General features: G+C 40.4%; 4 protein-coding genes and 1 non-coding gene across 6 annotated transcripts in view; 2 read left to right on the plus strand and 3 right to left on the minus strand.

Annotated features, from left to right (window-relative positions):
- The window catches only part of TGS1 (trimethylguanosine synthase 1), a 23424-nt gene extending 21949 nt beyond the window's left edge, over positions 1–1475 (plus strand). The window contains exon 13 of the mRNA XM_058832778.1: positions 1–1475. This exon is cut by the window's left edge and continues 510 nt beyond it. The gene's annotated coding sequence lies outside the window, so the exon portion shown is untranslated.
- A 29738-nt stretch (positions 1476–31213) lies between these two features.
- On the plus strand, positions 31214–81393 carry LYN (LYN proto-oncogene, Src family tyrosine kinase). 2 transcript variants are annotated; one of them, XM_058832824.1, is made up of 13 exons: positions 31214–31369; positions 52600–52673; positions 53976–54024; positions 54117–54222; positions 54665–54763; positions 54869–54972; positions 56465–56614; positions 57892–58044; positions 63872–64054; positions 65536–65612; positions 73022–73175; positions 74549–74680; positions 79755–81393. In XM_058832824.1, exons 2-13 carry the CDS (start codon positions 52605–52607, stop codon positions 79955–79957), a joined length of 1479 nt encoding a protein of 492 aa, XP_058688807.1. In that variant the 5' UTR covers positions 31214–31369; positions 52600–52604; the 3' UTR covers positions 79958–81393. The 2 variants fall into 2 exon arrangements, with proteins under 2 accessions (XP_058688807.1, XP_058688806.1); XM_058832823.1 differs by having other exon boundaries at positions 31215–31369; positions 52600–52736.
- A 1475-nt stretch (positions 81394–82868) lies between these two features.
- Positions 82869–106442, minus strand: LOC131575545 (kinesin-like protein KIF20A). Its single transcript, XM_058831136.1, has 18 exons — positions 106281–106442; positions 105066–105140; positions 101871–101990; positions 100827–100965; positions 100553–100737; positions 97212–97308; positions 96526–96720; positions 96330–96441; positions 94798–94869; positions 93200–93346; positions 92438–92603; positions 90879–91049; positions 90068–90207; positions 88440–88605; positions 86733–86850; positions 86587–86654; positions 84899–85018; positions 82869–83663 (listed from the first exon to the last, which is right to left on the minus strand). The coding sequence occupies exons 1-18, from the start codon at positions 106440–106442 to the stop codon at positions 83388–83390; spliced, it is 2529 nt and encodes an 842-aa protein (XP_058687119.1). The 3' UTR covers positions 82869–83387.
- Positions 106443–109032: 2590 nt separating this feature from the next.
- RPS20 (ribosomal protein S20) lies at positions 109033–112013 on the minus strand. Its single transcript, XM_058832734.1, has 4 exons — positions 111861–112013; positions 110497–110596; positions 109676–109749; positions 109033–109259 (listed from the first exon to the last, which is right to left on the minus strand). The coding sequence occupies exons 1-4, from the start codon at positions 111861–111863 to the stop codon at positions 109077–109079; spliced, it is 360 nt and encodes a 119-aa protein (XP_058688717.1). The 5' UTR covers positions 111864–112013; the 3' UTR covers positions 109033–109076.
- On the minus strand, positions 109829–109892 carry LOC131576798 (small nucleolar RNA U54). Its single transcript, XR_009277076.1, has one exon. It is a non-coding gene; the product is annotated as a small nucleolar RNA U54 (small nucleolar RNA).
- Positions 112014–126762: the final 14749 nt, after the last annotated feature.

Here is a 126762-nt window from a genome sequence, read left to right on the forward strand (position 1 = left end):
GAACTAGAGGGTCAGGTGCACCACAGGAGGTTAAGCCCAGTCCACCTCTCCTGGTCCATGCTCACTGAGAAACCTTTTCAGGTTTTCTTTGCAGGATGAAGATTCACACATTAATTCTAGTGAGTGTTGCAGCTCACAGAGAGAGCTGAGTGTGTTTGTGTCTGGAGGTGGGACTCAACCCTCTGGGTATTGTCATTTTATTTTTTATCTCCCTGCCATTCCTCTTCATTGCAAAAATATGTTGAAGAAACCTTCTGCCTGGAGGTTTGTACCAGTAAGCAGAGGCGTTTCTGTTCCCCCTCTTTTCTAGGCCTTTGGAATCCTCACACAGGTTTCAGGGAGGGCAGAAATAAGCCAGCTTTTCCTGGTGAGGGCTCCCTGCTCCCACTTGTAGTTTGGAGGGGAAGAGTGGCCTTTGTGCAGTTCTCAAAGCAGAAGAGGAGGCAGGTGAGGGGGCATGGTGTTCACACTGAAAAACTTGAAGTCCCCAAGCTCAGTGTTGAGCTTGTTTTTGAGGTAAGAGTATATGAATAATAATTTCAAAGATAAATTAATGCTGCTTCTCCTCTGCTTTGAGTGCAGCAGGATGCTGAAGGCAGCAGAAACTAAGCACTAAATAACACATTAGTGCTATCCAAGAAAACTAGAATAACCAGAATAACCGAAAAAGAGGATCTATTTTCCACATTAAGGAATGAAATCCAACTCTTCAAAACAGTTAATTAGACCAAAGTGTTTGTGTGTGTATGGATTGTTATGACTCAGTGTGAATTTGCAGTGCAGTAAAATAGCCCTTGGGAAATAGCAGTTTTCTGGCTTTGCTGTCTTTCCAGAACCAAACAAGTGTTCAACTCTTCGTTACATTCATGCTTCATGTAAGGTATTTTATGAAGGTACTTTGGCTAATTTGGATCACTGCACTTTGCCACAGTGCTACAGCAAGGAAGAAGTCTTGTGCTGGCTCTGCATCATTAAAGGGAATTATTAAGGAAATAATATTTCTTAGAAGTTTCCTATTAGGTTGTAGGGGAGTTTGGCAGGAGTGCTAATACTACAGGAGCTCTATATCTACTGTGGCAGTGGCATGTGAACGTAATAATACTGTTAGATTTTCACTACAATCAAAAATCCAAGTCTGTGAGGCTGAATGAAGAATAGATTGGTTTATATCATGTATGTCACAGTATTCTATACACTAAAATTTTATTATATTTGGCTTATTGCTGCTTGTAGAAATAGCCTTGTCTTATAACTTGGTCCTCTTTTCCTCCTTAAGGAAGTGCTTTAGAAGCATTTTGAGATGTTGCTGATGCTACTCATTGAAAGGGAACTGACTGTGAAAAGCCTGTGAATTTACTTTCACCTTCTGGAAAGTAGTTAGGTTGTTTTTGGTGCCCAGTATACAAAGTGTGGAAGCTAAAATATTAAAGGTACAACATTTACCATTTGAATTTTTGCTTCCAGGGTAATGAACTTAATGGTAAAAAAGAACCATTTCTCAAATTCTATGCTGAGCTTTGCAAGCACATGGAGCATCAAAAGCAGAATATCTTCGTTCACAGTTGTTCTTCTCTAACCAAGAGGGACAAAAGGGGAGTTTGAGGTATTTTTTTGGTTTGTTTTTTTGTTGTTGTTGTTTTGGTTTTGTTTTTTTTAATTACAAATTGAAGTCAGAATACCCTCTGCTGGGCTGTGATAAATGTTTGCCCTCACTTCCCACTTGCACAGAACTAGTGAAGTTCCCCAGGGCTTTGAATCTACCAGTCCGTTAAGCCTAAAGTACATCTGTGAGTACTTTTAGTTTTTTCTTAATAATTTCAACCAACAAACCCTCCATGGAGGAGAGCTTCAGTCATGACTTGCTATAAAATGTTATTTTGCTTTATATTGGAGAAAAAAGTTAACATGGGCTGAGACACTGTTGAATTTCTGGACAGCTCATGGCCACTGTTTTAATACTCTTTTTGAATTTAGGTAGTATTTTGTAAATGATACATTGGGCAACAAAGTTACATTGCTACTGTAAATTCACATAGAAGTTAGATCTTTTACCCATTTGAAGATACAAAATAAGCTACAGAAAAAGTGCAGATTTTTGTTTTCTAAGGACTAAATGCGGTAAACACGTACTGAGTTCTACTTTCCGGTATGCTCTTGAGCCCCTAATCTCTTTAGGTTTATCTTAATTAAATCAAACATTAAATCAAGCCCATTCATTTCTTTTTCTGGTGCCTGGCATGAAGAGAAGTGATGGAAGATGAAATTAGGTGCATTGCAAAGCTGGAGCTTAATGCAGGGGGTTGAGGAGGACCAGAGCAGAGCATCAGCAGGGCTGAGCAACTGTCTGTTCATGGCAGGACATCACTGTGCCTTTCTCTGAATGAGACCCCATTAGTGTTAAGAGAAAAAATTAACTGTTCCATGAAGTTTCTTGTACAGGTTTTAGAAAACCTCCCCCAAGTGTAGTGTTTCTTAAATAACATCTGGGTCTATATGTGCAGCTCAGAGGTTATATAAGCAAATTAATGTTACACCACAGTGACCATGGTATTATTTAGCAGAGGGAAACCCCGTAAATAGCAGAAGGAAAAAATTACTTGCAATAGCTCATTGAACAAATCAGTAGAAAATTGGGTTATTTTCACTTGGTTTGTTCTCTCAGCTGTCATATGCCTCATAGTCACTGGTTGCTTTAACTGTCCTCTCCTTGTACACAAACCTTTCCATCTTCAAATACCAAGAAAGGGGGGTAATCCTGTCACTTAGTGTACAGTAATTTACTGTTGCTGGTGTAGCCTTTCCAACACAGACATCTTAGTATTCCTGCCACTTGAATACCTTTGTGGGGTCCAGAATACTTAGAAAAAGTTAATTCTTCAATGGTGAAGAGGTTTCAGATTTCTTTATTAAGGCAGTAGAGATATCTTTGTAAGTATGTGTTGCAGTGGCAGAGGAGTCAATGCTCTAAAACCAGGCTTGAAATCAATTCAGACCCTGTCCTGTTTCAGCTGTCAGACAATGAAGGTGTTGAGTGGTTCAGCCTGGTCCATCTGGATGGAGTGTTAGGAATAGGCACACTCCAGCAAAGTAAGTGTGAGCGCAATGCTGTGTTGATTCAGTTAAATGAAATCCCCCAAACACCAAAATTCATATATACCAAAAAAAAAAAAAAAAAGCCCACCCAAAACCATAAAAAATGCCAAAAAAACCTTATTACTTGGGGGGCTGCAGGGGGCTGCAGAAGCCATCAGCAACTGAAAGGAAGCAATGGGACTGTCTAAAGCCAGCTGAAGTGACTGAACCTAGTTAGGTTGGAGATTCACCCAGGCTCTGAAGGTCTGAGCAGCACACACGCAGGCAGAAGGCAGGAGTGAAGGCTGGCTGCAAACAGGGCTTGTCCCCTGCAGGCTTTGGTTTCTGCTCTACTCAGCCTGGTCCTGTGGTGTCTCTCAGCATTTCCTAAGGTTCTGATGTTGCCTGTTGATGCTGAGAGCAGGGCTTCTGCCCAGGGTGGAGGTGTGGAGAGCAGCAGCCCACCCGGGAGGCCTGGCAGCGCTGGGCTCTGCTCAAGGGTTTCCTCACCCAGGGGAATTCCCAGTCAAACTGTGCACACAGCTCCTCAAAACACTCCCTGCAACACTTCTGCAGCCTAGCGGGTGTCAGCCCTGGATTTCTCCATATGAAGACCCAAGGACCACTGTCTTTTTAGCAAGTGTCACAACTGAGTATCAGGGAGTGTGGTTTTGCTGCCTGCCCCTTGTGGACCCTTCTTCAAATCTCATGCAAATGTATTTTCTGAGCTCTTGCTTTCCACACATCTCTGAGGTCTTGGTGTGCCACTTTGCAAAGTTTCAAAACCAGAGCAAGTTTCAAGATGCTTCCCCAGCAGCTTTATTGAGAACCCAAAACATTGCTCTGGGTTTCTGGGTTCTCAGATTGCTGAGGGAAAAATTATACTGTTGGAGACAGTCTGGGTTGATGACAGCGCAATTCTTCCTGTCTCTGTGTGCCTTTGCTCATTCTCTTCCTTTTTCTCAAGGCTGTGCTTCAACCTTCTTGTGAAACCCTTGTGGTTTATTAGAGGAGTGCAATGGCAGCAGCAGAGCTTTAGCACTGTGTAAATACGAGTACAGGGGCTCACAGGACACCTTCAGTGATTTGGAACTAATGAAATGCCTTTCCCCAGGATTTATCCTAAAAATAAGGCCAAAGAATGGACATCAGAGAGGATATGCCTCTGCATAGCCATCACAGGTTGCTGCAGGTTGAACATTTTAATCACATCAGTGCGCTACTACCTAAACCTCTGGGGGGTCTTTCACATTGTCACAGTGTCAGATACAGTGATGGTAACAGTGGCAAGAGCCTTTGTGAAAGGCAGTATTGTGATCTGACAGCAAAACCTGTCCTAAGGTATTCATTAAATTGTTCCAGGCACCGGCACAGCCTATGATTATGTCAAACAGGGGAGCAAATTGTATGCTCTGCTTTCCCGGTATGCGCAAACTTAATCTCAAAGTCTGCCTGGGAAGGTGAAACACAGACAGCTTTGTTCAGGAGAACTCCAAACTGGCAGAGCCCATCGCCCCAGAGGGTCACCTGTGGGGGACTGCCTGTGCCAAAGATCTGTGCTGCTACGGGAATGCTTTCTGTGGGTGCAGGTTGCAGCTGAGCTTTTGCAAGGGGTTCCCTCAGATGTCACAACATTTGGACGTTCCCAGCAGATGCAATGCTATCTGTAGCTCAGGCTCATATCTGTACTTCTGGAAAGTGGTCCCCAAAACAGAAGCTGGAGTTCCCCAGGAAGCAGCTGCTGCTGGTTTCTCCTCCTGCGGGAGAAACCACGCTCCAGGAAGTGTTTAGTGTGGGGTTTTGACACGGAAAGGGCCAGTTCTCACAAGAATAATGAGCCTTGGGGGAGTTCTAGACCTTACACAGAAATTACCCACCAGGGTATGCCTTAACCCTGCCAGGAAGGGTTGCTGGTAGAGTCAGGCTTGAGAACAACGCTTGTGATCATGTAATGCAGAGTGGGACAGCAACATGCAGGGGTTCCTGATGGCTCGAGGAGCCAGCCAAGGACTGGGAGCAGGACAGAGCAAAGGGTCAACAGGGCCGTGTTCAGGCTGCAGGGCTGAATGCCATAGTGCCTGGGTTGTGGCTTCTACAAGACACACTGCTTGTGAGCACTTTTGCTTCTTACTGCCAGATATTGTGACTTTAGTGGCAGTCTTTTGATTTTTTTTTTTTCCCTGCAGCTTGTAAAGAGCATTGTTTGAAAAAAAAACCCAGTCTTCCTCTGAAAATAATAGTCCTTACAGTTAAAAAAAGCAAAACAAAATAAACAACAAAAAAAAGAAAAAAACACAACAAAAACTCCCAATAACAACAAAAAATGACCAAAAAAATCCCAATAAAACAGCTGACATAAAAGCAAGATCTGGATGCATTACAATAGTTCAGAAATCAGATAAGAATGTCCAAAATGTAACTAATTTTAAATTGCTTTGTGGGCAGGTTCACCTCATGTTTTGGCCTGAGGCATAGAGATAGCAGCTGACATGACTTTTCAGCATTTTGGATTGACCATGCTGCTTGTCCCTGCTGCTGCTCCAATTTATCAGCTTTGTTTAAAGATCAAAGCATTTAGTATAAACAAATTGAAGTTGGAAACAGTCTGACTTCTTGCATGTTTATTTTCTCTGTTAATGAGAAGGATAACCTAATCCAAAATTATTATCACTTTTTCTAAAAATTCAAAGTGGAGAAATAATTTAGTTGCTTTGCAAGTAGAAAAGCAGCTCAAAAATGGATGCAGAGGCTGCAGAATCAAGGTCTGCCAAGAAGAGTCCAATACAGCCATATTTTATAGCCTAATTGGCAAAATCAACAGTCCAGATAGCTAAGAAAAGAGAGAAATGGAGAAAGAGAGAGAGAGAGAAGAAAAAGAAAGAAAGAAAGAAAGAAAGAAAGAAAGAAAGAAAGAAAGAAAGAAAGAAAGAAAGAAAGAAAGAAAGAAAGAAAGAAAGAAAGAAAGAAAGAAAGAAAGAAAGAAAGAAAGAAAGAAAGAAAGAAAGAAAGAAAGAAAGAAAGAAAGAAAGAAAGAAAGAAAGAAAGAAAATAAAAGAGCTATGCCAGCACAGAAGATGCAAAACCCCCTAGAAGCTTCATGATCTCAACTTAGCCCAGAAAAGGAACCATCAAAGAGCAGCTGTTTGAGAGCTATGAGCCATAAGGGAAGTGAACATTAGTATCTGGCGAGCTCAGAGCATGTTGACAGACATGATGAGTGACAGGGATTTAGGACCTGGGAACAATTCCAGGAGAAGGAATTCCGAGGAGCAGTGGGTCCCATCTTGACAGTCACCTGTTTGGGTGAGAAATCAAAAGAGCCATAATTTACAGGTCACACTTTATCTGGTCCTGCAAAAAGTTTCATGAGTTTTAAGAGAGAAAGGAGTGGCAGATTGTCATGCCCAGGCTACTGCAGGTTCTTGAGGAATTGCCTGGGAGCAGACCTGGATTACTGCACAGTTTTTGCTTGTGCTAAAGATGCTGCTGCCCTGCACTGCTGCAGGACCATCGTCAGCAAAGAGGAATGGCAAAAATCCATGACCATTTGCAGTAACTTAGATAAAGCAGAATTAAGGAAAGATCAAATTCCTGCTGGAAACCAGGTTTTATTAAGCAAACTGCCCCTTCCTTTCCTCTCTTTGTCTGTAGTAAGAGTTTTGTATTGCCTTTTGGGCCATAAAGGGATCTTTATTCTTCATTTAATCAAGAAAAGGAATCAGATGATCTTGGTGACAGCTATCAAGTCATGATTTTGAGACCACATGCTGAGTGGCAATGCTAGGAACTCCACCAGCACTATCAGTTTCCACAACTTATTGCTGAGGAAGTAAGCACACAAGCTGCTCCGTGCTGGCCACAGCAGGACTCTCAATCCCTGCAGCACACCAGGCAAGCTGCATTTTATAGAAAAATGCCACAGATGCTTCAACTGGTAGGCCTGGGAGCCAGCTGTTCCATGCTGGGTGTAAAGAATAACTGGCCAGTGCAACAAGAACAGGCAGCAGGGTGGTATCAGGTACCCTTTTTAGAGCATCGGAAACACTTCAAGCCCTTCATGGGTCTCCAAAGAAAGCCAGGAGAAGAAGGCAGTGGAATGAGTGGCCAGCCTCCATCTAGGCAGGCTAGCACCTGCACTGTCCTTTCCTGGTTAGATCTTCATTAAAAACAGGTCAAAATGTCTATGGGCCTTAGGTGATGGCACTTACCTTCTGGGGTGTGAGAACTTAGTGCTCTCACCACAGGAGAAAATAGCAATGCTGCAAGTTTGCCGCTTGCACTGTAAAATGGATTTGCCAAGAGCAAATCCAGGAGCGTGGGGGGTTAACACTAAAGAGCTTCAAGTAAACAATTGTGTAGTAAGTAAGAAGTGTAACAGCTTTTGAATTCATGACTTCTTGCTGATACCTGGTTATTCTAGCTGAATGCTCACTTGGTACCATGGATGGCGTGAGCCCCAAATCCCTTTTCTGTAGACAAGGAGAGATTCTCAGTCTTCTCTCTGTCATATTACCTCCTTAAGAGGGCAACTCAGATTCCAAGCCCAGAATCAGTGTCCAGCCATGCTGGGAAGTTACTACATCTAGGTCCATATAAGCAAGTCATGCACCCTGGGAAGGGAGCCTGCAGAGGAAAGCAGCCAGTGCAGAGGCCCATGCAGCCACACATCTCTGTGGTTTTATCACAGACCAGCTGTAACTCGCTCCTGTGGGTCGCACACGCGTTGATGGCTGCAGTGATCTGACTAAGTTTCCCCTGGCAGGAATCCGGATTGCACGCTCCAGGGACTGTGCTGCAGTGGGAGCCACAGAAAGGGGGGCAACCACAAAATTATTTTTAAAAAGTGTTTGTGATCCAAATTAAACTACCAGCCTGGAGATACTAGAGATAGCAGGTGCCTTGCCCAGTGCCCTAATTCAGTGCCTTTTGGGTGACTGAACCCCACCCAGCTCAGTGTCCTGACACTTTCTATCTGGGAGAACTGGAGGGCCAACTGCATCTACAAAAAGAAGAAAATCACTACTAGCTAACTTCTAGTAGTCCTTCTCCATATTTCTGTGTCTGTCTGTCTCTACAGGCAGCAACTGAACACTTCTATTTTGCATATCAATATCATTTCACTTTTCTTTCACTTAAAATTTGTTTCAGTTTGAGGTGGCTGATGTCAGGCTGGCTGGCAAGCTATCAGAATCTCATTCTCTATGGAACAGCAGTCCTGGATGGGACTGTACAAGTGGGGCCACCAGCTGCAGGCAAGGTCCATGTGGATGCAAGGCACCCTGCTCCAAGCTGTGAGGGCTAGTTGAAGGAAAAGAAAAAGGCAACTGGGAATTCCCTTCCCTTCCCTTCCCTTCCCTTCCCTTCCCTTCCCTTCCCTTCCCTTCCCTTCCCTTCCCTTCCCTTCCCTTCCCTTCCCTTCCCTTCCCTTCCCTTCCCTTCCCTTCCCTTCCCTTCCCTTCCCTTCCCTTCCCTTCCCTTCCCTTCCCTTCCCTTCCCTTCCCTTCCCTTCCCTTCCCTTCCCTTCCCTTCCCTTCCCTTCCCTTCCCTTCCCTTCCCTTCCCTTCCCTTCCCTTCCCTTCCCTTCCCTTCCCTTCCCTTCCCTTCCCTTCCCTTCCCTTCCCATCCCATTTTCTATAGACTAAACCTACATGTCACCTCATGTGAAAGCTGCAGATATCCTTACAGGTGTTGGCTCAGAGATGAATTTGCTAATAAATATTATTCTGTTAATTATATATCTACCATGAGTTTTCCTAAAATACCAGATGCTGCCATGTAAACACCACAGTTATCTAGACAGGTTATCTCACACCCTGCCTCCCCCTCTTCCCCATTTGTCTCCATCTTGTGATGCCCCACATGCCCATGGATGCTGGCCATTGTTACGCCCATGGATGCTTGGAACAACACAGCTCTGGAGCTGCAAGGTAGAAGGGGAACTACTGGGTGCAACTCAGAAAAGAAATGATGCAACTCTTAGAAATTAATGATGATGTAGTAGCCAGTAGGGCAAGATTGTTTTGAAACAGGAATTAATTATTATTGTATACTAAGCTGGATATGCATCCAGGTTGAGACGTACGGAGTGGGTGGGCTGCACTCAGCTGGGAGGAGCGGGGCAGGCAGCCAGCCCCAGACAATGTGTGTGTTTGTGTGCCTGGTGGCAAGCAAATCCATCACCCTCTTCAGAGAGTACTGCAAATGGGAGTGGGGTCTGCCAGATGGCAGACATCTGGAAAGGCACAAGGAAATAGCACAGCGTGACTGCATCGTGCGTGGCAGCAAGCACTCTGGGGCTGTCCACAGATGGAAATGTACAAATCACAGCCCTGGGCAGAGCTCAGGGAACACTGACAAATTCAGACCCCAACTCCCCAGACTCCTCTGAGAAACTGAAAAATCAGGATGACAGTCCAGATCAATCTCATCTTCTAAGGTTGTCCAGACCTGGAGGAAATGGCAAGCCTAGATGTGGCTGAGCTGATCTTGGTGCGGGGCACACAGAAGGGCTGTAGGAAGACAAACTGATTGACAGTTCATTTGTTCTGGAGCTAATTAGAGTTTGGATTATAATATGAAGCATTTTTCTCTCTATAAACCTGTCTATGCACTAGAAAGAATAAAATTCCAAAATGAGAAAGCACAAGGAATGCAAGTATGTTCCTTTTTCCACCCCCAGCCTCCTTTGCTAGTCAATCTCCCTCAGCAGCCACAGGATAAGGTATCCTAGAGCAGCTGAATGCCAATGTGGGATAGGGAGGGGGAATTCTTATGTAGCTGTTTTCTCAGTTGCATCATGCTACTGCTCCCAAAAATGGAATTCCATGAAATGAAGACAAGAATGACTGGAAGAAAGCTTTTTCTTTCTTTTTTTTTTTTTTTTTTTTTAATTTGGTTTTAGTTTGTTTTGGGTTTTTCATTGTGGTTTTGGTTTTTTTTTTTCTGTACAGCATACAGTCTGTATTTAACTAAGTTTCTTACTTCTTCACAAAACTTTTTGTCTTTTTTTCCCTTTAAAGGCAGGCTGAGGAAATATCAACATGGGACCCATGCCTGTGTCCTCCTCCCCTGCCAGGCCTGCCTCAGCTCAGCACAAAGGTGAGCAAGGATGAGCTGCAGCTCCCTGGGGAGAGGGTCCTTACCTGAGACTTCTAGCTCAAGCAACAAGCCTCTGTGCAACACACTGAATCACTCCTCTGTGTGATAAATTGGGCCAGTTGTTTAGCTTCACATGTCCTTCAAGTCTTTTTCTTATCTCATACCAGCCCAAATAAGAGAAGGCTGAGACATCTGTCTCGATCCAAGCAAAACCAGATAGCTCAGAACAGTTGATTTAATTTACAGCAAGAAACAAACATGCTTAGACAAACCAGTAAATGTTTTTGAAGCCAGCTATTGATAAGTTTTTCTGAGTTCCACCTTATTCCAGACACAAAAAGACCTTGCAGAAACACCATGATTTGGTGTTCTGCAATATGTCTGTGACATATTTTAATATCTTCCGTGCAGTAGCTCTTGAGACCACGTTGGGGTGTGTGTTTGTGTCAGAGATCGACAGAAAGGTCCTTTGTAAAAGTACAAGGTGCTCCCACACTGCCATGATATAATGGGTTGTTAGTGACTTGTCAGTTCATGTATTCAATTACTTTTATTACTATTATTTCTAAACTGTGGGAGTTTCTAAAATTGCATTATATCAGATAATAAGTATACTCATTCTTCAGTTACACTAATTAGAGTTCTGAGCTTGATTCTGACACCTCGATGGCTCCAAGAGCTGAGACTGGTTACCATATATACAAAGCTCTTAGCTCTTTTCCATAAATAAATTACAACCTTAAAGTTTTAACTCTCCGGTCCCAAAGACCGTCTTTCCTACCTCTGGCTTTTCCATGGCTCATTCCTGTTATTTATTTATAGTTTCTCTCCCATCAAATGATGTGTCCTACAAAGAAATGAATCTTTTTCTCTGACATAAAAGGGCAATCCCTAAGCAATATCCATCCTGTGACATGTTGTTGTAGAGCACATTTCTTTGAAACTTCCTGAGTGAGCAGCTCCCATATCATCTTCTCCTGAACCACTCTTGTGTTTCCTCCCAGTTGTGTACACATTTCCTAGCCCTAGGAGGGGACACTGCTGACCATTGCCAGGCTACAGTCTGGAGCAGCCTAAAAATGCTGTGCATGCCCATCTAGCTGAAAACAAAGCTGGTGAGCAGTGTGTAGAGCTGAGAAAAATCCTGCTTTTAAAAACTGCCTTAAAAATATATATATGAGTCTGGCCTAAAAAGAAGCAAAGTAGCAGAGCAAGTCAGTCAGAGCAAAGAGAGGGGGGGATTCAATAGTGTGGCACTACTGCATGCAATAAGGCTTAATGTAGATTATTATACCAGAAAAAAAAAAAAAAGTTTTCCTGAAATCTTATGGTATTCCACAAGACAGAGCTCTAAAGGGGCATTGCAAAGGAAGAACAAACCAAAGAAAGAGAAAAAAAATCCAGACCACATGAAACCTTTTAAGATTGTCTACAAGGATTTGCATTAAAGTGGGTGTAAAAGGGACTAGGTTAACTAATAGAAGTGGCTGAAAAAATTTTAAAGCCTTGTTTAAGAGACTGCATATGCATTTTATGGTCCAGCTCTTGTCTGCAGAATATCATTTTCTCAGAGAAAATCTAAATCTGCCTTCTTAATGATTGGAAGTTAAGTAGAGCCCAGAAACTGTGACATAAACAGCTCTATTTCATCAAGTTAACTGTCTTGCTTCTCATTAGACTATACTTGCATGTCATTCACTTCCCTGATTATCTTCTCACACAGAAATTTTCTACTCTGCTATTGCCAGATGAAGCATCTCAGCTCATCTTCTTACAGGATGAACTTAAAGAAGCTGCTGCTGGATATCCATTATGATGCTCAAGTCACACCTTAGGTTTGCCATCAACCAAGTGCCTTCATCTCCCAGGCCTGCTACAAAGCCTCCCTTTTTCTCAGCACTGATGGAGGGTTTCCTATCTGTGCAAAAGCTTGAATTGCTCACGTAGCAAACACATCCTCCATGGAACCAGCAGCATGGGGAGAGATGAAATGGGCCTCTGGGAGCTCAGGACTGAACCAAGCCTGGATGGCTGCCTCTGTGTGTGGGCACACAGGACACCTCACTTCAGCTGGGGTCCAACCGCTGTGAACTGGTATGTGGCTTTACTAAAGATGAAGAAAGAGCCAAAAGGATTCTTCCTTTAAATGTGCCATGGTTGGAACATAGTAGGCTTATTTCAAGGAGAAAAAGATACAAATTTTCCTTTTCCTAAGACATTTTTTTGACATCTATTTGTAGCAAGTTCTTCCATCAACACTGAGACCGCTCCCCAACCTAATGTATCAATGGTCCACTTACTGCATACAATCAATGCATCCTCCTTTCTGAGGTAATTGGATGTATTAATAAAGCAAACAACAATCAAATCATAGAAGTGAGCTCAAAACACTGCTCCTGGCTTGGTTTCTGCAGGGGCCACACTGTAGATGTGATGAACTCAGACCCTTTCCCTTGGTTTTTCACTTGCTGAGAACATGTCTTGGGGTGCCAGAAATGCCAAAGAAGCTGTTTAAGTCTTCCTTGAAGGCTGCATCCCAAAATAAACCCCCAGTTTTCAGGAGAACATTATTCACTGCTGTTGAGGGAGATTTTAGGTCATTAAGATTCAATGAGTAATATGTTTGAAAATGCAATTTAGAAGTTTTTCAATCATTCATGAAAACCCTTTCGTTGCAGAATAAAGCCTGATAATGTCTGTGATTGTGCTTTGACCTGATGAAAGATCTGAATGGAAACTTGTACAGTAGGTAATATTTATTCTGGCAGTGTGTCAGTAGGCAATGTCTACTGCTTTTATTGCTTTGTGGAATAAAAGTTTTGAATTTTGCTCAGTACTGAGCCATTTATTGTCTTGAAATTGGCAGCAGTAACGCCCAGCTGGATGCTGGTATGTTTTGTGTTTGCGAACAGACTGATCCATGGGAAACAATCTAGCAGACGAATCAACTTCGTTATGAATTAAACAAAATCTTTACTTGGGTATGAGACATTTGAGCCTGAGGGAGCTGTTATTTTGGAAAAGGCCCATAAAAGGACTTTTTAAGACAGGGACTTTGTGAGTCTTTATGATATTCTTAGACTGCCCTTAGTTATGCCTTGCTTTGCATAACACAGTGGATTTTTACAAAACAATAACTTCTATGTAAATGGTACTGGGGTCCAAAACTCTGAGATGAAAGTCAGAACAGTGACTCAGTGCCTGGCCAAACCAGTGAGATGCTTAAATTGTTCTTCTGCCTGTCCCCAGGACAGGAACTGGCATTTCCTATCTGTATCTCTATTGCATAGCACTGAGAAAATCCTTCTTATAAGCAAAGACAGAGGTAGAAAATTTACCCAGAAATAACTGAGTTCTCAGCACCAAAACTAAGCATAGTATGAAGTGGTAGCTCTGTGTGCTTAAAGCCAATCCTATCAACTCTCACAGCCTTGTGAATGTCATGGGATCTAATGTTTTCTTAATTCCCTAGCTGATGATAATCAAGGAACCACATGATAACCTTGACTTCACCAACACAATGAAAAGAAATCACACATAAATAACTCACTTTGTGATTGCTGAGTAAATATGAAGCCAGCCTTAAGTCCCGAAAATAAATAAAATAAAATACCCTGATGGTAATTCTGACCCTTTATTCACTCTTCATGGGTTATGATTCCATTGCTTCCTCATGCTCCTGTAACAGCCTTAGCATTCACCCCCAGTCAGCAACTTTTATGATTAGTTTTTTGTCAGGCTGGGCCAGAGAAGATGTGACAGAGGGAGGAAGCAGACACTGTTTGTCCCCACAGCTGTGCACAGGCTGAGTGCCAGCAGTTACAGCCTGGACACTCACAGGTGAGCAGCCTTGCACTGGCTTACATAAAACACTGACTGAAAACAGCTTAAGGCTGTTAATGCTGCTCTGAGCTGGGGCTGGCATGATAACCATTCAGGGGCATTTTTAAATGGAAAAAAAAAAAAAAAAAAATAATAACCAGGTTCAGTCTATAACCCATGTCAAAGAATATGCTATGGGCAGGACTTTTGCCAATGATTGGGATGATACCATCTGCTCTCTTGTAGCACAACTTTCAGAGATGGGCAAGCAGATTCTTGTTAAGTGACTTTCTCTGGATTATGGTAAGCTTCAAAGACAAAGTTTCCTAATTCTTTTCTTGAATTCATATAGCTTTAGGATGTCGCTCAACCATAGCTTTAACCACGTTTCAGAGTTTGAATGCTTGATATTTTCAGGAAGAAATGTGAAAAAGAAAGAAAAACATAATAGTTTCCGATCATCAAATATTTTGAGTGAGTCATTCGCCTGCATCGCCAGATAAATGCAACAGGACATCCTGTGACCGTTGGGCAGTTTCTTTAACTTCTCCCTTTTTTTTCCCTACAACATAAATAGTGAGGTAGGAAAGAAAGCGGCAGTAGAGTCCTGTCTAGGTGTTCCTCTTTGCTTGGATTCTCTCCCACATCAGGAGAAGAAAGTAAATCACCTCTGGGGTTACTACCTACACTGGTATTGGGAGATACTGATGGATTGTGGTCTGCTCCTGGCCAGCAGCAGGTACTTCAAAGGCAAAGCCTCCTGAGTGAGTTCAGAAAAGCTGACGTTATTTTCCTGAGCCTTTTGCCTTGTGGAGGAGTTTCTTCACTGGAGCTCTTTTGGGAAAGACCTGGAGGGGGCATTTCCATGCTGCCCATCTTTTCTCTCAACCAAATTCAAGACTAATCATCCCCAGCTAAATTTTCAGGTTTTGCAGGCCCAGTGGAAGAATTTCTAAGAGATTTTGCTCATTTCTTTTGGATGCCAATAAAGGGATACAGATGGCCAGAATACCAATAAGAGTGATGTAACTGAAGTCAAACGCTGCTCCCAACAGAAGAAAGCAATAAATCATACTGATATATTTATTATATATATATATATATATATATATATTCAACACTATAAGTGTGGTGTTCTGGATTGTTTGGAGAGTTGGCAAATTTAAAGAGACAGAAGGAAAAGCTGAATAACTGGCAAAATAAAATACTTCTTTCTACTCTATATGCAAGTACAAACAGAGCTTTGAACCTTAGATCTATAAAAAGCCAATCTGATCTTACGCAAAGGCCTTGGGGAAAAAAAATCTGATCCAAGGAAGATAAACATCTAGTCGGAAATCTTAGAGTGAGCCTGAGAGATGGCTTGCATATGTGTGAGTATACATATATAATCACCAAAAATTAAACAGACAGCTTTATGTTGACAGATAAAGTGAGAGGGAATTAGTGGAGAGAGAACAAATCAATAAAGCACAACTTTCAGTAATAGTTCTTGGCAGAATTGGAGACATGACTTCACATGAAATAACTGAAATCTCCTGAAATTTATCTCTGTCCTCAAAATCCCTGTTCCAAACTTGTTGCTCCTATGGAACTTAGAAGCTGACAAAACTGGAATAGTCACGTATTAAAAAGGGTTTTATTTGATTTTTACTTGTCTTCTATCATATATTCCCCTCACATCACATCAGGAAACGCTCTACTTTGTTTATACACTACCTATCACAGTGGTCTTCTGTTGTGGCTATGGTTTCAATTAACCCCACTAATAATTACCAGGAACCAAATCTATCGATAAATAAGTCTCATAACTTCATGATCTGACAGTGAAATGAAGAAATATCAAAGTCTAACTTCTATCATGGATGTTTAATTGTGGCACTGTTCTTCCCCTCTCTCCCATACACACAGAGCTTCAGCAGGCAGAACAATAAAGATAAGGCTCCTTGGTTTCATTTGATATCTACATCACCATTATCTTCAGGGTGAGAAGTTCCCCACAGTTCTTTTACACACCTCTCATCTGGATTTCTCCCACTCCCTCATTCTTTGAGTATTTTCCTGATCTGGTCACAGGTATGCTGGCAGCAGGCATTCTGTTCTTTGTATTGGCAAACTTTTTTTCCCCATTTTTTAATCCCTGATTCTTTTCTTCTTCCAGTTTCATCTATTTCACAACAGTTTTTGTCAACAAAACACCTTCTACTCCCTATCTGCTTTCCACATCAGATTCATGCCTTAAGTCTAGACTGGAAGCCTTTAGGGCAGGGACTGTCTCTAGGTTAACATTTATATATGTTTACTTATCCTCAAAAAGCCCCAGCTTCAAACCTCAAAGTCCAATTATAGTAACTAATATTGGTGCGGGGGAAAAGGTTTTAGCCTATTAATTCTAAGAACCACTCTACTATCTAGCCTTAACCAAAAGCTGAAGGTTACTATCCATTTCTTCCTGGCCCTCCTAACCCCCGAGCTCTTCATTCATCCAACTTCAAGCTCTGCACCTTCTCTTGAGACTGTTCAAAACTTGTAGTAGAGAGCCTTTTTTTCCTCTTTTATTTGCAATAGCCTTCCTGAATAATTTGGACATTCCTGGCTTTTCTTCAAATATTACCTGAACCATGTCTTCCTCTTCTAATTGTTCTCATATGATTGTTTTCTAAAGCCTTTGATTTAGCTGGCTCAGTAAAATAAGCTATGAAAAAATGCCACAGGAAAAAAAGTGTTCCTTTCTCCCAGATGTTATTTGTATTCCTGTAATAGCTGGGAACTCTATATATAGTTTACCCACTAACCTGCTTTCAATGTTTGTTGTTGGTGATTGTGGTATCACTTTTCTATTACGTTCTTATCACCTAGTCTGGTGTAATCACTGTAATACTTTACTGCTCTTTGTACTTCAGAGCACACCTAATACTCCAGTTTAAAGTTGTACTTGTTTCCTTTATCTCTGATGACTGATACAGTTGAACCAGTTCACAGAAATAGCCTTTTCTGAGTAGTTAGTTGAAAATTTTTTGTTTAAATCATCCTGGGAAATAAATAGTGGAGCTGGGAAAGTTAGGTTTTTACATTTATGTTTATAATTTTGTGTATTTATTTTTGTAAAGCCTGTTTCAATGTAACCCACTATGGGATAATGTCAAAAAGTGTAACATTCACAAAGCATGTGCAGCAGCATGTTCAAAGGTGACATACTTGTTTATGTATGAGCATTGAGTAATTCTCCACCTACTGCCTCTATCTAGCCTGCTTTGTCTGACCAAAATGCATGTTTGTCAGAGAACTGGTGGATGGCTTACATGGAGGTCACACTGCCCCTTGCCTTCAGTATGGCACAAACCATCCTCAAGCTTTTGTTCTCAGGCAATGTAAGAGAGTGACAAAGGAGCAAAGGAGGCTGCCTGTGCATGGCTTGGCTTTGCCCCAGTCTCCTGGGGCTGGAAGTCTGCCTGATGGAGCCTGCAGCTGCAGAGCAGAGATGTCCCAGGAGGTGACATGGTGTGGCCTCCCAGAAGTTGTGGCCTGTGCCTGGGGCTGCCTGAGGCTCTGGCAAATGCTGCATGACCACCCTGCACAGGAGTTTATTCCCAGCTGATGCACTCAGCCTCAGAGTGCTGCAGACAGCCGCTGTCAGAGGCAGGTGCACAGTGTGGTGGCCCTGGGCAGGTAGTTGTGACCACCCTGGAGCTGAGCTGAGACATAGCCTTGCCTTCACCCACCCAGTCAGCTGAACAAGAACCATCAGACTCTCCTACAGACTGCTTTGTGCCTTGCAAACATCGGCCTCTGCCTCTCTTTGCCTTCACACCCTGCTGCAGTCCAGTGTGGCAGACACACTCCCCGCCTCTGTGAATTCACACGTACACAGGTAGCATGAGCAGCCCTCAAACCACAGCCAAAATGCAATGAGTGGATTTATTTCACCACCTTGCTGACGAGGCCTGGCCACAGAGACACAGGGACACAGGCTCTGTTCAGCTAAGTTCATCCTAGCTGGCAGCAGGGAGGGGGGCTGGCTCCCTGCCTCACTACGACAAAAGATGTCTGCATGTCCCTGACAGGAATTCTCCTCAAAACAGGCAGAGGATGAACAACAGTAGCCATAAGAAGCAGTGTTTTCTCACACCAACAGTTTTAGTGTTCCCAGGTTCAAAGTCACTTTGAACAAAACAGTTGCCTCCTTGTCAATCTTCCTGTTTTAACCCTTTCCTCCCAAGTGCAACACCCAGGAAAGCAGTCCTGGAATGCTGAGTGAAGCTCACCTCCATTGGCTGGGGGCTGTTGTTCCCCCCAGGACTCCTCACATTTACACACTCCCCATTTGAAGGTTCAAAAAATTTTGGGATCTCCTTGTCAGGTCCCTCCTGGCACACGCCACTGAAGTGTGGCTGTTTGGTGGTGAAGCCCTCTACACTACCAAGTTCCTCTTTCCTCATGCAACCTGACAGTTTCTTTGAGCACTGGGAATCCCATGGGATTTCTTCACTGTTTTTCTTTTTAAAGAAGTAGCCCGTGCTGGTTCCTGTTTATCTTCATTTGTAGTCTCCACTGTGAAGATAAGGGGGAAGCCATGAGATCAAAAGTAAATGGGCTGCTTAGTCCCTGAAGACTTTATCTGCTGTGCCTGAGGGATCTGTCATTTCAGTGACATTTCTAAGTGCCAAAATTAAATATTTTTATCACAGAGTCAATTAGGTTGGAAAAGACCTCTAAGATCATCAAGTCCAATCTTCTCATTCTAAGCAGTTTGTATTCTGGACCAATTATTTCACAAAACACCAGTGTGCAAGGTTTCTTTATGTGTTTACAATTAATGAACAGCCTTAACTTTGCTCTGCATGCCGTAAAAGCAAGTTAATACCGCTGTTGGTAGTCAAAACTTGCCAAAACTGCTTTTTATAACTCTCCTTTCAAAAAACAATATATTAGTGACTGCAGTCACCATGCAGTTCTCAGATATTTGCTACTTGGATTTTTGTTTATATGCAATTAAAATATTTATTTTAGTTATACAATTATTGCAATTATTGTAATTTTGTCCTTTTTTCATACATTTTGCCTCATACATAGGACAAATGTGTCTAATATCTCTGTTGCTTTTGTGTCTTTTCATCAAGATTTTGCTGTTCTTGTCATTACATTACATTGGATGTTAAGAGCTACATTTCTAAATCTGGCTTTTAAATATCAAATAGCTGCACACAGTGGAAGTGCAGCCCTATGCAGACACTGGACACAGCATCAGGGTACAATTTCCACGGGTGGGCTCAACCTCATGGGCATCAAGTTGGGTGCGACTCTTCCATCAGATTATTTCTTCAATAGATTTCTTCTAGCCACTATCTGCAGATCAGCAAAGAGCTAAAGCAACTTCTTCCCCTTTCAAAGACAACCAGATATGGGGGACCATGATGGAAAATTGCAGAGTGGAAGGTGTGCACATGAATAAAAAGTGTGGTCTCACTTTGGGGCTAGGTGATGATGGCTGACCAGGTAGGGAAAAAACCTTGAATGGGGTGGGTTGAAGAGATGCTTATTTGAGAAGAAAGCCTTAAGGAAACAGAGATTAACAGGTAAAAGACATTTAATGTTCAACTTCCCACTCAAATCAGGGCTAGGTTCAAAGCTGGATCAGGTTGCTGAGGGTCCTGTCTAGGATTTCTGAGTGATGGAGATCCTACAGGCTCTCTGGTCACATGTTGCTTAAACTACCCTCATGAAGAAAATACTTTTCCTTAGATCCATCTGGAATTTTTACAGCTGTAACTTTGGCATCTTATCAATTCATTCTGCACATCCAAAAACCTTCTTCCCTATGACACATCTTCAAGTAGCTGAAGACTAAAATTAGACCTTCAATCAGCCATTTCTTCTCCATGATGAACACAGGAGTCAGCTTTTCCTCATGCATCATTGTGATGCAGTTCTCTAACCATCTTTATGGCCCTCTGCTGAACTAGCTCCACTCTGCAAATTTTTCACTGATGAGGAAGAGGTGAAAGATAATAGGGTAGGAGAAAAAGTAAGAGAATAAAGAGGACAAGGAGGGAAATCTTCAAAAAGCAAGGCCCAGAGCAACTAGGATACCACGTGCAAAAGAAAATAGAAGGTAGGAAGGCAGAAAAATAGCATGAGAAAAGTGGCCACATAGCTCCAGCTGTGCTCTGTAGTAGCTCTTTTACTAGATTACTAGAGCATCTCAAGAATTTTTTTCTAAAAGCTTTCATCAGAGAGAGCTGTTGTTCTACTGACTCATTTTAAAGGTTAGAGTTGATGTGGTTTTCTCACAAAAATGGCTTACTTAAAGTGCAATTAATTTTGCAGTAGTGTGCATAAATTATAGAGAATGTGAAGTAGGAGGTTATTCACATAAGGTAGTTGCCCAGAAAAGTGAGTGATACTGGTTTTTGCACTAGACTTGTTCTCTCAGAAACACTCATGTGACAAACAACTCCTAGACAGAGATGTAGGAGTGACAGATAGTGATTCCCAGGTTCAGATTCCTTTATTTTTTTTATCACAGAAGGCATGTCCATGAACTTTCTGTGCAGCTCCAATTCCCATTTGTTTTGAAGAATCCTCATCTTCTGGAAGCCACTCACAAAAGGGTCACCTGACAGCTTTTCCTCAAAATGGTCATCAGGGCTGTAACTGTCGCTAATAGAAATGTCTTCTACTGCTCTGGGACTCCTTTGAACCTTTCCTCTGATCATGAGCTTGACAGATCAACTGGCTGTTGCTCATTGACCCCGTTACTGGAGCTGGCAGACATTGATTTGACACATCAGGGCAGGCGGGTTCTTTGGAGGCTGGGTAATATCAGTGCCTGACAATGTACTGCATTCGTCCAGAGATGATAGCAAAGCAGAGCAACATTTGAGTAATGTCATCAAGCAACAGGAAAACAGCCCCCATGATTTAAAATGTGTGCACATTTGCCTTTTTAGAGGAAATATTTAGTGTATTACTCAGTCAATTAGATATTTTACATTTTCAGCAATACCTGCAAATTATGAATCACCTACCTCCGCTGTGGGTATTTTTTCCATTTTAAAAAATCTTCCTGACTAATCTATTTGATTAGTCATCTAAGTAGATGTCAATAATTTTCCAAAACTGTGACCTATATTGAAATAATAATGTTATCAATAAGGGATGGAATTTCACCAAAGGCAAGTCCTGCCTGACCAACCTTGTGACCTTCTAAGATGGAGTGACTACACCAGTGGACAAGGGAAGGATTGCAGATGTCATTTATCTGCCATGGTCCCCCACAACCCCCTTATCTCTAATTTAGAGAGAGATGGATTTGATTAGCTGGATAAAAAATCAACAGGACAGTTGCATCCAGAGGGTAGTGGTCAATGGCTCAAAGTGTCACCGGACATCAGTGACAAGTGAGGTCTGTATTGGGGCCAGTGTTGTTCAATGTCTTTGTTAATGACACAGACAAAGGGATTGAGTGCACCCTCAGAAAATTCACAGATGACACCAAGCTGAGCAGTGCTGCTGACACACCTGAAGGACAGGATGCCATCCAGAGGGACCTGGACAATCTCAAATATGGGAATCTCAATTTAATGAGGTTTAGTAAGACCAAGTTCTGGTGCTGCACCTGGGTCAGGGCAAACCCCTTCCTCAACACAGGCTGGGGGATGGACAGATCCAGAGCAGCTCTGCAAGAAGGATGTGGGGGTGTTGGTAGATGAGAGGCTGGAAATGATCCAGCAATGTGCACTCAGCCCAGAAAGCCAAAGTGGCCAGCAGGGACAGGGAGGGGGTTCTGCCCCTCCACTCTGGTGAGACCCCAGCTGGAACCCTGCATCCAGCTCTGGAGTCCCCCTAAGGAAGGACATTGACCTGCTGAAGCAAGTCCAGAGGAGGCCACCAAGATAATTAGAGGGATGGAGCACCTCTCCTATGAGGAAATGTAGAGAGAATTTTTATTTAGCCTGGAAAAGAAAATGCTTGGGGGAGATCTAATTGTGAACTTTCAGTATCTGAAGGGAGCCTGCAAGAAAGATGGAGAGGAGATGAAGGATCTTTTTTTCAAGAGCAAAAAGTGACAAGGTCAAGGGGGAAAATACAAACTGAAAGAGACCACGTTTAGCTTAGGCATTAGGAAGAAATTCTTTTCTTGGGGGTGGCAAGGCACTGGAACAGGTCATACATAGGAGTCACAGGAGCCCCATCCCTGGAAGTCCTGTCCCAGGCTCAATGGAACTCTGAGCAATCTGTTCTAGTGAAAAGTGTCCCTGTCCATGCCAGGGGGTTGAAACTAGATGATCTTTAAGGTCTTTTTCAACCCCAACCATTCTGTGATTCTATGGCTCTCCAAATCCAGCTGAACTCTTGGTGACAATAACCAAGGTGCTGGGAGTACTTCAGTAGCTACACATCTTCTGGATGGTTCTGGTACACTCCATTCTCTTTGTAGCTCCCTATTTAGTAGCCTTCCTGGGAGGTGAAAGACTTGGAAAACATGTATTATCTTTTTTATTTTTTGAGCCCAAAATAATGTAGTTTTTCCTGTTTACTTTCACCAGCTTTACTTAGCACGAATGTAAAACTGGAAAAACTGTTTCTGTGATAATTTATGTAGAAATTGAAACAAAATTAGAATCTACTGTGTATCATATTTTAGTTAAGAACATTCAAGATTGAGTTAATTCAGTTTATCTCTGGGACTGCACATTTCATAAGACCACTCACAATTGCATCTGAAGAAATTTTTTTACAGAAAAGCAAATAGCAAATTAGCCATAATTATCATTAAGCCATTTGCATGCCTAATGCACTGTATGCTTCTCTGTTGGTTTGGGGACTGCACAATGCATGTCTGTGTTTCTATCTGCGAGTAAGCTTGACTTACTTCTGAGTACCAGGAAGCTAAAATTTAACCCTCTATGGGCAAGAGGGCTGCCTCAGCAGCAGCAGTGTGTGCACATGCATGGAACCTAATTTCAGGCTGCACTAATGACCTCGTGTTAGTAGTATGAATGGTTCAACTTGTTAATGAAAGTCATTAAATAAAAATTTAATGTTACTGCATGGACCACAGGAAAAACATTGCCAATATGCTTCTCAATTTACCTCATATGGATGAAAATTAGTTTAAATAATCTGACATTTCTTAACAGGCATGCCCTCTACAACAACAGCCTAATCACTCCACAGCTCAGTCTAAAGTTGCTTTTGACATTTGAGTTGAGTTTATAGTGCCACTCTTGCCTCCAAGGCTGTGGTCCAACACAACAGTAAACCTCACTTTAAATACTACTAGACCTACATTGCAGTAGCTGCCTTATACAAAACACTGCTCTGGTACATACAGTGTAATGTTTTGATGCTTTAAATTTTTATCAATGAACTTTAAGCTGGCTTTAAATTAGGATGTTTGCAAGTATAAATTCAGCAGCTCTTTCACAGCTAGCACCATTCCAAGGTTCTGTTCAAATGCCCTGCTGTCTCTGCCCTGTTCAAGGACAGCCATCCTTGGATATCAGCTGCAAGCTTGCAGTTTTACTTGTGCTGGTCATCTCTAATGGACACTTGCCAGTCAGATTTCTTTGTCATGGATCTTACCCTAGATTTCTGCCTTCCCTCACATCTTTTCCTTTGCCTCAGCATTCTCACAGTCTGTTAATACAGCACCATCACGGACTCACAGTCAAGCCATAAACCTATGTAAGCCTTAAATACAGCTGGTGTTCCTCAGAAATCACCCCTTAGGCTGCACCATACAGAAACTGCCCACAGCTGAGCTGATCCAGCCAGGGCAGAAGCTGCTGGTCTAGACTTTCAAATAACCTTCTTAAAGTTTCACGACTTTTTTAGACAAGGAAAGGACAAGGATTACTTTTATTCACCTGCTGAACCAATTCAGATGACTGTGTCCAAAAACTGAACAGCAAGAACAGGGTGTGCATGGTAGCCAGTAAGCTCAACATTGTGGCAGCAAGTGGGTGGATGCAAGAAAGACTTGGCTGTGATACTAAACAGAGTATCCTAGGACATCAAAAAGTGGATCCAGGTGACAAAGCTCACATCCACTAGCATAGACTCAGAATAGATTGATAGCAACCATAGAGAATATCAGCAATTCCTACTTCCTCGGAATTTCCTGCTACCTCAGACTTACCCTTCCTGACTGCTTCGTGTCTTATCCTAAGCACTTCCACACCAGGCAACTTACCCAAGACTCAGCAGCTGCTAAGGAACAACTCCTACCACAGCAGACAGTGCCAGCAGGAGACACTGCATGAGCTACTTGCTACAACCTGATCCAGGACAAGACCTCTGGTAGTGCCCATCCTCCACACTCCATGTGTGTATGGAAATACAGCCTGTGTCCAGTTTTCTTCAAGATATGATTTTCTCTTTGTCTTTACTTTTCACTTACTTTCTACTTTTGTTTCCAGCCCAGACTGTTTTTTGGGGGCTCTGACAGAAAGGCTGGATGACATCAGAGATGTCCAGGGCTAAAATTTCAAATATTCCAAAGTCTGGGGCAAAGAGCTGCAGAGCTGAAATGGATGGGATGGCACAGCTGGGATTCCAAAGCCACTAGGGCCCGTCTCCAAGAACAGGATACAAAGAGCTTCATGGGGAAACAAGAACTGGGAACAGGAAAGTCAGAGAAAAGATTATTTACTGCTCATGTCCAACATATGCATGATTTCAAGTTACAGCAAACAGCTGCCAATGTACACTCAACAGAAAACAATTAGCCAGGTTGTCCCTGACAATGTGACCCTCACAAATTTCACAGGAAATGATCAAGCTGCAGCTGGTGGAGGGACTGGCTGTAGTTCCACTTGTTACACTCCTACCCTGCCACCATCTGCTCTTTTGGCTCTCTGAGTTTTTGTGAAGAACACAGCCTGCAGACGGGAGCCTGGTTTGGAAGGGCAGTTCTGAAGCTCTCCAGCTGCCTTTTAGGCATGCTGCACAGCCATTTGGGAACCCCCACCCTGAGGTGGTAAAGCCAGAGGTCCTAGCAACAGCTAAGTTGCTGCTAAGTGCAAGAACAGGTAATCAGGCTCATTCGAGATGAGGGTTATTCTGCAACTCTACTACTCCAAATGGTCTCAGCAGCAGGTTTGTACATGGCATGGCTTCACAGCATCAGACAGGCAGGAGATATGAATGATGTGAGTGCCATATGTCCTGCTAGACCAGCCAGCCTCACCTGACAACAGTAAAGTATCTGTAAAATGACCCACACTCAACAGTCCTGATGGTGGAAAATTGTGCCAGGTCAGGAGACAGGGAATAAAGAGATCACCCCTATGAGGTTGCCCTTACAGGTAACACAGCCTTCCAACACACTTTCCGTGTCCACAGAGAGTGCAGGCTGAGAACTTTATGGATTGCAGGTGTCACCTTCCCAAGCCCAAGGTGATGAGTAATGCACCAGAAAAAATTTAGGTGTTTCTAGGTTTCATGTAGCCAAGGCATGGCTTGGCATTCTTCTTGATGTTCAGAGTTGCTCCAGTGATAACTACTTTCTGTCCCAGACAAGAGCTGCTCTCACAAACCCTGTGCAACAAGGGGAGGGGTTTGATAACTTCAATTGGTACCAGTTGTTCACTCAGTGGTACCAGCTGTGACTTCATTAACTCAACATCTACATGTTACCTGAAGCTCTGTGCTGTCCTGGAGGAAAATGAAAGCTGCATGTGGTCCATGGATGCTTCATACAGCTGTGTGGCTGTGATCAGCAATGGGATTACCTTCCCACTACTGCAGCTGTTCAAGGGCAACCTTGAGGGCACTGCCCTGCCCTTACACGGCAGCAATGCTAACAATGGTCCAGTGTAATTGATCCTGTAGCTGATCCTGGAAAAGGAAAACTACTCTTCAGCAACAGCCCACGGTGGAAAGTGCCCCCAGAAACACCATGCTGATCCTGAGCTAGCAATCTCTGTGGTGCAGGACCTGCAAGATGCAGGCTGACTGCCTGTCCAGGCTGGCAATAGGAGGTGCGATGCCCTGAAGACAAGGCAGAAAACAAACAAGCAAACCAAAATATCACCACTGTGTGATCTTGCTAAATTGAAATGATCACACACACCTGCTCCTGAATTAGCTCAAATCTGTTCTTTCAGGTAATTCAATATTTGTGATCACAGAACTGGGTACTAAGTTAAGCATAAATTAAACACAGTCTTTATTAGTGTGGGCAATCTCTTCAGACCAATGAGGATATCTGCAAATGGCCACATATCTTTAAAAGAGGAAATTCCTGGAATCACTAGTTGTCAGCTCAACCCTCTCACTGACCACCCAAATGAACTATGAAGAAACCATCAGTCCAGCTGCTTTTCTTGGCTCTGTAGGATGATATTCATGAGAACCACAACAACCCTTTATTTGAGCTGTCATTTCTACAGAAAGGCAATTGGGATATTCTGTAGAGTGCACATAGGCCATTTTCAATCTCCATGAGAATACTCAGGGTGCTGTCCCACCAACACAACCTAGTTCATTGCATTCATGGTTCTCAGACCGGCTTCCAGTGTTGGACCTGCTTTGACCCACTAAATAGCAACTTTTCCGCTCACAGCCATGAAACAAGTGGAAACAAAATGGGAAAGACTTCTATGTATAAAAACAGGTAATGGCAGGTGAACAAAATATTTTAAATCAGCAAAGATGCAGAAGAAGCAGCTTTTGCTAACTTTCAGAATTAGAGGATCTCAAGGTAAATTTCTAATAATTTTTCTAGCTGATGTATTATTACGAGTTGTTCACAGAAACTGGAAGTAACAAGACAAAATTAAAAATGCTGAATTGAGGATTTATGGCCAGAATTTATCAGTGTAATAAATGCAAGTGGTTGTGCTTTAGGCAGACCACTGCTTCCAGGAAAGATGCCAGCTTTCCCAGCCTTAGCCTATTTAGTATGTGTATTGTTAATCTGAACAACGTGTCAAATGCAAGGATCTGTGCATTATTCCCCAAAGTGTTTTTTAAATATTTTCCAAAATTTTAATCACAAAATTAGTCAAGGTTATAAATTATTGTGTGATACATTTAAAATAATCATAATGGAATACCTTTAAAAACTAAGATTTTGTTTGTTTGTTTGAATTTTGTTTTAGTGTCACAACTTAATTTTCCCAGGCTCCAAACTGGAAATGAGAACAGTAACTGATGAATATCCACATATAAGCTGCATTAACTTGTTGTCTCATATTTGAAAATAAAATTAATTTTCTATATTTTTCTTTGAACAAAAGCAACCCATCTTTAGCACATGAAGAGCATATTTAGAATAAAATTTATAAATATTCTTCTAATAGGTCAACATGACTTTCTTTAAAATAGTAGGTTACAATAAGAAAGGAAGTGATGAAAAAAATTAGTGCTAAAGAATATACTGCTTTTATTTTCTCCATCAACACTGAATGAAGAATGTCTGCATGACTTGTATCATATTTTTTATAATCCACTCTTTAGTACCCGTTTAAAAATTGCAACATTATTATAAAGCATGCTGACAATATGCAGTTTACTTAATGATAATGTCTTGAGGTAAAATGATGAGAAAAACAATAGTGATGGTGTAAGTGCTGGAACTTCTAAAGAAAAGACATTTTACTATGTCTACTGTGCTTCCAAACCTCTGGCTCATATAAAACAGCCAGATGTCTAAATGTTTTCGTTTTAAATGTGTCTGTGCTCGATCTTTCCCTGTGTTTTTTATAAAGAATTGAAATCCTTGCAAATCTATTTTTGAACAAAGTGATATCTTTTCCCTGCTTTTTCTTTAATCAAATGAACTCAGGTATTCCTTGGGATCTCCCTCAAATTATTTCCCTGGTTATGCCACTTATGCTTTATGGACTATTTTTTAGTCTTCTATTAATGCTCTGCTTTTGTATTCAAACACAACTGCAGAAAGAGCTCAGCAACAATGAGATAAAGGAATACACAAAATGTAGAGAGAAGTTTGTTGCCAGTTTTCATTGTCCATGACAAAGTTTGATTTACTGCCCAGAGTCACTGTTCCCTGCAGTTTGTGCCTCTTCATGCTCCCAAACACAATCTAACCAGGGCAGCAGCAGCTGCCTACACAGGTAGGTAGAGGGATTGGTGTGGACTCCACAAGGCTCATTAAATCAGTAATTAACAGTGCCCAACCAAATATCATTTGTTAATAGACTCCTCTGAGTCTACTGACAAATTGCTCAACTCATTCCTGGCCCAGGCCACTTAGCACTCATAAAAAATATTCCAGAGTTGACCTGAAAGTGTACATGGTGTTGTGGTTTAACCCTAGCTGACAACTAAGCACCAGACAGCTGCTTACTCACTGCCTCCTTCCCAACGGGATAGGGAGGAGACCAGGAAAAAAGTAAAAACTCAGGGGTTCACATGAGAACAGTTTAATAATTGAAACAAAGTAAAAAAGAATAATAGTAGTAGTACTACTACTACTAATAATAATAGTAGTAATGAAAAGGAGAGAAAGAGAGAGAGAGAGGAATAAAACCCAAGAAGAAACAAGTGTTTTCCAGTAGAGTTGCTCACCACCCACTAATTGGTGCCCAGCCTACCCCCAAGATATGATCTGCCCTGTCCTGGCCAATTTCCCCAATATATAATAATATATATATATATATATAAATACTGGGCATGACAGGTATGGAACATCCCTTCGGCCAGTTCAGGTCAGCTCCCTCCTGCCTTCTTGTGTACCTGTTCACTGTCGGAGTATGGAAAACTGAAAAGGCTTTTGACTTAGGGTAAGCATAAACAAATAAACTACAGTGTGTTACCAACATTATTCTCATATTAAATCCAAAACACTGTACTGCACCAGCTAGCAAGAAGAAAATGAGCTCTATCCCAGCAGAAAGCAGGACACATGGGCCAGTTTGGGGTAGTCCTCATGTTCTGCATGCCAAGAGCACGGACGTGGACTCCTACATTGCCAGCTGGCCCCCATATTGGAGCCCTGCTTTGCAGCCATGCTTAAATCAGCAGCAGAGACATTGTCTGGGAGTCAAATCTTCCCAAAGTGGGAAATCAGTTTCTGGGCATGAACACTGGCTGGCTAATGTGACTCACAGTCCTTCCTGCAAGGACTTCCCCTTCAGTGACAGGCTTGAAGTTTCAGTCTTGCCCCATTTTACACCATCCCCCAACTCTCTTGATCTGTGCACAAAGGTGTTTAAAACGTGATGAACAGCTGATCTACAGATGTAGTGAGGCTGGAATCAGCTTTTTTTCCCCTTTTGATGAATATATAATGAGAGAGAGAGTTCCTTTTCTGCTTATGCTTTCTAAAGTAGATTTTGTACATGTTCTTCTTAAGAGTGAGAATAAGGATACATAAACCTATGACATTTCAAATGATACTAACCTGTCTTAAAAAAAAAAAAAATATAAAGCACAGTGCATTTATTCTACTCTAACCCTTCTTCATATTAGTTTTTTTAGGGCAGACCTGATGAGTTTGTTCTATTACTAATTAACAATTGCACAGCAATAATAATACCTCTATTAAGGGTAATTCAGCATCTCTTGCATTTTTCCAGATTATTCACATTATAGATAAGATTGTATTCTTCTAGACTTCCGGAATCTATTATGCATTTATGAAATGAAATTTTATTTTCACCAATGCTTTGTTAGAAGAAGAATTTTAAACTCAGTGGAATACTTGATAATGAAATGAAGAAATAAAGAGGAAAGGGGGAAGAACTAGACAGATACGGGAGCTATGCACCATTTCTCAAAGAGAAAAGGTACAAGATCAAGGTGCTTCCCTATAGAGAAAAATGGAAACATGAGGTACAGTGCACTTCCAAACAGAAATAGCTCATTTTACATAAACTTTTGGAATTCAGATTTCCTACCAAAAGAAATCCCCAAACCCAAGACAATGTATATTTAGTCAGATCTTTCCTTTCTGCATAAACTTTTCATTGGGAAAAAAGGCTGTTGTCTGTTTTTATTTTTATGTTTTATGTTATTTTTTATTATTGTTTTCATGAAATACCTTTACCTAAGTTGGAGGAAAAGAGAAAACATTTACCAACTTTTTATTAACAGAACTTGAGGAATTCCCTATTGTCTCACTCTACAATAGTTTTAGAGGCCAGTCTGAGTATTTAAGCAATATTATTTTGATCATTGATGATACAATTCAAAGAAGATCAGAAACGATTGCCCACTAGATTTTAGAGCTCCACAGATGCCCAGGGACATCTGGGACTGATTAAGAAGTGTAATAGATTATGGTCTCACTGCTTCTATGGACTGAGTCTTCTAGAGCATCAAGGCAGGGGCCGGTGCTGGAGCCAGGGCGTTGAGATAGGATTGCAGCACACACCAAGTAGAGTGAAGGGATTGTGCCAGCTGCACATCACTCTGACTGGCAGGCCTTTGCATCAGCACCAGAGATCTGTGAGTCCTATGGACTTTAGGCAGGTTCTCCTCATAAACCCAACAGGGTGTGAGCTGCACTGAGCGTTTTTGAGCTCTTTGGGTGTCCTGTTAGAAGCCTTCACCAGCTCCCGAGTCCACTCCAACCCACAGTTAGGCTGTACTGGTGGACTTTGAGAAATGTACAGAGGTGCTTTTGAGTGTCTTGCATCTTGTAACACTTTGACTGTTTCCCAAACTTGATCCATTATCTAAACACTTTCATATGGAAAATTTAAATGTTTTTAATTTTTAATTCTGCCTCAGAAATCTCCGTGACCCGAACTCGCCCACGTGGTATGGCAGTACACACATGACACCTTGACTCTAGTTCTTGCAAAGCTTTTCACCTGCATCCTCTGGCTGTTATGTCCATGCATTCATATTTCCTGTTTTGCTGACCTGGGAGATTTTTATTTCACTTTTCACCAGGCTAGTAAATCATTCTTGAAAGAAAAGAAACATTGAAAGATAAGCTTACTTGTTCTTTGTTTCTCTCAACCAGGCCTCCCACGGACCTTAGAAGCTGCTTACAGCGGATTTTTGAAGTAAAGATGTTTTTTTGGCTGTCGGTGGAGCAAGACAGCCTTTTTTTTGCCTCTCAGACTTGGCCAAGACATGGTTTTATTTAGCTGTAACTTCTAGAGCAGGCTCGCTCTGAGGCAGTCCGGCGGGGCTGACCCCCGACACCCCGGCTCAGGCTCCAGCCGGAGGAGCCGGGGCCGCCCCCCGCTGTCCCCGCTGTCCCCCGCATGCAAATGTTCCCCGGCAGCAGGAAGTACCCGTGCTGGGAGCCAGCCGCGGCCGCGCCCCGCCCGCGCAGCGACAGCGGCGCAGCGAGAGCCGCGCTCCGGCCCCGCCGCCGGGACAGCCCGCTCCGCGCTCCGGCCTCACGCCGCGCCTCGCTCGCTGCCGCTCAGCTTGCGCACCCGGGAAAGTAAGTGTCTTCCCCCGGCGGCGGTCCCGGCTCGCCCCGCTTCTCCCGTGGGGTGCCGCGGAGCCGCCCCGGCCGCGCTGCCTCCCCGCCCGGCGCGGGGCGGTGAGGTGCGGTACGGAGCGGTGCGGAGCGGTGAGGAGCGGTGCGGTGCGGGGTGGTGCAGGGCGGTGAGGTGCGGGGCGGAGCGGTGAGGTGCGGTGCGGTGCAGTGAGGTGCGGTGAGGTGAGGTGCGGTGCGGAGCTGTGCGGTGCGGCGAGGTGAGGTGCGGTGCAGTGCAGTGAGGTGCGGAGCGGTGAGGTGCGGTGCGGTGCAGTGCAGTGAGGTGCGGTGCGGAGCTGTGCGGGGCGGCGAGGTGAGGTGCGGTGCGACCCGGCGCTGCCCGGGCGGCTCTCCCTCGCTTCTGCCCCCGCGAGGAGGTGCCGCTGCCGCCCGACCTGCCCGGTAGGACTGGATGGGGTCTTAAGGGAAATAACCGCTTCTGGGGTAAAATAATCATTCTCAAAAGCATGATTTATCTCATAGCCCTCCGCCTGGCTTCTGCTGGGATCCGGAGGGCTCGGGTGCCTTTTGGCTGTTTCGTGGCGGGGAGCGTGTGAAATTAGCTGGTTAAAGTCTGCAGCCGGAGTTTCAAGCCAAAACGATAGCCTTGGCTGAGGTGAGGTGAAGTGATCCCTGGGTATCCTTTCTTACACTGCTTTCTTTCTAGGAGCGTAATTTCTGGTGCGTTCTGCAAGTTAGAGCTTCTTCCTCTTAACTATATGTTCAGGTGTGCTTGGAATTGGAAGAAAGATGAGAAAATGGTATTGTGATGTTTGGTGCCCATTGTTTCTTGCAGACTACTCTTATAGGTACTGTGTTCCTGAGGAACGGTCCTGAAGGGTTTTCTCCTTACAATTTTAGTTCAGGACCTGATGCTGTACCTTCAGTAAAGCAGTTAAGAGTTTCTCTTGAAATTGCATCTTTCAAGTGCTTGCAGTGAATGGGTTGGCACAAACTCATCTTGCTGCCTTGCTCCCCTCTGTTGGCACTAAAGACCAAAGGGATTAACACTTAAAACTTGTTTAGCCAGGTTATATTCCCACGGATATATGTAGGGAGCACAAAGCTGGTTTCATCTGAAACCCCAAATCAGTATCTCCTGCCTTTCATTCCCACCTTTGGAGAAACACTGACCAATGTATTTTAGGACATTGGAATACAAATTGGAAATTAAAATTTTTAAGCTTGGTCCCATCAAGTACCTGTAAGACTTTTGCAATTTAGGAATAGTAATGTTTATTGAAAGTATCTGTAAAATACAAGTGCCATGTAGATAAATCTGCACTCAGCACAGTATCACTATAGAGTTAAAACAAAAAGTAGAAGATAAGTGTTGAGAATTTGCAAAGCTATGTTGGGAAGACATAGCTCAGTTTTACCAAAAGGAGAGTTAAATTGTGTTTGTTAAATTGTGTTGTGTTTGGATTGCTTCCAACCCAAAGACAGAATAGGTATTATCTTTTTAATATGTACTATCAACAGCCCTGAAAGTACGAATGAGGAAAAAAAATCAAATTGTTTTCTCTGAAAAAGTAGCAACAGGCTAGAAATCAGTTAGATACTGTTAATAGGATGTTAAGAAACCTTGGAGAAGGATTGAATGTAATGAACTGTGAGATCAAAAGATGTATCATTTTATGGATCTCTTCTGAGATTTAAAGCTTTTTTTCTTTCTCTGTTTCAACTTTGTGAGCTACAGGCTAGTTAGGAAAGAATTCTTTATTTAATAACATAAAAATCTGTTTTAATTGTGTTGAGAGAAATTTCTTTTTAACCATGAAGACACAGAACGATCATCTCTGTACAGTAGCTGGCTGACTTCAAGTTATTCTGCTTTTCTCTATTTTTAGAGGTGTTTCCTACAGAAATATACAGAAGACATGGTAAGGTTTAGGTTTTCCTTTTTGAAGCCCCTTGACCAGTGGGGTTGTGCAATGACTCTTTCTGACAAAGCAATCAATTGTGAAACTTTACAACTCAAAGTTAAACCCTGTTGCCTTTAAATTGTTTAATACTATGGGGGTTAATGTTACCCTTCCCAAGAGAGTTTCCATAAATGTGAAACTATTCCTTGCAGGTATTTATGAATAGATAGGTATTTATGAATGTATAAGTAACTATTTCATAGTACTGTCCCCCCTCAGTTTATCTATGTAATTGAAGTGACCTCTCTTCCTATGGCCTTTTTGACTCCTGTAAGCTAAATGGCAACACAGAACAGCAAGTGTTGTGGGAAAAAATTCCTGTGACAGGCAATGAAAACAAATCCAAGGTCTTCCTGGCTCAGCTTAGCACCTGTTCCTCAGTGCAGTCTGTCACCAGATCAGAGATGCTACACCTGGCCCTTCTTGTGGGGCAAATCAGGGAGCAGCATTGATCTCTCTGTAGTTATTTGGGAAAGTTTAAGTGCTGCCATATTTAATCTCAGATGTGATTCCATTGCTGTCACAAAAAGGAGGTGTTTGCCTACCTCTATTCTGCAAGTTATTTTGAATCTTAATAGGAATCTTTGAAGTTGTGGGATGAACACATGTGGATCATGAGACAATTTTTGTTCTTTTCAAATGGCTAAGCAATCTGGGAAGGAGATGAGACCTTTCCTCCTTTCCATACGTGCATATCCTGAGTAACTGAGTGATTTTTTTCTTCTGTCCAGGGAGTTGTAAAGCCATTTTTACTCTTGGGGTTCAGGGAGCCCTTTTCAAAACTGAGTGAACACAGAAGACAAACACATGGGGAATAACTAACTAACTTAACTAACTAATTCATGGGGTGGGCGTTAGGTATAACCTAGGATTCCTAGCGATCTGCTGTGGTCACATGGCTGTGCATGGAGGTGGATGTCTGCTGCCATAGAGATCCCAGAAGGATATGAGCAGTCATGTGCTAATGCAGGGGATGGGAGGAGAATCTGTGGGCCAGGGATCCTGAGGGTTGTGTGACCTCTATATGCAGAGAATGATACTTCCTCTTGAAGCTATAGAGCTGAGTGTGTAAATAATTACACCAAACCAGCATTTATAAGCAGCATTTATTGTAATATTGCCCCTGTAGGATTTCCATCCCTAAGCAAAAAGGCTTCATTCTATAGAAAAACCAGTTGCCCAGCTGAGAATTAGGATTTTTGTCCTGTTGATCACATTCCCACTTCCTATTTCTCCCGTTTATTTTTGTCCCCTCTTTAATGAGAGTAGAGGAATGCTAGAGATGGTATAATAAGAAAGGCTTCCAGACTTGCTAAGCCATACCACAGGAAAGTCTAGATAAAAATGTAAAATTGCATCTGTATGAAAACAGTCTTTAATGACGCAGAGAGGGTGAAGGAGTCTGCCACCCTCTAAACAGTGATGGTGCCTCCTCAAATAAATCAGCCTGCACTAATAAAAGACAAATGCAATGTAACTGTCCTTAGTGTGACTGTTCCTAGTTTAAACTTCATTGTCCTTTGGGGAAGGATGGAAAGGTCTGTGCTTTCATATTTATTTTTGCCTGATTCAGATACATTTCCTGTTGACATTGTCATTAAATGCTGTAATTTCCGAGACTGAATTATTCACGTTTGAGTTCAGCATCTTTCCTGAAAAACTTGAGTTCATGGAACAAAACACGAAGGCAGAACTCATCATGTGCTGGAAGCATTTCCTCCAAATATTTATGAGATACTTGTATTTGTTTTGTGCCCTAAACAACTTCTCATAGAGGTAAATAGATTGCTTACTTTTGTTAGGCAAATGTCAGAAGAGAAATGGTATCTGGACAGTAACACTTTGCTGGAGAGAAAAGAAGGAGGACACTAGGGAAGGATAGAGGGAGTAAGGGGAAGATCTCATTTCTCTGGTGGGTTAAAAGGCTGGACTAGTACTGTGCAGGCCAGCCTTTGCTCTCCCTTAGGTCAGCATTGCCTATCTTTTTCAAACTGCTGGCATCTTAAGTATCTACAATTGGTTCCTGTGTTTGCGCAGCACACTTGTCTTACGTCTTCAGTTCAAAGGACTCCAATGATAAACAGTCTGAACAGTGTCCTTCTTCCTCTATGGTCTCTGCTGCATGTGGCTGAAGGCTACTTCTTCCTGTGGTTGACCTATTGTAGAGTTTCTTACTTTAATTTGCAAAGGCCAGCTGTGATAGGAAATAGTGCAATCTTGAGCTGGAACACGTGATAGTTCACCAAAGGCGTTGAACTATGGGATGCAGCTACCCTTCTGCAATGGCACTTTTTGCAGTTTTCTCTGTTCTAGAGGGCTGCTCTAAGTATGGAAATGTTAAAATTTTGAAGGGAAAGGACTCCCTCTGCGACGTACTTTTAACTTCTCCTTTGTTGGTTTAAAAAAAGCTGTTTCAGGAAGTTCATAAAAAAAAGCATAATCAGTTAAGTGGGCTTTCTGATGTGGTATCTACAATCTATTGCTCTTTTTTCATGTTTCCTTCGTTAGTCTGTACACATAGGTGAGTACAAGTCTGTTGGTTTGGGTATTTTTTTTTATGAAATCTTATTCAGGTTTTAACTTAGGTTTAAACTGAAGTAATATGGTATCACAGGAATTAGTACAGAAGTATATTTGGCTGCTAAGTAGGTTTTTTCTTTCCATGTATGACTACTAGGGGCTTAGAACAAAATTAATAGCAAAAATTAATATGTTTGAGTGAATTCTTACATAGTGGTAACACATTTATAAATCAGTAGGTCTGACGCATGGCTAAGTTCTACTCTATTCAGACAAAAAGAATATTTCCTGGTAGTGTCAACTGAGTAGGGAAAGATCTGAATAGTAGCACATCTACTGCATATATTGAAATTGCCTGCTCCAATGTCCCTTGCCAGAATCATGAGGTTTGTATTCATTAGATCCAGTGCACAGAAAATTATTTTCTCAGGGTCAGCCCTAGTCTTACCATGTGTTTTGATGGATTTTTGAAATCCTTCAGTAAGTACTAAATGCCCTAGGGAGCTGTGATTCAGGTGTGAGTGGACAAAGACTGGAGAGCCAGGGTTAAGTGATTGCCGGAGCTGGTGTCAGTTTCACTGAGGAAGTGAAAGTTTTTGGTAAACAAACAGGAAGGGGATGGGCAGGAGAAAGAGGAAATCCTATACTGGATGTTCTGTGTTCGCCTTGTTCAAAATACATTGCAAGAGTCATTTGAATGTGCTGTTGTGATGTAGCAGAAAGTGCAAATGGGATTCAAAGCACATTTTTGTAACTCTAGGCTTACCATTGCAAAAGATGTGCTGAACTGTGCAAAGGCTGGAGGGAAGCATTGCAGCTCATGAGGGGTGTTGGAAACCCTGCCTTTTAAGCAACTCTTCTGCTGGATTGCTGGTGTGGCAATTTCTCCTCCTTTTTCAGTCCAGCTGCATTTGCACTGGCTTCAAGAGAGACTGCAGCAGCTGTCCTGGCACCAGTGGAGAAGCACCAAGTGATACTGAGGTGAATTCTAAGCCCATTTCTCTTGGGATGTAGATGGCATGATTGATGGCAGGCACTAGACAACAGTGCTCCCACTGTGCCTGGCCAGGAGAGCTTGCCTCATCTCAAGACCTTCTCCTAAATTTCCTTGGGAGCAGTTCCCTTCCCTCTGCCATAATGCTTACCAGTGTTTCAAAAAAAGTCCTTGACCACACTGCTTCAAATGTCTTCATTAGTAATAATGTGCTGTTTGTTTGAGGATTTTTCTCCCCAGTTTCCTGGTAAAATCCATGTTCCAGTTTTCACACTGCTGTAGGAGTACTCTCTACTATGATTTCCTTGTCTTCTCCCATTTTTTTTTTTTTTTTTTTCCGAACATCATTCTGCTGTTGCTTTCTCTCCAGGACTGTCTTTGTCTTCAGGACTGTCAGTGTTATAAACTTGTTTATTTCATCTCTTGGTTTAGACATCTGCAGCAATTTTTTTTTTCCCCCTTTCTGGAAGAGTAAGCCTTAGCACCTTTCATAATCCAATTGTCATTTGTAAACTACTTATCAGGGAATACTTATCCAGAAATACATACCCCCAGCCTCTTGAAGAGATATGAAGTCCAGAGGAGTACCAACCTGGCAGTACTGACATGGTCTGCGAAGTATTTTATGGCTGTGCATTGTCTAAGGGCAACTTTGTACTTCTGTAGGTGGTCAGCAAGACTCTTCTGTGTAGAGTGCAGTTTATGTGTAGGTGTAATTGATCTTTAGAGACAGCTAACTGCTGTTTGACACATCTAATTTAAAATTATGACCTCAAACTGACTTAAAGTGGGTTTCTGTCTTGAAAATGGTCGGTGTGGATTGTCCCCTGGATTGTGATGCTCCTTTCACCTTCTCTGGCCAAGTTTTTTTTCTGTTGCGTGCAGGTTTTTGTGTGCTGTGTAGTGGTGCATGTAAAATGTTTTTGAGCCAGCATTGACCCTCCTTGTATACCCTTCTGGTTCAGGGAAGCAGAGCATGGATTTATCAGCATGTGTGCTGTCCTATGGAGAAGAAATCAAGTCTTGGTATTGTGGGGATGTGGTGCTGAGACAGCAGCTCTTACTCCAGGATTATCTTCTGTCCTCATTGGTGTTGGTGTTCCCCATACACTGACCCCACAGAAAGTGAAGCTTAAGGAATTTAGCTTTGAGAAGGTGGTGCAAGTCTAGAAGAACCTAGCTCGATGGAGCTGGCACTAGCAGAAAAGAGTTTTGGTACAGTGAACAAGTGGGAAAAGGATGCTTCAGGTAGGATACTTCTGCTCTTAATAGAGCATTTAAGCAAGGCTGCAAGTTTCAAAAATGCATTTGAGTAGCTTATTCAAATCAGATGTATTGGACTAGGTTTGGATGAATGAAAGGTCCCTTTTCCTACTCCTGCAATAAAAGCAGGTGGTTTGTATGGTATGACTTAGGAAAGCAATTTCTCCTTGGAGCACAGAATCCGTATGTTTATTACATGTTCTGTATCCTGTCATACTGATTGAGAATATATGTTTTCCTTGGAACTATAATTGTCTCTACTCAATGAGTTATTTTTATCCTTTGCATTCTTTTTTGATTGTTTTTCCTCTTTTTGTCTCTTTGCTTCTGCAGTCTTCCTGCTTAATTTGTTTCTCATTATCAACTCCAAATCTGAATTCTTAGGGATTTTGACCTCCTCTCCTATACATTTTCTCATATGGTTTGTGTTGTCCTGGGAACTTCCCACGCATGGCCAAAAAAATGAAGAAGTCTTACCAGCTTTTAAAACACCTTCTTTGCACAACACTTAATATTGTGGAATTAAAATGCAAGTTGTGGACTCATTACTGTTCTCCTGAAGCAAACCTGGATAACCACTGTGAACACCGATTTGGTTTTAGTTCTTGCTTTGAAAGTCAGCTGCAGGGGCCATGAGTGCTGAAGTCACATTTAAACACTGGGGCTTGTGCACAATCTAAGGCAGTTGTTCAAAGTATAGCATAATCACATGTCCTGCCTGTGAGCTGCATACTTGAGCTATGTGGAGTTACACAGGTTATAAACTTTAATGAGCAGCCAGTATGGTTGTAGGAATAGCGCTATGAAATTCTTACAGTCTGCAGTATGAATATGAAAATAATTATTGTTGTGGTCCTGCAGCTTAGCGTGAGTCTAAATCTGCTAGAGTTATTGTGAGTGCTGGCTTATTTTTTAAGGTCTGTGTGCTGCCCTTTGTGCAGAAAGCCCTGGTGTGAGTCTCCTGAAGTCTGTCAAGCTCCTGTGTGCTGTCACTTGCAGGATCAGAGCCTGGTTCAGTGGAACTTGCTGTGGTTGTCACTGCTAGGTCTTCATCTGCTGCCAACTGACCATTAAGCAGGACTAAAAACAACACAAAATAGTAAGTGCTGCACAATCCAGTAGTGGTATATTGTGAATACAAAAATGTTGGTTGTTTTTAGAGAGAGAAAACAAGAAATTTCAAGGCAAAGTTTAAATAGTAGCAGAGGTCCAATTATTAATCAGTTTTTGAAAATGAAATAAATTAGCATATTGAGCAAATGCAACATGCATTTTTAAATCAGTCCCTTTAAATCTTCTGTTTAGGATAGAATAATTTCTCTCAAATATAAGAGAACTTTAATCAAGTTAATATACTTGCGTAGCTGCTGTCCTGGTAAGATGAGAAACTGTTCATTCTTGCCCTTGAGAAAGATCATCTGCAAAGACATACCTGTGTTTAAAATTGGAGCACTCCAGTTCTTCCTTAGAACCTTTGAAGCAGGAACAGTCAAATGACCTGTCACACCAGGTATTTGCAATCTTTCCTTCAAAGAGAGGTTCCAGATTCTCACTCTCAGTCCTTTATGAAAATAGAAAGCATGTAAAATATTTCTAATTTTGGTTAACTTTAGAGAAACTTCTTATTCGTGCTCATGTGTGCAATAAATGTGAAAAATATGCTTAGAAACTTGGATGTGAATTCTTAGTCATGTTCACTCAGTGACATATTTCCTTCAGGGAGGTATTTCCTTTTTCACTCTTACTGCCACCTCAGCTTGAGCATATAGTTTTACAGGACTTCAGCTAGAGCGTGCTTCCCTCTTTACATGACAGGCTTTCAGACCCAGGTTGGTGAAATTTTACAGTCTCTCGGGATATGTTTGGTACACTTAAGAGAAATGTCCTTGTATCTATGAAAAAAACCCTCTGATCTCAAGGACTCAATCTTAAAACCTCCCAAAATAGCTAATCATAGAGCTCTTTAAGTTCTATTTATCATGTTTGCAGCAAGCTGTTGGTTCAGATGATACCCTTTGGTGCTACTCTATGTGTGACAGTTGCTTGAAACAGTTCACTAAGCTGGGTGAGAAACCAACTGGTACATTCTTGGTTTAAATTCATGTGCTTGAAGGAATATAATTAACACAGAGTTTAAAACTAAATAAAATAAATTAGTTATAAATAGACTTCTGTAAAGTGCCAGAAGCTGGAGAATATTCTTACACCCTTGAAGTTAAGAAAGGTTCTGCTACTTAACATCAGTGAGAACAAGACAAGGTGGTTCCTCCTGTGGATTCTTCAACAGTTAGTGCTGAATGCTGATCTAGTATCTCTGCAAAGATTAAACAGAAAAAAAATTCATTTCTGCCATGTAATTCAGTGGCACCAGATTTGACGCTGATTTTTTTTTGAGAGCTCTTGCAGTTTCCTCTTGCAACTTGGGTGAACTTGTCCAATGTTTGCAAACTTTCAGGAGGAACTCTGAGTGTTAGCTGACACCAGCATGAATGATTTAACCCCAAATTTTTATCTGAGCATAGAATTCATTCTTGAATCCATGTTACATAACCCAGTACAATGCCCTCTGTTTCAGAAGAGTTTTGTGTATATCTAGTGCTGTACAGCTAATGAAACACAATACAATCTGCTGGAGGAGTAACTTTTTTTTACAATTTAAATGTATGCTGGTGTTTGAAGATAGTGAAAAAAAAATCTGCTTCTCTTTTGTGAAATTCAGTGCTTTAGACATGCTCAAGACATAATATGATGGTATTATAACAAGAATGCTATGTTTTAGTTGCAAGCTTAGTCATGAGTACGTATCAGCTTTCAAACATGGAGTTGACAGCAGATAGAGAAGCCTTCTGACCAATGAATGGCAAATGTAGCATGGGGCAAAGTAATATGAGTTACACAGTGGCAAGGCTATTCCAGTTAGGATCCATTGACACAGAAGTCATTCTGCCCTGATTATGACATGGATGTCATAATCCATGATGAAAGTGGATTGTAGAATACATGAAACCAGGTAAGGTTTATAAAAATTGATTTATTCCCTAGGGATATAGTTACCTGAATTTGAAAGAACAAAAGTTAATATGCACTAATGTTCTGTTCCCCATTTCTCTCTTTTATTAAACACACTGAAAACAGAAGATAAACCCAAAGGAGAAGTGGCATGCTTTCTATCAGACCACCCTCAAACCCTTCATCAGGGCTTGGTGGCTGTGAATTTGCTGTCCTCCATCATGTTTTTATTAACATGATGAGGGATTGGGACAGACTGGATTGATGGTTTGATGTCAGTTGCATGAGGTTCAACAAGACCAAATAGTGGGTGCTGGTGTTGGATCACAACAACCCCACACAGCACTACAGGCTGGGGATGGAGAGGCTGGAAAGTGGCTTGGCAGAAAAGGACCTGGGGGTGCTGGTTAGCAGCTGAACATGATCCAGCTGTGCCCTGGTGGCCAAGAAGGCCAATGGCATCTTGGCCTGGATCAGCAATAGTGTGGCCAGCAGGAGCAGGGCAGTGATCATCCCCCTGTACGCAGCACTGCTGAGGCCACACCTCAAATCCTGTGTTCAGTTTTAGGTCCCTCACCACAAGAAACACATTGAGGTTCTGGAGTGAGACCAGAGAAGGGCAACGGAGCTGGGGAAGGGTCTGGAGCACAAATCCTATGAGGAGTGGCTGAGGGAGCTGGGGCTGTTTAGCCTGGAGAAAAGGAGTCTCAGAGGAGACCTTATCACTCTCTACAAAGCCCTGAAAGGAGGTTGTCTGCAGGTAGGCTTTCATCTCTTCTTCTAAGCAGCAAGCGACAGGGCAAGAGGAAATTGCTTCAAGTTGTGCCAGGGGAGATTTATATGGGATATTAGGAAAAATTTCTTCACTGTCAGTGTGGTTGGGTGTTAGAACAGGCTGCCCAGGGCAGTGATAGTGGTAGGATCTCCATCCCTGAAATACCTCTCTAAATGTGACAGTGAGACTTGATGATCTTAGAGGTCTTTTCCTACCTTAACAATTCTGTGATTTTACATTGTGATAATTTCATTATGTTCATCATCTTTGCATTCTATTTACAATATAGCAATGGGTTTGAATTACAGGCACGCTTCAGAGCAAGAGATCACATCTGCATAGTAGCTGTTAATAATTTGCTTCAGCAAGAGTCCCATCAATCCATTTGTCCAGGCATGTGGAGGTTGAGCATTAGGCTGCCTTGCTTGAAGGAGAAAAAGGTTTCAAGTATCAGCTGCTACCTGCAAATATACCTTCCTTTGCACCTTCTGGAGAAAGCAGAGTAACAAATTTCAGCTGAAGAGCTCATTATAGTGCGGCCTGGTGATGATTCCCCAAACTCATTATAAAAGTTGCTCACTTTGTCCCTTCTTGTCTTCTGAGGCTCAGTGAAAAGAGAGAGAAGCTCTCATTTCTCTTACATGTGTAAACTGTAATTGCAGGTATGGGGCTCTGCACAGTAATACTCAGATGATTTGTTTGGCTGTACCTTTGCTTTCCAATACATCAAACAGTATATTGAAATCAGCACCTGAGTAAAGCTACTGTGGGCACGAACCAGGCCTTTTGGACTCATAAAATGGATGGTTGCACATCTCTCTACTATACCTTGTTTGGGGAGTCAAAGTGTTTGTCAGTGAAGGAGAAGGGGGGGATGAATAACTGGGTAAGTGGGGAGTGAAGAAGGATAGTTCCCAGGCTTGTGTTCTCCAGAGAAACTGTGTGAAGCTTGTCCTATCCTTCTATCATGTCACTTGTTATGAGGATGAGGACCTTTGGGCGACTTCCGGACCTCACTATAACACCTTTGTTTTTTTTATAGGTAGTTTCTCGTTTTCCTGTACCACAGTTACTGCTCTAATCACTAAAAAGGAGTGAAAAAGGATCCTTATCCTAGTGGCAGGCATAGACATACATAGCGACATACGTACATGAAGTGCAGGGCAAATACAGACTACTGAAAGTTTAGCACACTACCATTATTGGCCAAAATCATCAATTTAAAGCTAAAAAAAACCAGTATGTGAGTCATAGATACACTCAGCTTGGAAAGTAGATGTCGTCCTTGGGGTTTGCTAGCTGGACTGGGACACTTCCTAATAGTTAGGAAGAATGTTGATCCTTTTCAGTGTAGTGGTTTGGCCAAATTTTTGTTTGGAAATGGAGATTTGGTTTATATGAAGCTGCTGTTTGTCATTACTGAGAGTTTCTACCAGTCAAGAAAATGACATTTTCACTTATAGCTTGCATTATGATTTAAAGTCTTGAAAGTATTTTGGGAACCTTTGCTTTTAGTTGGTTAATGTGTTGGCACAGCTTTTCTGTTCCATGTCATATGATCTCTTTGAAGAATTTGATAGAAGTATTTATTCTGTTATGTCAAATTAAGATGTTATTTGACCTTTTCCCCTATCTTCAAAAGATATAGTACAGTGGAAAAAAGTTGAGGAAATGGAAGATGTGGTTGCCTGAGGCTGGCAAAGTGAATTAATTCATTGTTGATATTGATTGAAAATCCTGGAGGATGCAGTTGAGGCAAATGATTGTAATAAAATGAAGCAAGTATTATAAGGTCAGAAAACAGATGTTATTTTAATGAAAGACTTGGTTTAAAATTAGTGCCAAAAGTACTGACTAAATGAATCTGGAATATTTTCATAATATATAAAGTCTATTATGCAATGTTAGCAAAATTACAGTCTTCTGTTGATTAACTTTCTTGTGTTGTGGTAGGTTTTTTTTCTTCAGTTGAATAAGCAAGGATCAGTGGTTTGTACAAATTCCACTTTGTTTCAATGTGATATTTTGTTTCAGGATTTTATTTTCATCCTTCTGAAAGCATTATAACATCATTATACTACCAGAGTGACATTATTTTCAGTGTTTCTTGCTGGTTTTTATTTACTTTAATGTGTTTTTTTTAAACCACTGCCAAAATTCCTGCATGAAACCAAGATTTTAATTAATCTGGACAAAACTGTAGAGAATTTACAGAAAAATAGAAGATTTTTTTTTCTTGCCCAAAGCTTCCCACCCCTGTTAGAGCTACCTTTCATGTCATCAACTGTGATGATATGTGCTATGCTATCATTTATGAGCAAAGAGTCTGTATTTTAGCCAAGCACTGGATAAAGTTACTCTCTCCCTGGACACTTAAAGGCAAGGCAGGAAAAGGGTGGAAAGTGCCATTTGAATATAGAAAAATGCTTACTTTGATAGGATTAGTTTTACCAAAGCACTCCTTCCTATTGGAAGTTTGAGATGCAATAACTTAAGTCACTTATTTGCCATTTAGTATAGCAATGTGTTATATGTTAGTTCGTGTTGATTAGTGCATCACTAAAGAGCCTCATCTAGTAAGAAAAAAAAAAAATAAATAGGGAGTATAGGAAAAAATATTTATATGATATATGGTATGATATATGATATGATATTGCTGCTCAGAATGGGTCTGCCATTTCCAGAAATACATCAATACAGCATCAGTCAGAAACTCCAGATATTTTATCTCACCAAAAGTTTTCAGTTCTTGTGTCAGCTGTTGTGGAATTTTTGCTGAATGACTCCTCCTGTCCTGTGAAGGCAGGCTGAGTGAAGTGGGGATGTTCAGCCTGGAGAAGAGAAAGCTCCAGGGAGCAGCTTTCCAGTACCTATAGGGGGCCCACAAGAGAGCTGGAGAGGGACTTTTTATAAGGGCATGGAATGACTGGACATGGGGGAATGACTTTAAACTGACAGAGAGCAGGTTTAGATTAGATACTAGGAAGAAATTCTGTACTGTGGGGGCAACTGAGACACAGGTTGCCCGGACAAGCTGTGGCTGCTCTATCCCTGTAAATGTTCAAGGCCAAGTTGGATGGGGCTCCACTTGGTCTAGTGGAGGGTGTCCTTGTTCACAGTGGGGGGCTTGGAACTAGGTGGTCTTGCAGTTCCCTTCCAACCCAAACCATTCTATTGATCCTAATCCACAGTCCACTTCCAATATAGCTGTGTGGCAAGCTGTATAACAGTTTGGCCCTGTTGTAACTTGAATTTTTATTTTAAGGAAGTGGACTTGAGGTATGAATATTGCAGAGTCCTAACCCCTCATTTCAGTACGAAGGCAATTGTGGGAAAGAAAATCAGGACACCAAACAAGGGAGGTGAGAATTTCATTGAGAACAGTAGTCACATTGGTAAAGGATTCAGGGAAGGTGTCTGCCAACCCAGATTGTTTTAGTTGGACTGAGGTATTTGTGCATTTCTGTTGGGAATCAGGGCTCTGAAGAGGAGAAACAGAAATACTGGTGCAGGGCTCAAAACTGAGCCCTGTTGCAGAGGAAGTAGAAATGTGATAGGTGTATGAGTGTAGTAGGAATGCAGGTGTTTGGGAGCATGTGGTAGGGTCATACTTTCTGTAACTGATATAGGAAAGCATAAAAATAATCTGAGCTAGCATGGACAAAGTAGAATTTGTCTTGGTCTTAATTGCTGAGGAAGGAATTGTGAAAGAAGTGGAACAGGGGGAAGTGCAGCAGACAGGAACTACCAGTCTCTTAGCAGGACCACTTTCTGTTTCCTGGTGTTACATTAGCATTACATTGAGACTTTTAAAAAGTACTTTCATTTGCAATGAAAAAATATGGGGCCCCCTGTGATATTAAGAGGTATTAGAAACACACAGGTGGCTGAGAATACCATGCATAATGAATAGTCTGGGAAAACAGTGGGGAGAAATTTAATATCAGGATGTAAGATAATGCCACAGGAGATAGGAAAGTCTGCTGTGACAATAGTTTGTTGTTATGAAAAGTGATATAAACCTGGAAGTCTTATTGGATGGCCATATGATTATGAAAGGCCAATGATGAGAGTGTGAAAATCATAAATTAATTTCTGGGATTTATTGAGTGATGTATTTCAGTAGATGGAGGAAATAGCAATACTAATTGATTCAAGGCATTGCTGAAAATCATCTTGAAACACCTGGGCAGCTCCAGCCTCCTGTACTTAAGAGGGATAGGTTCAAAATGAACAGATGTAGAGAATGACTGCTAGAGTAACCAGTGGAAGTGGAAAAAAGTGAGAGGGTTTGGTCTTTAAAATCTAGAAGAGAGGCTGAAAGAGATGTGACGTCTTCCTAATCTCCCACGAGAATGAAGGCCTAAATGCTGTTACGGTCTCCAAAACATTTTTAAGACTGGGACTTACTTGACAGCTTCCAAGCCAAGTGGAATGAGGTTCTGAAACCTTTCAGCAATCATATTTTGTTCTTCCCCCCATCGCCCATTAATCTTTCTAAAAGCGGATCATGGCAAACTCACTTCTGAGCTTGTACAATGTGATTGTGCTGCCTAGAACAGCTCTGTCTTTCCCAGAGTAACTTGTAGTCCTTTGCTCTAATCATGGTTGATAAACTAGATGGCTATGTTGTCTTGCTCTGACATACATGCACCCTTGGAAAATTTGAGGGATTGACTTAAGTGAGACCAGGTATGAGGAAATTTTACAGTAAAGTGCTTGTTGCATACTTTTCCACCACAGTAATGTTAGCTGTACTGGGGATTAACTTGTTTCTCTTCTTCGCCCGTTTATATATATATATATATGTATGTCAAAATATTACTTCAAATTTGTCTCACCTTTTCCACAAAGAAGATTGAGGCAGTTAAAATAATTCCCCCACTATTTTTCCATTTTCTTTTAAATGCTGGCAGTTGGACTACGGCTTCCCACAGCTGAGGAGCAGTGGAAGTCAACACAAGGCAAGTCTGCCATAGCTACCACGGAGTAGATTCAGGTTATCTGTGCTCCTTTCTATAAGCATTGCAGGGAGCACATGGTGACTTGTGCCTGTGTATGTCCGTGCCCATGCTTATATGTATCATATAAGGGATAAATTCCATCTGGGGGACACAGAGATGAGGTCATCCAGACCTACAGAAATAAGCTAAATTTAAAAAGATATTAAAATACACGCAGCAAGGATTGACTGAGACGCACAGAACCATTTTAGCAGAAAGGCAAGGGAGGAAGAAACTGTTTAAGTTCCCCTAGCTAGTCACCAGTGCAAGAACAAGATGTAGGAAGTGAAACAAGCATGAAATGAAAGCTGACCCCAGATTTCTGCATTTGCATGCATCTAATTTGATGAAAGTTATCAGAAAGTCAGGGCTTACAGTAAAATTGAAATGTGTATCTACGTGTATCTAAAATATGATAATATTTTATATTATTAAACCAATATATAGCTGTAGATATATATGGTGAATTTTAGGTATAAGGCTGAACCAGCTTAAATATAACAACTTCTGAGACCAGTGAGGAGCAGAAAACAACTTCTCTTCAGTTGCTCTCCAGTTGATGCTTTCATATTGCTCCCAGCCACAGATAATTTATTTTTGTCACTCTCATTCTCACTGTGGTCTAGCAGCAAATCTTCACCGGCACAAATACGTGTAGATCAGTATTGATAAGCCATTGCTGAACTTTACCACCTCTAGTTAAACTCCTGCTCTGGATTCCTTGGCAGTTGCTTTGCCATGTGATGATGGGTCAGAAATGAACCTAGGTTTCCCAGAAACAGTCCTCCTCGTAGTCCAAGTAACAGAGATAAAGGAGATCCTTGAAACACTTGGGTAGCACAGATGATGTGGAAGTAGATCAACATAAAATGAAAGTAAGCACTGGAGGTTAAGGTAAATTAAGTCCTTTACAACATTTAATCATTAAAACATTAACATCTTTACAACATTTAAGATTCCTTAAAATTCTTTTCACAGAATTATAAATTTGAAAAGTTGATTGAAGTGACATAGAATATGGGATGAGCTTCTAAGAAAGCAGGTGTTTGTGTTCTTGAGCAGAGCAGGTTTACAGTCCTTCCTCCCCAGCAGTTTTAATTTAAGTTGATCACTCTGAGTTTTGAGGCACTTCTGCCTTGACCTTGAGTGAATGCACAGGAGTTCAGGAGATCTGATAAAGGATCACTGTGTTACCTCTGACTAAATATTGTGAGGTAGCAGCAAACCAACTGGCATTAAAGGCCTGAGTGAAACATCTAACACAGAGGAGGGCAATGTTACTGTTTTCAAGTTTTGAAACAGGTATTAAAATAAAACTATTTACTCCTCTGCTCTCTAACCCCCCTTTAAAGCTCCAGGTGGGAAACCAGTTGTGTTTTTATATATAGATGTAAACACTTGCTTCCTGTTCTTCGATTCAGAAGTTTAAATATAAAGCAATATTCAAGACGCAGAGTAGGTTGGGGGTTGTAATATTGTTTTCTTATTCTTTTGCATGAGAAATTTGTGGTTTAAATTAAGAGTTTACTCTTCGTACTCAATTTAATACAAATTTATTTTATTTATGTACCTGTTAAAATGCATATGTATATGTCTGTTAAAACCCTAAGCCATAGAGACAATTGGTGTTTAGCTACATGATTACTGACCTTTTCAAAAACAGACATTTTTTGGATAAAATACATACTTCTTTGATAAAATAGAGCTCGTATGCTCAGTGTTGTAGTTCTAATTATTTTGAAAGTTGCTTTATTATTGGAAAAGCCGAAGTATAATCTTACGAAGATTTGAGAATCATTGCCATGAGGACGTGACTTTGATCAAGAAAAGACCAGACATGTCAAGTAGGTTTTTTAGGAAATTATTTCTAATATGCACCATATATGTTGTATGTAACAAAATCACAAGGAAGAGAATGGTTATGAACACAAAACAAAAAAATGAGATCGCCTTTTTAGATGATACAAAGGGTGAGCACTGGGACAAAGTGAAGCCCCAAATGCTGCTGATGGTGGTGGATCGACAGGTGATGGTCAGATGAAACTTGACTGCTTGCAGCAGGAAGTCTTGTGTCTTTAGACACATTACTTTGCTGGAACTGTAGAAAAAGGCATATAAAGCAATTCTGTTTTGGGGACAGACAGCAGCTATTAGCCCTGGAAGAATGCTTCATTAGTTTCTGACTTCTACTCCTCCCAAACCGTTTCGGAACTAAGACCCAAGTGCTGTAGTAGTAAGATGAGGTAGGGGATTCAGAGGGAAAATTCAAGGCAAATGTAGACATCAAAATCAGTGTCTTGGAAAAAAACCTGCTGCAGAGGCTCTGTGTAGCTCCTATGGATACTCCTGCGGCTTTTTGGAGGGTACCTGAACCTAGGTTCTTGTCACCTTGCTGCAGCTGTTATCCTAAGTTCTTGTGTTTACCTTTTAGCCATGAACTACAGTATGCTCTCTGTTAAAAGAGAAGCTGTTACTTTTTTAGTTATCTATTTATAAAGATTAGCAGCCATGTTAGGTAGAATTTCTTTCAATTCAGTGTTTATCTTCCATGTCTAGAGATGTGGACAGGACAATAAATGAAAAGCATGAATAGGAAGTAGTGTCTCCTGTATTGCAGAACTGTTGGAATGGGAAACATCTGAGTAGCGACTGGCAGCATTTTCTCTGATGGATAAATTATTTTTATCTCTGATAAAGAATAATGGAGTTTGGTTTGTAATGATGCTGGGCTCTCTGTATTGCTCTTTTCCTACTGTATTCTCTTTCTATCTGCACAAAACACTTCCTTGTGACACAGCAACAGAGCGCTAGGCAAATAAACATTTACAGCAAGTGAAATGTTGTATTTATTTATACACTGCTCCCTGCACTGTCATTTTACTTAGGTCAGCATCCCACTCCTGGAGCAGTTGCCCTCATGCCAAGCTGTAATCTGTGTTATGGAGCAGAATTGGAGTGCAAGAATGGGATTGCTTTGGGAGAATGCAGTGTGGGGCTCACCTTTGGGTCAACCCTTGTTATCAGCTGGCTCCTACTAAATGTTCAATTCTTGGAGCTATACTGGAGTAAAAAAGGGCAGTAACCCCCTTGAACCAGCTGTGGGGCTTCAGCATTGACTGCTGGGGCTTTTTGCTCATGCTAAATCCTGTGGGGACTGTGGACTTCCATCTCTATGAGGAAAAGAACCCAGAAAAAACAGTGCTTCATGATGAGGCTCAGGATCTTTTCTTTGTTTGAATCCATCACAAGGGTGGTCTCACAAACTGTATTTGTGTGATTTCACATGACATCAAGTAAACTTCTGTGTGATTTCAAAGCACCTCTACATAGTTATTACTGATCAGTTGTTACTGTCATGAGCAAGTGCCAACCTTGAGCTTATCAGCACAGCCTCACAGCAGGTTTAACTTACAGCTGTTCATGTGCTTTCAGCTGCAGAAAAAAATCTGAGTAAAAAATGCTTTTCTCTGAGTTTACACTGACACTGGGCATGCTGCAGTCTCTAAAGATGTGCTCAGCTTTCTTACAGGAATAGGGAAAGGGATTTTTGGCTGACAACTTAGATCAAATTACTTCATGCCCTCCACTTCAGCTGTTTGTTCTGTAGAAGCAGAACTATTCAAGAGCAAAAAGGTTAGAACTTAAGTGGATAAATACCTGATCTTGCAGATACAGCAGGTAATTAAACACTGGCCTTCCTGATGTCTGGGGTGAGTTTGCGAACACCCTGGTCTGCCCATGGGTGTACAGAAATTTCCTATGAACCATTAATGACAGAACAAGAGTCATGTACATACCCACAGTTATAAATAAATAAAATAAATTAGAAAATCCTTCTCAGTATTGCAAAACAGCTAGTATGTAACCCGTATGGAGCTGAGCATTATAAAAATTAAAGCTTTAAAATTAAGCATTAAAGATGTTTGCTTCAAAGGGAAGCTCCTCCATGAAAATGTGCTCCAGTGATTTCAAATAAGTGTGGAAACACTGAAATGTTGGCACTCAAGACGAGAAAACTTATTTTCTGCCTGATCAGTGCTTATTGATTTTCTGTAGGATTCCTTTTATTTTTAGTTCAAGAGAAGACAAGAAGGGGAGCAATGGGTTCTAACACTGCTTTAAAGCAGGATCACAGATCACTGCTGAAATCTTATGGACATCCAAGATGTGTTGGCAATAGGTGACAGATAATTTGCAGAAATGGTAGGAGAGGAAGTATCCTCCTGTCATATTTAGAAGAAGACACTCCATGTGGATAGGGCAGTGCCATTATGTTATTATGGAGTGCTTCCTCAGTGGCAGGATAGGACATTGAATGAAGGTGATGTTGGAATTTGAGACTTGCCATGTGGGACTGCTTGTTGCCTTGGTTTATTTTTGTTAGGATTGTGATTATCATAGGTATTGTTACAAAAGTATGAGTCTTAATATGAACCCAGATTAATCTGGTTAATTTTTGTAGCTGCAAGGCCCCATCCCATTGAAACAGTTGTGTCTGCCAAAGGACACTTCTACTTCACCTCTTCACTACCATGAGCCTTTTCTATTCTAGAGATGAAGGTAAAAGTGGGATGAGAGTCTCACAATCTGCTTAGCTTCTCCAGCTGTGTTTGTTTACTTCAGCCTATATTTGCACCGAGCTCTTATTTTAGGTTTTACATTGTTCTTCAAAGAACTGGCTTTAAAGATTAATTAGGGCAGGGGGGGAGTGAGACTGTGTGCCTGCAAGGGAAAATGTGACTGTGAACCTAGCATTAGAGCATTGACCTGAAAGGAGGGAGAGAGGAAGGAAGGAGAGAGTTGAAAAGCATTCATAGTGGATTCTTTGAAGAGTAAGTATAATTACTCTCCTCAGAGGGAGGATTGTAGAGATAATGTTGTATATATATTTGCTGGAGTGGTATGTAATTGTATCACAGGATTAGCAGTCAGGTTCCAGTCATGCAGATGCTAACAGCTGTATCTCATCTGATTTAGCATGGATGCACATCCTGAGAGAAGGATTAGCCTTCTAAATTATGCTGAAAAGGAAATCCTTGTGTGGTGATTTGCCATCACTGGCAGACACATCGGCTATTTTAGGCTGCTGTAACACGCCTGTGTGAACAAGGAGATGCATTACTGAAGGTCACAGTAGCAGCATGTCTGCCATGGAGCTGGGACTGCACAAGTCATCAGCCTCATGTGAGACAGGGATTTGAATCAAACAAAGCTCCCTGCTAGACTGGCATCTGCAAAATGAAGTGGGGAGATACCAGCGTTGCTAGTTCCAGCTGCAGTTCTCAGAATTTGGACAGGAATGTTCTCCTTTGTCTTCCAAAAGAGTCTTTTCTTTAAAATGTACAGATAAAAGTTATCCCTACAATAATTGCATTTTTCTTATACCTATTCCAGAGCTCAGAGAAGTATCAGAAAGATACAAGGGGTTTGGGCAGGGAAGGGTAGATGGGGAGAAAATATAAAAAATCTGAAGAAATGGTAAATAACTGTTTATTTCATCTGTTGATCGAGATGAGGTAATTTCTTTCCTTTGCAACAGAAAAGAGATATCAGTGTGTGGGCCTAACCTTCAGTTGTTTTTCCCATGAACTTTTTTGTATTAAAATGAAGCACATTTTTACTGTGTAGCACAGATGATTTCATGGGAAAGGGCTTGGTTTGCAGCACAATGATTTTGTTTAATACCTTTTTTATTTCAACAGGAAATATGGGGTGTATAAAATCAAAAAGGAAAGAGAATCTGCATGGAGATGGGCTAGATTTGAAGAATCAACCAGTACGTAAAACTGAACGAACTATTTATGTGAGGGATCCAACGTCCAATAAACAGCAAAGGCCAGTAAGTAGATAGTCTCAGGAGAGAATTCCTGTAGCAAGAACAAAGCATGACTGGCGTAACTTAAATTTCAGTCCAAAGCATATGCATGGAAAAATTCAAATTATCATTAATCCACAACTGGGCTTTTAGTGTTGGGCAGTTCACCCTCAATGAATAAATACCTAGAGGAATAAAAATTAAAACATGGTGGTTTGCTACTTTATGTTTGTTTTAGTTTTCTGCTTAAAAAAAATAACTTGGCAATGCTTGAGTAGATATAACTATGTCTGTAGAAGAATGCTAGATGACATTAGAAAACCTGAAGTAGTTTAGATCCACTTTTTAAAGCATTGGGTTTTTAGTTGCTATGGGATCCAGGTGTTGGTTATTCCAGTTAAAGGCTGAAGTAATCATGGGTGATTCTTTACCACCTCTAGTCAGCTTTACTCACTGAAGGCCACTGCTGGGCCTTGCCTGAGGTGTGTATTTATTTATAAATAAATTAATTATTAAGGCTGGGAGGGGAGTGCAGGGTGCAGCGGTGAAGGGAGCAGCAGGGAGGAACAGGCTAACATGTTCCATGTGTGCTGCCTGGCATTGGAAGGAAAGGTGCTGGGATGGGGAATTCTGCTGGGTACCAGGTGGGTTTGCTGATTTGCAGCGTGACTCGTACCTTTTCCCTCCCCCCCAGCCTTCTCTACTACGCTGAGGAAACTGTGTCTCCTGCCTGCCCTTGTTCAGGGACCTGCTCTCCGCAGGTGTGAAACGCTCCCTGCTCCCCTCTCTCCCCACCTGACACAGTGAACTCAGTGTGCTCTCAGTCAATGAACACACATCACAAACTACCTTTTTTTTTTTTTAAATTACGTGGGTTTTTTTTTCTTGCACAGTCTTAGAGCATAACCATGCTTGCAGTTCTTTAGCATGACAGCTACATGGTAATAACTGTCCTGCTTAAGTGCCCTACCTAAAGCCTCTTCAGCAGAAGTCCCAAAGCTGTGAACTTCCTCCCCACGGCTTGTGCCACACCTTCACAAGATGTGAGCTGCTCAATTTAAAATCTATACATTTTTATACTGTCATATGAATAATTTATGTATTTATATATACTACATATTTTGAAGAATGGTGGGAAAAGATCTGAGTATTTCCTTTTAAGACACATGAGATGACACCAAAGCAACTGTATAATATGTAATTGTAATTTAAGATCATCACAAAGATCTAAAACTGCTTAATTAAAGACATATTTTATTGTAGGCAAATCCAGAAGCACAGCTCTTACCAGGACAGAGGTTTGTCAGTCAAGGTATGTTTCTATGGAAATCTCACAGCTGCGTGCTGTGCCCGTGTCAGCCTGCAAAGTGATGTGAGCGTGCCTTTGTCTTTCTACTTTTGCAGATGCAGAGGAGCATGGAGTCATTGTGGTAGCTTTGTATCCCTATGATGGCATTCATGAAGAGGACTTGTCCTTCAAAAAAGGAGAAAAACTGAAAGTTATTGAGGAGTAAGTATGACACTATTGTTGTGTTGCAGATTTTCTTTGGGCTCATCTAATTCCCTCTGCAATGCTTTGATATCCTACTTATACTATGGGTGTATGCTTACATGTGGTAATACAAATGCTTTATGGAGTTATTCCAGGTTGGATAGGATTTTGACCAACCTGCTGCAATGGAAGGAACCTGCCCATGACAGAGATCATCTTTTAGGTCCCTTCTAACCATTCTAACCATTTTTGAGTCTATGGTTCCCTGATTTGGCAGTTGGCCTCAGTAACAGTGACCAAAGTTTGATCCAGTGGAACCAGTGGCTACTCGGGTTGCTTGACTTCAGAGGAAAGATTGTGCTTCTCTCTGCAGCCTGGGCAAAGCTCTCAGCAGACTAGAACCTAAGTAATAATTTATCATTTTCTTTTCATGTGAATACTACTCTTTTTTGTTTTTCAGATCTGGAGAATGGTGGAGAGCGAAATCTCTCACTACAAGAAAAGAAGGTTTCATTCCCAGCAACTATGTAGCAAAAGTAAACACCCTGGAAACTGAAGAGTAAGTTCTCCCAGTCTCCAAATTCTGGCAAACTTCTTTACCTTGGTAGTGTATCCTTTGTGGGTGGGGAAAGAGGTGGTTCTAACTCTTCGAAATACTTTTCAGATGGTTCTTCAAAGACATAACCCGCAAAGATGCTGAAAGACAACTCCTGGCTCCTGGAAATGGTCCTGGAGCTTTCCTTATAAGAGAAAGTGAAACATTAAAAGGTAGGTTTTTGGGTGGTACTTTGGAATTGAGATAGAGTTAAAAACATGCAGAGAGTCTACACAAAAATTGGCATTTGGTGTGGAGTAGTTGCAGTGCATCCTATTGTGTGAATTTTCTGCAGTTCCGTAGGAGTGAGAAGAATGAGAAAATTACCAGAAAAAGAGGGAAGAGAGTTGCAGGCTAACACCCAAATCTGAGATAAGGGGGCGGGGGGGGGGGGGGGGGGAAGTGTTGTGTGTGTGATTAAACTGACAAGAAGCGGAAATGAAGTGGCATCTTTTCTCCTCTTAATATCTGTGACTTCTTTATTGAAAGACATGTTACTGTAATGGTAGCTGCTGCATTCTATAGTCTTCCATTATTGGGTCTGTATCCATTGCTACAAGTTTAAAACTGTAGCTAGTGCACAATGGGGGTTTTCACTTCTACAGCGTAGTGGGATTCTTTTCAGAAAGCTTTTTGGTAAAATTTTGTCCTGTAAATGGAGCACTTTGTGCTGAAAAGCTTAGTGAAGTCTCCAGGCTCTTCAGCCTTTGAGGAGAGCTTGGGAAGTTCTGCCCCAGCCTGTGGACACTGACTGTGAGTCTGGATGGATATCCCAGCTGGATGCTGTAACACTGCATCCTCCAGAGGAAGACACGTGAAGCATTTTAGCAGGTCATGCCTCTCCACAGGGTAATTTTTTTGGTTCTAATGCCACAGGTTCTTGACTAGGTGTCATTTGTAATGGGCCCATGCCATTGTGCTACCAGCTGAGGACTCCTAAATTAAGTTCTCAAGGGAAGTGTTCTAAATTCTACATAGAGTACTGAGAGTAAGGCAAAGTACCCCCCAGAGTCATTGGATATGTGTGAGGAGAGATAAGGGGATGAGGTCCTTTTTTATCCTTTGAAAATGGACAAGAATTGTACAAGTAGAGGAAGCAGAGTGCTGTAGCTAAAGGTAGATGGTCTCCTGCCCCAATTTAAATCCAGGATGATGTTAGGCTCCCTAGGACTGCCTTGGGATCAACAAATATAGCAGATCAACAGATCTGATCTCCCTCCTCTGTGCCTGAAGCCATCTCCAAACTATCCTTTTGCTAGTTGGCCCATGACAACTAGCATGTTCCTTTTTCAAAATGCTGATCTCCAGGTTTCAGCTTCTGCCTGAGTAGGGTGACAGCCCTGGTCCTGCTCTCCCAGCCACTTCTACTTGAGCTGGGAGCTTTTCTGCAGAACTGGGCACTGAATGTGGAGCTGCCTGGAATATGGAACAAGCGAGTTTGTTCAGAATAAGACTGAAAAAGAAAGTGTGGCTGTAAGCATTTTGGTGACCAGTTCAAGGCTGGTTTTTCCAACTTCCTCCTGTGGATTGCAAAATTCTTTTTGAGGAAATAAGAGAGTAAAAAGAAAAGCAGACAAATCAGTGATTTTCCTAGGCTCAATTGTGCACGTGTGGGCTCTGTAGATTTTTGCTATCTGTTAATGAGCATTCCTTCTTTATCCACAGGCAGCTATTCTCTCTCCATACGAGACTATGATCCAGAGCATGGCGACGTTATTAAGCACTACAAAATCAGGAGTCTAGACAATGGAGGTTTTTACATCTCTCCAAGAATAACTTTTCCTAACATCAATGATATGATCAAACATTACCAAAGTAAGTTAAATCATTTAGGGTATTACTTTATAGAATGCAGCCATTATTTCCTGTGAAGGAAAATAAATTATTTCTTCTTTTGTCTCAAAAATTTTATTTTTTCCTCTATTTTTTTTATTAATAACTTGGGCATGTATGTTATCAAAGAAAGTAAAATTGATTGGAACCCAAGTATTGTTACCATAACCAGATCTAGTGTTGGTTGCTCTGTGGCATAACATTGTGAAATGAAGACTAGCTTTGTAATAAAATTCATCAAACTTAAGGTGATGTGAAGACATAATAATAATTACCTGCATTGTAAAAAACATTTTATCTGTAAATATTATTTATTTTTAAATTAAAAATTATAGTAATTTTTTATTCATAATCAGCAGAAATACATATAGACCTGTGAATGTTGTCTTGTACTTAGTGTTGAGTGTGAAATTGATTTTATTTTTCCTGTAAATTATTGTTTAATTATTTATTTTTAAAGGAAGAAATATTCCATATACTGCAAAGAAATAAAATTACACCCACATAGAATGTATACATTTATTTTAAAAAATAAAGAGGGGGAGAGGAAGGGATAAGTCTACCTATGTTTGAGCTGCAAAACTGACTTCTCATTCTGCATGACCTCCTGCTGGATACCTCCAAAATACAAGTTTTTTAATCTTGTAACTGGGAATAAAGATAAGACAAAAAATGTAGGACATAAAATCACATAGAAATTTTTCAAAGCCATTCTGAGGACTTGGCCATGAAAATTTTCTGAATAGATAGATATGTGTGCTGGCTGTTCAGCACATCTGGAAAACCTGAGAATTATTCAACATACATATATATAAAAGTTAGAGCTGGTCAGTGTCTGGAGGAAAAATAATGTTGACCTACTTATGCTTGCATGCACATCTTTCTGAAACCATGTTGCAAGAAAATTTAATGACAAACTCAGAACACAGATCCCAAACCTGACTCCAATGTGGATCTTAATCAACATAGTGTCAGTAATAAGGTCTGATCTTGTATTTACTTGGTGCAAATTGTGCTAAAACCCCTTAATAATCTGACAGCAACCAGATGCATGTGATACTTTTTTATTAAATTTGTCTCTGAATGTGAAATTTCATATCAGAGGCACTTAAAGCCAGAAAGGCTACATTTTCATCATAACATCTGGTTATTTTGAGCATTATTGTGGGCTGGTTAGTGCAATTAAGCAGTGTTTGTCTCAAGTTGTTTGGCACAGGAGTATAATGTATTTTGTATTTTGTTTTTTCTTTGAAAACCAGGGCAATCAGATGGTTTATGCAGAAAGTTGGAAAAAGCTTGTATTAGTCCCAAACCTCAAAAACCATGGGATAAAGATGCATGGGAAATTCCACGGGAATCAATTAAATTAGTGAAGAAACTTGGAGCTGGTCAGTTTGGAGAAGTCTGGATGGGTAAGTTTATTCTTTTGAAGTGAGTATTTAACTCTGAAGGAAATGTCATTTCAGAGTCATTCAAAAACATAGTGGACATGAACCTGATCCTACATACTTGTAAAACAGCAAAATCAGGCCCAGAATATGCCTTCTCGTGAGGAGAGAGGGCTTGTAAAAGGGTGTAGATACCTGACAAGGAAGTGGAACAAATCCTTTGGGTGTCTCCTAAAGGAAAAAAATAGTGAGTAAGCATTGTTATTCAGGAGGTCAAAGACAATAGAGGTTTTTGCTATCTTTTGAGGTAGAAATAGAAGGTTCTAGTAAGATGTGTCTCCTGAATCTCAAAATCAATGAGCCTCTCAGAACTTTGTTTCAAATCAGAAAGTGTTAAAAAGTATGAAATAGAAAGAAACACTGTCTTTTATTGGATTGTGTAGAGAGTTTTCATTATCAGTTAGTGAAGAAGATGCCTCCTGCAATGTAGTGCGTGGGTGAAAAAAAGTTACCACTACTGGGTGAAAAAAGGGAACAGTCTTAACCCAAGAGTGTTGTCTGCCAGTGTGCTGCTTAGAAAGTAAGTGATTTATGTAGTAAAAAGACTAGAGATTGAACAGCCCATACCCTGAATCATCAGGTGAGACCCCAATAATAAAATAGTCATAAGACCTACAAGTTGTAAACATTAATAATTACCCAGCAGAAAATGATACCATTAAGTATTATAACCTGAATAAGATGCTTTCTTGGCTAATAAGCAGTATTTCCTCAGCCTTAGTGACTTCCTGTTGGCAAGGGGCTATGTCCAGTGTCACATTCAGGGAAAATCATCTTGCTCTTGAAATGCTGTCTATTCTGACATCAGAGTATTCTTTTGGCTCCCTCATTGCATGTTCTGTGTACTATTCATTGCTTACACACTTTTTTTGCCAGTTACCATCTTATTTGAATTGAGCTGTGTCTTCCTCCCAAAGTCTTCATTAAGATGTTTTTTCAGGCCAAATCATTCTCTTAGTCTTTCCCCCATCTCTTTTTTGGGACGTTATGTTTAAATAGGAATAAATTTGTTATAGTTGTAACAAAAGATCAGATTATGGTGATGATGATCATTATTCATTTTAAGACCTAAGATTCTATAGGCAGAGCATTTCTGAGCAACTTAAAAGTGTATCCCAAATCTGGCTAGAAGACACAAAGCTATGAAGGGGTCTGTGATAATCCATGGGAGTGTGTCAGTCTGACAGGAATGTCATTGCTTTGAAGAGATGTTCTCATGTAGAAAAGCAAAGCACTGACTGGTGCTGAGTGGCAAATTATACACACACAACTACAGTGTCAATCAGAAAACTCTAATTGAGTCTTAGGTGCAATCTTTTGGTATAAATCATGTAAAAAAGTGCAAGCAACACAACTCTATAATATAATATAGCCAAATCCAGCCTTTTATCTGCCTTCAGAAGAAAAAGCTTAAGAAACCCTCTAGCTATGATATATATGATTGACAATTTAGATTCTAGTCAGGACAAGTGTCAACCATTGTGCAGTTATTTCTGTCTCATAAACCAGGGCAACAAATGTTTAACTTACACTGAAACACTGTGGAAGTCTGGTAGGAGCTAATTACCTGCTTGAAAATGCAGATCATTTTGGGAAGTGACTACTTCTGCACATACACACAGAAAAGAATAAAACTTTAAGAGGGTGTTTCTGCTTCAAAATGCTTCCTCTTGTTTGTGTCATTATTTTAACATCTAAATTGGGCCTGAACCCTATGTCAGAATTGCTGCACTGTGAGAAAAACTAACGTACTGTGAAAGCAATTGCTGCATTTCCTCTTCTTTGCTTTCTTTCTTATGTGAGAGAAGATGATTTGCATGGCACAGATCCTCTCAAATCAGGAGCATGCTTCATCTTAGAACCAAGGAAGTTCAAGATGGAAAAGCATATTAGGTCAGCTGTGTGGTACAGGGTGTCAGCAAACACTGAGAATTGTAATGATTTAGGGATTTAGGGAGTTATGTAGAGGTACTGAGCAATAATCTGGTTGCTGTGCTCTCCTGATTTGAGAGCTGGTTGTTACACTGCCTCCTCACAGAGAACAAAATTATTTTTCAGCCATCATGTGAATTAGAGAGAAATATTGTTCCATGGTTTAATTACTAAATAAATTTCTTCTTGATAAAGGATACTTAGAATTGTGATTTCAGAGGGAACAGTGTCCCACTCAGAGAAATTATGCTTTTGAGTAAAGAAAGATGTAGACCTGCTGGACAAAATCCAACAAAGAGCCACAAAGATGATGAGGGGACTGGAGCATCTCTCTTTTGAGGAAAGGCTTAGGGGGATCTTATCAGTGTATTTAATAGCTGAGGGAGGTATGCAAGTGGATGCAGGCTTTTCTCGGTGCTGCCCAGTGACAGGGCCAGGGGCAATGGCCACAAACTGGGGCACAGGAGGGTCCTTCCCAACACTCGCTGTGTGAGTGACCAAGCACTGGCACACGCTGCCCGGAGAGCTTGTGGTGTCCCCATTCTTGGGGAGAATCAAAAGCCAACTGGACACAATCCTGGACAGACAGCTCTTGGTGTCCCTGGGGGTGTTGGACATGGATGCCTTCTGTGTTTCTCAGAGATATGGGAATTTAGATAAAATGCTGACACTGCAATGTGAGGATACAGAATTATAGCTTTTATAGCCTTTTTAGTATCTCAATAACTACTTTCTGGGCTTCCATGTGGTCATCTTCCTCTTGAACAGTTTGGAGGAAATTAACTTATATTACGGAATGAGTAAGAAAATCCTAGGAACAAAAATCAGGCCTCCAGTGCCCCAAGCACTTGGCTGTGCTCCTGTATGACCTGTGCAGAGAATCTGATTTATGGAATGGGCAGGTGAATCTGCTCCAGCTCTGAAGAGTTGCTTTTACATAGAGAAAAGTTGCTATCAGTTTTCCAGTTTTTTCTATCAATACAAGTGCTATTTTATGCATTTTGTAGAGATTTTCTGGGTTTGTGCTCCCAAGTTAGTGGTTATGTGTGCATTTTGGTCATCAGTTGTGCAGCCTGGGCTTTTTGCCTTCACAGGGAGCCCTTTAATGGGCTGTGTGGAAATGAGTGAGGGATGGAGCTGCTGCTGCATTTTTCTGTTCTGCAGCTGAACCATGGCTGTAGCAGGTGAAGGAGTGAAGTGCTGGCGTGCAGTTGGATGCAGAGAAGCTGCTGTTTCTCAGACTCTTTCCCAGTACCTCCTCCAATAGTAACTACTCCAGCCATTGTCTGCCTTCTAGCAATGTCACATCTCCATAGCTCAAACAAGTTGTTCCCAGTTTACCCTGCAGGGAATTGCTGGAAAAGTAGAGGAAGGAGAAAGCTGAATATTAGAAGCTTGTTCACAAAGCTCTGCATCTTGAGTCCTGTTCAGAAATGGCAGGTACAACCTCAGTTGTCTATTATAAGTTCATATCACACCTTGGCTTGATTAAGCCCGTGCAAGACTCTGGAGACAACCTGGCTATGCAATATACTACTACTCTGTCAAAATAAGAGTAATCAACTCCAAAATAAATATCTAAAACACTTTTTTTTGAGAATTCAATTCTAACATGTAGAGAAGAACATGGCTCGTTCTGTGAGACATCATCACACAATCCTCAGACTTTCATACTATTGCTTGCTTCACATTTGATTTTTAACAGTAGCTAAAACTGCAAAGAAACTGATGTCCTCCCATGGTATGAAAGGTTTTTAGACCATGGAGTTCAGAGCACCTGGGCAGCTACTTTAGTGATGTGATGAACCAGAGCAGCACTGCAAGAGCGGGGTCTATGTTTTATTATGCATTTTTGCTCCTAGTGTGAACTGATATGATGTGAATTATGGTGCTCTGTGGTATTAATAATCCATGAAGAGAATCCTCAAGCAGGGCTAAGAGGAAAGTTAACAAGGAAAATGCAGCAATTATGATGTAGTTTATTAATGAGACACATCTTGCTTGCATCTCAAGTGTAAAAGATTCTCTTACTCAATAAGCTCTGAATTAGAATATAATATGTGCTTTGGAAGTGTATTTTCTTCTGCAGCTGTTAGAAATACCAGAGTGTGCTCATAGAGCTCATGGCCACGTTGTTTTTGTGTCCCATCCCTCCTTTTCATCACACATGATGAAACAAATGAACATGAGAGAAATCCGAGATCAGGTATTTCTACTGCTCTCACCAGTTATTTATTTTGTACATTACCACCAGAGGGTCAAGGTAGACTTTTTTACAGCAGAAAACCTCAGTATCACAGAGATGTTGCAGTAAAGCAAACTATCTGTAAGAAAGACCCAACTTTGATGGATATCTTTAGTGAATGTAAAATACTGTTACATAGTTAATGTTAAGTGTGTTGGTCATAATTGATTCACTGAAATAGTTGCGTGTTCAGTAGGGAATTCAGCAAATTGAGAATGGAGCTCATGCTCTGTTTTAGGGCATGAGATGGAAGAGTAGAAATTATGAAAATAATCTTTCTGCTTCCTAAATATAGAGAAATATATTTATTATCTGTTTTTCTGCTAGTTGTAAATCATAGACCTGAGCTTTACCAGCAGATTTGACCTGTAGCTGTCATTTCTTACTATTAGGTAACTTAGAGAAATGTCTTTGCTGTGTTTTGACCTGACCATGTTTGGAAAAATAGATTTGATAATCATGCAGGTGAATATTTTGTGATTGTGGCATAGTGGCTTTTCTCAGGTGTTGATCCTTCTTGAAAAAAGATGCAGTGCTCAGAGCAATCACTGAAGATCTGGAAGCTAGGTCCTTGCTTTGCCAGTGATTTCTTTTGTTGGATGATAAATAGCATAAGGAAATGGTGGATTCCAGTGTAGAGGTGCATCCATCATGGCAGTGATCTGGATTGTTGCTGAATAAGGAAATGAGGCCATTTTGTTGAGTCAGGAAGGCTTTACCTCTTCTGAGAAATATTTCTACAATGTTGCCTTGGGTATGGTGGGAATAAAAGTTGCATTTACATCCCACTCACTCTTTTATTTCTTTTATTTTTCAAATTAAATTGCTTCACAAGATAAACTTTAGGATCAATGCTTGCTGCTCTATTTCTTAATGCTATTTTAACATTTATTTAATGTTTGGTAAGTATTAAATCTGAGAAAACTTCACTGCTTTTCTCTTAACTGATAGTTGCTTTTTATATAATTAGAAGGTTATATTAGAAGGTTTGATAATCAGAGACATGAACCACAGCCACAGTCTCCTCCACTCCTGGCATGGGCTGTGTGATAAGAAGTTATCACATCTTAAATCTTGTGCTGAACACCACAGGATTGCAGTCCTGGCAGCATGTCCTTGTTGGTCACGAGAACCATTTGACTGCATTTTCCTGTAATGCTCCATTTTGAGCACTAAGGGTAACAGGAAGGATTATAAGCATGAGACTGGCATGCATGAAATAAGTGTAATCATGGGATTTAAGATACTTCAGAATCTTCCAGCCAGTCCTTGGGCTCTTTTGTTCTGAGGCAGTTTTAAGTGGACATTCATTGAAATACACCTTGACTGAGTATTTTAGGGGCTACTTGTGAATGGAAACTTAGTATGAAGTAAGATCATTTTCTTGCTTTATTTTTTTTTTCTCTAGAAATAAGGAATGGATCATTTTTCTCTGCAGTGCTTTATAAATTGCAAAATAAAAAGGAATTCTAGCATAAATATTTGTGCTACATCTGGTACTTGCTTTCAGGCTCTTAGCTATTCCTGGAATCCAACCTCACCTGCTTGACAGATTGCTTGACTCTGTGGGCTGCAGAGTGACTTCAGCACACTGATCATATCTCCTCCTTGTAGGTTACTATCATAACAGCACCAAAGTGGCTGTGAAGACTCTGAAGCCTGGAACAATGTCTGTGCAAGCCTTCCTGGAGGAAGCCAACCTCATGAAAACACTTCAGCATGATAAACTTGTCAGGCTTTATGCTGTAGTGACCAAAGAAGAGCCTATTTATATTATAACAGAATTCATGGCAAAAGGTGAGCAAAACCTTGGACCTGCATGCTGATTTGGGCTGAAGGAGAGTTTATGTTCTTCCCAGTGGCTGTATGAGGCTCTGTTCTGGGTTTGTGCTGAACACAGGGTTGATAATTCAGAGCTGTTTTTGTTGTTGCTCAGCAGGGCTCTCACAGAGCCAAGGCCTTCTCTGCTTTTTGTGCTGCCACGCTGGTGAGGGGGCTGGGGGTGCATGGGAGGGTGGGAGGAGACACAGCCAGAACAGGTGACCCCAGCTGACCAAAGGGATATTCCAGACCATGTGGAATCATGTTCAGTATATAAAGCTGGGGGAGGAATGAGGAAGGAGAGACATTTGGAGTGGCAGTTTTTTTTCCCTAGTAAACATTACATGTGCTGGGGCCCTGCTGTCCTGGGAATGGCTGAGCACCTGCCTGCCCATGGGAATCACTGAATTGATTCCTTGTTTTGCTTTGCTGGTGTGCACAGCTTTTGCTTTTTCCTCTTCCTATTAATTTGTCTTTATCTCAGCCCATGAGTTCTCTACCTTTTACCTTTCTGCTTTTCTCCCTGGTCCCACTGGTGGGGAGTGAGTGGCTGGCTGATGGCTGGGGTTAAACCATGACAATCTGCAAACAATAGTTTAGTGAACACTTCTGGTTCTCCTAAACTATGCCCCTTTCTTTTTAAAGAAAGGAATGATAAAGTTATTTTTAAATGTTCAAATATTAAGGGAGGGAGCACCTATCCTTTAGATGTCTGGGGCTTTAATTTTCTGACTCATTACTGCGTTTGTGAAATAAACCATTTTTACGGTTTTCTTAAATGCAGCATTTTCTATTGTTTCTGAACCAGAGGATAACCCAAAGAATAGCTCTGGGTCCTTTGGACTCGCTACCTAACTTTTTTTCTGGTATCATAGCAAGGCAATTGAAAAAATCTTAGGAGTTGCCTTATGTGGTTCTTGAATTGATAAAGGTGTGTGTAATGAGGTGAGTGAGGAATGGTCAATGGTGGCTGCACTACTAGGAAAGGACTCTATAGAGCATTAGTGCACAAAATATGTGAAGTTTCCTTCTCAGATTATCTTGGCTAGTAGCTTTTCTTGTTTTGTTCTGTTTTCAAGTAATTTTGCTGGTAATTTAATGAACAAATATTGAGGCACTTAGTCTGTATGACTTGTTTTGATGTGTGTGATTCTCCAAGACATCTTTCCTGATTGTCCATACAGTGGGGTCCTTATCAATCTCAGCACCACTGAACTGAGTTATGGTCTCGTGGGAGTTTCCTACAGCTGGGGAAATAGCAAAACTTGAATGTCTGACATGCTGATTTGGGTGTTCCCGTCATTAAATCATGCAAAGAGACTGTCTTACTGTAGTCAACTTGAAAATACTTCAAAATACTTGACTGCATCCTTTTTGTTATCCAGAAATTGGGGAACCAGTGTGACTTTTATTTTTGTAATAAGATGCACTGATTTAATCTTTCTCTGTTTTAACAGGAAGTTTGCTGGATTTTCTAAAGAGTGATGAAGGAAGTAAATTGTTGCTTCCAAAGCTAATTGACTTCTCTGCTCAGGTAAAACTTAAAAAATACATTCAAAATTGTAGGGGGTTACTTCTCTTAGAGTCTGAAACTCATACTGGGCCATTTTATCCTAAGGATTTTTAACATTAAAAAAATGCAATTTACGCATCAATTCTGAGTAAATACGGATCATTGAAAGGAGGAGATAGATGGAAGAGGTTTCAAAGAGAATATGTGGTTAGGCTTAACTCAGATACTGCTGGTGATGTGTTTAGATGGCAGCAGAACCCAGCTGCCTTCCTTTATGAAAGAGTTTCACAACTCTTTCAATTTGAGTGGCTATGAAGGACAAGTCTGTGAGTTTTTGCGTAGCAGATTTCTTCAGAGTTAATAAATGTGTCATTTTTTTTCTTCTTAAGTTAGGTCAAACTCCTCTTAACCTCAGTGTACTCTTCTTGGTTTCAAATTCTTAGATAAATTATTGTGAAATGGTGTTTCAGGTACTAGTCTATGATTTATAGAACCAGGATGATTGCTTAAAAATATACAAGTTATCTCTGTCTTAAATGAAATCTGAAGAGAGACCCCAGAGTGATTTGTGTGTCACAGCCTGAATCAAAAGTCCCACAGCCAGTGGGACAGTTATCAGAATTAGGTGTCCAGGGAGGCATGTAACAAAAATAGAGGAATAATTCTACTTTTGCAGGTTGTACTCCGTGTTTAATAGTAGGTAATTATGGCATTTCTGGTAGGTTATTTTTAACCAACCTTTTTTGGGGTTGTTTTTTATTGCATTAGAATTTACAGATTGTTGGACCCTATTATGTTAACTTGTTATAACTCATAAGGAAAGATGGGAAAACATTAAAAGGTATAATAAAGCATTAGGAATCTATACCAAAAATTCACAATAAGAATATTATATAAGTGTTTTATGTCATATTGCTACACAAATAATTATAGGATTGGATATTAACAAGTATTTCTTTACCAAAAAGATTTGTCAAACACAGGAACAGGCTTCTTAGAGAGGTGATCAATGCCCCAGACCTGTCATATTTTAAAAGTCATTTGGTCAATGTCCTTAATATATGCTTTAACTTCTGGTTAAAGTGGTCTGAAGTGGTCCAGAAGTTGGACTAGATGTCTACTGAAGGTCCTTCCAAACTGGAACTATTCTATAGTATATATCACATATTGTTATGTAGATGTTCAATATATCAAATATAGGTTTTTGTTTCATATAGACGCAATTGAAGAGCTATTTTTCCTATAATTAGTGGTTTAGTGTGGTTATAAGCTCTTTAAATTTTTTGAACTCTTTGGGTAATTTGTCCTTAAGAATTTATTTTTAGTGGAGTAAAAGCTTTGCAGATGTGGGAAACCTGCTGGATCCCAGGTCGTGGTCTGAAAAGATGAGTAACAGTGGGGAGAACAGAAAATAAATAGCTTTGAAAATAGTGTGTAAAATTCAAGAGAGAAAAGAATATGTGAGCATTGATATGAAAGGAGACCCGAGATGGGTAGAGAAAAGCACATGTGGTTTCACAGCAGACCCTTTTATTGGAGTTAGGGATGTTGCGTTCATTTTAAATTGATACTGTTTTTAGAAATTTAAGGCTTGAAAAGGGTAATGAACTAAAGAGAAACTCCGTGTACAGCTTGGGTAAATCACTTCAAGATAACAAGGGTCAGAGATTGTCATTCACAAAGCTCTGAAGGTCACTTCAAATGGACATCCCTTGTCACCCTGATCTGACAGCAGCCTCTCAGAGCCAGTTCCTGCACTGGGCCCCAGAGGCCAAGACCTTGTGCTGCACAGGTGATGTGACAAGTCCCTCTTGTCATATAAGATGTAGACCATTAGGAGAAATTCCTGAGACTGGCTTGCAGTCATCCTCAAAGGATGTTTAGGAATGCCTCTCTCAGGATTTCTGGCTGAGGCCCAAACAAAACTTTGGAACAGATACCGGGATTTTTCTTACGGAAAGAATTTGTAGGGTTTTTGAGCGCATTTTTGAAGAGCCCTTAAGGCCACTGTGTGATAACAGGGCTGTGTGGAATAGACTTGCAGGCTCCATGTGTGTGGTTCCAGACCAGAGATTTCCCTCTGACCAACACAGATGTTCCACTGGTCTTTTCTATCTCTGGCAGCCTGAATTAATTATAGGTCTTCTGGGCAAAAGATGGACAAAAATCTTTTCAGACCTCTGCTAAGGTAACCTGTGGATCACACTTGCTCCTGACTGTAGGCTGTGTGTAAAGGAGAACACAAAATGTGTGTAGTTTTTTGGTGTGAGTAGTTTGTACAAATGGGACACTAATTTATTGTTACAGAAGTGATGTTAACCTCTCTGCAGAGCAAAGGAACAAGAAATTTGGAGAGATGTGTTTCAGAAGAGGTTAAGATTAACATGGAAGAAAGCTTGTGGTGAAGATTCCTATTCTTAATGACTTTTTTTTTTCTTGGTGGACACATACTTGAGCTGTTCATTACTCTCTGATCCACCATTCTGGAAAAGCACTTTGCCAGGCTATCCCAGATTCTCAGGAACACTGAAAATGCAAGAAATGGTAGCTGAACATTAGCTTATTTTTGTCCTCATCCATCTGTGATGTTACAAGACACAGGAGGGACTGAGAATGGGGGAAAGGGAGAGGAGGACGTGGTCTCTGTGACTTTTAGCTGGCTAAAGAATATAGTACAGGTAGTTCTACAGGAAACCCCAGCTGAAGCTGATCTTCCAAGAGTTGATTGGGTTGTTGTTTGCATTGCCAGGCTGTTTAGTGCTTCACTCACTGAGTTCATTACACCTTTGCCTTGAAGAGTCTTGAAAAAAGTCTTTGCAAGAGGTGAAATATTCTGACTTTGCAAAATGAGAACTGCTCCTCCTCTAGGTGAAATAAACTACTTTTTTAAAGTAAGTTTAAAAAAGTTTTTCAGGCAAGTAATCAAATACACTCCTGCTCTGCTGCTATACTGGTTTAGCTGTCCAGTTAGGTGAACACACCTGCTGATGGATATTTTTGGCAGAGATAGCTGTTACTTGGTTACGCCTATATCTAGTGCCTACCTTAACTTACATCTGTGGATTCTGGACTTTGGTGATTTACTTTCTGTACTAATGGTTGTGATTTATGAAATTTGGTTTGTGGAGAAAATGTTTGCTAGGAAGGTGGTCCTGTCAGTTTCTAAAGCAACCTGCTTTCTGACAGAGCTGAAGGTATCTCTTCAGTTTTTTAATCAGTCCATATGAGTAGGGGCTGGGGGAATTTAATGTTAGCTGTGCCTTGGCACACAATTTTATCCATTGGAGATGAATGATAGAAGTCTCTGAAATGATGATGTTTTAAGGGAAACTGAGTTTTGCAAACATAGCTTCAAGCACATACTATCTGCGTTAGTACAAAATAGAGCTGTGGCATCTCCATTAGAAGTCAGCACCAGCCTGGCTCCTTCAGTTCCTGAAGCGACTGGAAAACTCAGGGTTTTGCTAGTTGGTTTCTGTCTTGCCTCAGAGGCAATTTACCAGAAGAGCCTCCGATTCTTTGTTTCACATTTTCTGAATTCATAGTTGTTCCTGCTTGATTAGGTCTGCTGAAAATGTGTGACACAAGTTCAGCAAACTTTTTGTATGTTTAAACTCTTCCTGCTTCTCATGCAAATCCTTTACATTACCTTCCATGTAGGATACACATCTGTAGTGGCTGTGGTTAGGAAAATTATACCTGTTTTTACTAAACAAACTCATAACTTTCAAAAGGGTCGAAGCTTTGTCCTAAAAACAGTAATTTCTTCTTTCTCATGCAGTGCTGATATTTTCATTAACTCTTCTGTCATCTACAGCTTGACTGGCAACTTCTTTCTGTCTTCCAAGGCTATAGTGCCATTGAAATAATAGTAAACTTAGAATAAAATTAATAGAGATTTTTGATGCAGTGTTTTAATCCCTCTCTACTCTCTCTTTTAAAGTCATAGTAGAGAGTCATACCTAGATTACAATTAATTTTAAGTCTTATTTGGCATTGTGACATTTCCACTGTGTATTCCTTTTTATGCTTCTTTGGTTTTTAATGATACACTCTAATGTTCCAGTGCATAATTATATACATTACTTTTATATTTTTTTTTTTTCCCCTGTGAGTCTGCTTTAACTACATAGCTGCCTGACAGGGGCAAGAGGAATATGATTTTGCAACCTCTCCTGACTTCACCTCTAGAATAAGCACTGCTGCAAAATGAAAATTGTTACTACACTGATGTATCATTTGAAGATATGTGTCTTTTGCAACAGTTTTCAGTGGCCAGATACAAAGGGTCTACACCCTCTTCATAGACAAAGAAATCACATGAAGATGAACTGTCTTTTTAAAAACTCTGTGATCAAGAAGTATATTTTATTTTATTATGTGTCTGGACTTTATTGAAAGGTACAGTTATTGAAAGGTACAGTTATTAAAGGTTGATCCTAGACCAAAGACAGCCCTGTCCAGATCAATAACACCTCCACATCAAACCTTTCAAAGCTGCAGGCTGTTTTTAGTGAGGCTTCTCCCTAGGAGCTGAGAGAATTGCCAGATTTAAGGCAGTGCGAAATTCAGGGTATGCTCCATTATTTCCTCTGCTTAAAATTCACCAACAGGATGTTTGTGTCCACCCTCAGTGTTTTGCACTCTTTTCCAGTCTGCTTTTTGGGCTGCTTTACCTGCTTTGGCAGGAGCATCCCACCAAGCTGTGGGCCAGAGCAGCCCACGTGGGCAGCTGGGAGTAGCTCTGAGGCCACTGTCCCACCTCCACCGTGACTTTTAGCTGAAGCTTCACAGTGACAGAGATTGGCTTATGGAGTGATGTATTTCTCCTGGAGGACTTTTCTTTCATTCCTACCCTGGGTGCATAGATCCTAGTATGTAGAGGTTTGTTTGGGTTGTTTTTAAAAAGGATTTAATTGGGATATTTCTAAAAGTGTATGTCAGTAGTTCATTAAAGGTGACAGGGAACTGCTCCCTTCTTGGCAGTAACACTTGAGCAGTGTAGGCAGAATTCTCTTTTAAAGGCCACAAAACATATTCCTGAAGCCCAAATTAGCTTTCCCATCCTGCTCCCAAATAGATGTTACATGTAGCTGAACAGTCTTGACAGGTACCAATGATCATTAAAAGAGAGGAAAAAAGGCTTTAATTTTCTTTTGTTCGTATGAATTTCTCTAGCATTAACATTTCATTTGGCAATGAAAACCCACCAATAATCACTAGAAGTTATCACGTGGGGGCTGGCACCCATTCCCTCAATCAAAAAAAATCTCTTTTTTTTTTCCTTTCTTCTTTTCCCATAAGCAAAGTTTTAACATGACCAGATGTGTGAATTCAATTGTTTGGTTGCTATGTTTCCCCTCATTCTCTGATTCAAAATTCCTTGCTGTTAATTTTTTCCTACTTTGGAATTTTCTGCATTTTTCACTGAGTCCTAGCACAAAGAAGAGGAAATAAAATCATCTTTCCTTTTCTTGGTTGCACTTGGAAACTAAATATCACGATCACAAATGTTTATTTTGTGAAGTGGTTCTTCATTCCCTATCCAGCAGTTTACCCAAATCTTATATCTGTGCAGGGAAGAAGGAGCAAAGCTGATTCCTCTGTAGTGTTTGATGTATTTTTGGTGGCATTACTCGACCTGTCTGCATTTTGGGTGTATCTGCCATGCTGGCCAGTCTAAACTCAGCATCGATCTTACAGCAAAACCTTCCCTTTCATCTCTGCTTCCTCCCCAAACCCATGTAATGGCATGGAGAGGAAAGAGAGGCAGAGCAGACTCTAAATTAAATACTGCTCTTCTGTTGTGCCTGTGAGTCACTAATAAGACTCTCTGTGGCAATTATTCACTAGTAGCTACCTCCTTCATTAGTAAATATTTTACTTATTTCTAGAATATGTGAAATGCAGGTGTTGCTCATTTTCTTCCATCAGAGTTTCTTTTTGGTTTCGTGTGAGAACCCCCCTGAATTGTACAAGGGCAGTGTCACACTTCTCTGAAGAATGTATCTGACTGTAAGAAGAGGTTTGCAGTGGCAGGAAGTGGGAGGGCAAGTGGCTCTATTTTTCCATTGCTTAAACTGAAAAAGAGGAACAAAGACTGTGCAGTTTTGTGTTGTAAGTGGTGGCAGCGTGTGCCCTGGCAGTACCCCTCGGGGACTTTTTAAAAACGAATAAGCAGAAGTGATGTTCATGTTCTCTTCAGATTTGGTCAGCTGCTCTGCCTGCTTAGCTCAGCCCAGCTGAAAGGAGCACTCTGGTGCTGGGGAGGGGTGCGTGCACTTGTCTGCTCCTCAGGTGGAGAGGAGAGAGCCTGTGCTGGAGGTGCAGGGACTGGCACTGGTGAAGGACCCTCGCTGCTTTACTGCTGCTCCATTGGCAGATCTGAGGGCGTGGCTGTTCCCCAAATCATGAGGCCGAGAGGGGTCTGTCACCTCCCACAGACATCCCAGAGGTACCTGTGGCACAGGTGGAACCTTGACTGGCAATGTCCTATCACCAGTCTCAAGATAGAAACTGATAGCTCCCAAAGACAGGATTTCCTTTTCTTTTTTCTTAGCTTCTCTTCAGCTTTTGGACAGAATACAGTCTACACATCAGTTTTATTACTCTGAGTTTAGAAACTATTGTTTCAGTTTCTTTTTTTTTCTTTTTTCTTTTTTTTTCCCCCTGAAAAGGAAAATGTTTCTCTTCAGGGAGGGAAAAAAAAGTAGCCTGGAAATAATATCATCCCCTGTGCATATTTTGAGGTTATTAATCTTCTTTAATTTGGCTTGGAAATCAATTTGGGCTGCTGAAATGCAGATTATATTTACTTATGATATTATCTGAGAGCTGGCTGTTGCCAAAAACTCCTCATGTATGAACAGGTACACATTGTTGCAGAAGAAAATGAAGTTGTTTCCCCTATCTTAGTAATTGCTTCCTGATTGTCCAGGCTTATACTGGATAGATGGAAAGTTGTTGTGTTTTTTTAACTTTATCTGCACTGTTGCTTTATCAGTACCTGGTTCATCAGGACACCTATATCCTAAGTGATTAATTCCTTCTCTTTCTTAGTATTTAGAAAAATAAACTGGTTAATAATTTAGGAAAGAGGATATTTTAATAGAAATCTTAGGAACATTTTATTCAAGATTCTGTTTCAGGAAATGCCTTTCATACGCATCTAATCCTGCCAGCTGTTATTCACCCAAATAATTCATTCAGAGCTGCTACGGTAAGCAGAGTTTTGCAGGACTGGATCTGTGCATAGGTTTTCCATGGCAATCCCCCCTTTCCTGCCTTCCATCTAAAAAATTCCCCAAAAGACACCAATAATGAATAAATGGATGTGGCTTTGCTGATATCTTTGAAGAAAGAGGGATCAAATCCTGCTAATGGAGCTGTATGGTACTGAAATATCAAAATAGTTGTTCTTTTGGTTACAGATTGCAGAAGGGATGGCATACATAGAACGAAAAAATTATATCCATCGAGATTTGAGAGCAGCGAATGTTCTGGTGTCAGACTTACTGATGTGCAAAATTGCTGATTTTGGACTGGCGAGGGTGATCGAAGACAATGAATACACAGCAAGGGAAGGTATGTATTTTTATTTTTGTCTTTAAAACTTCAGCCTCCAGGAGGCAGTGAGGCTGTATCTTACAGAAATATGGTCACCAAGGAAAAAAGGTACTGTTAACAGCTTCCTAGGGGCAGCATTAGAATTTCTGAAACAAATAAAGGAAACAAATAACCTTTCTGTGCTGCCTAGACTTTTTGACGAGTTTATTTTAAATAAATTTGAAAGACAAAGACAACCGATTATTTAACTGCACACAATTTTTCCCTAAATTGAACAAAATAATTTCACAGTCACAGCTACTGTCTTACAGAATTAAAGGCTAAGAAACTGTGGTCTTATATTCTCCTAACATCCTTAAGTGCCGTTTGGAGCTCCTTTCACTTAGGGAAAAGAAGAGAAAACAGTTCTGACAACAAGAAAGCAGTTGCTGGTAACAGGAAAAGCTTTAGCAGAACTGGTTACCTTTGGAAGCTGTTTGAGGAGATGCAGCATTAATTTGCATGTTCAGCAGCAAAGCAGGGACACTGCAAGGCAGGTCATGTCCCTGTTCAGCACATGGATGGGAGATAACGGGGTCAGGACTGGCAAGAGGAAAAACATGCTATGAAAGGTGTATGTCTGGGCTTTGCCATGAGTGTTTTGCTAATGTTGTCAAGGGTCCTTTCAAGAAGTGCCTTGTTGGTTGTAGTGAAAAGTCTTTATTTATGCTTCCCTGCATAAGGGTAACTTTCCAGAGTGGTTGGTTGGCTGGCTTTCCCTTCTCCTTTTAGAGATACTGCCTCAGGTTTTCAGTCTGCATGGATACTGTGGTAACATGGGGTGAGAGGGGAAGAACTAAAGTATGAAGAAGAAAGAGAACAGTGCACTACAGCTGAGATTAAAGGAAGATGAGCTATTCAGCAGTCACTGAGTTATAGTAATTCCATAGATCAGCGGGAAGGGTCTGATAAGCAGTTTTCAGAGGTACAGACCAGTATCTGTGGGTTTTAGCTAGCTCTGGACATTGTATATTGATTAAATTAACTTCTCAGGTTATAAATTTTTTATGTCAAGTTTCTTTGATGTGTTTTCTGCTATCAGAAAAGTTTCCTAGCTCACCTGGTATTTTGTGCCAAAATGTTGGAGCAGGCTAAAAAGGGCTTAGAGAGACTGCTTGTATTACTCCTCGTTGTCAAATGAATTAATGTAGTATTCTCAACAAAGGCTGCCTGAATGTTTTTATTTAACTGAAAGAAGTTTGCTTTTTTGTGGCAATTTCTGGAATCAGTTAGTTGGATATGAAAGACAGTAGTTTAAGATATGACTTTTAAGGTATGTCTTGCTACTGCTTTTGCATCTATGGCTGAATGTGAAATGGAGTGACTATTTGAGACTGTATTTTTTTTTTTAGGTGCAAAATTCCCTATTAAATGGACAGCACCAGAGGCAATTAACTATGGCTCTTTCACTATTAAATCTGATGTGTGGTCATTTGGGATTCTCCTGTATGAAATTGTTACATATGGAAAGATTCCTTATCCAGGTATGGCCCTGTGTTTTTACTCTGTATTGATACTTTGGTGCTAAAAGGCAAAGGAAATATTCAGGGAAAGAGCTGGCATCTGACAGTAGTGACACTGCTGATTGAAAAAATGTCTTACAAGTAATTTTACTGCTTTGAAAACTTAGTCACTGTATGTGTAAGGCACATGCCTCTCCAGGGTAGATTTTAGCAGGCAGACTAATGGCACCATGGGTATAAAGTTATTGTTATATATTCTAAAGGTTACAGCTGCAGCAAATGCAGATCCTGCATTTATGACATCCCTCTTTTGTGGACAGAAGCACAGTCCCATGGTGAGGATGCAGTGCTGCAAGTTCTAACAGTGCCCTGTCAGCTGCTGGGGATTTTAATAACATCATATGTGAAGATACTAAGAAAGCATGTTTTCACAAGCAGATAAGCTGTAAAAATTTGTCAGTGCTAGCTAGTATAAACACATATAAAAGCAGACCCTAAAGCACTGTTGATGTACCAGTAGGAATGTTTACTATTTGTTGTTCCATACAGTCAGGAGCAAGGCCACAGGGATGTGCTCATCAAATGGAGCTGCATTAGGTAGATGTGAGATGGTCATGTGCCTCATGTTTCATTTTTCATTCTTAAACAAAATATATGTTAAGGTTTCCAGCATGCAGAGACACCTTGTATGAAGGGGTTTTTTATGCACATAAAATTGTTACATCTCAGGCAGAGATGATCAATTCTGGGTAACAGACTGCATTCATTTAAACTTGCTGAGGCAATAGGAAATTGCCCTAAATTCCCTTCTCTTGTGGGCAAATGGGGAAAGTACAGCAATGTTCACCTGTGCTGAACATCTCATAGGCAGAATAACTTCTGAGAAGAACCTTGGAACCTTGGGATGCTGATGGGAGAGGGAATCCAGATATTTCATCCAAGCAAAGCTTCCCCAGTGCTTCCAGTGCAGCAGTTCTTACTGCTTAAACAGTGAAAACATTTTCACCACTTCATGAGCAGCTGGAATTCTGCATCCTGAGCTGCCATAGGCAGGCAAGAGGCAGACCTGAGTCCCTGAAGTGACAGTAGGCAGAACACCTCTGGGCACAGGGAGATGGGAAGTCCCACAAGACTCGGGCAGTGGGAACTGGGTGATGGCAGCCAACTTCACACTACTGTGGAAGAACATAGTGACTTTCCATACAAGAGGTAGAACCAAAGCAAACATTCTCATGGCACAGTGCTAGGCTAGGAAAACACTTTTTTAGCTCAAGACTTGCCCCATTAAACTTCAAGAAGTGATAGGGCTGCCTGCACAGCTAGGTGCTCTGGGTCTGTTTGTAGGTGAGGGCTATGAAATACTTGACAGCACAGCAGGTCCTCCCGAAGCTCTTCTTAAACAGTGTTCATGTCCCAAGGAAGGATCAGAGGAGAGGTGTGTGCAGCCAAGCAAGGCATGGCTCTTCCCACAGTCAAGATACCATTCTTCCCTGTTAGCACTTGCCTGTGTGTACTGACAGTTCCTGCACTGAGCTGGGCTCAAGCGATTATTTCTGAAGAATTTCTGCTTAGAAAATGCCCCTTCTCAGAGCAAACCTACAAGGTCACCTAGAAACCAGCACCACAAAAATACAAAAACCAATCTTTAACGTGAATACAAAACCCAAACTTTATTCTGCAGCTAAATCTGCTCTCTCTTTACCTTCATTTGCCATATCATAGTTTTATTCTAAGAACCAAATCAATCTGTACAGCAGACATGGTACTGCTGCACTGCTGTGGGAAAATCTCTCTTCTAGGGGAAGTCTGGGCAATATTTTTTTTTAAATGTGGGAGCATTTTTATGAGCACCATAAATACTCCATGCACTGTGGATTCATTTATCAACCAGCAGTTACATATGGAAGGCTCTTGACTGCATATTAGAAGATTTTGATGGTTTGCAGATATTGCTTGCATTAAAATGGAAGAGAGATATATAACTATTTCAAATAGAAGTATAAATTGAAATACCCTGTTAGACTGAAAGTTGATTCTGAGAGTCAGAATCACAGCAAAATACATGGGTGACCAATCTACTTTACATAAAGAGAAGTGGCAGATTTGGGCAAATTACCCCAGCATGGCAATAGTAACCTGGTGGTAGGTTGTAACCAGTAGCTGCTAGACAGAAACAGTAAATTGATTTTTCACATCTAATGGGAATGCTTCAAAATATTATTTTCAGTTATTAATCAGCTTTAGCAAACAGAGCATTCAGCATATAGGCTATCTGCATATGAAAGTGTTGGAGTTGAAACTGGCAAGTAGCTACTACCTGTACTCAACTTGGTAGGAAGCATTTCTAGCCAAGAAACTTGGAGCTTTTGTGATCTTTGTTCTTAAATTACACCAGCTGTTTCTCCTCCTGAGAAACTCAAAGCCATTAGTGGAAGTACAGTCTCAGGAATTACCTCTGAAATATGAAACAAGTATCTGATTCTCTGGGCACATAAGTTGAATTGGTAGTTAAAACCTAATTTCTGGGTGATTACATAGTGTGTCAGTACTGGCAACATCCATAATTGCATTCCAGTTATGTCTGCTGTTCTTCACAAAGTATGACCCTTTCTGACAGTGGCATTCTTCCTCCATACCACTCTGTTCACATCTTTTCCCAGGCCCTAACATAAAGAAATGTGTCTTTGTGAAACCTAACAGGTACCACAGCATAAATTAACAGACATGTACCAAAACTTCAGCATTCGAGAGGGTGTAGGTGTGATAAATATGTATATGGGATACATTTCTTTTACTGATTAGGATGTAGATAGGGTAAGACAGGTAATTCTTTAGCTACAAAAAGAAAAAAAAATTGAAACAGTTTTAAAAGGTAAAGTTAAACAAGTAGCTATTTTGAGAATACTGTTTAGACTGTGGGTAACCCTTTTTGTTTCAAATAAAACCCCAAACATATGTTTACTATGGCATACTGATAAAAGTGTTTTCATTTCTTGCTTCTGACCTCAAATGGATATTAAACAGATAGTTTTCCTGCAGGGTAGCTGAAACATGGGTTTTGCCCTTAGCATTCACAATGTAACAATCGGTCCTGCAGACAACAGATGTAAGCATAATCCTATAAAGCACTTAAACCTAAAAAGTCATCCCCATTCTGCACAAAAGCCCAGTAGCAGCAGTCTTCATGCAGCAGTACAGTTAACTAAGATTTTCTAGAGTAGGAATAACTGTTTTACTGTATATATTGCATACAATCCATTTCTTTAGGTTCAAGCAGTCCAATCACTGTTCTCTATAAAATGCTTTATTGACTTTCTTCCTGTATTTAATTTGTCTCTGTATAGCAGTAATTCCTTATTCTGTGACAACATGCCCTTTCCCTACTTTGAAATACTTCTTTTCTGCACACATACAGTATTAGTTCAGGAAAACTTCCCTTCTCTTCCCAAAGAGGAACTGAAAATACAAAAGATGTGCCCAAAGTAAGCACTTCAATCCAGACTCAGGTTACATGGCTAAGGGTATTTTTGGGAAAGCTTAAAGCCAACAGGCTTGAGATGAAGTCAACTATATGAACTATGATCATTTTGAATAATTCAAGTAGTTACACTGGATAAAGTTATCATTTGGTTGTAATTCAAATGTGTCCTTACCTGCCAAGTGGCTTGAACCGTAGCAGTCAGGTAATACAAGGTCTGCACAGTCTGCAGCAACAGAGCTGCACCAAGGATTCAGGGAGGCACCACATCTACATCTCCACTCTTGACCTTGCTCAGAGCAGGACCCATCCTGTGTCTTCTCAGCCAAGCAGAGCTGCTCTCCCTGCACCTCTGGGGAGCTGGTGTGTGCAGGAGGCTGTCCTGCATGGACCTGAATAGAGGCTGAATGGCCTGAGAAAACCTCAAGGAGCTGTGGTCTTGGGCAGAACTGCACCACATGGAGCATTTAGCCTGAGTGGCTGAGAGGCCTGGGATACCCTTCTCCAAAGGGAAAGCCTTCTGTGGTGAGCATGAAGCTCTAGGCTGGAGCACAGGTGCTTCCTGCAGGGCCAGCCATCAGAACAAACAGCAGGCACTGAGTGCAGAACAGAGTCTGTGTCCAGAGAAGGTAATGCAACCATTGGGTTTAGATTTGTAGAGGAAGGGACAAGCCCAAAGGCAGGTTTCTGGGTAGGAAGTGGTAAGCCTAAAATAGCAAAAGCTGACCCTAGCATAGCTGGCCTTCTGAGAGTAGGTGTTGAAATTGTTCTGTGAACCACTCTCAAGGCTTTGATAAAGGGGGGAGGAGTGACAGGAAATTTAAAAAAGGGGGGAGGAAGATGGAGTTCAGGACAGGACTGTCTCATGTGACATTAGCTGGCATGTGAGACACAGGATACACTGCTGGTACTTACAGCCCTTATCCTCTGAAAGAAAAACCGTAGCGGGGAAAAAAAGCAAAGCTCAGCATAGCTGGCAAGAGGGTTTTGCATGACAGGAATAGGACAAGAGGGGAAATTGCTTATTACAATTAACAATTTCATGAGTAACTGTCCAGTATCTTGCAATCAGCAGCATTTACACAAAAGCTGACATAAAAAAAACCTGAGAGTTTTGGGCAGGCTGACTGGCAGCGTGGTCAAAGAGGGAGGCTGCTCTGCATTCAGGATGGATGGGTCTCCAGCAAGCAGAGCAGTAGCTCTGAGGCTAGAGATGAAGGCTGGGGCCAGGGCAGGCTGTTGCTGAGAGTTACAACACCACAGGAAACAGATTTAATGGGTACAGGACTGGTCAGAAGAACGGAACAGAGATGGTTCTGGAGACAAGAACTGTGATTTTTCCCACAGCCTTGTTAGACTTGGCGCCAAAGAGGTTGTGATGCTCAACTACAGAAATGGAAAGGTTCCCACCACGATTTTCAGAGCAAGTCTCTTACTGCTGGTGCATACCTCAACCTTGTTTATTGAACTCATACTGGGAGCTACCTTTAATAAGTAGTAAGGGTCTTATACTAGAGGGTGAAGATCTTTAGAGTGAAGTAAAAAACAAGAAAAAATATTTTCTCTAGGAATGAAGATAATTTCATCAAACCTTTTTTTTTTTTTATTTTGTTGAAGGGATGAGCAATTCTGATGTGATGGTTGCTCTTCAGCGTGGGTACCGAATGCCACGCATGGAAACCTGCCCAGCTGAGCTTTACGATATCATGAAAACATGCTGGAAAGACAAAGCAGAAGAGAGACCAACCTTTGATTACCTACAGAGTGTGCTTGATGACTTCTACACAGCAACAGAAGGGCAGTATCAACAACAGCCATAGAACAACGAACACTTTTTCTATTGCCATAGGTCATTGGCACAGACTATCTTTAGAACAGACTGTTCAAACCAGTTACTTCACTGGTAAGACATCTGACTGGTTAAGACATTCAGATGTCTTAACTGAGTGTGGAAGCTGAAATGCTGAAGAAAAGAATAATTTTGCAGAAAAATAATGGTTTAATTTAGTTAAAACAGTTCCTCTAAAGCTTCAAGTTCTCCTTAAAGGCTCTGTGTTTTGCATCTGTAGAAACACCCCAAAGCAAACAGGCTTTTTGGGGTGGAGAGGGAGAAGGAAGGAAAACAATCATGCCCTGATAGAACTTGACAAGACCTTGATAAAAGGGTTGAGAGGATGCATGAACAGCTGTTTTCAAAACAAAAAGTTACAAAGGACAACTTAGAGATTTAAGACATGGTGACATTCTTAAATCATCATTTTTGAAATACAGCATATTGCAAAAAGTATTTTTATATCCTTGTTATTTCACATTAGTATCAGGCATACTGTCACCTCTTGTAAGACTTTCTAAACAGTGTCAAGGTTTCCTTTGAGGAAGAGTTATATATGTAATTCTTTACACTGAAAAAAGTTCTGTTTTACTGCTGTAAAACCCTAAATTTAAAATCATTTTCAAAGCATTGCATCACAGATGCAGAAGAGCGAGATGAACACACAGCTGCAGACGTGGCAGCACACCTCACCCTGTGTTCAACCTTCAGCTTCCCACAAGGCCAAAGTCATCATCTGAAGTCCATGGAAAAGCACAGGATGTTGAAGGAAGTTAATACTTTCATTGCAGTCACTGAAACTGTTACCAGTGAAAATATTTTAATCTTCATTTTTAATCCTCCATGGTTATTCAAGAATATTCCTTATATTTTTGCTGCTTTAATCAACTAACCTCAAATCTGTTTGAAAGCTAAAACTATCTTTAGCACTATCAAAAACAATTTGTGGAAACATGCAATAGGATATCAAGTTACATTGCCGTGACACTGGCATTTGTTGCTCAGTATTACAAATCTGATTTTTAAAGTGAATTTGTTAGCAATTTGCTAAGCTCTTTACATTGAATTGTTCTATCAAATTACTTACCCAAACAGATGAGCTAGTGCAATTGCAATGTAACCACAGCACAGATTTTACTTCTTTTTCCAAGTGACACTGGTTCTTGCAACTGAAACCCAGTACACATCTTTGCCATCCTTCAGCCCAGTTATTTAGGCAAATGGTACTTAGCAGAAGCTTAAAACCTTTCTGAGAAAGCTTCAGTGTGCCTGCAGTTGAAGCTCAGCAGCAGAAGTATTCATGGCTTTTCTTTTCCAGTGGCTTCCTTCAGTCAAACTGTGCAGTTTAAACAGACTATCAGTTAAATATGTAAATAGTTTATATTGTATGGTGATTTTTTAATTTTAATAAACACTTAATCTGAAGCAAGTTGTATGGTAGTAATTTGAGATAAAACAAATGGCTGATGTTCTATCCAGCAGCAGCTTCATGTGGAACAGGGGAATCTGATTATCACCACTACCAACATTAATGGATTCTGCTTTCCTTAAACCCACTCACTTCTGAGAAACTGAAAAGGACCAAAATAACCATTGTTGCATCCTTCTGTGGTTTCTTGTTATCCTGGATGGCCTGAAGGGAAGAACCAACCCTCAGCTATTCTTGAAAACAGCTTCTCAAAAGCCTTTCATATAATAGCTACACTGAGCTTCAGCAACTCTTGGGAAAATACTAGTAGTTCAGTACTGGCCAGTAGTTCACTACAGGCTTCATTTTATTTTAAGACTGGAAAAAAAAAATAAAAGGAAGAAGGAAAAAAAAAAGCTCAAGATAATGTAACTTTGTCTTTCAAACTATTTCATGTAGCCAGCCAAAGAGCTCTGGGAAGTTAGAGGGAACATAGAAAGAACAATTGCTCAGGGAATAGGAGGTTATAGTTAGTGTCACATAAAGTTGCTAGACAGGATGCCAAGGTATAGCATGAGGTAGTTTGAAATGATATAATGGAAATTTTCCAGTATTAGCTTGTTCTGATGATTTTTAAGTTTCTGTTTTAATTGCTTTTCCTAAAGCAATTTGTACATAACAGCTTTCTTATTCAAGAGATCAACATTCATTGTCTTATACAACTACACCAAAATATTTTTTAATAGCTGGAATAGTTTATGTGGGAGTAGAAAAATATTTTAGAAACTCTACCTTGCAAGGGATTATAGGCCTTCAGAACAACTAAAGCCAGATAACCCCGCATTTAACAGAAACAGTCAAAACATGAGAAAACCAATGGCTGAAGTACAACCCCCACAGCCTTGTTAAATAGATGTCAGAGTAATTACTGATCACAGACCAACCCAAAACTCTAAAAGACTTGACAAAAGGAGTCACAGCAGGGAAGGGCTGTCCTCCTGTCACATGGGAAGGCTGCACCACCTACTGTCTCACCAGGGAGAGTGAGGTTCTTGCTTGGAACCCCTTCCACTGTGAGAAACATCATTGCAGGCACTGACCAATCCAATTTACTTAAGCCTCCAGAAATTACAGGCATTGCACTTCCACACCAGTTAAACCCACCACCTTCACTGACTGGAAAGGGCTATAGGAAAACTATTTCAAATTTTATCATGCTCCAGTCCTCCATCCTTAAGCTATTAAATAAAATCTAAGTAATATAATCAAGATTATGACTCTTTCAAATCAAGATTATCCTATCAATCACTATTATTATTTAGGTTCTAGTTTTATGATCTTTCCTTATCTTGGTTTTGCTGATTTATAAAATCTAGAATCCGAGCTGAATTTAGCAATGGAAAATTTTATTAAATACATTTTTCAAAGTTTAATACATATTCCTAGAAGAAATTCAAATTTTATTAAAACCAATTTCTTTACAAAGCCAAGTTAGCCAAAAAAATAGCAAGGAGCCTGAAGAGATTTCATTTCATTGCATTCTCTAGTGGTTTGCTTAGTTTGGTCCCAAGAAGGGAGTGTCCGGGTCAAAACCAAATTATTAACTGAAGAACCATGCTATTTTAACTACTTAGGATTAAGTTGACAAGCCATCTGATTTCTAGAAATCAGCAATGAAATAAAATAACTTAAAAACATAATGAACAGCAGATGAGGGGCATCCCACTTTGCATGAACAACACATTTATCAGTACAGAGGATCATGATACTTTACTCCAGAATTAAAATATATTTCTCAAATCACATCCCTATATCAACAGTAAAAGCACATGTCTAGACCCAAACTTTTATAGCTCAAAATTCAACACTGATTCAATTAAAGCTCTGTATTAAATATTTTTCTGTCAGTCAACATGACATTGAAGATGGCATCCAAGAGTGAGAAAGAGCTACCAACAGTTTTAAGACTACTAAAGAAGCCCAGTAAATGTACACTTTGCTCTATTAAATATTATTCTTTTGTTTTATGAGGCAACAGTACTTGTTTTCTTGAATAGGGTGAAGCCTCTTCATACTTCCCCCAGCCTTTCCCAAGAGGTATATTAGCAGTGGATGCTACTGTGGATTTCAGGTTAGCCAGCAAACCTCTCCTAGGTTTCTGCTGTTTTGACTCCTCTGCAAAGAAATGCTTTTTCCGTTCTTCAAGCTCTTTTTGCAGGGAAGACACTGTTTCTTCAAGCTCAAGAACACGTTTAGCCCAGTTCTGAAGACTATTCATTTCTTGATCCTATGAGGTTAAGGTTGTGTTAAGGATGTAAGCACTGCATGGTCTCTCTCATGCAGTTAATTTTCTGGTTCACATTATTTTACTAAACCCATAAACACCCTTGTTATTACCATGCCATGTGGCCATTCAGTACCCATTTCCTCTAAATTACATCACAGTAATTAAAAACCCAGCAAACTACAGGCACATAAAATCTAGTTAGAGACCAAGTCTGACTAAGAGGCTGATGCTAAAATGCTTTGCTGCACTATGCAAAGAATTGAAGTTGTTCTAAGAACTAGATAAAGGTGGATTTCCTGCCTTGCAATTTCTGGAAGCAAAGCTGGCCAAATCAAAACTCTTATGGCATAACTGCTATAAATACTGAATATATAGGAATATAAGGGCTGAATAAATACTTCCAGTGGGCAGAATACAGAGCTTTAAATACACTCTTAAATACACTTGCTAATCTGTGATTAACAAAATCCCCTTCCTATTAAGAATGGATAGGAAGGTAACTTCAAATTAAAAAATATAAGTCAAATAGTTTTCAGTCTCAGATTTAAACTAAAAAACTAGAAAGTAATCTAATGTTCAAAGGAAGACATCAATAAGCAGTTATTATAATAACTGTAATCTGCAGATTACAACTGAGGCATAGATTCAAAGTGCCAAGAGTTCAAAAGTTTCAGTCTTTTTTTGTTTAGGAATCTAGTTGATATCTGAGGTCAGATGCTGTAAACGTTAGGAAGTCCCTGCTTTTGAGGGGAAAATGTCTGTTTCTGTATTAAACAGTTTATCTGCCTGTATCTCTCATCCAGTTTGGCCACCTCTGGCAGGACTGTCAGTATAGCTTTAAAGGCATTGATCCTTCAGCCTTGCTGCAGTAACATTTGTGCAGTGACACCTTGCTTGCCTCAGCAACATGCCTCATGATGAGTTCTAAGTAGTATTTTCTTTGCTTGACAATAATTCATGACATCTTTAGATTAGCAGGCTTTGTCAGCAGAGTTACCCTATTGACAGAGTCCATCACTTAAGTTGAAAAATGAGTTTCGCCTTACAAGGTTCAGAGTCAAGCAATGATACACAAAGTCTCTAAACTCAATTCAGGAAGTTAGGCACAGAAAAAATGCTAACATTAAAACAAATTGCTAATTTAAAAGTGATTTTACGTGTAAAAAGATGCAGAACCATCCAGTCTAACTATAGATACAAGCCATATTAAAGTTGTTTTCAAATCATTGACTAACCTTGAGCATGACTGTGTGCTTCAGTTGACTGTTCTCTTCTGCCATTTTTCTGTAGCCCTCATTAGCTTCTAGCAGAGCTTCATTTAGTTTCTGTATTTTAAACTTCAGAGATTTTATAAGCTGAAAATAAAGCCCATACACATGGAAGTTCAAAACAGCATTGTAATGTTTTACATTATTTTTTTTTTATGACTAGAACAGTGCAAACTGCAAGATCAAAACAAGAAAGTCTGCTTCTTTCAACCTCCTACATCTCAGCTCATCATTTTAGGTGATAAAATACAGCTGGAGCATTCAAAGGTTGTTGTGTTGAAGCTACTATGATTTACAGACCTGCCAATCAATGAACAGTAGCACAGACTAAGCTACATCTGGAACAGCCTGCTCCATATCAGTAAGAGTAGTTAAAAGAACACTTTTGTCTCAACACTATTCATGTAAAGCATTGGAGCACATTGTTAACACACAAGACCTCACCTTTCTGATGGGAATATTAATGGATTAAGCCTAAGCCCCAAGAGGCAAAAGAAATTCTGAGGCAGAAAAGTAGATGTTACTGTTAATCTGCTTCTATGAAGTTGCTAAAAAATACTCACATCTTTTGTCCATGTTTAATGGCTGAATGGGAAGAAAAAAGTATTGAGTTACAAGTCACACGTGCACTGATCTTTGAGGCAAAGCAGAGAAAGGCACTGATAGAATCAACCGGTTTAAACCATTCTCGCTTCAGATATTGCCCGGACTCAATCTCGTAATACGAACACTTTCTAGACACACAAAACCATCAGTAACTGTATAATCATAACAAGAATAAAAGCCAAACTTTCACCAAAATTTGAAAGTGACATGGAAAAATTATGTAGAGCTATCAAAAACAGGAGCAGAAACCAAATGCTATGGCTATAGCATGAGACATTAAAGATGTTAAGGAAAGTTATTTTTGGAGTATTCTTTCTCAATAGAAAGGGATTCAAGTTCATTTTCCATTTACATGGTTTATTAGAACCAGCTGGAACTATTTCTCCAATCCCTACTCATATTTGGTATTAGATAAAGAAGCAAGACCTCTCTCTTCCCTTCTCCCCATCCTCTTTAAACATGGGAAATGAGCTGTATCTTTACCAGAAGATCCCTCAAGGAATAGAATAAAAATGCATACTTAAAAATTAATGTTTTCCATAATTCCCATCTCTGTATGGTATTCAGAACACAGATCTTGTTTGAAGAACAGAGCTTATTCACCTTAAGTTTAGGGTGATAGTGGAGTACTCTCAGAAGGGACTGCTTTATAAGGCACTATTTTGATTTTAGATCTAAAATCTAAATTATTACCAGATTCTGTAACTGTTCCCCTATGCAGGCAGCATTTCAGGCAGAAAAGAACTGAGGTCATGGCAGCAATATTTACAATAGATTCCAACACAAGACTAAACATACTTCCTTACTTCCAGCTCACTCCACATTCACCATGACATATTACAGTAGCAAATGGTTTTACAGACCAGAATAAAGCCAGAACAGTCTCTGGTAAAAGTCACCCACAACTGAGCAAGGACTTTTTTTTTTGATAAGCTCAATGCCTATTTGCAAGCATCTTCATGCTTTTGTCTACAATGCACATCTTCAAGTATTGAGCCATGATAGAGTTTATAATCATTATCCCCAGATAAATATTAAGCAAGAGCTACCTCTTCCTTTTCTTCACATTGTTTCTTCAGTCCTTCATTGGCTCTCTTCATTGTGCTGTCCGTAAGACCTATAGGCAAAAGAAAAGTTTGTTTATACACATTACCAGAACTAAACTGAACTTTGGATACCCAGGTTACACTCCTACCTTGCTCCACATTATTTTCAGTAGTTGGAATATCTGAGCTCAGACTTCCCAGAGCCAACAGCCTCCCTGACTGCTCATCAAGTTGCCTTTCCAACTGCAGTATTTTCCTCTCTCTATCCTAAAAAAATAAGGGCATGTGGTAGAATTTGTCTGCACTTCTGCTTGATCTGATGCATTATTGCACATCTTTCAATTATACCACACACACTCACGCAATTTTAAATTATTTCACAGGTTATGGTTAGGAAATCACAGTAAGGAATAACACTCAGGTCACCAAACCATCAAGGAGGAAGTTTCTTTACACAGGAGTCAACTCTTCCAGTCTGAGGATTTCCAAACTGTATTAAAAGTAACCATATGGCAGAAAGGAAACTTTAGTGTGTCTGTGCTAAATATTGCTGCGAGTTAGCTTGCTAACTAAGGAAGAACGTACTTCATAGAGCTACATTTTAATTTCAAACTCTTTTCCAGTATCTGTCAGATTGCTGGGGTGGTATTTCAGAGTGAGAAATCAAGAAAGTGGCATCATCAAGAAAAGTTATTCATCTAATTTTGGTTCTCTGAAGCTGCTCACTCAGATTCATGCTGGGCTCTCCTTTGTCAATTAACCCTTCTACATCTCAGGAATTTCAATAGTTTCTTATCTGTCTTGCTACCAAAAGCATCTTGCTCTTTGCATCTTCCCTACGCAGCCTCTTGGCCAGTATAAGAGTGCTATTAAAATTCTTTTTGTCCACGCTAATATAGTGTATAGCTGGGATTTAACTGAACATAGAAACAGAGTCTAAGTGAGGAAAAGAGACAAATGTGAAGGATGTGGAAAACCACAGGCTATTACATAATATGGTGTTGCTTGTCAGCAACTGAATGCCAAGCTGTAAAAGCAAAAACATTTATATACCACAATCTACAAGAGAAACCCACTTTTCATGCCTTGAAAATAACCTGCCTATCCATTGAGAATGATGTCTTATCAGTTCCAGGACAGGAGAGTGCAGTGAGAGCTCCTCTGGTGGACACCACAGCTGCTCTATTCTTCCACTAAAACCCTTTTGAAAACAAGACCCACAGGGCTCATCAGGAGCCTGGATGCACTTAACCATATATGCAGAGGTTAGAAAACTGAATTTCTCATAGCTAATCTGGCTGCATTGCAAGAGGAGTAGCAATTTACTAATGCAAATTCTGAGCAATTCTATGTTTAAGTACATTCAGGAGATTCAGTCCTCTCCTGCATCAGTTTCTTATCCTAAAATTCTCCTACCTCCTCCAGACCAGAGATGAGTTATAATTAAAATGGCTAATATGACTAAAAAAGCTATCTTTTAACAAATTATCCATCACCCTTTCAGAGTAGCATTTTACTCCACATCCTATGATCCCAAAGATATGTAGGAAGCCAGACTCCTGTACACACCATTCCCTCAGGTGTTCCAATCATTGCACCACAAAGATAAAGCTGACTTGAATTTAACTGAACTGTGCCCTCAGAGATCATGAGGTTTAGTTGTATATTACAGGTGGTGCCAGAGAGAAGACATCTGTATGCTCATGGTGAGCACTGAGCACAGAACAGCAAGGCTGAACTACAAGTTATTTTCCTTGTTTGGTGTTACATTCAAAATCCCAGAGTGATTCTGCTGAAAAAAAGCAAAATTTACAGTCAAGAGGCTAGAACATATTTTAATGGCAGTCAAGTCATACCTCAACTTTCTCTTGTTCAGCTAGAAATTCTTCTATGGGAACATAATGGTCTTCAATTTGTTCCATTGCACACATATATGCATGTTTCTTAATGGCCTCTTTATACATTTCAAATTTGCTCTCAAGTTTTTCTTCATAACTGTCTTTCATATCTTCCAAGCGGTTGCTGAAGAGAACATGTTAATTATTTATGCAATGTTTGCATTCCAGCTATTACATTTGATTACATGTATTCAACTGTCAACATTAAAGTTATTTCTCTAATCTCAAATAGTGAAACAAAAGGACAAAGAAGTGCTTTTTGCCTCTGAATTGCAGTGATCCTACAGACTTGCACCAAAATGTAATTTCTATTTGGCATATACCAAAAAAAAGTTCTGTAGAAGAACACACACTTAACACCTGTCAAAAAAAAAATAAGAAAAGCTACCAACATATAGCAATAGAATTGACACACCCATTTAGACATGATATTTGAAGCATATATCCTGGGGGTATCTTTCACTTTGGGTTTTGGTTGGTTTTTCTATTTTTCCATTTAAGTTAAATGCCAGACTTATTTTCATAGAATTATAAAATGGCCGGGGTTGGGAAGGACCTTAAAGATCATCTAAACTCCCTGTCATGGGGGATGACACTTTTCACTAGACCTTTCCAAAACAGCCTTTTAACAACTTCCAGGGATGGGGCATCCTCAATTTCTCTGGGCAACCCGTTCCAGTGCCTCATCACACTCACAGTAAAGAATTTTTTCATAACAACATATCTAAACCAATCTCAGTTTGAATCCACTTCCCCTTGTCCTGTCATTACACACTCTTATGAGAAGTCCCTCTCCACCTATTATTTCAATACATTACACATTACTCCATCACTCCATCAAAATTTAAAAACATGCCCCAAGAGTGACGCAGATCACCTCAATAGAGTAAAAAGCACCAATGCTAACTCATATCTCTGGCCAAAGGCAACCAAACAATTTTAAAACTAGTGCAGGTGTTAAACCATAATGTGCTCAGCTGGCAACCTGGTGTTAATTTTTGTTAACAATTCAAACAGCAGGAAACTGATTTAAAGAAGAGTTAAGAAGAGGAAGTGAATTCAACGTGAGGAATCTGGACTTGAAAAAAAAAAAAATCCTAAATTAACATCAGCGCAGGGAGTAACAGCAATTCATAAGATAGCAAACTAACTGTGGTTCATAAGGCAGCAGAGGAGCTCAGAAGAGATGTGGTTCAAACTACCTTATGCACATGCATGCATATTAACATGATAGAGAGTATATTTTGGAAAAATCAAAAGTCTCAGTGGGGTACCTTTAAGAATCTTCCACATCTGCAAAGTAGTAATAACAAGCCAGGACAAGCTCCACTAATTACAAATTAAACAGGAAAGTCCAACAGAAAGCAGCATTACTCTTTCATTGTAAATGGGAAGAGGCTGCTCTGTGCAAGTCCAATGTTTTCTTCCCTTTCCTTCAGAGGTTTTTAAACTGTTCAGCCCTATTTTCTCTAAATAGCATCAGTAGGTATGTCCTGAATATACACATATATGTTTACACATCCATATGCATGCATTTATACATGTGGAATCCTTTCAGTCTCAAAGCAGGCTGCAATATGACTTGCCTCCAGGCTTCCTCTGTTTCCAACAGCTGTCGAAACATTGCTTCTGCCATCTCTTTACGTATCTTCACCTCCAGAAGGAGCTTACTTTGCCTTTCTGCAACTACCTTCTCCTTTAAGTCCTCTGCAGCTTTCAAGAGCTCCTAAATTTAAAATATTTCAGTTTAAAAACCAAGACTGAAACACATACTGACATGCATCTCAAACACATTATTCACACAGGCAGCCATCCACAGATGGCTTTTTACAAGCCTATGTTTTGGGGGTTTGGACCAAGTATTTAATAATATTTAATAAATGTTTAAATATTTTCAAACATGGATTTCTACTGCAAATACATCCTGTGTCCATCTTGATGGTGTCTGCTATCAAAAGTTTATTTCTGTTTTGGCATTTAAATATTGGTTTGTGTAGCATAACATAAAGCATACTTGATTTTTCCAGTTTATTGCTATTAGACTGTATATCTTTGTTTTTAAAATGCTGCATCTTAATGCATTACTGTTGTTACCAAAAAAAAAAAAGGCAAGAAAAACCTAAATTATGTTACTTTAAAGATATGCACTGCTTCCTCAGTCATCTTGTTGGGCAATCAGTTGAATTCCAAATTTAACACTTAATTAGAAAGCCACAGGACATCATTCCACAACTACACTGAGCTAGGCCACTCTAAGTCTAGTTAGTCTGACACTGAACAGAAACTTAAACTTCCCATTTGATGCAGCTTCCAGCACATCTCTTATGCTAAAACAATATTAGATATAATAATAGCAATTGCTTTCTTGGGTGCAGTTCTAAGTAGACATGTATTTACCTCATGAGTCAGAATGGTGATGTCCACTTCCTCTTCTGCAGAGGTTTCAGTACTGTCAGCAAAGTCATCTACAGATGTGTTAGCATCAAAGTGCATGATAGGTCTGCCATCACCTCCAACTAGCTTTTGTGGAAAATAACCAAAATTTTTGGGCAGGATTTTCTGGATAACCTGAAAAATCCAGAGTTGATTTACCAATGCTATCAATATTGCAGGTATCAGAATACCAGGAAGAAGTGGCATGAATGCATTGTTGCATTTACACAATATTTGATGATTATATGAATGTAAACAAAATCTAACATGCCTTTTAGCAGAAAAAAAAGGAACCTGTCAATACAACATAATTCTTATATTTATGTAAGACTGAAGTGCTCTAAAAAGAGTGAAAATGAAAACATCTGCTAGCAAACTTAGCACCCTTGTCTAGACAAGTGGTTTCTCTTCCCCTAAAATATAAGGGTTTTGGTGTAGTTTCCTGCAAAGTTAATGAAAAGCAGAAAATCCCTACAATATTTGCTCCTTCCTGAAATACTGTGACAAGGATTCAGCAATTCATGCTATTTACATAAAGATTTTAATTAACTATGTCATAGGATAACATATCAGAGAAGTTTGTCTCCACAGTACACACTTTTGTTAAAAGTCACACCTGAAGAGTATTAGAAAAATATTCCTCTCTCAGATCATATTAGACCTGCTATTAAAGATTTGTAATACCACATCAGAACTAATCTGTGGCTCCAGGTGTTTCTGCCATGAACCACAGCATAGCCCACCATCCTACTCCCTGCAAGAAGCAGCTTCAGGGAACTTGAATGAGGTTAAGGCCAAACATCAACCCTAAGTCCTGAATTTAACGGGAGACTGAGACAGGAGCAGAATGAGGCCCCCAAGGAGGAAATGGTCACTGACCTGCTACAGCACATAGACACACACAAGTCTATGGCGCTGGGTGGGATCTACCCAAGGGTAGAGGAGAAGAGGAGGAATCTACCCAAGGAGATGGAGGAAAAGCTTGACAAGACACTTTCTTATTATTAATTACTTGCATTTAGCCAAATAGGAGCAATGCAGTTGCAAAAGGTCTCATTTAGACTACAAAATAAGATGATTCTCCTTTCACTACCACCAAGTGCCCAAGAAGTTGTGAACAACTCATCCTGTGCAACAAATGTTTAACTGCACTCAGGTTAAGTAATTCATCAAAAGTTTGAATTGAAATCCTGCATTTGCTCAGATATAGGGTATAAATCAGTCACATCTGAAAGTACCCTGTGTTTTACACAGAATATCAGTGGTGTAGAACTGAACAGCCAGACACCTGCAGTTGTCTTCTTACCACAAATAGGTTTGAAGTTGGGCAAGACTACTAGAAGCCTTTTAGAGAGAAGCTGCATACAGAACTAATATGATGAATCAAGAATCCAAATCACACTCAAATCCATACAACTTGATCATTTCATAAATCATTAGTAACAAAAAACAAAAAAAACCCAAAAAAACCCAAAAAACAAACAAACAGAGCAGAATAGCAGAGAAAGCAGATACACTCTTACCTGTCTGGCTATAGCTGAAAATTTCATTACATGCAGTGTTTCATCATATGTGGAAGTATGCTGATTGATGTTTACAATCATACAAGCTTTGCCTTTCCCACAAAAAAATGGCTGAAACAGACGAGTCAGTTTACTCTCTCTGAATGGAATATAGCTTGGCTTCATCCTCAGGGAGGGAAAAAAGTTAAAATTGTGAAACAAAATAAAAATTGTGGGCTATTGTAGCTTACCTTAGTTTTGTTTCTCTCCTTCAGGAAAGAGAACCAGTAAGATGCTTATGTTTAAGCCTAAGTTTTTTCACATCAAAAAGCAAGGTCTTTCCTGGATTTTATAGGCTCTCTCCAACAAACTGAACTATTTAGAAGTAAAAGTAGCATAGTGTCTGCATCACAGTTCCCTAGTTCTAAAGCAGATAGTGGAACAAGCCAAAAGCTCAGTACAGGTCATCTATCAGCTGCCTGATGAATCTACCTGTATAATTTGCAGGTAGAAGGGAAGAAGACAAAACTAGACCTTTGTACACAAAATGTATTGTTCATATACATACACTAAAAATAATTTGATAGTTTGCTGCAAATTGCCTCTCCACAAACATCAGCTATGGAGAAAATGTTCTTTTTGGGTATTCCAGTGACAACTATAATAAAGAAGACTTAAGTGTTTGTAGATTTCTGTTTTTGTCTGTGCAAACTGCTTGCAGAAACACAGAGGTATACTTAGTGTTTCCTAAGAAACTTGACATGTAAATAACTTGTCACTTACTTTGGGTTTTGATTTTGCTTCAGAGCTGCAATGCACTTTCCAAGGATGTGAAGAGAATTATTAATATTTCCTGCTTCTTTAAGTCTGTCTCCAAAGACATGTGTTTTATTACACCTCTCTGAACCAGCCAAGTCACAGAAAGACAACCTGCACGAAAGAGTTACCAGAACACACACATGAAGTCCTTCCCAGCTCACCTTAGAGCTCTCTGCTTGGCTACAGCAATTATGTGCTACTAAACTCAGACCACTGAATTGTCCCTCATGGGGACAATCAGAAAATCATTGTGGATAATCAAGGAATTCAATAAATTTTACTTCCTATTAGGAAAGATGTTGAAATACAGGAAGCTCTGGAAACTGGATAATTTATGTCACCAAACCATTACTCACACATAAATTTGTTTAAAATAATTTGTAAGACCATAACCTTTCATACACCTGAAGTAAGTCCAATACAAATTGTTAAGGCACGTATTTCAAAATGTATGAAAGCCCTGTGTTCTTTCTAGTGCAAGATGAAAAGTTTTTTCTTCCTTAAGCAACATACAAACTCTGCCATTTACCTAACAGCTGCTGCAAGCTTTGCCAGGGGGTACATTATGACAGAACAGCAAAAAAGCATAGATGCAGTCATTTTCTCAAGTTATCTTTTCTTAAGAGTATTTATCACTGTAACATCTGACATTTAAAAGTGTTATCTTACAGTGAGGTGTATTTATTACCCTCTGTGCTCAGCAGAGACAAGAGAGAAATCAGTAGGAGCTAGGGCTGAACTAAAACATTCTGTTACAGGCTGTCTTCATTTTTCTGTATCAAGCTAAATTAATCAGAATAAAAAAAAAACAAAACAAAACATACCATCCCAAAGAAAAAGCTATCTAAATGGCTCCAGGCCAGAAGATTAGGCTGCTTCCTCTACACTATAAAAGAGCAGAGACTTAAGTGTAAGGACTTAACACTGCTCTCACAGGGTGCACTTACATTAGCATTTTATATTAATGGAGAACAGTTTTTAAGCAAATCATTTGATGATCCTCTCTTACTGTACATTGGACCATGGAGCAGACTAGAGACCATGTCACCAGCATTCTTTTGGGATGATGGATCTTAATTTGCATTTTAGGCACAGACTAAACATGTTGTCACAAACATTCCACCCATAAAGTCTAGTCTGGTCCCAGAGTAGAAAGACAGACTGGCATAACTTGCACATTGGGCCTTCAGCATCAGCTGTAGAGATCACCCTCTGTCAGCCAGACACTTGAATTCTGCTTCCCAGGACATGTAGTCTGGTGCTGCATAGTCTTACTCTGCCACCACCTCCCCATTATGTGAGACAATATACATTTTACTCAATTTACACACTACTGACAGAGTTGCTCCAGCAAAAACCTTAGAGACAGGAAAACACTTCTGTGCTTGTCCCTGTTGAGCTTCCAGTCAGTTCATATGCTCAGTGGAGTTCTGATTTCCTTCTCAAATGTCAGAGAATTTTTTTTTTTTTAATTAGAAAGCTCACCAGTTTGGCATGCTTACACCTTATTAATTTTTCCAAAATATTTACATTCTTGGTAATCACATGAAGCATTCACTTACTCCGATACTCCAAGAACATGTGGCTGATGCTCATCAGTTAGCTTGAGTAGCCTGATGGAAAATATACTGTGACTGGAATGGAAAGAAGTCCTTTTTAATAATCAGTTATGAAAATTAAGCAGTCACTGAAGCAAAGTAAAATTTTTATGCTACAGAAAGCTCAGTGCTGAAGAAAGGAAAATAATTAATTCACTAGTTACCTTAATACAGTAGTTACTTTTGCAATGCATTCATTAAGTAGCAAAAAACAGCAATAAAAGCTGTATTTTATGACTTTCTATTTCTTTCCACACAGGAAAAGGAAAAATATCACATGCAGCCTACAAACCATCTTGGAGAAAAAAAAAACTAAGCCAGTTCACTAAAGTCTACAGATCAAAAGATGAGTAGTCATGAAGCCACTTCATATAGAAAACCTTAGGCAGTATCTGAACTCAGCAAATCTGAAGGATTAACTTAGAAACAAATGGTGGGGAGAAGGGAATAAGGTCAAGTTTTACAGTCCTGTAATTTTGCCTACTTCAATATGTACAGTTACTTGTTTGGTTTTGAAATAATCCTGTTTTCCAGAGAAGTTGAATTTGTAACACTTGAAAATCCAGTAACTCTGGTTTAGACAACAATCTACACAAGCAGTGGACATGCTGTCTAAAACTAAAGAGAAAAGTCACAAAACCAGAAGTGTCCAGTTTTCTGATTCATCAGGAAGCACAAACTTCTTTAGTATATACCTTAAGCAGTGGGCATTCTAGGCATAAAGCTCTGTAAGAAGAGCATGAAATGTAACAGCAGCTGTCTTTAGCTACTACAGAACAACACAATTCTTGCTTTTCAGAGGAAAAAGTAGGCTTAGTAACACTATAATTGCATTAGCTATAAGTAAAACACTGCCCCTCCACACTTAAAGGACAAATTATTAAGATGTCATTAAAATCAAGAAAGGAGGTGTTTTCAATAGAAATTATACAACCTTCTCTATTTTCTCTCACTCCATCAAAAGTCAGATTCTCCCTGATCCCTGTCCAGAGCTGGGTAAAAAGCTAGAAGTTTAATTCTTTAAGATAACAAATAAGCTCAGCTTGAACACATCAATCTAAAAGCATCTAGAAAATCTAGCAGCACTGCAAGATATCACATGAATTGCTCCTTCCTAATCCAAATGACAGGATCCAGGTTTCCAAGAATTATACTGCCAGTTATTAATAATTAACTTGATTTTCCTTCAACATCCTCACACAGCCGTTCTCACTCAGCACCATGAGCATTTGCTAAGATGCATAGCCCTGTTGGCACTCAAAAATTAATATTATTTGATCTTTTTGTAAGAGACATGTATAGCAACCTGAATATCCAGCTACTATTAGTCACAGAGTCTCTCCTATTTTTCCTTCAGAGAGAATTTCATAACAAAACCAGAATAATCAAGTGATGTATTAAACTATTATTGAAGAGTGGTTCATTACACACATATTTTAATTCCCCTCCCTTCCCCTCAAAATGGACAGGATATGCTTATAATTAGAGGAACAAACCTTCTACTTGATTGCTCATTCATTCTAGTACAGGCAAAGCTTCGGTTCTTGTTTCCTATTTTTAATAGTCTGCAGGCTTCTTCAGGGCTCTGAACATTAATCCACTTTAAATCTGCAAAAAGAGATCTTCTACATACATTTCTGATCATCAGAGAAATTCTGTGAAACTGCCTACATCATAAAACAGTATTATTACCTTTAATGTAAAAATTTCCTCCTTGATCTTCACAAATTCTTAGAACTCTGCGCCTTTGAGTTTTTGATGTAGATAAAATATTTAATAGGTCGTACACATACTCATTATAAATTTCACAAAAGGAAATCCACACAGATGCCTGTGTTCTTTGGTGCATATTAGTCCTTTGAATGTCAGGAGGAACCAAGTTCTTCTCTGCTAACCCAAAACAGAGGAAGAGTTCAAAGATCAACTCATTGACAGATTTTAAATCAGTTTATAGGATCTTCTAAAAGGACCTATAGAATCTGTTAAAAGGAGAAGGTTTAGATACATCTGTGTTGTACAGTTAGATACACATGGATGACTTTAGCTTTATCCAAAATGTTCAAACTTCTCAGCAGTCATCTGCTACAAGAATATGCCCAAATTCTAAGCTGATGGCCTCACTTCACAGACTTCCAGCAGTTTATACACTATATTTGCAAAACAGTCTCCCCCTTCCCCCAAAACAGGGTGAAACCATTAAAATATTTTTATATAGTTGCCCTTTCTCCAGAGGAAAGGGACAAAAACTTGGCCAAAACCTATATATATTTACTTTGCAGTATAATACAGCAATTTTTTTTTTATCCACTGGTAGTTACCCACTAGTATTTCTTAATTCACATTATGTTTTATCCCTACACAACAGTTTTCCACTTTACCTAGTGAGTTAGAAGGGTGATTGTCTGAAGTACAGCTAGAAGAATCCACCTTTGCATTACAGAAATTCGGTACAGTATTTGAGATGCTCTCTGCCTCCTTGAGAAAATAAGAGACTGTTAAATCCACATCAACAGATGATCAGAGAAGCAGAAGCTAAAAATTACAGCAATTCCATTATTTAAAAACTGAATATTGAAGTAGTATTACATGTTAAGCCATCTTTACTCTGGCTGAAGGTGAAATGTTTTTAATAACACTGAACTATAATCAACAAATGCTCTTTCCGTCACATGAATTATTGCTTGCTGCTACTCCCAGCAACCAGTTTTGGTGGCCAGTTGCTACTAACGCTGGAGACTTAACTTCAGAGTCCTAGGAGGGAAAGGATTCTGTCAGACTGCAACAGCCCAGAATGCCTTTAAGAGCTATTGACCAAATCTGAACAGTGCTTCAGTCATCCAAAAGAACTGGAGAAATTTCCTCCAGGAGTAACTGCCAAGGTGGTAGGACTTAAGTTATGATAAACCAACACTGCATGTTGCTTTAATTCAGGCTGAACTAAAAGGCCATGAAAAATATACAACAGCATGGTTTCTTTAAGTACACACATTTGCTGAATGTCTTTACATCAACAGAATTGTTTTAAACCTGCCAAGATTCACCAAAGCACTGCCTTTAAGTTACCTCTGGAAAAACTAACGTAACAAGGTAGCAACTCCCGATACAGTCCAGCATCTTTACATACTACTTCTCTCTCCATATTTCATAGGCCCCTATGAACCAGGACATTCACCCTGATTTCTCTTTCCTGAGAGAGGGTCATCCTACAGTAGAAGGGAACAGATCCAGAGAAGCAAACCTTAGTGTAGACCTATTCAAACGCAGCACTAACTTATCATGGATTGACTACTGGTGCCAGTGTTTCCCACTTGGGATATCCAAACCAGAATTCTTACAGGGAGGCACAAAGCCATACTTTGAGATCTTCCATTTTAAAGATAGATAGCATAGAATAGAATGATTACAAAATCACACGAGTGACCACTTTGCAAAAGCTGCACTGTCTATATGATTATTGTGCTTCTTGAGCACTAGAAGTCTAACCACAGCAGGGATCCTATTCATTGTTTGTGAAGTGCCAAGCAGGACGTGGGACTGACACACACGGTATCTCATCTATGCATGTCAAAAATGCAGTGGAATTTAGAAAACCTAGTACCACATCACTCGTGCATGTGATAAGTTTTTGTAAAGGTATTGTGAGAAAACTGAATGAATTAACTGTTGCTACACTGCTCTTCAAAAGAAATACGGAAAAAAGTATGAAGGTGACTGCGTAAAAACAAGTGGGAACAGGAACTGACTTCGTTTGCCAACAACAGAAGCTGACATTTAATAGAAAATACAAGAACAAGTGAGAATATGAATGCACATAAAGCATCTTTTAATCCAGTAAAAAACAGTATTTAATCCCATTAAGACAAACAGGAAAGGGATGGAAAGAGTGGGTATGAGCCATGCTAAGCAAGAATTGTTGCAGCAGTACTGCATACAGAACAAAGAGTAGGACATTAAGTGATGCAGTAACTCAGAGCAGCGAAAACAGAATGAAAGGAACAGCAAGCTCTTTCTGTATGACATGTAAACTGAGCCTGGGAAATGAACCTACAGAAATCCATGTCAACCAAAGCCAAGCCCACCAAATTGTATCTGCTCTCAGATTACAGCTTGAGAGAGCATCCAAACAGTGATGCTATTCATGCAGAAGCTATCAAGAAGCACAGCTTTAGAACTGGTGATCACTGAGCTATCTTCTATGGAAGCATTGTAATACATAAACAAGGTCCTGTCATGTAACAGTTTCCTGGTTCATTTTTATCCGTCCTTCCTGATGGTGGAGTGCTGCTCTCTTTTCACTGCAGTGCATCAGCATCTAGATCACCTACTGCAACATTCAGTTACTGAGCTGTAAGTCAAACTGTGATTTAACAGAAGGAAATATTTTTATAGAGTTATCTTCAAAATAAGATATTGACTTTTTGCTCCAGACCCTGGGCTCCTGCTTGCTCCTCTTTTCAAGGCTGCAGGTTCCATAAAATTTTTAAAGGTATTTACTTACTATCCTCCTAACCATCTCAACTTTTAAGACCCCCTCATTCTCTCTGTGCATACAAATACACTGAGACACTTTCAAAATAAATATGTAATCTTTCAAATCTTTCAGATTTTTCATCCGAGATATTTCCTCAAGAGTTAACCAGACTCAGACTAAACAAAGTTTTGGGTTGCAGAGTTTAAATTAAGCAGAATTTAGAGCGCAACTTTACATATGAATTTGAGTGATAGAAGGATATTTTTTCAGGGTTAACTGGAGTACTTCAACAAGGTTAGTAGTAAAGACCACAAGAAAAGAAAACAAATCATTGTTTCTATACATCCCAGAATTAATTTATAGTTGCTTTGAATGATAAGCAGCTGAGCCTACTGCATTCTGGGATTAGGTACACAGAAACACAGTTCAGGAGAAAATGTTCTGAACAAAAGGAATCTGACAGCAAACTGCAACTGGACTTAAAAGTATAAAATAGTCCCAAATGCATGGATGCCCCTTTTCTGGTGAGACAGTTTCCTGCCGAAGAAACAGAAACTACTGGATAATAAGAACAAGAGTGCGCCACAGGAAAGACTTCTCTATTCTACCTACAGTTTCAGAGACCAGCCTTAGTCACATACTATCCCCTAAGGCAGACAGAAATCCTTTTAGGATATTCATTTTGGGGCATCTCACTTCACTTGCTGAATCAGAAAGTATCTTTATGAAGTTACACAAGTCACAGGTTTATAAACTTTTTCATCTGCCTTAAGACTGTCTTCCACCAAAAGGAACTCTCTCTGCCCTCTTCACTGCCTCTGCTAAGACAGTGCCATCATCTCTCCTGAGCTAGTATAAGCATTTGAATGATTGCACCAAGATCCAGCCTTAAAGAGCCCAACCTTAAAGAAGAGCTGCTTAACAAGAACCAGGTTTTAGACAGGTCATGTAGCTCTCAAACTTTTCAAAGGCTGTCACCACAGTGTCAGAAGTGCTTCCCTAAAGAGGAGGCTTCTTCTCTCTAAAAACTGAGATTTGGCTTTGTGATGGTTTTTGGTTTGAACTGTGTGCTGCACAAAGTTCTTCCAGTTTACCCTGAGCTCCAAAACTAGCCAATTGTCTTAGTATTCCAAGGTTTACCAAGTACGTATACTTTAGATTTTTATATATAAAGAATAAATAGTGGAATAAAGACTTTTAAAACTTCCTGTCTGACAGAACAGCTTTAAGAAGCATTTGGTCACTGACCTCTTTCAGTGATGCAAGAATAGCAGTTTTTAAGGCTTCTTCTTGCTTAACTTGTTCATCTTCTAGTTTCTTAACATCGTTGCTCAAATATGGTTTGAAGTTCATCTTTGGGTAATGTCTTCCTCTTATGTGGTTAAAAATCACATCAAGTGAGCGAGGTAAAATACCAAGATCTTTTGAAGTCCCTTAAAAATATTTAAAAATTAAGTGTAGACATTCATGTAAGCTTGTCATTGGATTTTACTTGTTTTTTATACATGCAAATATTTTATACCTTGGATAGTGTATGTCTTGCCTGCGTTTGTAACTCCATAAGTAAACACCAGTCCATTCACTCCATTAACATATCCTCTTACAATATCTTTCATTGAGCCTTCAAAAAATTCACTCTGAGTAGTTTCTGGTCCAAAGACCTAGGATAAGGGGAAGAAAGAAAGAAAAAAAAGAGTGGCAAATGGCACAAAGAAGTTTAATAATGCAAAATATAAAGTACTGATTAGAAATTACTATTTTTTTAGAGCAAGCTGGGTAGAAGACACCAGCTTAACTTCCTGTCTTGCCTGAACACCTTCTGATTCAATGTTTTCTGTTGGGTTCTCACAGGATGCCTGCTTAATTCTGAGAGGCACTCAGGCTTGCACTAATTTTTGAATATTTTCCTACTCCTAAAATAAACTGCTCAGAATTCTATTGGGCACATGCTGTTCAGTGGATACTTTCAAGAGCTCTGCCAGTGATGTAAATCTCCCTCCTCACTCTTCACCAGCCACCCACAACTGATGAGAAAATCAGCACTATAATGGTCTAAATAACTCAATCCCTGGAACTGTTTGTCTTTTCGTACTGTAAGAACAGGACTTTTTGCAGTAGGCAAAGTTAAGAAATTTGCTTCCAGTATAGAAAGTTTAAGCAGTTAAGCTGCTATTCTTTCAAAAGGAAGTTACTAAATACATGCTTACATAAATTCCTACAAACATAAGGCTTTCTGTAACACTTCCAAGATAAAAGCATCTGCAGGAACAGCAGAACCACAAAGTTTGTGCCTACAAAAAGTTTCTGTAACATCTAATCAAAGAAAACCACAGACCTGCCAAAGAAGCTTCCTTGTCTCATCTAATAGGCAACTCCATTGTAATACAGCTTTCCTGACAGCTTATCAGTAATTATTAAGCACTTTTTAAAAAAAAATAAAAATAAAGGCAAATACCACCACATGCTATTAAAAGAAGAAAAATCACATTGCATGACATAATACAAAATTCAACCTTCATTAGAGTGAAAAAAAACAAAACCAAGAATTTGAAATAATTTGGCCTACCTGGGAAAAGGTGAAGCTGTGCACAGAATGACCAATCCCTCTTTCACTGTTTTTCATTGCAGAAGACTCTTTGGGTGCATTAAGAATTACTGTCTGGGCATCTTCAATAGTTACACAACTCTTAAAAAACAAAACAAAGTAAACCAAAACAAAACACAAAATTATTCAGGAAGAAAGCTATCTGAACAAAACAAAAAACAAACACCCACTCCAACAACCCCACTAAATCCTTTTGTCTTCACCCATTTACCAGAGCTACAAAAAGTCTCACAATGTACATATATCATCTTGAGGCATGTCACTACAGAGATATTCACTTCACATGAAAGCCAGAGTATAGCCAGAGAGCCAAAGTCAGGGCAATCCTCTGGGATTTTCTAAGAGATGAAAACTTTTACTAGCATTCCTTCCAGCAGCTTTTCCTTGGGAACACTTTCTAAACCCTCATATTTTGTGATTGTGAGTTGCAATCACTACAAAAACAAAATTACACAGAAATCAACTGGTTTTCCGTATCAGTCATTTTCAGTGTGAAACTGACTAAGAGAAGAATTAACAAAGCAAAGTAAGTCTGAAGTATTATCCTTTGACTGATAAGTAGTTTACCAGTAATGAAAGAAAGTGAATTACTTTCAAGAAATTTGATTGTTATTTCTTAATTAAGTAAAGGTGAAATACAATTACCAAACACTCACTAGCTAGATAAAGGTAGGATGCAGTGTTAAAGGGAAATTGATTTTATAGCAGATTCACTACCAAAGAAGCAAAGTGAACTCCCAGTATAGCTCAATGATATCTTGATTCACCATCTGAAAGGACTGACTGTAACTTAATCTGCCATTTATGTTCAGAGACTGGCCAGAACTTCTAAAACCAGTAATCCATGTGTGGTACGTACACAGGAAGTACTCTTGCTCCCAGGAGCCTCAATTAATAAGTCTGATTATTAACTGATATAGAAGATCTATGCCAATAATTAACTGGTACAGACCTATAGCAGCCTACAGTTTGCTCATGAAGAAACAAGAATGGGCAGGCACTGATCTCTTCCCTCTGGTGACCAGTAAGAAGATATGAAGGAATGACCTGAAGTTGTGTCAGGGGAGGTTTAGTTTGGAAATTAGAAAAAGGTTCTTCACCCAGAGGGTGGTTGCACACTGGAACAGGCTCCCCAGGGAAGGGGGTCACAGCACTAACTTCAAGAAGCATTTAGACAGCACTCTCAGGGCACATGGTGTGACTTGGGGCTGTCCTGCACAGGGTTAGAAGTTGGACTTTGATGATCCTTGCAGATCTCTTCCAATTCAGCTTATTCTGTGATTCTGAGAGGCTCTAAGCAGCTGCTTTCTAAATTTAGACCAATCACCTGCTCACTATGCCAGGCTCTGAACCTATATAGTCTTTAACATTTCTCCCACATCACCAGTGACAGGAATGCAGGTCAGATGTACTAAACCCTAGAGAGCTACAGAATATCCAGGATCTGCAGCATCAGCTGCCACCAACCTTACAGAAGCCTGTAGTGTAGAGGCTCAGAGTAGTCAGATCTGCAGAGATGGAAGCCAGCTGGTAACAATTCACTCCACTTGTCTCCCCCAACTAACCCTACAGGTAAGTTGGCAGGAGCTGGTCCATTTCTGGCACTGTACACATCATTTATATCCAAAAAACACAACTTCCTGCTTTCCCACAGGTGACTCTGAAGAGTCACTGGCAGGAGTACAGAATTTCACCAAGAGCTCTTAAGCTTTATTTCCATAAATCATTATCTCTATAAGCATCAACTGATCAGTTAACCAGTTGATTGTCTTTGTTTAAAGCATCAGCCTCCAGCTACAAGAAATAGATCTTGGGATCTACTTTTTCTTTTTGTGCCACATATTTGGAACAAGGGTGCTTTCCTGAAAATTATGCATAGTAGGGAGGAATAAAGGACCTAAAAATTAAATTGACCCATTTGATTTAAAGATTAGGAAGTAAGGTTTATTTGACTGTTTTGTGTAGGTTTCTTTCATTTCTTACAAAGCATTTCCTTCTTGGACTAAGGTGGTAGTAAAGAAAGTAGAAAACACTGAAAATGTTGAAAATCTTTCAATCATTCTGTTTTTGAAGGCTTAGGAAAAAGCCTTAATCCCATGCAAAACAGATTATACATATTATATTATTAATTATATTATAATTATATTGTAAAAGGTTGGAAGTTCAACTATTTCAGCCTGAACAACATGAAAACAAAAAAATTAGTACAAACTTCAATGTTCACTTTTTTCCTCCCTGCTTTTAAGAAATGTCTCACTCCAAAGAGGAATGCGCTAAACGACTCATGAAACAATTTGATTTTGCAAATCAGTTTACACTTGGAGCCAGCTCAGGCTGTGGAATTTACCAAACTGGAAGCACTGTAGAAGTACACACTATTCCAGGAGAGCTGACTACGCAAAGGCAAAGGGAAGTTTGAGTGGAAGAAAATGTATTGAGAAAATGTAAAAGAATTATCCAAGTGAAAATGATACAGAGGTTCCATCTCTGGCAGATCAAAAGCAAGAATGCATTTTTAAACAGCAATTTGCAAGAAGCAAACAAGGACTAATATTAAATGCTTCTTAGAGTTCTTCAAGATGACCTCTCTTCACTCAGAAAGCCTGCAAAGATAAGGGCTGAGAGATGTGATATAGAGACCTTGTCCTCCAAAGACAGCTAAAGGAATTCTTTGCATTGGTGATCACAATGAGAGGAAAGGGAACACTTCTAAATGTTTGTACATGTGTGTGCATAAATTCTGAAGCATCTGAATCTGACAGAGTAGAGGTTTTGACAGGCTGAGCAGAAAGTCACCAGGATGAAGAAGGAGGTTATTCAAGCATTTCAAAGAAACTAAATGGTCAGATACTCAAGTTATACCTAGAATTGCATAATCTCTTCCATGGAACTCCTTTGTATCTTGAGCACTACAGAGCTGACAATTCTTAAATAACATACCCAGTGGATATTTGAAGAGCTACAGGTGTTCATGTCCATACCATACAAATCATTAAAAGTTGGGGGATGGAAAAAAAAATAATTTGCATCTATCCAGATACCAAATAATTCCATGTGGGGGCAGTACATGGCTTATGTAAAAGAAAGTTCTGACTTACAATACTATGTGTTGTTCAGGGGAGAAGAAAAACATTATTTTATAGTTTTACAACGAACCTGGGAGTCATGGCTTTCAAGCTCTGCTATAGAAAAGGGCCTCACTCTCAAGAAGACTTTCAAAGGCTCATATACCTATTCATTAAAAAGAAGACACAAAACACAGTTATAATTGCCACTTTTAAAACAGAACAGCCCCAAATCATATCAGCATACATATCTGATAGTGCTTCCTATTTTATATTAATGTCGCACATTTTCTTTTCACGTCAAGTTCAGACTCTAAGCCTTTATTTGCTTCTTTACCTTCTACTGTCCTTAAGTAACCCTTTTTTGTGTGTGTCCCCCCCACTCCTCTCCCTTTAGAACTCTTTCATGACAAAGCCCGTAGTTTGATTTTAAAAGAGCACACTGTCAGAGGCACAAACTGCAGTGCTTCCACCTTCTGGTCTCCTGCTGTACTGAATTCAAACTGTGCTAGTCTAACAGCTGCTACATAATCCTGCACTTTCATTTTGTATGGAACATGTTCTAGCGCTGACTGACGCATTCTTAGCCTCAAGAGACCACCTCCTTACCACCATCCAGTCACCAGACCCTCATCTTCCTCACAGCACCAGGCAGCTGTTCTCAGTTGCTCAGGTGGCCTTTTCCATCCCCCAACCATTACCCAACAGTCTCCCCACCCAGGTAAAGCAATAATAGCAGGGAGCATTTCAGAGGGGTCCCAGCACTCCCTCCTCTCTCAAGGAGCTTCAGTTTTTACTTTGGCAACGTTTCCTTCAGCAGATGGATTTACTAGAGCTCTCCACAGCCCTGTCATGACCTGCACTAATCAGACAAAATGAAGTCACCTGAGGAAAAGTCACCCAGGAAACATATCCCCCTAAAAAAACCATAGTTGGGTACATTATCTTCTGCTCGAGCACAGCAGGGCATTATAGATTTTTATTTCCAAGCACCTAATGAGTTTTTACATCAAGGACCCATGTATTTTTTAAAGCTTATTAAAAAGAACAGTACAGTATCATTACATTTAAATTGCAATTACTGAAGTCCTTTACTTTTTTTCCTCAGAGTTTAGCACATCTCATCGCATAGCACTGACCGTGTATCTGCATTTGGTGCAGGCTATGATCTGTGTGAGAACATTAAGAAATAAGCAGGAGACTCAAACACATCTCAGGGGCAGAGTACAGCAGCTCTCATCAAAGAAAGATTTGTTAAAGCTTAAAAAGAACCCCAAAATCCACTTAAAAAACAACCCAGCATTACCAGAAGACCCTTTGTAAGACCACTCCACACCTGCTGTTCCTCTGTATTAGGCAATACTGTTGACTCCAAGGGTGAAGGTTTACCCTCTACACTCAGAAAAGAAACCGATTCCAACACATCACACACTTCCGTGGAAACATAGTTTTTCCCCTCATCAGCCATCGTTCTCTGCAAAGGAACTTGGAAGGAAAGGTATAAAAGAATAAATAAAAAAAACATCATTTTCTCAGAGAGCGGGCAAAAATACACATGGAGCAAAACAAAGATGGGGCTAGCTCGTATGCAATAAACAACCACTTCCGAAGAAGGCAGGGTAATCTTGAGAAGTTTGGGGAGCACAACCTTTAAAAAAAAAAAAACACCTGGCAAGTTATACTAAGAAACACCCAAGGGAAGGCGCGCTAGCAGCCTCAGCTGGGGACTGCTCTCATCCACCTGCAGCCCCCTCCCCGGGAGGCTGAGCACCCGCAGGCAGCCGGGGTCAGAGCAATCCCCGCTCCCGCGGCCGCCCAGCCCAGCTCGCCCCTCACGGGAGCGCCGCTACCTTGGCGCGCGCGGGAAGCCACGAGCCGGGCCCGCTCGGGCGGGGCATTTTGGGTGGAGAGGCGGGCGCTGATTGGCCGAGCGTGAGGGGGGAGGTGGGCGGTGATTGGCCGAGCGCGGGGGAGCGCGGGGGAAGCACGGGCAGAGCTCCGTGCGCCCGGCAGGGGGCGCCGCCGCACAGCGCACGGCAGTGGAGCCGCCGGCTCGTGAGGGAGGGAGTGGGGGGAACGGGGGAACCGGCATGGAGCGGAGCGGAGCGGAGCAGCGTGTGCTCCAGACGCAGGGTTTGCTTATCGTCCTCAATAAGACACGGCGGTAAAGAAGAGGTTTGGTCCGACAGCCGGGCGGCCAGAGGAGGAGGGTGTTCTGCCTGACAGAGGGGGAGGAGGAGGGGCGGGGAGACGCGGGTACCTAAATGTTTCCATCCGAGCAAGTTATATAAAGTTAGCGTGGCTGTTGCGTAACCGTTCCGGCACGGCCGCGGTGTAGAAGCAGAGAACGAAGTAGAAAATAAATAAAAAATAAATAAAATCGCGGAACGTGAGCGTCACGCGAAAGGCAGGGGTGTGCAGGCCAGGGACGGCGTGCGGCGGGGAAGGCGGGATGAGCCTGGAGGAGCTCCGTGGCAGCGCCTTTCACAAGCTAAGGATCGACCCTCCCGGTAACTAATGTAAAGCCCTCCTGTGTCAGCCGGCCTGTTCACTCACTAGGCGGGCAGCAGTATTTCTGCACCCAGGAACAAAGGTAAAGTTACATCTGTGTTTATGGGTAAGTTGGAGATAAGTGAAAAGATGACAAAGGAAATTGGTCCTTGAAGTGCCACAGCTGAAAGAAGATCGGTGGGACTTCAGCTCGTTTAGATGTGTGTCGGAGGTACAGCCAGATGTAAGCAGATACAAAACTCTTCGACCAGTTTTGACCAACAGGGAAAAACCAAAGGCAGAAATGGTGTCAAACCCAGCCAGCCATGCCTGCATCCCTCTAAGTGCTTTCAGTCACAGGGCTACTCTGTTAGAAGGAAGACAATACTTGTGTGCAAGTAACTTACATCAGTGAGTGTAACCTATCTCCATGTGCTATTTGTTTGCCCAGTTATTCCTGTAAAGAGCAGCCTATATAATAATTTAAAAAAAAATAATTTTAAAATTACAGCTAGAAGTATTTGTCAGGCAGCTTATATTTGTGGCATATTACCAGAAATAGGCTTTAAGGAAGAAACAGGTGTTTTGTGTTGGGAGGTATTTTCCCTTTCACTCAGTTGTTTCTCAAGGAAGTAGGCTTGACACAATCTGTTCACATTGATTCGCCTCCCTTCCACCAAAGCTCCCAAGCCTACCAAATGGAAGGTCAGAATCCTTGTAAGACCTTAAATTTAAGGAAATTGAAGGCCTCTTGTATCTCTTGATTAAGAAAGCTCAAGCTTTGGTCAGTTTTACGTTTTAGAAAACAAACAGGACCCGAAGCTGCTTGCAGAGAACCACCACTGCTTGTTTTAATTAGAATTCAAGTTCTCTCCTATGCTTGAAGCAGAAGCAGCAACCCGATCCTTCATGGATTAAAACTGTTTTCTGTAACTCTGGGGTTTTGGTTTTGTTGGTTGAAGAATTAATCACAGTTCCTTTGAGAGACTTAAAAGCAGCAATAAAAATGGCTGTTTTGTTGCTTTACATATGAAGCTTACTCTTAACACTAACATCTATGGAAATCTAAACCTGACAAGACAACTAAGTAGTTTCATAGTTCAGTTTTGTGACTGTACATGCATGTCAAAATAAACTTGTTAAATTCAATGTGTTCACAAATTTTGAAGTTTTAGAAGTAGCACCCCCAGGATCCTTTGATTGTGACACACATGGGGGGGGGAGGGGGAGGATGATAATAAGCTAAGCGTTAGCTCAGTCTTGCACAGCAAGAACCAAGAATTGAAAATTTGGTAATTTTACCTAAATATCAATTTTAATGCAAGTACTTGTCTGTGTATAAACGAAGGTTTCAGCCTAAATCAAACCCTTAAATTATTAAAAATATGTTTTTCATAAAGTGCTGCACAACCATGTAGTTGCCAGCCTCCAATGAAACCAGGATGCCCAAGTTTAATTTTCCTGGTATTTACAGCTGGCATACAGTCCTCACACAGCATTCTGATCGTGGTTTCTTCACAAAAACCATCACAGAACTATCTCTTGGCACATATAAGAAAAGAAATGAGTTATGAAAAGTTGTAAATCAACTTTATTCAATGATAACCATCATTTAGGCATCGGCAATAGTAACTTCAACTTCTACGCCTGGTTCGATGCTGATGGAAGTGATCTGCTTGACGATCTCGGAAGGGCTGTGCAAGTCAATGAGCCGCTTATGGATACGCATTTGGAAGCGATCCCATGTCTTGGAGCCCTCACCACAAGGCGTCTTCCTGGTAGTGATCCGCAGCGTCTGAAAAGTCAAACACCAGGGATTTAGCTGATGCACTGAGAGGAGTAATCTACAATCCTATAAAAAGATGATCACCTACAAATACTGTGTGGTATCTATGCCATTAGAAAGTTACCTATTGGGTTATGGTCTACTGGTGTTAACACTCCTTCCCTACATATTTAATTTAATTTGAAAAATGAGTTCATTATCAAAATGAATTGAAGAGAAAAGACCCTTCCATATTCAACATATTTGGCATTTAAGTTACCCTAGGTGTCAGAGCAACTTGTGAAACCATCTTTTTACACTGGGTCACCTTTAGTTTAGTAGCACTGCTTTTCATCTCATCTTTTGTTCTTTAAAAAAATACGTTTTTAAGCACACAGTTGCAGAAAGAAAATCAACTTTTAAGACAGGAAAACAGTGTCAAGTACCTTGGTGGGCATGCGAACGGGTCCCTTCACCTTCAGGTTTTTTTCCTTAGCACCTCTGATCAAGTCAGCACAGACTGAAAAAAGACATGCAATAGGCTCAGGTTTGCAGCTATTTTTCTTGCTTGATTTTTTAAGCAAGTATTTTAAGCAAGATGTTGGCTCAGAATAGCGTATGAGTGATCACTGACATTCATTTAAAGCATTATCCTCATAGCCAACCACGTACAACTGGAAGCGTTGTGACATGATGAGCAAAATCATGGTGCAACAGTAAGTAAAAGCCATTACTACAAGTTTATACTGTATTTAAGTTATCAACCTGAAGCTCCTGCAAATAGGAACTTTTCTTTACATTTTTGTTATATGATTAAACACTGGCTAAGCTAATTCCTAAACAAGACTACATTTTTTTTTAAAGAACATTATATGAACTCTTCATAACACACATGACAAAATATCAAGAAACCAGTGCCTGTCAGTTCTTACACATTCAAAGCATGAGAACTACTTCAAAATTCTCTGTAAGAACTAAAGGGAAGAAGCTGCACTCTCTTACACTAGTCATTATGACATAAATTTTCTTCATAATGAAAACCCCCGAAACACTAACTCTCATTAAAAATTAAATCAGAATGTACTTTTTGATGTATGAAGCAACTTGGGTTGGCTTTGCGAGCCGAGGCACATACAAAAAGGCAAACAGTAGCATCTTTAATTACAACTGGTTTCAATATATTATATTTTTCAATGCCTTACATGGCACCTATTATTCATTACTATTTACTTGAAGCCACCCAAGTAAACAGAGAAGTACTACTCACCCTTCTCCAGTGATTTTACATTGCGACTCGTCAAAGTAATTCTGATGCGATGAATCGCCACCTCTTGTTCCACAGGTGCTTTGCCAGTATCTTTGAACGCCTAAAATGTTGAAGTTACAAATATCAAACACTACAGTGAACACCAACTAACGCTATCCACTGCCTCTTGGAAACGGATTTCTAAAGTAAAGAACAATCTAGCTATGGGACTATCTAACACTATTGACTAGAACAGCTACCTGAAGGGCATGGCAGCATAGTAAAAATAATGGGAAGAGAATGAAAGAGCAAAGTCCTAACTCTAAGCAATTTTTTAGCGTCTAACTGCTTCTCAAGGTGCGAAGCTGGAAGCTCTCCTTTCCCTGGTTTGCCTGTTCACAGCTGTATACAGCTGGCACAAACATTCCTTTTCCTCAAAAAAAAAAACAAAACAGTATTTCAGTCATCATGTATCTTTTATGTCAATACAAATGAAAGACTTGATCAACAAACCTGCAACAACTCACACCAGGAGAACAAAAAGGGGCACTTGGCCAGAAAAACTAATTCGGCCACTCAGGAAACTGATTTGAGGAGTTTAAGCCATTAAATACTTGCAAATAATGGGGCGCTAACGTGAGTTAAGTGAGCTGATGAAACAGGAGTAAAAAAACAGAGATAGGAAGGTCTTAACAAAAGAGGAATTAATTATATATACATATGTCTCTATAAAAACATAAATAGGGGTGCTGCCCAGAGGATGGAGCCAGGCTCTTCTCGGTGGTGCCAATCAGTAGGACAAGAGACAACAGGCAGAAACTGATGCACAGAAGTTCTACCTGCACATGAAGAACTTTACTGTGCGGGGGACTGAGCACTGGAACAGACTACCCAGAGAGCCTGTGTGGCGTATCCCTCACTGGAGATATTCAAGAGCCGTCTGGACTCAATCTTGTGCCATGTGCTCTAGGATGACCCACTGCGGTTCCTTCCAACTTGATCTATTCTGTGACTGTGGAACATGGGATGTCAAACAGACCACGAGGTGCTACCTGCCGCATTACTTGACCACGACCCCTAACAAGGGCCGCCTGTAAGGGCAGAGACACGAGGCCGGATCAGCACCGCTCACGCTGGGCTGCGGCCGCCTTCCCTCGGCCTGCGCTTCCCCGCGGTGCCGCTCCTGAAGGGACCGGCACTGCCGGGCCCAAGGCCGCCCTCCCTGCCCGCCGGCTCCGGCTGAGCCGCGGGAGCCGCCCCAGCGGCCGAGGAGCCTTCGCGCACCGCCGGGAAGCGCAGCGCTTTCCCGGGGCCGAGGGCCTGCACGCCCGGCCGGGCGCGGCGGCCCCGCTTCCTCCCCCGTCCCCGGCTCTCCCCCGCCTCACCATGGCGGCAGCGGAGCCTTCCTGACCGACTTATTCCCGGGCTCTGGCGGCGCGGGGCCCAGCGAACAGCGGTGAGCCAGGAGGCGGCGGCGGCGCAGGAGAGGCGGGCGCGGCGGCGGCGTGCCCTTATATAAGGGAGCGGCACCGCCTCCATCCGGGCGCTGCGGGACCTTTCACCCGGCCGCTGGGCGCGGAAGCACCGGGGCGGGGAGGCCAGGCCGGGGAGGCTCTGCTTCCTGCGGTGGCCCTGTAGCCCCGGCTGGTGGAGAGTGGAGAGTGGCCTGGTGGTCGGCAGCTGCTGTGCCCCTTCTTCGGGCTCGGCCCATCCTGAGGGACACAACGCCATTCCCGCTCGGGTCCCGCGGGCATCTCGGGCTCCTGTTTGCCTTCCGGGAGATTTCGGCATTCTGCAGGGGGGAGGGCCGGGATTGGCGCACAGGCGAGGCTGTATCGCTTCCAGAGATAGCGAGCCCGTTCCTGTCTGAGCCTTTGGGTCTTTTTGTCTTCTTTTACTACTGAAAGCGACAGGATGAGAGGACGCGGTCTTAAGCTGTGCCAGGGGAGGTTTGTGTTGAACATTAGGGATTTATTCGCAGAAAGGGTGATTAGACACTGGAGAGGGAGATGGTGGGCACTGTTACTGGAGATGTTTAAGGAAAGACTGGATGTGGCACCGTCAAGTTGAACGTGGTGGTGTTCGGTCACAGGTTGGACTCGATGGTCCCAGAGATCTGTTCCAGCCCAGCCGATTCTGTGATCCTGTAAAGTGGAGGTGCGAGAGAAGTTTTAAATAAAAACGCTCTTTTTATTCATGCCTAAATTTAAGAACTTAGATTGATTTTATTTATGGAAGTTCTATTATCTGTTCAGGTTGGGCATTGTAGGGATATTTTTTACTGAACATTTTCTTTGATTTGGGCTGGATGGTGGTAATTGAAAGTCCTAAACCACGCGTTCTTTTGAAAATAATGTCTGTTTCAAGTTACATCACTGGAGAACCAGAGAAACATGTATTGAAATGATGGCCTATAATAGGGTCACTATGACTGCCTTTTAAAATTAATAATTAAATTCTAATTTGGAGTTCTGTCTAGGAATCATAGATGTGTATAGTGTTAGCATCACTGCTGCACCTCTGGAAGCTTAGTTATTACTACGGTTATTCACGAAAGCTTTCTTGTTATTTTAAGATGAGCTTACTTTCAGCTATCCCACTCTGCTTTAATACATATAAATATTCTTCTCCTGCCAGTTGCTTTGGAGGTTTTAATTTGGTCCTTAAACCTCATGTGATGCAGTTAACTTTTATGTGCCAACTATTCCATTGTTTAGGCTTATTTTCACTTGGATTATTTGTACTCTTTGAAATCTCTAATTTGCTAAAATATTCTAATTCACAAATATCTACTTTGAAAGTATCAGGCTGTATTCTGATAAGCAGCTCCAAGAAATGTGGGTACAGAAGTTGTCATCCTGTTGCTGTTTCCTGAAATGCAGCAATGTCTTTTGCCAATGGAGATTAGTACTTGAAAAATCTGTTTAGATGATAGTCGTGTCTCTCTGTTCTCTTCCTCCCTGCAATGAAAACATCATTTAGTTCTAGTGGTTTGTTTTCTGAGGCATTTAATAATTACATATATACTGGTTTTGAACTCATACACAAGGAACCCACATTTATTCTGTTACCAGCTATTCCAGCTACTTCTGAGGAAATTTTCCATCTAAGTGTTTTAAATTCATCACTTTTAAATACATGACCTCACACTGATCATGCTGATGCACTTAGTTTTCCAGCAATCCAGATGGTTCCAAATCAGCAGTCTTGCTGCACTATTTACTTAGAGCTTTTATGAATGTTCTTAATAAACTTTATTTCCAGATAAAATACTGAGTACTTTGCTGCCAAGAACTAATTCCTGTGGGATTCAATTAGAAGTATGTCTGACTGACACAGACCTGTAGCCTTAGTTTTAATCTGCTTGCTATGAACTGTATGTGCACAACTGTGCTGGTTTCTCTGTGTCCTACTGCAAAAGTCAATGTGCAAATGTGTTATATCAACACTGTTCCTATTGTCTACCAAACAAATTCTGTAATTGCATGAGAAAAAAAAGAAATTCCGAAAATATACGTTTTCCATACATGTAAGCTGTGTAATTTAAGTACAATTTGCTCATTTATTTCTTGTTCCTGTATGAAGAAGTTGGTTTGGGTTTGGTTTTTTTCCCCCTGGGATTAAGGCGAGGTTGACTGTAAGTTCCTGAATTTGTTCCTTTCTTACTTATTTTCCTAGTATTGGCATTACCTCAGCTTTCTTTGAGATTTTTCTTTTTTTTTCTGAGCTTCCCCAGATTTCTCAGAGCTTATGGAAAATCCACATTAACAGCACACAAGTTGCCTTTGCCAGCTCTTAAAATTTTTGGATGCAGGCTATCTGGAGCTGCTGATTTAAAAACCGCCTCACTTCTGTTCCTATGTTTAAGGCTTTCCATGGCTATTGTTGGAATTTTCTGATATATGTTGTTTTTCTCCACAAATGTGCAACAGAAATTTATCTAGACTTTGTTTTCTTTGAAATACACTATATATCAAAAAATGCTCCTTCTTGTCATTCATAGGAGTAAAAAGCTGTTCTAAATACAACTTTTTGCTTATCTTGTATTTTGTCATTCTGAACTTCTAATTAATATTTTGTATTCTGCCTGGTTTTCTCTTGATTACATACTGCTTTTCATGTAGGTTTTTCTCCCAAGACAACGCTGACTTTAGTTAAGAGATTGTGATTCTGTCACTTAAATTAATACCCAGCATCCTCTGCTTTTTAGATGAAGCTTCTAGAATGTTTCCCTGATGTCAAGTAATTATGAAGATAAACAATTAAAAAGCAAGGCATACTTTTGACATGATTTAGTAGTCTGTAGCAGAAACAATTTGATACCAATTTTAATGATTTATCATGCAGAGTATCAGTCCATGTGCATTCAGGATACTTTCTGACTTTTGTTTTGGGGTTTACAGATTACTGAGGTTTTTTTTTCTCTCTTCCTTTGACTAGTTTGTCCTTCAGAAGAGTAGATCCTGGGATGAGTCTATCTATGTGACAGAAGGAGCTTGTGTGCATGTAGTCCATCAAGTCTTTTGCAGTAACTTAGTGAAATGCAGATTTTTGTTGTCTTTTGGTGAATGTTGAACCTTTCTCATCTGCCTTTGGCTGTGTCAAAGGACAGACATACTCCCCAGACTTTGCAGCTTGGGTTGTGAACACCATTCATTTTTTCGGAGTAGATTTATTCTGCTTATTTCACACTGGTGGCAGGTCCCGCCAGTGGATGGTTTTGGCAGGGCTCACAGTAGCTTCCATAAATCTGCTATGTCACTTTTCATAGCAGTTATTTCATGTGGGCAGCTCCCTGGAAGCTGTCTTGGTTATGCCAGCCTAATACCTCTAGTATTTCCTTTCAGTGGTGATTAACATATTGTTATTTACTTGTAAATAGTTTCCTTCTCCAAGGTCATTTGGATCTCACCACACTTTTAAGGGTTTTGTTTGAGCGTCTGGTCTTCAAACACCTGTGAAGCAGGATCATACGAAGCAGGCTTCCACAAAGGTCATCAATAGATGGCTGAGTCTCTAAACCAGTTGGGAGAAAGCCCACAAAAGCTATTTTTAACCCTTTTAAGAAAGGCTACAGCATCTGTTTGGTCTTAATTGTAGCTATCTGCTTATCCTCTTAATCAGTTGTATCTTGTTGTAGAACTCTCATCCAAGTTTGTTGCTCAGCACTTAACTTTCTCTACAAGTGTCCCAGCAAATGGAACTTCAGAAAAAAAACTTGAAACTAAAAAATATCCCCCTTTAAAAGACTGATTTGTGTAGATGGGTAGCTGCTAACTGGCGTTGTTCTCTGCAGGTAGCAGGCAGACAGAATGCACAGCTGGCATTCTCATATTGCACCTAGCCTGTCCATTTTACATTTTCTAAATTTTCATGCCAATTTTAGCATAAAGCTCAGCATATAAAAATGCAACCACCTCTCAAAATACAAGGCTCTCTTTACCTTAAAAATTCCTCATGTTAGCATGGAAAACATGAACTAAGTCTCTGATTCATAAAAAAGAGCAACTGTGCCTTGATGGAGTCCTTTACTGTTGATAAACATGGCCACAAATATTGATTGTTAGGAGATGTTTTCAAATGGGCAACTTCATCGTTATCACCACAAGCTCTTTCCTTCTAAACATGTGCTTTATGCCTGGCAGATAATACACTTGGCTTCCATTATCATTGATGTGGTTAGAGCAAAACTTCTTCCTTGTCAGCCTGTTTTGCCTTGTTTTTCTGACAGATCACTGTGACAAAAAATATAAAGCTGCTGATATGCTACAGCATGTCTAGTGTCATTGAATTTGTGATACATCATTACAATATCTCTTCAATCACTGGGGGCTGAAACAGTATTGTCTGTCTGGGAAGCTTTCAGGAGGATATTTGAATTCATCCTGTTCTAGTTCAATCTTAATTTTATTTTTTTTTTTTCAAATTGATGAATTACATGTTCTCTGCTTTCCTGGAAGACTGTTTTCTCTCCACTCCTTGCACTGCAGATGTGATACTTCTGTCAAATCTGTAATAATGAAAAAAACCACCTTTTGCAGACAATTACAGTAACTCACACAGCCTTGATAGCAACCAAGGTTGTTTATTGATTAGCAACATGTAATTTTCTGGTAATCAATTAACTATATATTGTGGATCAGTATCAGTACTACAACAGAAATCACAGTACCAGAGACTTACAAACTGCTGGTAAGCACTTAAAACTTTCATACCCTTCTACAAATGATCCTACTTATATAATCACACATTTCTTATATGCACCTCCACTCTCTTGCAAGAAGTGTGGGTTACAATACACAGTCCCACTTTTAGAAGCCTGTGCAGCCATTCCACATACCAGAAGGGGTGAGTCCCTGCTATTCCTTCATCCTGTCAGTTCCCCCAGTCTGTACCAGAAGTGGGGTGGCAGCTACTTGCCATGTCTGATGAGGAGGGTCTTGGAAATATTAGCATGTACCACAAGTTTTATTCTAATAATCACATATTCTCATGCTGCTTTTCAAGCTTTTCTTTTTTTTTTTTTTCCTCCCCCTCAAAAGGCTCTTGTTAATCTAATTCCCTGATTGCCATTTAATCTGGGTGGTCATTGTCTTAAGCAAGCTTTGTTACTGTTAATTTCCTCTTAATTTTATCAGATTTTGGGCAAATGTCTTCTCAGAACATACCAGTTTGGGTATTCTGTTCACACACACTATTTATACTCTCATTCCTACCCTATCATTGTTACCCAGGCCAGGTTACCAAGAGTGGGGGCATGCAATTCCTGTACAAAAAATCCCCAGCATCAGCCCAACGAAAGCAGAACTAGTAAGCATACAAACAGAACTGTGGTTTTTTTTTTGCATCCAGTCTTCATTTTGGAAATCACCTCAGAAGACTTCATGTGGGGAAAAGTTAAGTACAAAAAATAATAAACTACACCAATCTCTCCAGTCTGGATTTGGCCACTTGAGGCAGCACCTCTTGGCTCTGTTTGTTGTGATCTGTTTCACTTTGTGAAAGTAGTCCAAGAAGACTGCAGTATTTTGCAGAACACGTTGAAAACTTGCACCTACTCAAATAATATCTATGTGGCTCTTTGAACAGAACAAGCTGTTTTAACACCAGAATTGGAAATGGCTTCCAGGACAGAGGTCATTTTGCTGCTCTTACCTCTATAGAGCTGGCTTCTCTATAGATGCTTTGTACTGAGAGTATTTAGGAACTAGTGGCACAAATTGATGCATACAAACTCTCACAATAATGTGCTATGAAAGATTTTGGAGTTGTCTTTCCTCCTCGTATCTGCCTCCTGCAAAGACTTTGTGGGAAGCTGCCAGCTGCAGGGTATTAGCATGGTTGGATATCTGTCCTGGAGGAAAAAAATGGTGTTTAATTTTACAGCAACTCTGTTTTCCAGTATATGCTTGCCCATATGTTTTAGAGGCCGGTTAGGAAGTCACCTTTTTTTTTTTTTTTTTTCATCCAAAGACCAGTTTAATCTAATGTAGACAGAGTATTAGGGAGTTGTTTCATGGTGCTTATGCCGTTTCTCTGTCATGGAACAGGGATAATTTAAGGAATGGTTCTGGCCTCACACTGCCTTATTTTTCTAAAGAGAAAATTTTCTCTTGATTTGGAATGCATCACTCCTTCTGGTTAGGTTTTTTGTTCCTGAAGTTTTTCTTCATCTCTTTGGGACTGGTGTCCTTTTGTGATACTTTTGATCCAATGGGTTTTCAGATGGTGAATGTTTGCAAGCACAAAATTTAGCAAATGCTTGCCACAGCTGATGAAGAGACTTAAAGCAAGGGGTGATTTCCACCTTGATGTTACAGGACTATTAGAGCTGGATATTAGTTGCAACTTGCAATTTTATCTAGATTACATCCAGGTGTTGGCCTTCTGTGAGATTTGAGGTGCCCTTCCCAGCCCTGGCATCTGGAAAGAAAGATTAAAGCCAATTCAGCAATGCTTCTCCTGTTGTGACCTGACCCTCTGTGAACTAGCCAAGCTAAATTACTCAAAAGCTGACAGAAACAGGAATAGTAACATAGAACTTGGGACCTGGAACTAAAGGAGATACTGTGGTGTTAAGGATGTGCTTTAGAAACAGGAGTTAGTAGCCACTGAGAAAATCATCGCACTGTGATTGCTCAGAACAGCTGGTCAGATCCACAACATAACATGAAAGTGATCCAAGAGGCATCAAATATGAAGAAGTTCTGGTTTCAAAGGGTTTACTAACTTCTCCACAAGGCTAATGTGGCAAAGTGGCAGCTGCAGCTTACTGCATGGAAGTTAGGAGGTTGCACTAGCAGGGCAGGAACAAGAACCATAGAGTTTGTAATATTATTCATAGAAGACCCAGAAGTTTTGTTTGAGAGGACATCTTACTAGGAGATTGTAGCAAGTCTATTAAACTTATCTTTCACCTAAATGCGTGCCAGAAGTTCCTACTTCACAAAAAGTTCCTACTTCATGAAAATGTGGCTTGTGCGTGGCCTTTCACACCAGTCTACAAAATATGGTTGTAAATATGGAATATAGTTTGCTATATTTTTCTCCTAGGAAATGATATAAAATAGAAAAGTCTTTTTCCCCTGCAGCAATCACTTAAATAACGAAAGAGTAACTATATGTAAATTAATGTGCACTAATGTGCAAACCATTGCACATCCAACATTCCTGCCTCCGTGCACAGTGAAATCCCCAGCAACAGGTTTTCCAGATGTGAATCAAGGGAAGCAGTATTTTCTACAGGTTTAAAACTGAAAAAAAGATAGTATTAACATTTAATAGGGTTGTGGTCAAGCGTTCAATTTTTAGGCAAATAAAATTAAGTATTCTGGTAAACATAGAAGGGGGGTTTGAGTATGGTATACATGTCCCTTGGAAAAAAAAAAATCTGAAATACTAATACTTGTCATTTTTCCAGCATTATGACCTCGTGTTTTTAGTTTCTGTACAAAAGACATATGTTTAAAAATATTCTTTCAATAATTATGATTGTTGGAAGTTGTTTCTGAGAGTTGTTTCTGAAGTTGTTTCAGCAGTCACTTCATCCTACCAATAGCCCCTTACCACACTGCCACAGGTGTATGTCCTTTTTGAGAGTCCCTTACCTGTACAGAGGAATAACTTATTCTCATACACTCTTGTGAAATGTTCCTGGTGTGAGGTAAAGCCAATCCCTTTGTTCTGGCAGGAACAGATGCTTATGTTAATACCTAGGAATTGTTTCTCATTTTTCCTAGGAAAAAACAAGGTGAAAGTAGCAACACACCTTTGATACAGAAAATGGAATTTCTTACTCTTAAAATCTTCCATATATAAATGAAATTTCTTTTCCAATAAAAAATCTACCATTACTGTGTACTAGCATACATTGCTCAGTCATTGGTGCTACTTATATATAGCACTAACTAATCATAATTACTAATAGCACAATTGCAAAGAAAAGGAAATAATCAGGCAGTTTGGGGACTGGTAATGGCTTGCAGAACATTTAAAGTTAGATAAGTTTTCAAGACCAGTTGGGGTTTTGGGGGGCTGGGAGCGAGAAGTCTGTGCTTCTTTCAACAAACCAAGAGACTACTTTGACCTGGTGGAAACACATGACCACTCTGAACTGAATCAGTGGCCTTGTCTGATTTTAAGCATTAGTTTAAGACCCTAGTTTAAGTCATGCAGGTTCCTGACAGTCCAGTGGGCAGATATCTCCAGCATACAACACAGAAAGCCTCATGTTGGTATAACCTTATTTTTCAGTGAGAGCTTCACCAATTGAAAAGGTTGTAGCAAAGAGGTTTGGATGTTGGGATGTCTCCTCTCCCTGTTTCTGGCTTATCTCCTTGCCTCCTCCAGCCCCCTCCCTTGTCTCCCTGGGCAAATGCCTCTTTTGGTCAGGTAGTGCTGATTTTTATGATCAGGACACTTTTTCAAATGATGTTTGCAATTCAATATACAACTTTTTAAACAAGCTATGTGACCATGAAAACATTTTAAAAAATGGAACTACATTTGTTTCCTCTGAAAGCTGTTGGCAGGAATGATGTATTAAACTTTAGGAATATCTACTTTTCCCCTTTCAATCAGAAAACATTTAATAGCAATCATTTCACTCCCAAAAGCTGTACAAGGATTGACAACTTTAGGGGAGGTCTGGAGTTCTGTCACTTTCTTAACAAAGAGAAATCAGTGTGACATTCATCTAGTGGCATGTTAGTGCACTGATATATTCCTTCAAAAATTTTGCATGTAGCTTTTGTGTTAGCTGTAAATAATTTTATTGGAACTGTTGGATAAGAGAAAAACAATGATATGGAAAAGGTGCATGGTATCTCTCTAAACTTATTGTATTTTGTAATATATACTATTATCTACTATTAAAAAAATCCAGCCTCCCCAGCCTATTAGTTCCTTTATTTACATTCAGGTTTTTACAATCTCTGTTCAGGTGCAACTTTCTATACTTGTCTCTGGGATCAGCTTCATTTGTGCCATATCTGAATCAAAACCCTTTGACCATTTTTAAGTGGCTGAGAAAAATACACAGCTTGAAAATAAAACTGGTTTTCCTTCTGCCCATTTACATTTCCAATTTGCAGCCTACTTTGCTCTTTGTAGCCTGGCACATGTGCAGTAGAATATTTATTAAGTTATGAATTGCCCTATTATCCCAGGTGCCCTGCAAAGGCAAATGCAATCACCTCCCTGCTCTGCTGAACACTCGGGCTATTGAACTTCAGGGTGGGTCGACAGCAAAACTCAGCCTCGTGCTCAGAGAAGTCCAGGGGTGGATGGTGGTGCCTCTACTGTCAAATTGTCCCATGGCATCCTTAGCTACTGGCAGACTGGGAGAGATGCCAGTAAAATTTTTTGTTCCATTTGCCTTCTTTAACTGGTTTTAAGGCTTTTCTTTGACAGGCAGACAAATATTTGGCAGCTGGGTTAAGTGAAGCATAGAAAGAGCCTCTTTGAGCGCCGCATGAAGGTATTTGCAGCAGATAAATAGCTAGAACAAAGTAAAAGTAGAATATTCCATGTACGGTGAATTTTGAAAATAACCATTTGTTTCCTATCCCTATTTTCATCTTGTTGCAGCAGATGAAATTATGTACACAGATGCAAAAATTGATATATAAATCAAGTAGTAAGCATCCACTGAATTTACAAATATTTGTGGTATATTGTGTTAAACAGTTTTTGTTTGTTTTCTTTGCTGTGGTATATCTTACCACAGAATACAGAAGCAACCCATACTTCTTCAGACTTATGTTTTCATGCTTCCTATCCTACCTTCTGAATTGAGGATGTTTCTCCTTCCAAGTTATGGAGTATTTTTATTATTTGAAAATAGCCATGTTGCCACTTTCTTTCTGGGTTGAGATTAAGCATAATTTAAAAAAAAAAATAAAAAAAAAAAGTAGAAAGAGGAGCAAACAACAGAACAAGCCAAATAAAGAGCATAGCATCAAGCATTGTATCTTATGCTAACTTCTTTTAAAACGTATTATGAAATGTCTCTTGATATTTCTACTTGGGATTCAAAGACATCAAATCATCATTAATAGCTATAGTAATTAAAGATTAATACAGAATTATAAGCTTCCATGCTTTTTCTTTTCCTGATTTCTCATTTTTTGTAGAAACTCTTTATTACAATTGCATGGTTCCCACGCTTCTGTCCATCTTTTCTCATCTTTCTTGCAGTCACTGAACTGCTAAAATTATTGTTGCACTTCACAGAACTCAGGATAGCACGCAGAAGTTGCTTTTCATTGTAAGGCATGAAAAAAAATAATTTTGACCTCAAACCATTCCAGCACTAATTAGTATTGGCTCCTATCTGAGGATGCAGTTTGAATTAGGTATAATTACATAAAGTCTCTTAAGTGCGTCCTGTCAAGCTTTACACATGTGCCCATTGGAGGAGGAAGAGGAGACGCGTCAGGGGAGATTGGGATGGTGAATGCCATTTGTTGTAAAATGAAAGAAAAAAAGGCCAGAATTAACTCATTTTAACTCATGCTTTCCCTTAGTGGACAATGCTGTCTGTATAACCAAGAAAGCACAAAATGCAACCCTCTAATATGGGTAATGTGCCCAGGGCTACTGCTGTTGGTTACTACCCATGAGAATGCAAGCACTTCACAGTTTCTTCTTTAGATGTACTTTCCAAAATTAGTAAATGCAACCAGGTTTGGTAGTTAGCTACTGGGAGACTAATGAGAAAGGGCTGAAGTTTCCCTGCAGGCTGTGGTTACCCCAGACTGCTATGAGGCAGGAGCTAACCCACCCAGTTTTGAATAGTTAGCTCTCAGTGCTGCCAAGCTGGAAGATTGAAAGGCAGCTTGGGCTGCTTAGGGACAGAGAACACAAAACAAAACAAAAAGCAGCTCACCTTGAGAAGCTGGCTACTGTGACATGGCATCCCGGGGTCCCAGAAACAGCACTTAGGTTGCTGCTGCTAAAAACTAAACCCCAAACAAATGAAACAAACAAAACTAAACACCAGAATAGTTGAGTTTCCACGGAAAATAATTATATCAAGCTGTGAAACTCAGTTAATAGTAAGACATGAGAGATCTGAGCTTTACATTTACCACCTGGGAGAAATGAGGCTTTGTTCCTTCCCCAGAACACAGTCAAGATGCGGGGTGATTCGTATTTGAGGAGTACACTGTTATTTGATGTTCTTAGCATCAGATAACCTATGCCTTGAATAGAGCATACCTGGCCATCAAAGACATTCCAATACCACCATTCCCAGAGTTCCACCGATGCTGCATCATCTGAATCTGTGCAATACTTCAATAAATTTTCTGCTTAGGCTGATGAAGCTGCTGGCAATCAGTTCCAGAAACAAAGAGAATAAATAAACTAGGTACAAGTAGCCCTTAAGGTTTATAACTTATAACCATGTCTTGCTAAACATCTGGAACTGTGTTGCATACATATTTATAGGGAAGGAGAGATAAAGGACAAAACCAGTTTATAGAAAGGAAAAAATCTGGATGAACAGAATCCCCTTAAGAGTTGTGACACAACTGCTCTGCTAGCATCATGTGCCTGCTACTAACACTTTATTTGGAGGTATGCAAGTGTGACAAAGTTAAGAGTAAAATGCAGCTACACTCATTAGCTCATTCCAACTTTAGAAGCAGGAAAGAATCTTTTAAAAACCTGAATCTGGGTCCAGATGAAGAAAACAAAAAGGATAAAAGTCTGGTGGGTTACATATAAAAATAGAGGGGAAAAACATCTTCAAGGATGTTGAACATAAACTAACATAAATTCCATAATTTTTTATTTTCAGAATATCAGGAACGAGATATCTGCCAAGACTCTCTGGCAGGTCTGTTTTTGTCCAGTTTTTAAAAGAAAAACCAAACAAAAAAACCTCCCCCAAAAAAGATTAAGACTACCCCTACCTAAACATTCTAACCTGTTTCCCCCTGCAAGACAACAAGGCCATTGCTAAGAAGCAGAGTGATCCTTGCATGTATGTTGTCTCTGAAGGAAACACAAAATCGGCTCAAGCTAGAAGGATTTCTGTAGGACAACTCAGGAGATGTCTGAAATTCAAACATCTAAAAATGTTGTTATAATTGCGGAACTTCTGTGGCAAAAGTGACCTCTGGAGGTCATGTCTAGTCCAGCCCCCTCCAGAACAGGGTCAGCTAGAGCAACTTGTTCAGTACCATGTCAAGTTGGGTTCTAAATATCTCCAAGATGAGGACTCCATCTTTCTGAACAACCTGCTACAGTGTTTGACCATCTTCACAGTAAAAATGTTTTCTCTTCCATTTGAATGGGGTTTCCTCTCCTTCTATTTGTGTCCGCTACATCTAGTCCTGTCACTGAGCAGCACTGAGAAGAGGCTGGCTCCATCTTTACTGCCTCTCATCAGTATTTCTACAAATTGGTAAGATCCTCCTGAGCCTTCTTTTTCCAGACTGAACGGGCCCGTCTCTGTTTCTCCTCTCATACAGAAGTTCCAATCCTTTGATCAACTTAATGTCCCTTTGCTGCACTCCTGGTCCAGTACCTCCGTGACTTTCTTGTTCCAGCAGAGTTCTGAGGCGACCACATTGCCGCAGATGTGTCTCACCAGGGCTGAGTGAACACCGGGGAATGGTCTCCTCTAGCAGTGAGTGCTCTGGAAGAGCTGGCAGCAGTTTTTGGAGTGCACCCCAGATGCTGTTGGCCGCCTTTGCCGCAAGGGTGCATTGCTCGCTCATGTTCAGCTTGGTGCCTGCCAGCAGCTCCAGGTCCTTCCTGCAGAGCTCCTTCCCAGCCGGTTGGCCCCGGGTGGGTCCTGCTGCTCGGGGTTATCCAGCACCACGTGCCAGGCGCTGCAGTTCCCTGCACTGCGTGCCATCAGCAGGTATCTCCAGCTTGGGAATGTCTGTCTGAACACCAGCACAACCATCCAAGATAGCGACTGCTCCATCCAATTCTGTATAACGGGCAAATGTGCAGGGGGTGCTCCATCCCATCAATCTCTGGCATACACCACTAATGACCGGTCTCCCATTGGACTTCACGTCACTGATCACAACCCTCTGAGCCCAGTAGCTCAGCTAATTTTCGGTTTCCACTATTTAGTCAGTACTTCATCAGTTTCTCTCTGAGGATGTAATGGGGAGCAGTGCTAAAAACCTCCCTAAGGCCAAGATGAACCACCACCACTGTCCTCCAGCAGCCAGTAATCTCATAGCAAAAGGCTACTAAGTTGGTCAAGCGTGATTTCCTCTTCATAAATCACTGATGACTACTCCCAATCACCTTTTTGTCCTTCGTATGTTTACCAATGATTTCCAGAGTTATTTGTTCCACCAGTTTTCCAGGGATTTAGATGAGATTGACTGGCTTTAAGTTTTCCAGATCCTCCTTCCTGGCCATCTTGCAGAAAGGAGTTGTATTTGTTTTCTTTCAGACTTCAGAATTCTCTCCTGAGCACCATGACCTTCCAAAGATAGGCAAGAGCTGCCTGGCAATGACATTGCCAAGCTCCCTCAGCATTTGTGAATGGATTGCATTGTAACTTCTGTACATCTTGTTTGTTTCAGTGGTCCCTACCCTGATTCTTCTTTACCAATAGTAAATCTTCCTTGCTTCAGACCCCACACTGTTCTCTCAACTCTTGCATATTTATTATTTATGTTTGAGTTTAATCAGGAGCTCCTTGTTTATCCTTGGAGGCATCCTGTCACCTTTACCTGATTTCCTGCTCATAGGGATGGACCAATCTTGAGCTTGAAGAAGGCAATCCTTGAAAATCAACCAGGTGTTGTTGGTGCTTCTTCTCTCCAGGATCACATCCCAGGGAAATCTTCAAAAAAAAAAAATTAAAAAAAGTCTTCCCAGGGAAGTCTTAAAAAAATAAATTTCCTAATTACATGAGTGACATCTCTACAAGATACATTAGCAGATTCTGTATTAAAGGAAATAAAGATACATAGACATGATTTGTTTAGAAGAAGCCAATATTGCTTGCATTCGAAGAAAAGCACTTCACAGTTGCACAGTTGGATTGTACTGGAATTCTTTAGGAGCACTAACAGCGTGTAGATAAGGCACTGATTGATACATTCCCTTAGGGTTTCCAAAGGTATTTGAAAAATCCTTCACTGCAAACTTTTGAAAGGTACTAAGCAGCCACATTTAGGAGAGAAAATCTGGGGCTGGATAAGTCAAAAGATAGGCACAGGCAGTAAAACTGCCAGTTCTCTCAGCAGGAGAAAGTGCCCACCGGTGTTTCAGGGATCCTCTGCTGCCCAGCACATCCACAAATGAAGTACAAGAGGGGGAGCCAGAAGATAAACAAATTTGCTGATGGTGGAGTTACTTAACTGCAAGGGCCAACTTCAAACTGGCAGAAAGAAATTCATGGTATATTGGTATAAAGTGAGGCAAACAGGCAAAATTATCATCATCACATAGAACCAAGGATTCTGAGCTGTTAGGCTCGAGATATTTCTCAATAAGTATTAATCAGATCTCATTAGCAATCACAAACAAAACAAACCTTTGAAGTTAATAAAAAGGAAACCATCATTATGACAACAGAGTATGGTGTGCCTAACATCTTGAGTGCTGTGCAGAATTCTCTCTCACACTATCAAAAGAGAACCCCATAAAATTGACAGAAACATCTGCAGAGCTGATTATACTTCAAGAGTAGATCTTGGCCATTCAGTATCCTTCTGTCAAGTACAACAGAGAATTTGAAGGGTGCTTGATTTTTCACAGAGGCTCAAGTAGCACTTGTTGATGCTAAAGTATCATTAACCAAAA

Source organism: Poecile atricapillus, chromosome 2 (assembly GCF_030490865.1).
Source record: "Poecile atricapillus isolate bPoeAtr1 chromosome 2, bPoeAtr1.hap1, whole genome shotgun sequence".
NCBI classification, from domain to species: Eukaryota; Metazoa; Chordata; class Aves; order Passeriformes; family Paridae; genus Poecile; species Poecile atricapillus.

What these genes read in the sequence shown, in the direction of transcription:
- LYN (XM_058832823.1), top strand. Translation starts at nt 52,605, where the DNA reads ATGGGGTGTATAAAATCAAAAAGGAAAGAGAATCTGCATGGAGATGGG. An exon ending in CCAATAAACAGCAAAGGCCA is followed by an intron (nt 52,737 to 53,975) that starts GTAAGTAGATAG and finishes ATTTTATTGTAG; the next exon opens with GCAAATCCAGAAGCACAGCT. An exon ending in TATGATCAAACATTACCAAA is followed by an intron (nt 56,615 to 57,891) that starts GTAAGTTAAATC and finishes TTTGAAAACCAG; the next exon opens with GGCAATCAGATGGTTTATGC.
- LOC131575545 (XM_058831136.1), bottom strand. Translation starts at nt 106,442, where the DNA reads ATGGCTGATGAGGGGAAAAACTATGTTTCCACGGAAGTGTGTGATGTG. An exon ending in CATGTTCTTGGAGTATCGGA is followed by an intron (nt 93,347 to 94,797) that starts GTAAGTGAATGC and finishes TCTTTCGTGCAG; the next exon opens with GTTGTCTTTCTGTGACTTGG. An exon ending in AATGTGAAGAAAAGGAAGAG is followed by an intron (nt 85,019 to 86,586) that starts GTAGCTCTTGCT and finishes CTTTATTTTCAG; the next exon opens with CTTATAAAATCTCTGAAGTT.
- RPS20 (XM_058832734.1), bottom strand. An exon ending in TGTAAAATCACTGGAGAAGG is followed by an intron (nt 109,750 to 110,496) that starts GTGAGTAGTACT and finishes GTCTTTTTTCAG; the next exon opens with TCTGTGCTGACTTGATCAGA. An exon ending in CCGTTCGCATGCCCACCAAG is followed by an intron (nt 109,260 to 109,675) that starts GTACTTGACACT and finishes TTGACTTTTCAG; the next exon opens with ACGCTGCGGATCACTACCAG.